Below are 144,179 nucleotides of genomic sequence, written 5' to 3' on the forward strand. Positions count from 1 at the left end.
AGCCAGCTAGTTAGTTCCAGCTAGTTCCAGACAGCCAGCTAGTTCCAGCCAGCCAGCTAGTTCCAGCCAGCCAGCTAGTTACAGCCAGCTAGCTAGTTCCAGACAGCTAGCTAGTTCCAGACAGCTAGCTAGTTCCAGACAGCTAGCTAGTTCCAGACAGCTAGCTAGTTCCAGACAGCTAGCTAGTTCCAGACAGCTAGCTAGTTCCAGACAGCTAGCTAGTTCCAGACAGCTAGCTAGTTCCAGCCAGCTAGCTAGTTCCAGACAGCCAGCCAGCTAGCTAGTTCCAGACAGCCAGCCAGCTAGCTAGTTCCAGCCAGCCAGCCAGCTAGCTAGTTCCAGCCAGCCAGCCAGCTAGCTAGTTCCAGCCAGCCAGCCAGCTAGCTAGTTCCAGCCAGCCAGCCAGCTTGCTACAGCCAGCCAGCCAGCTTGCTACAGCCAGCCAGCCAGCTTGCTACAGCCAGCCAGCCAGCTTGCTACAGCCAGCCAGCCAGCTTGCTACAGCCAGCCAGCCAGCTTGCTACAGCCAGCCAGCCAGCTTGCTACAGCCAGCCAGCCAGCTTGCTACAGCCAGCCAGCTAGCTTGCTACAGCCAGCCAGCTAGCTTGCTACAGCCAGCCAGCTAGCTTGCTACAGCCAGCCAGCTAGCTTGCTACAGCCAGCCAGCTAGCTTGCTACAGCCAGCTAGCTTGCTACAGCCAGCTAGCTTGCTACAGCCAGCTAGCTTGCTACAGCCAGCTAGCTACAGCGTCTGTCGGTCTACGAGTTCTGTAGCACTGATCAGTCAGTCACATGGACGGATGGTTGCTGGTTGCTAGGTGAGAAGGCCTCCCAACCCAACACAAAACACACCGACCTAGCAGCAGGTAAGTGCTCTATTCAATCCGTTTCAGATTTCGTGCTATAAATTTAACGGTCATTTCAGATCACGCCGACATATGCAGCGTTTAGCGTGAATGCCGTCTCTGACCAACGCGGGAACATTTCCTTTCAAAATGGGCTTTAGCGCCGAATATACACTGCACACAGACAGACAGTTCCAAATAGCACCCTATTCCCAATTTAGTGCACTACTTTTGACCAGGGCCTGGTTAGGGGGAAGGAAATGACCAAAACAAATGTGTGTTGTCATTACTACGCCCTAACCACATGACTCCTATTGATTTTGCTGCTGCTGCTGCTGCTGCTGCTGCTGCTGCTTCTGCTGCTGTTGTTGCTGTTGCTGTTGCTGCTGCTGCTGCTGCTGCTGCTGTTGCTGCTGCTGCTGTTGCTGTTGCTGTTGTTGCTGTTGCTGTTGTTGCTGTTGCTGTTGTTGCTGTTGCTGTTGTTGCTGTTGCTGTTGCTGTTGTTGTTGCTGCTGCTGTTGCTGCTGCTGTTGTTGCTGTTGCTGTTGCTGTTGTTGTTGCTGTTGCTGTTGTTGTTGTTGAATATGATGTTCTCGTTAGCCGCGATGAGGCCCTCCCTGCTCTTTCCCGGCACTCCCTTTTTGGCCGAGCTTTTTCAGAGCAATGACAAACTTGATATCACCGTCTTTGTGTATGTTTGTAGCTCATATCTTTTCATCCTCCGGAGGATGACTGTGACAATACTTTGTATCAAAGCTCTTGGCTATGACCGAGGAGCAAGAATGTCGGCCCGGTACCCAGTCTGTGACTGCGTCTCTACATAGTGAACTACTTTTAAAATGGAAAAACACACAAACCAAATCAACAGCCCATGTTCGTTTTCCAGCGGGCAAATCAAACTGCATTCACAGGAAATCAGCTTGAATTGATCCTTTGGAGTGATTGTTGAAATCAATTCATAGGAGAAAAATTGGAAAAAGCCATGATGGGTTCTTTAAGAAAGACTTTGTGGTGAATGTTGACAGTTATTCAGATAAACTACAACACCATCCCATAACCTAAATCTCTGTGGGAAATGTTTCCAGGAAGGGAGTCAGGAGGTGGATGGGGCTGTGTGTGTCAGGCTGATCACTATTGTATTTGACGGGAATACCGCTGAGAATCTCAACGAGGACGGATTTGAAGTCAACAGAACAGGGGGCTGTTGGGATCGTGACACACAATCTGACGACGACAAAATGGGATATTACGCACGTCGGCAAAGTGTTGAGTTTCACTCCCTGCCCGCCGAGAAAGGTCTGACTGTGACCACGCATCCTGTCCAAGACTAGGGAAGAAGAGTCCAGGGAAACCCTGTCACCTCTTCTCTTGACTACTTCCTTGTCAGATTTTAGCAAAGCTTAACCCTTGATCTCATTCTCCTAACCCACTGGCCAAGATAAAGCAAAGAAGTGCGACACAAACAACAAAAAGTTACACATGGAATAAACAAACATACAGTCAATAATACAATAGAAAAAGTCTATATACAGTGAGTGCAAATTAGGTAAAATAAGGGAGGTAAGGCAATAAATAGGCCGTAGTTGTGAGATAATTACAATATAGCAATTAAACACTGGAGTGATAGATGTGCAGAAGATGAGTGTGCAAGTAGAGATACTGGGGTGCAAAGGAACAAAATAAATAAAATAAATAACAGTATGGGGATGAGGCAGTTGGATGGGCAATTTACAGATGAGCCATGTACAGGTGCAGTTACAATACAGGTAGACTAGTCACAGGTCTTAAGAGCTTACTATCAGGTACCATACAGGTTGACTGGTCACAGGTCTTACTATCAGGTACCATACAGGTAGACTGGTCGCAGGTCTTACTATCAGGTACCATACAGGTTGACTGGTCACAGGTCTTACTATCAGGTACCATACAGGTTGACTGGTCGCAGGTCTTACTATCAGGTACCATACAGGTTGACTGGTCGCAGGTCTTACTATCAGGTACCATACAGGTTGACTGGTCGCAGGTCTTACTATCAGGTACCATACAGGTTGACTAATCACAGGTCTTACTATCAGGTACCATACAGGTAGACTAGTCACAGGTCTTACTATCAGGTACCATACAGGTTGACTGGTCGCAGGTCTTACTATCAGGTACCATACAGGTAGACTAGTCACAGGTCTTACTATCAGGTACCATACAGGTTGACTAGTCACAGGTCTTACTATCAGGTACCATACAGGTTGACTGGTCGCAGGTCTTACTATCAGGTACCATACAGGTAGACTAGTCACAGGTCTTACTATCAGGTACCATACAGGTTGACTAGTCACAGGTCTTACTATCAGGTACCATTCAGATTCGCACCATCCATTACGCTTTCTTTTTTGTATTGAATCCCCTTTTTTGGCTGTCAAACACTGAATCTATGGCATTATTTAGGACGCTTGAGACAGAACCTTACACTTTACTAAATCAAATGAGTTGTTAGAACAGCAATGTGCAGACAGTGTGGTTTCACAATGATTTTCAAAATAAAACGTGCCTTTGCCGGGATTCGACCCCATTCCCTGTTGTCTGAGTGTTCTGGTCCCGGACTCTACCGGCTGAACTACCAGTCAGGTGATGCTACTTGAAAACACTCCTACCCTACATTGTCAGTAAGGTGTCCAGTAGACGTCAATGTTTGAAAACAAATTGGAAACTACTAAAAGCAGAACACCAACCATTACCGTGGAAATACTTCAACCCGGTTAACTGACAGGTTATCTAACTTACTTTAGGTAGCCAGCTAGCGTTAATTATCCAATTGACATAACTAAGTAAGCTAGTTAACGTTAGTCAATAATCCTTTGGGATTAACGTTAACGTTACAATATCTCTGCGTAGCTAAGTTTGAGGCCATATTATGTTATACATTTCACTTTAAAACTACCACTAACGTTAGCTAACGTTGTGTATTCACATCATTTAACTAGCTCGCTACTCGGGACAGTAGCCAGATAGCTAACACTGTCGGCCCAGTAACTAGCGACGTCGTTAAAGGCGATAACGTTGGTTAGCTCCGACCTTACCGCTAGTTAACTAACGTCAACGTTACCTGGCTGGCTAGTTAACGCGTATCGCTAGTTAGCTAGATAGCTTCTAGAGTCGTCATAACACGTCCACAGACGTTAAATTGGCCATATGAGCTGCTAAACCAACATTAATATATAGTTCGCTGACTGCTAGTCGATAGTATAACTTACTAGTTTGCGCTAACGTTAGCGTGTAGCTCATTCGGTTCATTAAATGCCGCAGCTAGCTAGTTAGCATTTGCTGGTTAGCTAGCTAGCGTTCCGCGCAATGAACCCCAGCCAAAACATATATATTTTTAAGTAAGCGCACCGACAAACGTTAAGTAGCTTTCATTTCAAAATACCCAACTTGTCTCCTTACCTGTGATCAGGGCCCCGATCCAAAAGTCAGTCAAATTCAATCACCAATCTCTCGAACCTGGACGATTTAAATTCCAGAGAAGTGTTGGAAATGAACTCTTATCCTGCTGCTATTCACTAGCTAGCAGTCCAGTTTCACCTGCCAGTCCACTCGCCGATTGAACCAAACCTCGCCCATAGCAACGGACTTCCCCTTGTCCTAATCCATTGGAGAATGTCTGCGAGTATAAGGTGAAATTCAAGGTGTTCGATTGGGGAAAAAATAAGTGATAGACAGATGAACGGGGCGGGACTTACAACCGGTTACTTTTGTGGTGTATGGTGTGCATTTTGAAAATACACCGTCTATAAAAATGTGATTCCAATAAGATTTTTTGATAGAATAGAGCACATCTGAATAGACTAAATCATGATGGTCAGATGGGTCCTTAACCTGCATAGACCGACTCATGATGGCCAGGCGGGTCCTTAACCTGCATAGACCGACTCATGATGGCCAGATGGGTCCTTAACCTGCATAGACTGACTCATGATGGCCAGGCGGGTCCTTAACCTGCATAGACCGACTCATGATGGCCAGATGGGTCCTTAACCTGCATAGACCGACTCATGATGGCCAGGCGGGTCCTTAACCTGCATAGACCGACTCATGATGGCCAGATGGGTCCTTAACCTGCATAGACCGACTCATGATGGCCAGATGGGTCCTTAACCTGCATAGACCGACTCATGATGGCCAGGCGGGTCCTTAACCTGCATAGACCGACTCATGGTGGCCAGGCGGGTCCTTAACCTGCATAGACCGACTCATGATGGCCAGGCGGGTCCTAAACCTGCATAGACCGACTCATGATGGCCAGGCGGGTCCTTAACCTGCATAGACTGACTCATGATGGCCAGGTGGGTCCTTAACCTGCATAGACCGACTCATGATGGCCAGGCGGGTCCTTAACCTGCATAGACCGACTCATGATGGCCAGGTGGGTCCTTAACCTGCATAGACTGACTCATGATGGCCAGGCGGGTCCTTAACCTGCATAGACCGACTCATGATGGCCAGGTGGGTCCTTAACCTGCATAGACCGACTCATGATGGCCAGGCGGGTCCTTAACCTGTGTAAACAGGTGACTTTTTCCTTCACGATTCATTAGAATGAACACTTCATTCTGTAGTGGTGACACAGGGATGAATTGCAGAGCCATAAAGCCATATATTCCTCTCAGTAACTCTGCACCAATCAAAAGGCCAGCAATGAGTCACTACTTTTTACCTGAGCCCTGTGACCCAAGCTTCTTTTGACCAGGGCCCATAGGAATCAGGTTAAAAGTAGTGCACTACATAGGGAATAGGGTGCCATTCCTGGTTAAAAGTAGTGCACTACATAGGGAATAGGGTGCCATTCCTGGTTAAAATTAGTGTACTACATAGGGAATAGGGTGCCATTCCTGGTTGAAAGTAGTACACTACATAAGGAATAGGGTGCCATTCCTGGTTAAAAGTAGTGCACTTACATAGGGAATAGGGTGCCAGTCCTGGTTGAAAGTAGTGCACTACATAAGGAATAGGGTGCAATTCCTGGTTGAAAGTAGTGCACTTACATAGGGAATAGGGTGCCAGTCCTGGTTGGTTCCGTTGACTGTCCCATTCAGACACAGTCCTATTGAATATAGTTTGACATTTTAACAGCATTTGATTCTGAACACCACTGTAATTTGCATGGTTTTTACCATGTTCGTCATTCTACTAGCAGAGAGGGCCAACACCAGCTCTTCCCCGTGAGCAAAACTGGTTGAAAATATGTCATTTCAATCTGTTTGTCTCACTGGGTTGGGTCTGGCTAAAATGATACAGTTGACTCCATTCAATCTGTAAAGCTGAAGAGTTGCATATTCCACAGTAGAAATATGAAGGTCGTTTGTGAGACGACATATTCGCCGTAAAGCTGAACTTCTACAATGTGGATTGAATAGAGCTAACTAAATTCAGAAGAAGAAGAGAGAGTACAACTGGGCCCTTTGTTCTGGTTCCTTCCATGATGTATCCATTCTGTTCTCTGCCCCCCCCCCCCAGCTTTGTTCTGGTTCCTTCCATGATGTATCCATTCTGTTCTCTGCCCCCCCCCCCCCCCACACAGCTTTGTTCTGGTTCCTTCCATGATGTATCCATTCTGTTCTTTCCCCCCCCCCCCCCCCCACAGCTTTGTTCTGGTTCCTTCCATGATGTATCCATTCTGTTCTCTGCCCCCCCCCTCCCCCCCAGCTTTGTTCTGGTTCCTTCCATGATGTATCCATTCTGTTCTCTGCCCCCCCCCCCCCCCAGCTTTGTTCTGGTTCCTTCCATGATGTATCCATTCTGTTCTCTGCCACCCCCCCCCCCCCCCCCAGCTTTGTTCTGGTTCCTTCCATGATGTATCCATTCTGTTCTCTGCCCCCCCCCAGCTTTGTTCTGGTTCCTTCCATGATGTATCCATTCTGTTCTCTGCCACCCCCCCCCCCCCCCCCCAGCTTTGTTCTGGTTCCTTCCATGATGTATCCATTCTGTTCTCTGCCCCCCCCCCCCCAGCTTTGTTCTGGTTCCTTCCATGATGCATCCATTCTGTTCTCTGCCCCCCCCCCCCCCCCCCCCCCCCCAGCTTTGTTCTGGTTCCTTCCATGATGTATCCATTCTGTTCTCTGCCCCCATCCCCCCCCCCCCAGCTTTGTTCTGGTTCCTACCATGATGTATCCATTCTGTTCTCTGCCCCCCCCCCCCCCCCCCCAGCTTTGTTGTGGTTCCTTCCATGATGTATCCATTCTGTTCTCTGCCCCCCCCCCCCCCCCCTACCCAGCTTTGTTGTGGTTCCTTCCATGATGTATCCATTCTGTTCTCTGCCCCCCCCCCCCCCCACCCAGCTTTGTTCTGGTTCCTTCCATGATGTATCCATTCTGTTCTCTGCCCCCCCCCCCCCCCCCCAGCTTTGTTGTGGTTCCTTCCATGATGTATCCATTCTGTTCTGTGGCTCCCCCCCCCCCCCACAGCTTTGTTGTGGTTCCTTCCATGATGTATCCATTCTGTTCTCTGCCCCCCCCCAGCTTTGTTCTGGTTCCTTCCATGATGTATCCATTCTGTTCTCTGCCACCCCCCCCCCCCCCCCAGCTTTGTTCTGGTTCCTTCCATGATGTATCCATTCTGTTCTCTGCCCCCCCCCCCCCCCCCCCAGCTTTGTTCTGGTTCCTTCCATGATGCATCCATTCTGTTCTCTGCCCCCCCCCCCCAGCTTTGTTCTGGTTCCTTCCATGATGTATCCATTCTGTTCTCTGCCCCCATCCCCCCCCCCCCAGCTTTGTTCTGGTTCCTACCATGATGTATCCATTCTGTTCTCTGCCCCCCCCCCAGCTTTGTTCTGGTTCCTTCCATGATGTATCCATTCTGTTCTCTGCCCCCCCCCCCCCCCCCTACCCAGCTTTGTTGTGGTTCCTTCCATGATGTATCCATTCTGTTCTCTGCCACCCCCCCCCCCCCCCCAGCTTTGTTCTGGTTCCTTCCATGATGTATCCATTCTGTTCTCTGCCCCCCCCCCCAGCTTTGTTCTGGTTCCTTCCATGATGTATCCATTCTGTTCTCTGCCCCCCCCCCCCCCCCCCTACCCAGCTTTGTTGTGGTTCCTTCCATGATGTATCCATTCTGTTCTCTGCCACCCCCCCCCCCCCCCCAGCTTTGTTCTGGTTCCTTCCATGATGTATCCATTCTGTTCTCTGCCCCCCCCCCCAGCTTTGTTCTGGTTCCTTCCATGATGTATCCATTCTGTTCTCTGCCCCCCCCCCCCCCCCCCAGCTTTGTTCTGGTTCCTTCCATGATGTATCCATTCTGTTCTCTGCCCCCCCCCCCAGCTTTGTTCTGGTTCCTTCCATGATGTATCCATTCTGTTCTCTGCCCCCCCCCCCCCCCCCCTACCCAGCTTTGTTGTGGTTCCTTCCATGATGTATCCATTCTGTTCTCTGCCACCCCCCCCCCCCCCCCCAGCTTTGTTCTGGTTCCTTCCATGATGTATCCATTCTGTTCTCTGCCCCCCCCCCCCCCCCCCCAGCTTTGTTCTGGTTCCTTCCATGATGCATCCATTCTGTTCTCTGCCCCCCCCCCCCCCCCCCCCAGCTTTGTTCTGGTTCCTTCCATGATGTATCCATTCTGTTCTCTGCCCCCATCCCCCCCCCCCCCCAGCTTTGTTCTGGTTCCTACCATGATGTATCCATTCTGTTCTCTGCCCCCCCCCCCCCCCCCCTACCCAGCTTTGTTGTGGTTCCTTCCATGATGTATCCATTCTGTTCTCTGCCCTGCCCCCCCCCCCCTCCCCACCCAGCTTTGTTCTGGTTCCTTCCATGATGTATCCATTCTGTTCTCTGCCCCCCCCCCCCCCCACCCAGCTTTGTTCTGGTTCCTTCCATGATGTATCCATTCTGTTCTCTGCCCCCCCCCCCCCCCCCAGCTTTGTTGTGGTTCCTTCCATGATGTATCCATTCTGTTCTGTGGCTCCCCCCCCCCCCCACAGCTTTGTTGTGGTTCCTTCCATGATGTATCCATTCTGTTCTCTGCCCCCCCCCAGCTTTGTTCTGGTTCCTTCCATGATGTATCCATTCTGTTCTCTGCCACCCCCCCCCCCCCCCCCAGCTTTGTTCTGGTTCCTTCCATGATGTATCCATTCTGTTCTCTGCCCCCCCCCCCCCCCCCCCCAGCTTTGTTCTGGTTCCTTCCATGATGCATCCATTCTGTTCTCTGCCCCCCCCCCCCAGCTTTGTTCTGGTTCCTTCCATGATGTATCCATTCTGTTCTCTGCCCCCATCCCCCCCCCCCCAGCTTTGTTCTGGTTCCTACCATGATGTATCCATTCTGTTCTCTGCCCCCCCCCCAGCTTTGTTCTGGTTCCTTCCATGATGTATCCATTCTGTTCTCTGCCCCCCCCCCCCCCCCCTACCCAGCTTTGTTGTGGTTCCTTCCATGATGTATCAATTCTGTTCTCTGCCACCCCCCCCCCCCCCCCAGCTTTGTTCTGGTTCCTTCCATGATGTATCCATTCTGTTCTCTGCCCCCCCCCCCAGCTTTGTTCTGGTTCCTTCCATGATGTATCCATTCTGTTCTCTGCCCCCCCCCCCCCCCCCCCTACCCCGCTTTGTTGTGGTTCCTTCCATGATGTATCCATTCTGTTCTCTGCCACCCCCCCCCCCCCCCCAGCTTTGTTCTGGTTCCTTCCATGATGTATCCATTCTGTTCTCTGCCCCCCCCCCCAGCTTTGTTCTGGTTCCTTCCATGATGTATCCATTCTGTTCTCTGCCCCCCCCCCCCCCCCCCAGCTTTGTTCTGGTTCCTTCCATGATGTATCCATTCTGTTCTCTGCCCCCCCCCCCAGCTTTGTTCTGGTTCCTTCCATGATGTATCCATTCTGTTCTCTGCCCCCCCCCCCCCCCCCCTACCCAGCTTTGTTGTGGTTCCTTCCATGATGTATCCATTCTGTTCTCTGCCACCCCCCCCCCCCCCCCCAGCTTTGTTCTGGTTCCTTCCATGATGTATCCATTCTGTTCTCTGCCCCCCCCCCCCCCCCCCCCCCCCCCCCAGCTTTGTTCTGGTTCCTTCCATGATGCATCCATTCTGTTCTCTGCCCCCCCCCCCCCCCCCCCCCCAGCTTTGTTCTGGTTCCTTCCATGATGTATCCATTCTGTTCTCTGCCCCCATCCCCCCCCCCCCCAGCTTTGTTCTGGTTCCTACCATGATGTATCCATTCTGTTCTCTGCCCCCCCCCCCCCCCCCTACCCAGCTTTGTTGTGGTTCCTTCCATGATGTATCCATTCTGTTCTCTGCCCTGCCCCCCCCCCCCTCCCCACCCAGCTTTGTTCTGGTTCCTTCCATGATGTATCCATTCTGTTCTCTGCCCTGCCCCCCCCCCCCTCCCCACCCAGCTTTGTTCTGGTTCCTTCCATGATGTATCCATTCTGTTCTCTGCCCCCCCCCCCCCACCCAGCTTTGTTCTGGTTCCTTCCATGATGTATCCATTCTGTTCTCTGCCCCCCCCCCCCCCCCCAGCTTTGTTGTGGTTCCTTCCATGATGTATCCATTCTGTTCTGTGGCTCCCCCCCCCCCCCACAGCTTTGTTGTGGTTCCTTCCATGATGTATCCATTCTGTTCTCTGCCCCCCCCCCCCCCCCCCCACCCAGCTTTGTTCTGGTTCCTTCCATGATGTATCCATTCTGTTCTCTGCCCCCCCCCCCCCCCCCCCACCCAGCTTTGTTCTGGTTCCTTCCATGATGTATCCATTCTGTTCTGTGGCTCCCCCCCCCCCCACAGCTTTGTTGTGGTTCCTTCCATGATGTATCCATTCTGTTCTCTGCCCCCCCCCCCCCAGCTTTGTTCTGGTTCCTTCCATGATGTATCCATTCTGTTCTGTGGCTCCCCCCCCCCCCCCACAGCTTTGTTGTGGTTCCTTCCATGATGTATCCATTCTGTTCTCTGCCCCCCCCCCCCCACAGCTTTGTTGTGGTTCCTTCCATGATGTATCCATTCTGTTCTCTGCCCCCCCCCCCCCCACAGCTTTGTTGTGGTTCCTTCCATGATGTATCCATTCTGTTCTCTGCCCCCCCCCCCCCCAGCTTTGTTCTGGTTCCTTCCATGATGTATCCATTCTGTTCTCTGCCCCCCCCACCCCCCCCAGCTTTGTTCTGGTTCCTTCCATGATGTATCCATTCTGTTCTCTGCCCCCCCCCCCCCCAGCTTTGTTGTGGTTCCTTCCATGATGTATCCATTCTGTTCTCTATGCAGTCCTTATGGATGGACAGTCCTTGTGGATGGACAGTCCTTATGGATGGACAGTCCTTGTGGATGGACAGTCCTTGTGGATGGTCAGTCCTTATGGATGGTCAGTCCTTGTGGATGGACAGTCCTTGTGGATGGACAGCCCTTATGGATGGACAGTCCTTGTGGATGGACAGTCCTTGTGGATGGACAGTCCTTGTGGATGGACAGCCCTTGTGGATGGACAGTCCTTATGGATGGTCAGTCCTTGTGGATGGACAGTCCTTGTGGATGGACAGCCCTTATGGATGGTCAGTCCTTATGGATGGACAGTCCTTGTGGATGGACAGCCCTTATGGATGGTCAGTCCTTATGGATGGTCAGTCCTTGTGGATGGACAGTCCTTGTGGATGGACAGCCCTTATGGATGGTCAGTCCTTATGGATGGACAGTCCTTGTGGATGGTCAGTCCTTGTATTCATAGCTCTGTCCATTAATTTGAGAGTGGTCACATGTCTGTGATTATTATCGTTAGAACAACAGATTGCCACTTTAAAGGCCAGTGGTTTATCAGCTGCATTCCACATATATCTGAGTCCTGAGGTTAAAACGGGTTTGGGCTGCAGACAGGCAGAGGTATGCTGGACTACAGAGGTAATGCTGGACTACAGAGGTAATGCTGGACTACAGAGGTAATGCTGGACTACAGAGGTATGCAGGACTACAGTGGTATGCTGGACTACAGAGGTAATGCTGGACTACAGAGGTAATGCTGGACAGACAGAGGTATGCTGGACTACAGAGGTATGCTGGACTACAGAGGTAATGCTGGACTACAGAGGTAATGCTGGACTACAGAGGTAATGCTGGACTACAGAGGTAATGCTGGACTACAGAGGTATGCAGGACTACAGTGGTATGCTGGACTACAGAGGTAATGCTGGACTACAGAGATAATGCTGGACAGACAGAGGTATGCTGGACTACAGAGGTAATGCTGGACTACAGAGGTAATGCTGGACTACAGAGGTATGCTGGACTACAGAGGTAATGCTGGACTACAGAGGTAATGCTGGACTACAGAGGTAATGCTGGACTACAGAGGTATGCAGGACTACAGTGGTATGCTGGACTACAGAGGTAATGCTGGACTACATAAGTAATGCTGGACTACAGAGGTAATGCTGGACTACAGAGGTATGCTGGACTACAGAGGTATGCTGGACTACAGAGGTAATGCTGGACTACAGAGGTAATGCTGGACTACAGAGGTAATGCAGGACTACAGTGGTATGCTGGACTACAGAGGTAATGCTGGACTACAGAGATAATGCTGGACAGACAGAGGTATGCTGGACTACAGAGGTAATGCTGGACTACAGAGGTATGCTGGACTACAGAGGTAATGCTGGACTACAGAGGTAATGCTGGACTACAGAGGTAATGCTGGACTACAGAGGTATGCAGGACTACAGTGGTATGCTGGACTACAGAGGTAATGCTGGACTACAGAGATAATGCTGGACTACATAAGTAATGCTGGACTACAGAGGTAATGCTGGACTACAGAGGTATGCTGGACTACAGAGGTAATGCTGGACTACAGAGGTATGCTGGACTACAGAGGTAATGCTGGACTACAGAGGTAATGCTGGACTACAGAGGTATGCAGGACTACAGTGGTATGCTGGACTACAGAGGTAATGCTGGACTACAGAGATAATGCTGGACTACATAAGTAATGCTGGACTACAGAGGTAATGCTGGACTACAGAGGTATGCTGGACTACAGAGGTAATGCTGGACTACAGAGGTATGCTGGACTACAGAGGTAATGCTGGACTACAGAGGTAATGCTGGACTACAGAGGTAATGCTGGACTACAGAGGTAATGCTGGACTACAGAGGTATGCTGGACTACAGAGGTAATGCTGGACTACAGAGGTAATGCTGGACTACAGAGGTATGCTGGACTACAGAGGTATGCTGGACTACAGAGGTAATGCTGGACTACAGAGGTATGCTGGACTACAGAGGTATGCAGGACTACAGTGGTATGCTGGACTACAGTGGTATGCTGGACTACTAGGAATAACTAGGCTGTACTTCGTGACAATGTGGTCAAGCCTGTTGGTGCTTTCTCCTTCACGCTCTTCCTACCTGTCGCCCTACCTGTCTCCCTATCTGTCTTCATACCTGTCTCCCTACCTGTCTCCCTATCTGTCTCCCTACCTGTCTCCCTACCTGTCTCCCTACCTGTCTCCCTATCTGTCTCCCTATCTGTCTCCCTATCTGTCTCCCTACATGTCTCCCTATCTGTCTCCCTACATGTCTCCCTACCTGTCTCCCTACCTGTCTCCCTACCTGTCTCCCTACCTGTCTCCCTATCTGTCTCCCTATCTGTCTCCCTATCTGTCTCCCTACCTGTCTCCCTACCTGTCTCCCTACCTGTCTCCCTATCTGTCTTCATACCTGTCTCCCTACCTGTCTCTGTCTTCCTATATGTCACCCTACCTGTCTTCCTACCTGTCTCCCTATCTGTCTCCCTACATGTCTTCCTATATGTCTCCCTACCTGTCTTCCTACCTGTCTCCTTACCTGTCTTCCTACCTGTCTCCTTACCTGTCTCCCTACCTGTCACCCTACCTGTCTCCCTGCATGTCTCCCTACCTGTCTTCCTACCTGTCTTCATACCTGTCTCCTTCACCCTCTCCCTACCTGTCTCCCTACCTGTCTTCCTACCTGTCTTCCTACCTGTCTCAGTCTTTGCACACAGAAACAAACATGCACACCTACTCGTATGATCAAACACAAACCAGAAATATCCCCCTGTCTGGCCTGTGATGGAAGACTTCTGATTCTCACCAACAGTTATCAGAGAGTGAATTGTGCAAACTGTAAAGTGTATCCTGTCTGTGTGTAATGCTCTCTAACCCAGAGAGAGTCTCCTGTCTGTGTGTAATGCTCTCTAACCCAGAGAGAGTCTCCTGTCTGTGTGTAATGCTCTCTAACCCAGAGAGTCTCCTGTCTGTGTGTAATGCTCTCTAACCCAGAGAGAGTCTCCTGTCTGTGTGTAATGCTCTCTAACCCAGAGAGAGTCTCCTGTCTGTGTGTAATGCTCTTTAACCCAGAGAGAGTCTCCTGTCTGTGTGTAATGCTCTCTAACCCAGAGAGAGTCTCCTGTCTGTGTGTAATGCTCTCTAACCCAGAGAGAGTCTCCTGTCTGTGTGTAATGCTCCCTAACCCAGAGAGAGTCTCCTGTCTGTGTGTAATGCTCCCTAACCCAGATTTTCCTGTCTGTGTGTAATGCTCCCTAACCCAGAGAGTCTCCTGTCTGTGTGTAATGCTCTCTAACCCAGAGAGAGTCTCCTGTCTGTGTGTAATGCTCTCTAACCCAGAGAGAGTCTCCTGTCTGTGTGTGATGCTCCCTAACCCAGAGACTACGGTCTGAACAGGCTCAGGCTGTCATTGTTTCTCAGCTCATTCAGTGGGTGTTAGAACTTATGGGGTGCGCCCCAATAATATTTCCTTCTTCCTGAAGTGTGCACTCGTTCACCACTCCACCACAAATGTAAAAGCATTAGATTGGTGTAGGTAGTTTCCACGCACCAGTCATTTTCTTTTCTAATCCATGAAGGCAAGTGCAAACAGCTGCCCACTTGAGGAGAAAGGCGAGAGGATAGGGACACCCATGGTGAGTGAGAACAGAGAATAGAGAATGTCCTCATCCACGACACCCAGGATGGACTGGAGAGTGGCCGTTCTATTCTTCAAAGATCTGGGGTGTATTCACTAGGAACCAAACGGAAGCAAACGGGCTGAAATGGGACCTGAGCTTGACCCAAAATAAACACACATTTTTTCCGTTTCAATCCCCCTCCCCCCCCTATGGTTTGCAGTAATGAACACACCCCACATTAGTTACAAAAACATTCCTTCTCAGACACAGATGCTGCGTTTGTAACCACGTGGGAGGTGGGAATTTGTAAATACCAGTTGGATGCATTCAAGTGCTTTGAACTCGTTGAGAAACGCTGATTAGCTATTGGCCAACAAGCTGTGTAAACCATAAACAAACAATGCTATCCTGCTTTTAACAAAATTGAAGATCGTTTTGTTACAATTAACTGCCAAAAAATTATGTATCAAGGTCATTTTCTTAGTAGGTGACAGAGGTCAGCATGTGGGAGGAGTGAGCTCCGGATGAAAGAGGAGTTTCCCACTATGAAAGAGTTTCCACTATGATAGATGAGTTTCCACTATGATAGATGAGTTTCCACTATGATAGATGAGTTTCCCACTATGAAAGAGGAGTTTCCCACTATGAAAGAGGAGTTTCCCACTATGATAGATGAGCTCCGGATGAAAGAGGAGTTTCCCACTATGAAAGAGGAGTTTCCCACTATGAAAGAGGAGTTTCCCACTATGAAAGAGGAGTTTCCCACTATGAAAGAGGAGTTTCCCACTATGATAGATGAGCTCCGGATGAAAGAGGAGTTTTCCACTATGAAAGATGAGTTTCCCACTATGAAAGATGAGTTTCCCACTATGAAAGATGAGTTTCCACTATGAAATATGAGTTTCCACTATGATAGATGAGTTTCCACTATGATAGAGGAGTTTTCCACTATGAAAGAGGAGTTTCCCACTATGATAGATGAGTTTCCACTATGAAAGAGGAGTTTCCCACTATGAAAGATGAGTTTCCCACTATGAAATATGAGTTTCCACTATGATAGATGAGTTTCCACTATGATAGAGGAGTTTTCCACTATGAAAGAGGAGTTTCCCACTATGATAGATGAGTTTCCCACTATGATAGATGAGTTCCCACTATGAAAGAGGAGTTTCCCACTATGAAAGAGGAGTTTCCCACTATGAAAGAGGAGTTTCCCACTATGATAGAGGAGTTTCCACTATGATAGATGAGTTTCCCACTATGATAGATGAGTTTCCACTATGAAAGAGGAGTTTCCCACTATGAAAGAGGAGTTTTCCACTATGAAAGAGGAGTTTCCCACTATGAAAGAGGAGTTTCCCACTATGAAAGAGGAGTTTCCCACTATGAAAGAGGAGTTTCCCACTATGAAAGAGGAGTTTTCCACTATGAAAGATGAGTTTCCACTATGATAGATGAGTTTCCACTATGAAAGAGGAGTTTCCCACTATGAAAGAGGAGTTTCCCACTATGAAAGAGGAGTTTCCCACTATGAAAGATGAGTTTCCCGCTATGAAAGATGAGTTTCCCGCTATGAAAGATGAGTTTCCCGCTATGAAAGATGAGTTTCCCACTATGAAAGATGAGTTTCCCACTATGAAAGATGAGTTTCCCACTAGTAATTACCAGTTGGAGGGCCGTTCAAGTAGATTTTTCCAAGTCGTAAATTCCCACTTGGTTACGAACACAGCAAGACCACAGGCTGCATGAAGCCAGATACTTTTTGTGTACCAACATTCTGTATTTATGAGGGGTTAGCCTGCCCTCTAGTGGTGTTCGGTTGTACTGCAGCCTACAGGTTCTCACGTTCCGAGAAAACTGTACATTGGAATGAATTCTCTCCCTCTTGGACATAGAAGGTACTGTTTCTCTGTCAACAACAACAAAGGTTATGATTGCGCGAGCCTGGGTACTAGTCTATGACAAGAAATGGCAAGATGGCACAAAATGACTGGTACCCAGGCTAACTATTATGTATTAAAGAACTGGAAACGGATCATTATACAAAACATTAATTTATTTCTCAAACAACATATAGGGTACTTTAACTTTACGCAAAATCCAAGCATATTTTAGTTTTATAATATTTACATAAAATCACAAAGAAAAAAACGAAACATTATTTTGGGCTTGACCATGCAAAACAACAGATAATGTTCCTGAAAATGCTTTGCATGACACTTTTTAAAAAACAGCTATTCAGTGAAATAAACACATGTTGTAATCTGTTGATTTATTGACAGACAATAAAATGTGAGATGTGCAAGAAACAGTTGAAGTTGTGAAAAGCTACGGAAGGAGAACCCACACCATCCGAGAGGAGGATGACCTCTGACAGGTGAGACCTGGGCCCGTATTCATAAAGCGTCTCACAGTAGGAGTGGTGATCTAGGATCAGGTCATGAAGAGTCTCAGTAGGAGTGGTGATCTAGGATCAGATCATAAAGAGGTCTCAGTAGGAGTGTTGATCTAGGATCAGGTCATAAAGCGTCTCACAGTAGGAGTGGTGATCTAGGATCAGGTCATAAAGCGTCTCACAGTAGGAGTGGTGATCTAGGATCAGGTCATAAAGAGTCTCAGTAGGAGTGGAGATCTAGGATCAGGTCATAAAGAGTCACAGTAGGAGTGGTGATCTAGGATCAGGTCCCCCAGGTCATTAGGATCTAGGATCAGGTCCATGTAATGTTATTCATTATGATCTAGGATCAGGTCCCCCAGGTCATTAGGATCTAGGATCAGGTCATTATGATCCAGGATCAGGTCCCCCAGGTCATTAGGATCTAGGATCAGGTCCATGTAATGCTATTCATTATGATCAGGTCCCCCAGGTCATTATAATCTAGGATCAGGTTCCCAAGATCCATGTAATGTTATTCATTGTGATCTAAAAGGAAAAACTGATCCTAGATCAACACTCCTCCTCAACACTCTTTGACCTGATCCTAGATCACCATTCCTACTGAGACTCTGTATGACCTGATCATAGATCAACACTCCTGCTGAGACTCTGTATGACCTGATCCTAGATCAACACTCCTACTGAGAGACTCTGTATGACCTGATCCTAGATCAACACTCCTACTGAGACTCTGTATGACCTGATCCTAGATCAACACTCCTACTGAGACTCTTTATGACCTGATCCTAGATCAACACTCCTACTGAGACTCTGTATGACTTGATCATAGATCAACACTCCTACTGAGACTCTTTATGACCTGATCCTAGATCAACACTCCTACTGAGAGACTCTTTATGACCTGATCCTAGATCAACACTCCTACTGAGACTCTGTATGACCTGATCCTAGATCACCACTCCTACTGAGACTCTTTATGACCTGATCCTAGATCAACACTCCTAATGAGACTCTTTGTGACCTGATCCTAGATCAACACTCCTACTGAGACTCTGTATGACCTGATCCTAGATCAACACTCCTACTGGGACTCTTTATGACCTGATCCTAGATCAACACTCCTAATGAGACTCTTTGTGACCTGATCCTAGATCAACACTCCTAATGAGACTCTTTATGACCTGATCCTAGATCACCACTCCTTGTCTGAGACTCTTTGTGACCTGATCCTAGATCACCACTCCTTGTCTGAGACTCTTTGTGACCTGATCCTAGATCACCACTCCTACTGAGACTCTTTGTGACCTGATCCTAGATCACCACTCCTACTGAGACTCTTTGTGACCTGATCCTAGATCACCACTCCTACTGAGACTCTTTGTGAATATGGGCCCAGACTTCTGACACTGTACAGTTCAGATGTCTAACAGGTGTGTGTTTGTTCCAGGTCGCTGGGTGAAGGCCTCCAGGTCTTTCATCTCAGACTCCTTGGTTCTTGTCAGTCTGACATCTCGGGACAGAAACATCCGGTAAACATCAACATAGTAGAGTTGTTTACCACATTCTTGTCCCCCCCCCCTCTCTCCTCGTCTCCCACGGAGAGGAGGAGGACAGTGTGGAGACAGATGTGATTATTTGTGTCCCTCTGCATGTCCATGTCCAGTATCGCCTCTCCCTCTTTCTCTCCTTTCCTCCATTCCACCAAACTCTTCCTCCTCTTCTCCCCAGCCACCAGAGTTCCTCTTCCTCCTCTTCTCCCCAGCCACCAGAGTTCCTCTTCCTCCTCTTCTCCCCAGCCACCAGAGTTCCTCTTCCTCCTCTTCTCTCCGGCCACCAGAGTTCCTCTTCCTCCTCTTCTCCCCAGCCACCAGAGTTCCTCTTCCTCCTCTTCTCCCCAGCCACCAGAGTTCCTCTTCCTCCTCTTCTCCCCAGCCACCAGAGTTCCTCTTCCTCCTCTTCTCCCCAGCCACCAGAGTTCCTCTTCCTCCTCTTCTCCCCAGCCACCAGAGTTCCTCTTCCTCCTCTTCTCCCCAGCCACCAGAGTTCCTCTTCCTCCTCTTCTCCCCAGCCACCAGAGTTCCTCTTCCTCCTCTTCTCCCCAGCCACCAGAGTTCCTCTTCCTCCTCTTCTCCCCAGCCACCAGAGTTCCTCTTCCTCCTCTTCTCCCCAGCCACCAGAGTTCCTCTTCCTCCTCTTCTCCCCAGCCACCAGAGTTCCTCTTCCTCCTCTTCTCCCCAGCCACCAGAGTTCCTCTTCCTCCTCTTCTCCCCAGCCACCAGAGTTCCTCTTCCTCCTCTTCTCCCCAGCCACCAGAGTTCCTCTTCCTCCTCTTCTCCCCAGCCACCAGAGTTCCTCTTCCTCCTCTTCTCCCCAGCCACCAGAGTTCCTCTTCCTCCTCTTCTCCCCAGCCACCAGAGTTCCTCTTCCTCCTCTTCTCCCCAGCCACCAGAGTTCCTCTTCCTCCTCTTCTCCCCAGCCACCAGAGTTCCTCTTCCTCTTCTTCTCCCCGGCCACCAGAGTTCCTCTTCCTCCTCTTCTCTCCGGCCACCAGAGTTCCTCTTCCTCCTCTTCTCCCCAGCCACCAGAGTTCCTCTTCCTCCTCTTCTCCCCAGCCACCAGAGTTCCTCTTCCTCCTCTTCTCCCCAGCCACCAGAGTTCCTCTTCCTCCTCTTCTCCCCAGCCACCAGAGTTCCTCTTCCTCCTCTTCTCCCCAGCCACCAGAGTTCCTCTTCCTCCTCTTCTCCCCAGCCACCAGAGTTCCTCTTCCTCCTCTTCTCCCCAGCCACCAGAGTTCCTCTTCCTCCTCTTCTCCCCAGCCACCAGAGTTCCTCTTCCTCCTCTTCTCCCCAGCCACCAGAGTTCCTCTTCCTCCTCTTCTCCCCAGCCACCAGAGTTCCTCTTCCTCCTCTTCTCCCCAGCCACCAGAGTTCCTCTTCCTCCTCTTCTCCCCAGCCACCAGAGTTCCTCTTCCTCCTCTTCTCCCCAGCCACCAGAGTTCCTCTTCCTCCTCTTCTCCCCAGCCACCAGAGTTCCTCTTCCTCCTCTTCTCCCCAGCCACCAGAGTTCCTCTTCCTCCTCTTCTCCCCAGCCACCAGAGTTCCTCTTCCTCCTCTTCTCCCCAGCCACCAGAGTTCCTCTTCCTCCTCTTCTCCCCAGCCACCAGAGTTCCTCTTCCTCCTCTTCTCCCCAGCCACCAGAGTTCCTCTTCCTCCTCTTCTCCCCAGCCACCAGAGTTCCTCTTCCTCCTCTTCTCCCCAGCCACCAGAGTTCCTCTTCCTCCTCTTCTCCCCAGCCACCAGAGTTCCTCTTCCTCCTCTTCTCCCCAGCCACCAGAGTTCCTCTTCCTCCTCTTCTCTCCAGCCACCAGAGTTCCTCTTCCTCTTCTTCTCCCCAGCCACCAGAGTTCCTCTTCCTCTTCTTCTCCCCAGCCACCAGAGTTCCTCTTCCTCTTCTTCTCCCCAGCCACCAGAGTTCCTCTTCCTCCTCTTCTCCCCAGCCACCAGAGTTCCTCTTCCTCCTCTTCTCCCCAGCCACCAGAGTTCCTCTTCCTCCTCTTCTCCCCAGCCACCAGAGTTCCTCTTCCTCTTCTTCTCCCCAGCCACCAGAGTTCCTCTTCCTCCTCTTCTCCCCAGCCACCAGAGTTCCTCTTCCTCCTCTTCTCCCCAGCCACCAGAGTTCCTCTTCCTCCTCTTCTCCCCAGCCACCAGAGTTCCTCTTCCTCCTCTTCTCCCCAGCCACCAGAGTTCCTCTTCCTCCTCTTCTCCCCAGCCACCAGAGTTCCTCTTCCTCCTCTTCTCCCCAGCCACCAGAGTTCCTCTTCCTCCTCTTCTCCCCAGCCACCAGAGTTCCTCTTCCTCCTCTTCTCCCCAGCCACCAGAGTTTCTCTTCCTCTTCTTCTCCCCAGCCACCAGAGTTCCTCTTCCTCCTCTTCTCCCCAGCCACCAGAGTTCCTCTTCCTCCTCTTCTCCCCAGCCACCAGAGTTCCTCTTCCTCCTCTTCTCCCCAGCCACCAGAGTTCCTCTTCCTCCTCTTCTCCCCAGCCACCAGAGTTCCTCTTCCTCCTCTTCTCCCCAGCCACCAGAGTTCCTCTTCCTCCTCTTCTCCCCAGCCACCAGAGTTCCTCTTCCTCTTCTTCTCTCCGGCCACCAGGTTTCAGGTAATCAGGTGATGAGTTGTGGCTCCCAGACCTGACTGGCCAGCTGGGGCCGACACTGAGTGATGGCAGGAGGGCCAACAGAAAGCTGACTGTCAAGACACAGACCACTAACAACGTGCTGCAGGGTCGGCCCTATCGGCTTCCACTTCTACAGGAGGGGTAGAAAGATGGAGGGAGAGGTAGGGGAAGGAGAGAGAGAGGGGGAGGGAGGAGAGAGGGGGGAGAGAGAGGGGGAGGAGAGAGACATATGGCTTTAGATTGGATCTCAAAGGGAATCACATTTCTATCCAAACTAGGATTAGTGTTTTATTATGGAATAATACTGTAGCTGAGAGACTAACCTCAGACCATCAGGTCATATATAGGCCCTATTCCCTATATAGTACACTACTGTTGACCAGGGCCCTATTCCCTATATAGAACACTACTGTTGACCAGGACCATATTCCCTATATAGTACACTACTGTTGACCAGGACCCTATTCCCTATATAGTACACTACTGTTGACCAGAGCCCTATTCCCTATATAGAACACTACTGTTGACCAGGACCCTATTCCCTATATAGTACACTACTGTTGACCAGAGCCCTATTCCCTATATAGAACACTACTGTTGACCAGGACCCTATTCCCTATATAGAGCACTACTGTTGACCAGAGCCCTATTCCCTATATAGTACACTACTGTTGACCAGAGCCCTATTCCCTATATAGAACACTACTATAGACCAGAGCCCTATTCCCTATATAGTACACTACTGTTGACCAGGGCCCTATTCCCTATATAGAACACTACTGTTGACCAGAGCCCTATTCCCTATATAGAACACTACTATAGACCAGAGCCCTATTCCCTATATAGTGGACCAGGACCCTATATAGAACACTACTGTTGACCAGGGCCCTATATAGTGCACTACTGTTGACCAGGGCCCTATTCCCTATATAGTACACTACTGTTGACCAGAGCCCTATTCCCTATATAGTACACTACTGTTGACCAGAGCCCTATTCCCTATATAGTACACTACTGTTGACCAGGGCCCTATTCCCTATATAGTACACTACTGTTGACCAGAGCCCTATTCCCTATATAGTGGACCAGGGCCCTATTCCCTATATAGAACACTACTGTTGACCAGGGCCCTATATAGAACACTACTGTTGACCAGAGCCCTATTCCCTATATAGAACACTACTGTTGACCAGGGCCCTATATAGTACACTACTGTTGACCAGGGCCCTATTCCCTATATAGTACACTACTATTGACCAGGGCCCTATTCCCTATATAGTACACTACTGTTGACCAGAGCCCTATTCCCTATATAGTGGACCAGGGCCCTATTCCCTATATAGTGGACCAGGACCCTATTCCCTATATAGAACACTACTTTAGACCAGGGCCCTATTCCCTATATAGTGCACTACTGTAGACCAGGGCCCTATTCCCTATATAGTACACTACTGTTGACCAGGGCCCTATTCCCTATATAGTACACTACTGTTGACCAGGGCCCTATTCCCTATATAGTGCACTACTGTTGACCAGGACCCTATATAGAACACTACTTTAGACCAGGGCCCTATTCCCTATATAGTACACTACTGTTGACCAGGGCCCTATTCCCTATATAGTGCACTACTGTTGACCAGAGCCCTATTCCCTATATAGTACACTACTGTTGACCAGGGCCCTATTCCCTATATAGTACACTACTGTTGACCAGGGCCCTATTCCCTATATAGTGCACTACTGTTGACCACAGCCCTATTCCCTATATAGAACACTACTGTTGACTAGGGCCCTATTCCCTATATAGTACACTACTGTTGACCAGGACCCTATATAGAACACTACTGTTGACCAGGGCCCTATTCCCTATATAGTACACTACTGTTGACTAGGGCCCTATTCCCTATATAGTACACTACTTTAGGCCAGAGCCCTATTCCCTATATAGTACACTACTTTAGGCCAGAGCCCTATTCCCTATATAGTACACTACTTTAGGCCAGAGCCCAGTATTTAACCTTTTATTTAACGAGGCAAGTCAGGTAAGAACAAATTGTCATTTACAATGACGGCCAAACCCAGATGATGCTGGGACAATTGTGCACCGCCCTATGGGACTCCCAATCACGGCTGGATGTGATACAGCCAGGATTCGAACCAGGGTGTATGTAGTGACGCCTCTAGCACTGAGATGCAGGGCCTTAGACCGCTGCGCCGCTCGGGAGCCAGTATTATGGGAAGACTGACGGGACCGTAGGGAGAGGAGAGGCTGGTCCACGTCCCATTCACACCTGTCTGTCTGTCTCCGTCTGTCTCACCTGTCTGTCTGTCTCACCTGTCTGTCTCCGTCTGTCTCACCTGTCTGTCTGTCTGTCTGACCTGTCTGTCTGTCTGTCTGACCTGTCTGTCTGTCTGTCTGACCTGTCTGTCTGTCTGTCTGACCTGTCTGTCTGTCTGTCTGACCTGTCTGTCTGTCTGTCTGACCTGTCTGTCTGTCTGTCTGACCTGTCTGTCTGTCTGTCTGACCTGTCTGTCTGTCTGTCTGACCTGTCTGTCTGTCTGTCTGACCTGTCTGTCTGTCTGTCTGACCTGTCTGTCTGTCTGTCTGACCTGTCTGTCTGTCTGTCTGACCTGTCTGTCTGTCTGTCTGACCTGTCTGTCTGTCTGTCTGACCTGTCTGTCTGTCTGTCTGTCTATCTCGTCTGTCTGTCTATCTCGTCTGTCTGTCTATCTCGTCTGTCTGTCTATCTCGTCTGTCTGTCTATCTCGTCTGTCTGTCTATCTCGTCTGTCTGTCTATCTCGTCTGTCTGTCTATCTCGTCTGTCTGTCTATCTCGTCTGTCTGTCTATCTCGTCTGTCTGTCTATCTCGTCTGTCTGTCTATCTCGTCTGTCTGTCTATCTCGTCTGTCTGTCTATCTCGTCTGTCTGTCTATCTCGTCTGTCTGTCTATCTCGTCTGTCTGTCTATCTCGTCTGTCTGTCTATCTCGTCTGTCTGTCTATCTCGTCTGTCTGTCTGTCTCGTCTGTCTGTCTGTCTCGTCTGTCTGTCTGTCTGTCTGTCTGTCTCACCTGTCTGTCTGTCTGTCTGTCTGTCTCACCTGTCTGACCTGTCTGTCTATCTCACCTGCCTGTCTGTCTGTCTGTCTGTCTATCTCACCTGCCTGTCTGTCTGTCTGACCTGTCTGTCGCTCTCACCTGTCTGTCTATCTCACCTGCCTGTCTGACCTGTCTGTCTATCTCACCTGTCGGGGCTCTTTCATGTTGCAGGGTTCCGTCTTGACCTTTGACCCGGCAGTGAAAGCTGTGATTGCCAGACAGATGTCCTGCTGGCGTAGAAGAGGCTCCACCAGCTGCCACCTCTGTATAAGAGAGACACAGACAGAGACAGACAGAGAGACAGAGAGACACACAGACAGAGAGACAGAGAGACACACAGACAGAGAGACAGATAGACAGAGACACAGACAGAGAGACAGAGACAGAGATGGGGTTAGTAGTGACTTTGACAGATAGCAACAATCAGAGTGCATCCCATAGCAACAGTCATAGTGCATCCCATAGCAACAGTCATAGTGCATCCCATAGCAACAGGGCAGTGGGCTAAATCATTCATGCTCTTCCTTGCACCCATGGATACACACAGCTCTCACAAACATACAGGAAAAATAACAAACACACACACAATTATAAGCACCCCCAAATTATTGTTATTATTATTATTATTATTATTATTATTACTACTACTACACACACTAACACTCTCATAACCACTATCTCCCCCTAGTGGTGGGTGATGGTACTGACCTGTGACTGTGGCCTCATAGCTCCAGAGCTTCTACTACACTCTGCCAGACCCAGGCTGTCTGAACCAAGGCTCTCCAGACACAGTCCTCCCTGTCTCAACACACTGGACACTGCATCCTGCTCCGGGATCCTGGGAGACACAAGAGGTGAGAGAGAAAGGGAGAGAGAGAGACGTGAGAGATGAGAGGTGAGAGAGAAAGGGAGAGGGAGGTGAGAGAGAGAGGAACAGGAGGTAGGAAGAGAGAGAGAGGAACGGGAGGTAAGGGAGAGAGAGAGGAACGGGAGGTAATGGAGAGAGAGAGGAACAGGAGGTAATGGAGAGAGAGAGGAACAGGAGGTAAGGAAGAGAGAGAGGAACAGGAGGTAGGAAGAGAGAGAGGAACGGGAGGTAGGAAGAGAGAGAGGAACAGGAGGTAGGAAGAGAGAGAGGAACGGGAGGTAAGGGAGAGAGAGAGGAACAGGAGGTAGGAAGAGAGAGAGGACCAGGAGGTAGGAAGAGAGAGAGGAACAGGAGGTAAGGGAGAGAGAGAGGAACAGGAGGTAGGAAGAGAGAGAGGAACAGGAGGTAGGAAGAGAGAGAGGAACAGGAGGTAGGAAGAGAGAGAGAGGAACAGGAGGTAGGAAGAGAGAGAGGAACAGGAGGTAATGGAGAGAGAGAGGAACAGGAGGTAGGAAGAGAGAGGAACAGGAGGTAGGAAGAGAGAGAGGAACAGGAGGTAGGAAGAGAGAGAGGAACAGGAGGTAGAAGAGAGAGAGAGGAACAGGAGGTAGGGAGAGAGAGAGAGGAACAGGAGGTAATGGAGAGAGAGAGGAACGGGAGGTAATGGAGAGAGAGAGGAACAGGAGGTAATGGAGAGAGAGAGGAACGGGAGGTAATGGAGAGAGAGAGGAACAGGAGGTAATGGAGAGAGAGGAACAGGAGGTAGGAAGAGAGAGAGGAACAGGAGGTAGGAAGAGAGAGAGAGGAACAGGAGGTAATGGAGAGAGAGAGGAACAGGAGGTAATGGAGAGAGAGGAACAGGAGGTAGGAAGAGAGAGAGGACCAGGAGGTAGGAAGAGAGAGAGGAACAGGAGGTAGGAAGAGAGAGAGGTACAGGAGGTAGGAAGAGAGAGAGGAACAGGAGGTAGGAAGAGAGAGAGGAACAGGAGGTAGGAAGAGAGAGAGGAACAGGAGTTAGAAGAGATAGAGGAACAGGAGGTAAGGGAGAGAGAGAGAGGAACAGGAGGTAATGGAGAGAGAGAGGAACAGGAGTTAGAAGAGATAGAGGACCAGGAGGTAGGAAGAGAGAGAGGACCAGGAGGTAATGGAGAGAGAGAGGAACGGGAGGTAAGGGAGAGAGAGAGGAACAGGAGGTAAGGGAGAGAGAGGAACAGGAGGTAAGGGAGAGAGAGGAACAGGAGGTAGGAAGAGAGAGAGGAACAGGAGGTAGGAAGAGAGAGAGGAACAGGAGGTAGGAAGAGAGAGAGGTACAGGAGGTAGGAAGAGAGAGAGGAACAGGAGGTAGGAAGAGAGAGAGGAACAGGAGGTAGGAAGAGAGAGAGGAACAGGAGTTAGAAGAGATAGAGGAACAGGAGGTAGGAAGAGAGAGAGAGGAACAGGAGGTAATGGAGAGAGAGAGGAACAGGAGGTAGGAAGAGAGAGAGGAACAGGAGGTAGGAAGAGAGAGAGGAACAGGAGTTAGAAGAAATAGAGGAACAGGAGGTAGGAAGAGAGAGAGGAACAGGAGTTAGAAGAGATAGAGGAACAGGAGGTAAGGGAGAGAGAGAGAGGAACAGGAGGTAATGGAGAGAGAGAGGAACAGGAGTTAGAAGAGATAGAGGACCAGGAGGTAGGAAGAGAGAGAGGACCAGGAGGTAATGGAGAGAGAGAGGAACGGGAGGTAAGGGAGAGAGAGAGGAACAGGAGGTAAGGGAGAGAGAGGAACAGGAGGTAAGGGAGAGAGAGGAACAGGAGGTAAGGGAGAGAGAGGAACAGGAGGTAGGAAGAGAGAGAGGAACAGGAGGTAGGAAGAGAGAGAGGAACAGGAGGTAAGGGAGAGAGAGGAACAGGAGGTAAGGGAGAGAGAGGAACAGGAGGTAGGAAGAGAGAGAGGAACAGGAGGTAAGGGAGAGAGAGGAACAGGAGGTAAGGGAGAGAGAGGAACAGGAGGTAAGGGAGAGAGAGAGGAACAGGAGGTAAGGGAGAGAGAGGAACAGGAGGTAAGGGAGAGAGAGGAACAGGATGTAGGAAGAGAGAGAGGAACAGGAGGTAAGACATCATACTGTGAAACAGTAGAATGCAGGTGAACCCAGTTGATATATAACATATTGATAATCGTCTACCCTCTACTAGTGTGCTGGCTATACTGTTATACAGAACAACTGGGTGGTTAGTGTGTAGTATATGTGTCCCAAATCTCTCCTTTCTCCCAAAGTGTGCACTTGTTCACTTCTCTTCACAAAAGGAAATGACAGTTAAATGGAAACTCCCTCTAGCCTATGCCTACCCACCCATCCCAATGCTTTAACATTTGTGGGGAGTAGTGAACGAGTGCACACTTCAGGAGTAAGGAGAGGTTATTGGGACGCAACCAGAGACTCCTCTCACCTTAGCTCAGGGTAAACGTTTTCCATATACCAATGGAAGGACTTGCAGTTCAGCTTGTGTCGTAGAGTCAGCCGGTCTGCAATGCTACAGGAAGGAATGGGAAGGGGAGAGGGGAAGGGGAGAAGGAGAGGGGAAGGGGAGAGGGGAAGGGGAGAAGGGGAGAGGGGAAGGGGAGAAGGGGAGAGGGAAGGGGAGAAGGGGAGAGGGAAGGGGAGAAGGGGAGAGGGAAGGGGAGAGGGAAGGGGGAAGGGGAGAGGGAAGGGGAGAAGGAAGGGGGAAGGAATGGGAAGGGGAGAGGGGAAGGGGAGAAGGAGAGGGGAAGGGGAGAAGGAAGGGGAGAAGGAAGGGGGAAGGGGAGAGGGAAGGGGAGAAGGAAGGGGGAAGGGGAGAAGGAGAGGGGAAGGGGAGAGGGGAAAGGGGAGAGGGGAAAGGGGAGAGGGAAGGGGAGAAGGGGAGAGGGAAGGGGAGAGGGGAAGGGGAGAAGGGGAGAGGGAAGGGGAGAGGGGAAAGGGGAGAGGGGAAAGGGGAGAGGGAAGGGGAGAAGGAAGGGGAGAAGGAAGGGGGAAGGGGAGAGGGGAAGGGGAGAAGGGGAGAGGGAAGGGGAGAAGGAAGGGGGAAGGGGAGAGGGAAGGGGAGAAGGGGAGAGGGAAGGGGGAAGGGGAGAGGGGAAGGGGAGAAGGAGAGGGGAAGGGGAGAAGGAGAGGGGAAGGGGAGAGGGGAAGGGGAGAGGGGAAGGGGAGAAGGGGAGAGGGGAAGGGGAGAAGGAGAGGGGAAGGGGAGAAGGAGAGGGGAAGGGGAGAAGGAGAGGGGAAGGAGGGAGGGAAGGGGAGAGGGGAAGGGGAGAAGGGGAGAGGGGAAGGGGAGAAGGAGAGGGGAAGGGGAGAGGGAAGGGGAGAAGGGGAGAGGGAAGGGGGAAGGGGAGAGGGAAGGGGAGAAGGAGAGGGGAAGGGGAGAGGGAAGGGGGAAGGGGAGAGGGAAGGGGGAAGGAGAGAGGGAAGGGGGAAGGGGAGAAGGAAGGGGGAAGGGGAGAGGGAAGGGGGAAGGGGAGAGGGAAGGGGGAAGGGGAGAGGGAAGGGGGAAGGGGAGAGGGAAGGGGGAAGGGGAGAAGGAAGGGGGAAGGGGAGAAGGAAGGGGGAAGGGGAGAGGGAAGGGGGAAGGGGAGAAGGAAGGGGGAAGGGGAGAAGGAAGGGGAGAAGGGGAGAGGGGAAGGGGAGAAGGGGAGAGGGGAAGGGGAGAAGGAAGGGGGAAGGGGAGAGGGGAAGGGGAGAAGGGGAGAGGGGAAGGGGAGAAGGAAGGGGGAAGGGGAGAGGGAAGGGGGAAGGGGAGAGGGGGAGAAGGAGAGGGGAAGGGGAGAGGGAAGGGGGAAGGGGAGAGGGGAAGGGGAGAAGGAGAGGGGAAGGGGAGAGGGAAGGGGGAAGGGGAGAGGGAAGGGGGAAGGGGAGAGGGAAGGGGGAAGGGGAGAAGGGGAGAAGGAGAGGGGAAGGGGAGAGGGAAGGGGGAAGGGGAGAAGGGGAGAAGGAGAGGGGAAGGGGAGAGGGAAGGGGGAAGGGGAGAGGGGAAGGGGAGAGGGAAGGGGGAAGGGGAGAAGGGGAGAGGGGAAGGGGAGAGGGGAAAGGGGAGAGGGGAAAGGGGAGAGGGAAGGGGAGAAGGGGAGAGGGAAGGGGAGAGGGGAAGGGGAGAAGGGGAGAGGGAAGGGGAGAGGGGAAAGGGGAGAGGGGAAAGGGGAGAGGGGAAAGGGGAGAGGGAAGGGGAGAAGGAAGGGGGAAGGGGAGAGGGGAAGGGGAGAAGGGGAGAGGGAAGGGGAGAAGGAAGGGGGAAGGGGAGAGGGAAGGGGAGAAGGGAAGGGGAGAAGGAGAGGGGAAGGGGAGAAGGAGAGGGGAAGGGGAGAGGGGAAGGGGAGAGGGGAAGGGGAGAGGGGAAGGGGAGAGGGGAAGGGGAGAAGGGGAGAGGGGAAGGGGAGAAGGAGAGGGGAAGGGGAGAAGGAGAGGGGAAGGGGAGAGGGAAGGGGAGAGGGGAAGGGGAGAAGGGGAGAGGGGAAGGGGAGAAGGAGAGGGGAAGGGGAGAAGGAGAGGGGAAGGGGAGAAGGAGAGGGGAAGGGGAGAGGGAAGGGGGAAGGGGAGAGGGAAGGGGGAAGGAGAGGGGAAGGGGAGAGGGAGAGGGGAAGGGGAGAGGGAAGGGGGAAGGGGAGAGGGGAAGGGGAGAAGGGGAGAGGGGAAGGGGAGAAGGAGAGGGGAAGGGGAGAAGGAGAGGGGAAGGGGAGAGGGAAGGGGGAAGGGGAGAGGGGAAGGGGAGAAGGGGAGAGGGGAAGGGGAGAAGGAGAGGGGAAGGGGAGAAGGAGAGGGGAAGGGGAGAGGGAAGGGGGAAGGGGAGAGGGAAGGGGGAAGGAGAGGGGAAGGGGAGAAGGAAGGGGGAAGGAATGGGAAGGGGAGAAGGGAAGGGGAGAGGGAAGGGGGAGAGGGGGAAGGAATGGGAAGGGGAGAGGGAAGGGGGAGAGGGGGAAGGAATGGGAAGGGGAGAGGGGAGGGGACAGGGAAGGGGGAGAGGGGGAAGGGGACAGGGAAGGGGGAGAGGGGGAAGGGGAGAGAGGGGGAAGGGGAGAGGGAAGGGGAGAGGGAGAGGGAAGGGAAGGGGACAGGGAAGGGGGAGGGGAGAGGGGGAAGGGGAGAGAGGGGGAAAGGGAGAGAGGTGGAAAGGGAGAGGGAAGGGGAGAGGGAGAGGGAAGGGGAGAGGGAAGGGGAGAGGGAAGGGGAGAGGGAAGAGGGAGAGGGAAGAGGGAGAGGGAAGAGGGAGAGGGAAGAGGGAGAGGGAGAGGGAAGGGAAGGGGACAGGGAAGGGGGAGGGGAGAGGGGGAAGGGGAGAGAGGGGGAAAGGGAGAGAGGTGGAAAGGGAGAGGGAAGGGGAGAGGGAGAGGGAAGGGGAGAGGGAAGGGGAGAGGGAAGGGGAGAGGGAAGAGGGAGAGGGAAGAGGGAGAGGGAAGAGGGAGAGGGAAGAGGGAGAGGGAAGAGGGAGAGGGAGAGGGAAGGGAAGGGGACAGGGAAGGGGGAGGGGAGAGGGGGAAGGGGAGAGAGGGGGAAAGGGAGAGAGGTGGAAAGGGAGAGGGAAGGGAGAGAAAAATATGGCAGTTTTTTCCATTTCCTGAAAAGGTTCTGTTTTGGAGATGAGGTTTTTCATCCAACAGCAAAGATATGAATAGTGTTGGTTAGAAGGTACCAGAGAGGACTACTAACCTGCCAAAGGCCCTTCCCTGGGCTGAGGGCCTTGCTGAGTAGTAGTACTGTTTATATTCATCCATCCAGACCTCCGCTGCCCGACGCGTGTTCCTGACCCCCCACACACACACACACACACACACACACACACACACACACACACACACACACACACACACACACACACACACACACCTAGTTAGGTAGGATAATAACACAGTTCAATCGTTCCTTCCTCTCTGTAATGACAGGAGCCCAGACATTTCAGTTTTCAGCTCTGAACTATCTCACCTGATCCACCAAGGGTTTGAGGATTAGTTGACTAGTTGAATCAGGTATGCTAGTTCTGGAATAGTTAAAATACATGTCCCCGAGAGGAGGGTCCCCGAGAGGAGGGTCCCCGAGAGGCTGGGAGTCCCCGAGAGGAGGGTCCCCGAGAGGAGGGTCCCCGAGAGGAGGGTCCCGAGAGGCTGGGAGTCCCTGAGAGGAGGCTCCCCGAGAGGCTGGGAGTCCCTGAGAGGAGGCTCCCCGAGAGGCTGGGAGTCCCTGAGAGGAGGCTCCCCGAGAGGCTGGGAGTCCCTGAGAGGAGGCTCCCCGAGAGGCTGGGAGTCCCTGAGAGGAGGCTCCCCGAGAGGCTGGGAGTCCCTGAGAAGACGGTCCCCGAGAGGAGGTTTGAAACGGATGGGAGTCCCCAAGAAGAAGTTTGGAAGGCTGGGAGTCCCAGAGAAGAGGTTTGAAAAAGGCAGGACTAGAGTGTGTGTCTATGGTTGTGTGTGTGTGTGTCAGTATGTGTGCATCTGTAGAGTGGATATCAGAGCGACCCAGCCAAGCTCACTTACTTGATGTATGTGAGAGCGTTGCCTTCTGGGAAGTCGTAGGGATGTCGCTTCCTGAAGACGTGTCCAACCCTGCTGCAGGGCAGAATCTCCAGACTCCCACCACACATCCACACCCTGAACGACAGCTCTGGGAAGGAGAGATGTATGAGTTAAGGTAATATGTTAATATAGACATGTTTATATAGGGGAGATAATACCCCCACACACACACACACACACACACACACACACACACACACACACACACACACACAGAGTCTGGTCTTCAACCAGAGTTAGCAGTATAGTTTTCATTATCCGAGTTAACCTGCTACAGAGCAAAATGCAGCAGACACCAGCTGGTCCAATCACATCATCAGTCACCAGCTGGTCGTCCAATCACATCATCAGTCACCAGCTGGTCCAATCACATCATCAGTCACCAGCTGGTCCAATCACATCATCAGTCACCAGCTGGTCCAATCACATCATCAGTCACCAGCTGGTCCAATCACATCATCAGTCACCAGCTGGTCCAATCACATCATCAGTCACCAGCTGGTCCAATCACATCATCAGTCAACAGCTGGTCCAGTCACATCGTCAGTCACCAGCTGGTCCAATCACATCATCAGTCAACAGCTGGTCCAATCACATCATCAGTCAACAGCTGGTCCAGTCACATCGTCAGTCAACAGCTGGTCCAATCACATCATCAGTCACCATCTGGTCCAATCACATCATCAGTCAACAGCTGGTCCAATCACATCATCAATCACCAGCTGGTCCAATCACATCATCAGTCACCAGCTGGTCCAATCACATCATCAGTCACCAGCTGGTCCAATCACATCATCAATCAACAGCTGGTCCAATCACATCATCAGTCACCATCTGGTCCAATCACATCATCAGTCAACAGCTGGTCCAATCACATCATCAATCACCAGCTGGTCCAATCACATCATCAGTCACCAGCTGGTCCAATCACATCATCAGTCAACAGCTGGTCCAGTCACATCGTCAGTCACCAGCTGGTCCAATCACATCATCAGTCAACAGCTGGTCCAATCACATCATCAGTCAACAGCTGGTCCAGTCACATCGTCAGTCACCAGCTGGTCCAATCACATCATCAGTCAACAGCTGGTCCAATCACATCATCAGTCACCATCTGGTCCAATCACATCATCAGTCAACAGCTGGTCCAATCACATCATCAATCACCAGCTGGTCCAATCACATCATCAGTCACCAGCTGGTCCAATCACATCATCAGTCACCAGCTGGTCCAATCACATCATCAATCAACAGCTGGTCCAATCACATCATCAGTCACCATCTGGTCCAATCACATCATCAGTCAACAGCTGGTCCAATCACATCATCAGTCACCAGCTGGTCCAATCACATCATCAATCAGTTAGATTCAGTAGGTGGCGATAATGTTTGAATGGTCTGCTGTCCTACCTAAAGCCATATGCCAGTCATGTTAATGGGCCAGATGGTGTTATGAAATAGGGATTGGATTGGAGTGAGTGAGTGAGTGAGTGAGTGAGTGATTGAGTGAGTGAGTGAGTGGAGTGTGTGAACTCACCAAAGTTCTCTCCTCCCCAGATGTCCATGTGAGTGTCGTATTGCCCCAGGTGGTTGAACCAGCTCTTGTCCATCACAAAGATCCCTCCTGCAATCACTGGAGTTCTACAGCAGAGAACACAGAGGACAGACTGGTACACAGTGGAGACTGGAGGTAGGCTCAGCAGGACAGACTGGTACACAGTGGAGACTGGAGGTAGGCTCAGCAGGACAGACTGGTACACAGTGGAGACTGGAGGTAGGCTCAGCAGGACAGACTGGTACACAGTGGAGACTGGAGGTAGGCTCAGCAGGACAGACTGTCACACAGTGGAGACTGGAGGTAGGCTCAGCAGGACAGACTGTCACACAGTGGAGACTGGAGGTAGGCTCAGCAGGACAGACTGTCACACAGTGGAGACTGGAGGTAGGCTCAGCAGGACAGACTGTCTGATACACACAGTGGAGACTGGAGGTAGGCTCAGCAGGACAGACTGTCACACAGTGGAGACTGGAGGTAGGCTCAGCAGGACAGACTGTCACACAGTGGAGACTGGAGGTAGGCTCAGCAGGACAGACTGTCACACAGTGGAGACTGGAGGTAGGCTCAGCAGGACAGACTGTCTGATACACACAGTGGAGACTGGAGGTAGGCTCAGCAGGACAGACTGTCACACAGTGGAGACTGGAGGTAGGCTCAGCAGGACAGACTGTCACACAGTGGAGACTGGAGGTAGGCTCAGCAGGACAGACTGTCACACAGTGGAGACTGGAGGTAGGCTCAGCAGGACAGACTGTCACACAGTGGAGACTGGAGGTAGGCTCAGCAGGACAGACTGTCACACAGTGGAGACTGGAGGTAGGCTCAGCAGGACAGACTGTCACACAGTGGAGACTGGAGGTAGGCTCAGCAGGACAGACTGGTACACACAGTGGAGACTGGAGGTAGGCTCAGCAGGACAGACTGTCACACAGTGGAGACAGGAGGTAGGCTCAGCAGGACCACATCAACATAACTAGCTACCTGATAGGCAGTGTGGGGACCACATAAACATAACTACTGTAGCTACCTGATAGACAGTGTGGAGACCACATCAACATAACTAGCTACCTGATAGGCAGTGTGGAGACCACATCAACATAACTAGCTACCTGGTAGGCAGTGTGGAGACCACATCAACATAACTAGCTACCTGATAGGCAGTGTGGGGACCACATCAACATACCTACTGTAGCTACCTGATAGGCAGTGTGGGGACCACATCAACATAACTAGCTACCTGATAGACAGTGTGGGGACCACATCAATATAACTAGCTACCTGATAGACAGTGTGGGGACCACATCAATATAACTAGCTACCTGATAGGCAGTGTGGAGACCACATCAACATAACTAGCTACCTGATAGGCAGTGTGGGGACCACATCAACATAACTACTGTAGCTACCTGATAGACAGTGTGGGGACCACATCAACACAACTACTGTAGCTACCTGATAGGCAGTGTGGGGACCACATCAACATAACTACTGTAGCTACCCGATAGGCAGTGAGGGGACCACATCAACATAACTAGCTACCTGATAGGCAGTGTGGGGACCACATCAACATAACTAGCTACCTGATAGGCAGTGTGGGGACCACATCAACATAACTACTGTAGCTACCTGATAGGCAGTGTGGGGACCACATCAATATAACTAGCTACCTGATAGGCAGTGTGGAGACCACATCAACATAACTAGCTACCTGATAGGCAGTGTGGAGACCACATCAACATAACTAGCTACCTGATAGGCAGTGTGGGGACCACATCAACATAACTACTGTAGCTACCTGATAGGCAGTGTGGGGACCACATCAACATAACTACTGTAGCTACCTGATAGGCAGTGTGGGGACCACATCAACATAACTACTGTAGCTACCTGATAGGCAGTGTGGGGACCACATCAACATAACTACTGTAGCTACATGATAGGCAGTGTGGAGACCACATCAACATAACTACTGTAGCTACCTGATAGGCAGTGTGGGGACCACATCAACATAACTAGCTACCTGATAGACAGTGTGGGGACCACATCAACATAACTAGCTACCTGATAGGCAGTGTGGAGACCACATCAACATAACTACTGTAGCTACCTGATAGGCAGTGTGGGGACCACATCAACATAACTAGCTACCTGATAGGCAGTGTGGGGACCACATCAACATAACTACTGTAGCTACCTGATATGCAGTGTGGGGACCACATCAACATAACTAGCTAACTGATAGGCAGTGTGGGGACCACATCAACATAACTACTGTAGCTACCTGATAGGCAGTGTGGGGACCACATCAACATAACTAGCTACCTGATAGACAGTGTGGGGACCACATCAACATAACTAGCTACCTGATAGGCAGTGTGGGGACCACATCAACATAACTAGCTACCTGATAGACAGTGTGGGGACCAGATTAACATAACTAGCTACCTGATAGGCAGTGTGGAGACCACATCAACATAACTACTGTAGCTACCTGATAGGCAGTGTGGGGACCACATCAACATAACTACTGTAGCTACCTGATAGGCAGTGTGGGGACCACATCAACATAACTAGCTACCTGATAGGCAGTGTGGGGACCACATCAACATAACTACTGTAGCTACCTGATAGGCAGTGTGGGGACCACATCAACATAACTACTGTAGCTACCTGATATGCAGTGTGGGGACCACATCAACATAACTAGCTACCTGATAGGCAGTGTGGGGACCACATCAACATAACTACTGTAGCTACCTGATAGGCCGTGTGGGGACCACATCAACATAACTAGCTACCTGATAGGCAGTGTGGGGACCACATCAACATAACTACTGTAGCTACCTGATAGGCACTGTGGGGACCACATCAACATAACTACTGTAGCTACCTGATAGGCAGTGTGGGGACCACATCAACATAACTAGCTACCTGATAGACAGTGTGGGGACCACATCAACATAACTAGCTACCTGATAGACAGTGTGGGGACCACATCAACAGAACTAGCTACCTGATAGGCAGTGTGGAGACCACATCAACATAACTACTGTAGCTACCTGATAGGCAGTGTGGGGACCACATCAACATAACTAGCTACCTGATAGGCAGTGTGGGGACCACATCAACATAACTACTGTAGCTACCTGATAGGCAGTGTGGGGACCACATCAACATAACTAGCTACCTGATAGGCAGTGTGGGGACCACATCAACATAACTACTGTAGCTACCTGATAGGCAGTGTGGGGACCACATCAACATAACTACTGTAGCTACCTGATAGGCAGTGTGGGGACCACATCAACATAACTAGCTACCTGATAGACAGTGTGGGGACCACATCAACATAACTAGCTACCTGATAAGCAGTGTGGGGATCACATCAACATAACTAGCTACCTGATAGACAGTGTGGGGACCACATCAACATAACTAGCTACCTGATAGGCAGTGTGGAGACCACATCAACATAACTACTGTAGCTACCTGATAGGCAGTGTGGGGACCACATCAACATAACTAGCTACCTGATAGGCAGTGTGGGGACCACATCAACATAACTACTGTAGCTACCTGATAGGCAGTGTGGGGACCACATCAACATAACTAGCTACCTGATAGGCAGTGTGGGGACCACATCAACATAACTACTGTAGCTACCTGATATGCAGTGTGGGGACCACATCAACATAACTAGCTACCTGATAGGCAGTGTGGGGACCACATCAACATAACTACTGTAGCTACCTGATAGGCAGTGTGGGGACCACATCAACATAACTACTGTAGCTACCTGATAGGCAGTGTGGGGACCACATCAACATAACTAGCTACCTGATAGACAGTGTGGGGACCACATCAACATAACTAGCTACCTGATAGGCAGTGTGGGGACCACATCAACATAACTACTGTAGCTACCTGATAGGCAGTGTGGAGACCACATCAACATAACTACTGTAGCTACCTGATAGGCAGTGAGGGGACCACATCAACATAACTAGCTACCTGATAGGCAGTGTGGAGACCACATCAACATAACTACTGTAGATACCTGATAGGCAGTGTGGGGACCACATCAACATAACTAGCTACCTGATAGACCGTGTGGGGACCACATCAACATAACTACTGTAGCTACCTGATAGGCAGTGTGGGGACCACATCAACATAACTAGCTAACTGATAGGCAGTGTGGGGACCACATCAACATAACTACTGTAGATACCTGATAGGCAGTGTGGGGACCACATCAACATAACTACTGTAGCTACCTGATAGGCAGTGTGGAGACCACATCAACATAACTAGCTACCTGATAGGCAGTGTGGGGACCACATCAACATAACTAGCTACCTGATAGGCAGTGTGGGGACCACATCAACATAACTAGCTACCTGATAGGCAGTGTGGGGACCACATCAACATAACTACTGTAGCTACCTGATAGGCAGGGTGGGGACCACATCAACATAACTAGCTACCTGATAGGCAGTGTGGGGACCACATCAACATAACTAGCTACCTGATAGGCAGTGTGGGGACCACATCAACATAACTAGCTACCTGATAGGCAGTGTGGGGACCACATCAACATAACTAGCTACCTGATAGGCAGTGTGGGGACCACATCAACATAACTACTGTAGCTACCTGATAGGCAGTGTGGGGACCACATCAATATAACTAGCTACCTGATAGACAGTGTGGGGACCACATCAACATAACTAGCTACCTGATAGGCAGTGTGGGGACCACATCAACATAACTACTGTAGCTACCTGATAGGCAGTGTGGGGACCACATCAACATGACTACTGTAGCTACCTGATAGGCAGTGTGGAGACCACATCAACATAACTACTGTAGCTACATGATAGGCAGTGTGGAGACCACATCAACATAACTACTGTAGCTACCTGATAGGCAGTGTGGGGACCACATCAACATAACTAGCTACCTGATAGACAGTGTGGGGACCACATCAACATAACTAGCCACCTGATAGACAGTGTGGGGACCACATCAACATAACTAGCTACCTGATAGGCAGTGTGGAGACCACATCAACATAACTACTGTAGCTACCTGATAGGCAGTGTGGGGACCACATCAACATAACTAGCTACCTGATAGGCAGTGTGGGGACCACATCAACATAACTACTGTAGCTACCTGATAGGCAGTGTGGGGACCACATCAACATAACTAGCTACCTGATAGGCAGTGTGGGGACCACATCAACATAACTACTGTAGCTACCTGATATGCAGTGTGGGGACCACATCAACATAACTAGCTAACTGATAGGCAGTGTGGGGACCACATCAACATAACTACTGTAGCTACCTGATAGGCAGTGTGGGGACCACATCAACATAACTACTGTAGCTACCTGATAGGCAGTGTGGGGACCACATCAACATAACTAGCTACCTGATAGACAGTGTGGGGACCACATCAACATAACTAGCTACCTGATAGGCAGTGTGGGGACCACATCAACATAACTAGCTACCTGATAGACAGTGTGGGGACCACATCAACATAACTAGCTACCTGATAGGCAGTGTGGAGACCACATCAACATAACTACTGTAGCTACCTGATAGGCAGTGTGGGGACCACATCAACATAACTAGCTACCTGATAGGCAGTGTGGGGACCACATCAACATAACTACTGTAGCTACCTGATAGGCAGTGTGGGGACCACATCAACATAACTAGCTACCTGATAGGCAGTGTGGGGACCACATCAACATAACTACTGTAGCTACCTGATATGCAGTGTGGGGACCACATCAACATAACTAGCTACCTGATAGGCAGTGTGGGGACCACATCAACATAACTACTGTAGCTACCTGATAGGCAGTGTGGGGACCACATCAACATAACTAGCTACCTGATAGGCAGTGTGGGGACCACATCAACATAACTACTGTAGCTACCTGATAGGCAGTGTGGGGACCACATCAACATAACTACTGTAGCTACCTGATAGGCAGTGTGGGGACCACATCAACATAACTAGCTACCTGACAGACAGTGTGGGGACCACATCAACATAACTAGCTACCTGATAGACAGCGTGGGGACCACATCAACATAACTAGCTACCTGATAGGCAGTGTGGAGACCACATCAATATAACTACTGTAGCTACCTGATAGGCAGTGTGGGGACCACATCAACATAACTAGCTACCTGATAGGCAGTGTGGGGACCACATCAACATAACTACTGTAGATACCTGATAGGCAGTGTGGGGACCACATCAACATAACTAGCTACCTGATAGGCAGTGTGGGGACCACATCAACATAACTACTGTAGCTACCTGATATGCAGTGTGGGGACCACATCAACATAACTAGCTACCTGATAGGCAGTGTGGGGACCACATCAACATAACTACTGTAGCTACCTGATAGGCAGTGTGGGGACCACATCAACATAACTACTGTAGCTACCTGATAGGCAGTGTGGGGACCACATCAACATAACTAGCTACCTGAAAAAGCAGTGTGGGGACCACATCAACATAACTAGCTACCTGATAGACAGTGTGGGGACCACATCAACATAACTAGCTACCTGATAGGCAGTGTGGAGACCACATCAACATAACTACTGTAGCTACCTGATAGGCAGTGTGGGGACCACATCAACATAACTAGCTACCTGATAGGCAGTGTGGGGACCACATCAACATAACTACTGTAGCTACCTGATAGGCAGTGTGGGGACCACATCAACATAACTAGCTACCTGATAGGCAGTGTGGGGACCACATCAACATAACTACTGTAGCTACCTGATATGCAGAGTGGGGACCACATCAACATAACTAGCTACCTGATAGGCAGTGTGGGGACCACATCAACATAACTACTGTAGCTACCTGATAGGCAGTGTGGGGACCACATCAACATAACTAGCTACCTGATAGACAGTGTGGGGACCACATCAACATAACTAGCTACCTGATAGGCAGTGTGGGGACCACATCAACATAACTACTGTAGCTACCTGATAGGCAGTGTGGAGACCACATCAACATAACTACTGTAGCTACCTGATAGGCAGTGTGGAGACCACATCAACATAACTAGCTACCTGATAGGCAGTGTGGGGACCACATCAACATAACTACTGTAGCTACCTGATAGGCAGTGTGGGGACCACATCAACATAACTAGCTACCTGATAGACCGTGTGGGGACCACATCAACATAACTACTGTAGTTACCTGATAGGCAGTGTGGGGACCACATCAACATAACTAGCTACCTGATAGGCAGTGTGGGGACCACATCAACATAACTACTGTAGATACCTGATAGGCAGTGTGGGGACCACATCAACATAACTACTGTAGCTACCTGATAGGCAGTGTGGAGACCACATCAACATAACTAGCTACCTGATAGGCAGTGTGGGGACCACATCAACATAACTAGCTACCTGATAGGCAGTGTGGGGACCACATCAACATAACTAGCTACCTGATAGGCAGTGTGGGGACCACATCAACATAACTACTGTAGCTACCTGATAGGCAGGGTGGGGACCACATCAACATAACTAGCTACCTGATAGGCAGTGTGGAGACCACATCAAAATAACTAGCTACCTGATAGACAGTGTGGGGACCACATCAACATAACTAGCTACCTGATAGGCAGTGTGGAGACCACATCAACATAACTAGCTACCTGATAGGCAGTGTGGGGACCACATCAACATAACTAGCTACCTGATAGACAGTGTGGAGACCAGATCAACATAACTACTGTAGCTACCTGATCGGCAGTGTGGAGACCACATCAACATAACTAGCTACCTGATAGGCAGTGTGGGGACCACATCAACATAACTAGCTACCTGATAGGCAGTGTGGGGACCACATCAACATAACTACTGTAGCTACCTGATAGGCAGTGTGGGGACCACATCAACATAACAAGCTACCTGATAGGCAGTGTGGGGACCACATCAACATAACTAGCTACCTGATAGACAGTGTGGGGACCACATCAACATAACTAGCTACCTGATAGGCAGTGTGGGGACCACATCAACATAACTAGCTACCTGATAGGCAGTGTGGGGACCACATCAACATAACTAGCTACCTGATAGACAGTGTGGGGACCACATCAACATACCTAGCTACCTGATAGGCAGTGTGGAGACCACATCAACATAACTAGCTACCTGATAGACAGTGTGGAGACCACATCAACATAACTACTGTAGCTACCTGATAGGCAGTGTGGGGACCACATCAACATAACTACTGTAGCTACCTGATAGGCAGTGTGGGGACCACATCAACATAACTACTGTAGCTACCTGATAGGCAGTGTGGGGACCACATCAACATAACTAGCTACCTGATAGGCAGTGTGGGGACCACATCAACATAACTAGCTACCTGACAGGCTGTGTGGAGACCACATCAACATAACTAGCTACCTGATAGACAGTGTGGAGACCACATCAACATAACTACTGTAGCTACCTGATAGGCAGTGTGGGGACCACATCAACATAACTACTGTAGCTACCTGATAGGCAGTGTGGGGACCACATCAGCATAACTACTGTAGCTACCTGATAGGCAGTGTGGAGACCACATCAACATAACTACTGTAGCTACCTGATAGGCAGTGTGGGGACCACATCAACATAACTACTGTAGCTACCTGATAGGCAGTGTGGGGACCACATCAACATAACTACTGTAGCTACCTGATAGGCAGTGTGGAGACCACATCAACATAACTACTGTAGCTACCTGATAGACAGTGTGGAGACCACATCAATATAACTACTGTAGCTACCTGATAGACAGTGTGGGGACCACATCAACATAACTACTGTAGCTACATGATAGGCAGTGTGGAGACCACATCAACATAACTAGCTACCTGATAGGCAGTGTGGGGACCACATCAACATAACTACTGTAGCTACCTGATAGGCAGTGTGGAGACCACATCAACATAACTAGCTACCTGATAGGCAGTGTGGGGACCACATCAACATAACTACTGTAGCTACCTGATAGGCAGTGTGGAGACCACATCAACATAACTACTGTAGCTACCTGATAGGCAGTGTGGGGACCACATCAACATAACTAGCTACCTGATAGGCAGTGTGGGGACCACATCAACATAACTACTGTAGCTACCTGATAGGCAGGGTGGGGACCACATCAACATAACTAGCTACCTGATAGACAGTGTGGGGACCACATCAACATAACTAGCTACCTGATAGGCAGTGTGGAGACCACATCAACATAACTAGCTACCTGATAGGCAGTGTGGAGACCACATCAACATAACTACTGTAGCTACCTGATAGACAGTTTGGAGACCACATCAACATAACTACAGTAGCTACCTGATAGGCAGTGTGGGGACTACATCAACATAACTAGCTACCTGATAGGCAGTGTGGGGACCACATCAACATAACTACTGTAGCTACCTGATAGACAGCGTGGGGACCACATCAACATAACTAGCTACCTGATAGGCAGTGTGGGGACCACATCAACATAACTACTGTAGCTACCTGATAGGCAGTGTGGAGACCACATCAACATAACTAGCTACCTGATAGGCAGTGTGGAGACCACATCAACATAACTAGCTACCTGATAGACAGTGTGGGGACCACATCAACATAACTACTGTAGCTACCTGATAGGCAGTGTGGGGACCACATCAACATAACTACTGTAGCTACCTGATAGGCAGTGTGGAGATCACATCAACATAACTAGCTACCTGATAGGCAGTGTGGAGACCACATCAACATAACTAGCTACCTGATAGGCAGTGTGGGGACCACATCAACATAACTACTGTAGCTACCTGATAGGCAGTGTGGGGACCACATCAACATAACTACTGTAGCTACCTGATAGGCAGTGTGGGGACCACATCAACATAACTAGCTACCTGATAGGCAGTATGGGGACCACATCAACATAACTAGCTACCTGATAGACAGTGTGGGGACCACATAAACATAACTACTGTAGCTACCTGATGGGCAGTGTGGAGACCACATCAACATAACTAGCTACCTGATAGGCAGTGTGGAGACCACATCAACATAACTAGCTACCTGATAGACAGTGTGGGGACCACATCAACATAACTAGCTACCTGATAGGCAGTGTGGAGACCACATCAACATAACTAGCTACCTGATAGACAGTGTGGGGACCACATCAACCTAACTACTGTAGCTACCTGATAGGCAGTGTGGGGACCACATCAACATAACTAGCTACCTGATAGGCAGTGTGGGGACCACATCAACATAACTACTGTAGCTACCTGATAGGCAGTGTGGGGACCACATCAACATAACTACTTTATCTACCTGATAGGCAGTGTGGAGACCACATCAACATAACTACTGTAGCTACCTGATAGGCAGTGTGGGGACCACATCAACATAACTACTGTAGCTACCTGATAGGCAGTGTGGAGACCACATCAACATAACTACTGTAGCTACCTGATAGGCAGTGTGGGGACCACATCAACATAACTAGCTACCTGATAGACAGTGTGGGGACCACATCAACATAACTACTGTAGCTACCTGATAGGCAGTGTGGAGACCACATCAAAATAACTAGCTACATGATAGGCAGTGTGGGGACCACATCAACATAACTACTGTAGCTACCTGATAGGCAGTGTGGGGACCACATCAACATAACTACTGTAGCTACCTGATAGGCAGTGTGGAGACCACATCAACATAACTACTGTAGCTACCTGATAGGCAGTGTGGAGACCACATCAACATAACTACTGTAGCTACCTGATAGGCAGTGTGGGGACCACATCAACATAACTACTGTAGCTACCTGATAGGCAGTGTGGGGACCACATCAACATAACTAGCTACCTGATAGACAGTGTGGGGACCACATCAACATAACTACTGTAGCTACCTGATAGGCAGTGTGGGGACCACATCAACATAACTACTGTAGCTACCTGATAGGCAGTGTGGAGACCACATCAACATAACTACTGTAGCTACCTGATAGGCAGTGTGGAGACCAAATCAACATAACTAGCTACCTGATAGGCAGTGTGGGGACCACATCAACATAACTACTGTAGCTACTTGATAGGCAGTGTGGGGACCACATCAACATAACTAGCTACCTGATAGGCAGTGTGGGGACCACATCAACACAACTAGCTACCCGATAGGCAGTGTGGAGACCACATCAACATAACTACTGTAGCTACCTGATAGGCAGTGTGGGGACCACATCAACATAACTAGCTACCTGATAGGCAGTGTGGGGACCACATCAACATAACTAGCTACCTGATAGGCAGTGTGGAGACCACATCAACATAACTACTGTAGCTACCTGATAGGCAGTGTGGGGACCACATCAACATAACTACTGTAGCTACCTGATAGGCAGTGTGGGGACCACATCAACATAACTACTGTAGCTACCTGATAGGCAGTGTGGGGACCACATCAACATAACTACTGTAGCTACCTGATAGGCAGTGTGGAGACCACATCAACATAACTAGCTACCTGATAGGCAGTGTGGAGACCACATCAACATAACTAGCTACCTGATAGGCAGTGTGGGGACCACATCAACATAACTAGCTACCTGATAGGCAGTGTGGAGACCACATCAACATAACTAGCTACCTGATAGGCAGTGTGGAGACCACATCAACATAACTACTGTAGCTACCTGATAGGCAGTGTGGAGACCACATCAACATAACTACTGTAGCTACCTGATAGGCAGTGTGGGGACCACATCAACATAACTACTGTAGCTACCTGATAGGCAGTGTGGGGACCACATCAACATATCTAGCTACCTGATAGGCAGTGTGGGGACCACATCAACATAACTAGCTACCTGATAGGCAGTGTGGAGACCACATCAACATAACTACTGTAGCTACCTGATAGGCAGTGTGGAGACCACATCAACATAACTACTGTAGCTACCTGATAGACAGTGTGGGGACCACATCAACATAACTACTGTAGCTACCTGATAGGCAGTGTGGGGACCACATCAACATAACTACTGTAGCTACCTGATAGGCAGTGTGGGGACCACATCAACATAACTAGCTACCTGATAGGCAGTGTGGGGACCACATCAACATAACTAGCTACCTGATAGGCAGTGTGGAGACCACATCAACATAACTACTGTAGCTACCTGATAGACAGTGTGGGGACCACATCAACATAACTAGCTACCTGATAGGCAGTGTGGAGACCACATCAACATAACTACTGTAGCTACCTGATAGACAGTGTGGGGACCACGTCAACATAACTACTGTAGCTACATGATAGGCAGTGTGGGGACTACATCAACATAACTAGCTACCTGATAGACAGTGTGGGGACCACATCAACATAACTACTGTAGCTACCTGATAGGCAGTGTGGGGACCACATCAACATAACTAGCTACCTGATAGACAGTGTGGGGACCACATCAACATAACTAGCTACCTGATAGGCAGTGTGGAGACCACATCAACATAACTACTGTAGCTACCTGATAGACAGTGTGGAGACCACATCAACATAACTACTGTAGCTACCTGATAGGCAGTGTGGGGACCACATCAACATAACTACTGTAGCTACCTGATAGGCAGTGTGGAGACCACATCAACATAACTAGCTACCTGATAGGCAGTGTGGGGACCACATCAACATAACTACTGTAGCTACCTGATAGGCAGTGTGGAGACCACATCAACATAACTAGCTACCTGATAGGCAGTGTGGGGACCACATCAACATAACTACTGTAGCTACCTGATAGGCAGTGTGGAGACCACATCAACATAACTAGCCACCTGATAGGCAGTGTGGAGACCACATCAACATAACTACTGTAGCTACCTGATAGACAGTGTGGAGACCACATCAACATAACTACTGTAGCTACCTGATAGGCAGTGTGGGGACCACATCAACATAACTACTGTAGCTACCTGATAGGCAGTGTGGAGACCACATCAACATAACTAGCTACCTGATAGGCAGTGTGGGGACCACATCAACATAACTACTGTAGCTACCTGATAGGCAGTGTGGAGACCACATCAACATAACTAGCTACCTGATAGGCAGTGTGGGGACCACATCAACATAACTACTGTAGCTACCTGATAGACAGTGTGGAGACCACATCAACATAACTACTGTAGCTACCTGATAGACAGCGTGGAGACCACATCAACATAACTACTGTAGCTACCTGATAGACAGCGTGGGGACCACATCAACATAACTACTGTAGCTACCTGATAGACAGTGTGGGGACCACATCAACATAACTACTGTAGCTACCTGATAGGCAGTGTGGGGACCACATCAACATAACTACTGTAGCTACCTGACAGGCAGTGTGGAGACCACATCAACATAACTAGCTACCTGATAGACAGTGTGGAGACCACATCAACATAACTAGCTACCTGATAGGCAGTGTGGAGACCACATCAACATAACTAGCTACCTGATAGGCAGTGTGGAGACCACATCAACATAACTAGCTACCTGATAGGCAGTGTGGGGACCACATCAACATAACTAGCTACCTGATAGGCAGTGTGGGGACCACATCAACATAACTACTGTAGCTACCTGATAGGCAGTGTGGAGACCACATCAACATAACTACTGTAGCTACCTGATAGGCAGTGTGGAGACCACATCAACATAACTACTGTAGCTACCTGATAGGCAGTGTGGGGACCACATCAACATAACTACTGTAGCTACCTGATAGGCAGTGTGGGGACCACATCAACATAACTAGCTACCTGATAGACAGTGTGGGGACCACATCAACATAACTACTGTAGCTACCTGATAGGCAGTGTGGGGACCACATCAACATAACTACTGTAGCTACCTGATAGGCAGTGTGGAGACCACATCAACATAACTACTGTAGCTACCTGATAGGCAGTGTGGAGACCAAATCAACATAACTAGCTACCTGATAGGCAGTGTGGGGACCACATCAACATAACTACTGTAGCTACTTGATAGGCAGTGTGGGGACCACATCAACATAACTAGCTACCTGATAGGCAGTGTGGGGACCACATCAACACAACTAGCTACCCGATAGGCAGTGTGGAGACCACATCAACATAACTACTGTAGCTACCTGATAGGCAGTGTGGGGACCATATCAACATAACTAGCTACCTGATAGGCAGTGTGGAGACCACATCAACATAACTAGCTACCTGATAGGCAGTGTGGGGACCACATCAACATAACTACTGTAGCTACCTGATAGGCAGTGTGGAGACCACATCAACATAACTACTGTAGCTACCTGATAGGCAGTGTGGGGACCACATCAACATAACTACTGTAGCTACCTGATAGGCAGTGTGGGGACCACATCAACATAACTAGCTACCTGATAGACAGTGTGGGGACCACATCAACATAACTACTGTAGCTACCTGATAGGCAGTGTGGGGACCACATCAACATAACTACTGTAGCTACCTGATAGGCAGTGTGGAGACCACATCAACATAACTACTGTAGCTACCTGATAGGCAGTGTGGAGACCAAATCAACATAACTAGCTACCTGATAGGCAGTGTGGGGACCACATCAACATAACTACTGTAGCTACTTGATAGGCAGTGTGGGGACCACATCAACATAACTAGCTACCTGATAGGCAGTGTGGGGACCACATCAACACAACTAGCTACCCGATAGGCAGTGTGGAGACCACATCAACATAACTACTGTAGCTACCTGATAGGCAGTGTGGGGACCACATCAACATAACTAGCTACCTGATAGGCAGTGTGGGGACCACATCAACATAACTAGCTACCTGATAGGCAGTGTGGGGACCACATCAACATAACTACTGTAGCTACCTGATAGAAAGTGTGGGGACCACATCAACATAACTACTGTAGCTACCTGATAGGCAGTGTGGAGACCACATCAACATAACTAGCTACCTGATAGGCAGTGTGGAGACCACATCAACATAACTACTGTAGCTACCTGATAGGCAGTGTGGGGACCACATCAACATAACTACTGTAGCTACCTGATAGGCAGTGTGGGGACCACATCAACATAACTACTGTAGCTACCTGATAGGCAGTGTGGGGACCACATCAACATAACTACTGTAGCTACCTGATAGGCAGTGTGGAGACCACATCAACATAACTACCTACCTGATAGGCAGTGTGGAGACCACATCAACATAACTAGCTACCTGATAGGCAGTGTGGGGACCACATCAACATAACTAGCTACCTGATAGGCAGTGTGGAGACCACATCAACATAACTAGCTACCTGATAGGCAGTGTGGAGACCACATCAACATAACTAGCTACCTGATAGGCAGTGTGGAGACCACATCAACATAACTACTGTAGCTACCTGATAGGCAGTGTGGAGACCACATCAACATAACTACTGTAGCTACCTGATAGGCAGTGTGGGGACCACATCAACATAACTACTGTAGCTACCTGATAGGCAGTGTGGGGACCACATCAACATATCTAGCTACCTGATAGGCAGTGTGGGGACCACATCAACATAACTAGCTACCTGATAGGCAGTGTGGAGACCACATCAACATAACTACTGTAGCTACCTGATAGGCAGTGTGGAGACCACATCAACATAACTACTGTAGCTACCTGATAGACAGTGTGGGGACCACATCAACATAACTACTGTAGCTACCTGATAGGCAGTGTGGGGACCACATCAACATAACTACTGTAGCTACCTGATAGGCAGTGTGGGGACCACATCAACATAACTAGCTACCTGATAGGCAGTGTGGGGACCACATCAACATAACTAGCTACCTGATAGACAGTGTGGGGACCACATAAACATAACTACTGTAGCTACCTGATAGGCAGTGTGGAGACCACATCAACATAACTACTGTAGCTACCTGATAGGCAGTGTGGAGACCACATCAACATAACTAGCTACCTGATAGACAGTGTGGGGACCACATCAACATAACTAGCTACCTGATAGGCAGTGTGGAGACCACATCAACATAACTACTGTAGCTACCTGATAGACAGTGTGGGGACCACATCAACATAACTAGCTACCTGATAGGCAGTGTGGAGACCACATCAACATAACTACTGTAGCTACCTGATAGACAGTGTGGAGACCCACATCAACATAACTACTGTAGCTACCTGATAGACATTGTGGAGACCACATCAACATAACTACTGTAGCTACCTGATAGACAGCGTGGGGACCACATCAACATAACTACTGTAGCTACCTGATAGACAGTGTGGGGACCACATCAACATAACTACTGTAGCTACCTGATAGGCAGTGTGGGGACCACATCAACATAACTACTGTAGCTACCTGACAGGCAGTGTGGAGACCACATCAACATAACTAGCTACCTGATAGACAGTGTGGAGACCACATCAACATAACTAGCTACCTGATAGGCAGTGTGGAGACCACATCAACATAACTAGCTACCTGATAGGCAGTGTGGAGACCACATCAACATAACTAGCTACCTGATAGACAGTGTGAGGACCACATCAACATAACTAGCTACCTGATAGGCAGTGTGGGGACCACATCAACATAACTACTGTAGCTACCTGATAGGCAGTGTGGGGACCACATCAACATAACTACTGTAGCTACCTGATAGGCAGTGTGGAGACCACATCAACATAACTACTGTAGCTACCTGATAGGCAGTGTGGAGACCACATCAACATAACTAGCTACCTGATAGGCAGTGTGGAGACCACATCAACATAACTAGCTACCTGATAGGCAGTGTGGAGACCACATCAACATAACTACCTGATAGGCAGTGTGGGGACCACATCAACATAACTAGCTACCTGATAGGCAGTGTGGAGACCACATCAACATAACTACTGTAGCTACCTGATAGGCAGTGTGGAGACCACATCAACATAACTACTGTAGCTACCTGATAGGCAGTGTGGAGACCACATCAACATAACTAGCTACCTGATAGGCAGTGTGGGGACCACATCAACATAACTAGCTACCTGATAGGCAGTGTGGAGACCACATCAACATAACTAGCTACCTGATAGGCAGTGTGGAGACCACATCAACATAACTACTGTAGCTACCTGATAGGCAGTGTGGAGACCACATCAACATAACTACTGTAGCTACATGATAGGCAGTGTGGAGACCACATCAACATAACTAGCTACCTGATAGGCAGTGTGGGGACCACATCAACATAACTACTGTAGCTACCTGATAGGCAGTGTGGGGACCACATCAACATAACTAGCTACCTGATAGGCAGTGTGGAGACCACATCAACATAACTACTGTAGCTACCTGATAGGCAGTGTGGGGACCACATCAACATAACTAGCTACCTGATAGGCAGTGTGGGGACCACATCAACATAACTACTGTAGCTACCTGATAGGCAGTGTGGGGACCACATCAACATAACTAGCTACCTGATAGGCAGTGTGGGGACCACATCAACATAACTAGCTACCTGATAGGCAGTGTGGGGACCACATCAACATAACTAGCTACCTGATAGGCAGTGTGGGGTCACTCCTGGACATCTTCTGTTCGATGGGAATCTGCTCCCATTTAAAGTGTAGACTCCAGTCAAACCCTGAGAGACAGAGAGAGGGGGGGGGGGGCATTCCCACAAGGAAAATTGATAGTTTATGCTTAAGTTGAGGGTTACAATTAGGGTTCAGGGTTAGGTTTAGGGGTATGGGGTTATGGAAAATAGGATGTTGAATGGGAATCAATTGTTTGGTCCCCACAAGGATAGTAAAACAAACATGTGCGTGTGTGTGTGTGTATGGGCCTGCGTGCGTTCGTGTGCGCGTGCGTGTTCTCATACAGTAATCCTACTGACCTCCCCTCAAGTCAGCTGAAGCTGCCAAGTAGGCAAAGTTATCCAGGCTGATGACATCGATGATGGGGCTGACCACCCGGGTACGGTCCTGGGGAGAGGACACACACACACACACACACACACACACACACACACACACACACACACACACACACACATCTCCAGCATCAACAATAATTACGTGAAAACACGGTGTTTCTACCACAGGAGGTTGGTGATACCTTAATTAGGGGAGGACGGGCTCGTGTTAATGTCTGGAGCGGGAATAGGTGGAACGGTATCAAATACATCAAAACACGTGTGTTTCCATGGTTTCCGTGACTCCGTTCCAGCCATCACTATGAGCCGTCCTCCCCTCACCAGCCTCCTCTCTGTTTTTGTCGTCACGAAGAAGATAAATGTGTCCAATTACATTCAGTGACACGGATGACATCATCGAGCGAGCGTCATGTCATTTTTCACCAACTGTGATATTAGTGACCGTTGCCCCGCTCATTCCCCGGTTAAAATCGCATGATGACAATGGAACCCCCTAGCCTCAGCAGTAACAGCACGTTAGAGTGGTGCTGATGGTGTGTGTGTGTGTGTGTGTGTGTGTGTGTGTGTGTGTGTGTGTGTGTGTGTGTGTGTGTTAGCTTTACAAAAAGGGACAGTCATAGCGACTGTTTCTAATTACAGTCCTGGTTCTTTGAATGTTGACGTTAATGTTGAGCGATTAACCAACATTTTGTTATTTTGGTTTTTGAACAACTAATTGACCGAAGTTCGTTAAATTATTTCAACTCCATTTTGTTTTTTTCTTTCTTCTGTGAGCTCACTGTAGTTTCTCTAGAGATAAATCAGACCCAGCCTGAACTGTGTGATGTAGTAGGGAGTTGTAGTTTCTCTGGAGATAAATCAGACCCAGCCTGAACTGTGTGATGTAGTAGGGAGTTGTAGTTTCTCTAGAGATAAATCAGAGCCAGCCTGAACTGTGTGATGTAGTAGGGAGTTGTAGTTTCTCTAGAGATAAATCAGATCCAGTCTGAACTGTGTGATGTAGTAGGGAGTTGTAGTTTCTCTGGAGATAAATCAGATCCAGTCTGAACTGTGTGATGTAGTAGGGAGTTGTAGTTTCTCTAGAGATAAATCAGACCCAGACTGAACTGTGTGATGTAGTAGGGAGTTGTAGTTTCTCTAGAGATAAATCAGAGCCAGTCTGAACTGTGTGATGTAGTAGGGAGTTGTAGTTTCTCTAGAGATAAATCAGATCCAGTCTGAACTGTGTGATGTAGTAGGGAGTTGTAGTTTCTCTAGAGATAAATCAGATCCAGTCTGAACTGTGCGATGTAGTAGGGAGTTGTAGTTTCTCTAGAGATAAATCAGACCCACACTGAACTGTGTGATGTAGTAGGGAGTTGTAGTTTCTCTGGAGATAAATCAGATCCAGTCTGAACTGTGTGATGTAGTAGGGAGTTGTAGTTTCTCTAGAGATAAATCAGATCCAGACTGAACTGTGTGATGTAGTAGGGAGTTGTAGTTTCTCTAGAGATAAATCAGATCCAGTCTGAACTGTGTGATGTAGTAGGGAGTTGTAGTTTCTCTGGAGATAAATCAGATCCAGTCTGAACTGTGTGATGTAGTAGGGAGTTGTAGTTTCTCTAGAGATAAATCAGACCCAGCCTGAACTGTGTGATGTAGTAGGGAGTTGTAGTTTCTCTAGAGATAAATCAGATCCAGTGTGAACTGTGTGATGTAGTAGGGAGTTGTAGTTTCTCTAGAGATAAATCAGATCCAGACTGAACTGTGTGATGTAGTAGGGAGTTGTAGTTTGGTCATCTATGAACATTTGAACATCTTGGCCATGTTCTGTTATAATCTCCATCTGGCAGAGCCAGAAGAGGACTGGCCACCCCTCATAGCCTGGTTCCTCTCTAGGTTTCTTCCTAGGTTCTGGCCTTTCTAGGGAGTTTTTCCTAGCCACCATGCTTCTACACCTGCATTGCTTGCTGTTTGGGGTTTTAGGCTGGGTTTCGGTACAGCACTTCGAGATATCAGCTGATGTACGAAGGGCTATATGAATACATTTGATTGATTGATTGAACCAGCCGCACACAAGCCTAAGATCACCATGCGCAATGCCAAGCGTCAGCTGGAGGGGTGTATAGCTCGCCGCCATTAGACTATGGAGCAGTGGAAACGCGTTCTCTGTAGTGATGAATCACGCTTCACTATCTGGCAGTCTGACGGACAAATCTGGGTTTGGCGGATGCCAGGAGAACGCTACCTGCCCCAATGCATAGTGCCAACTGTAAAGTTTGGTGGAGGAGGAATAATGGTCTGGGGCTGTTTTTCATGGTTCGGGCCCCTTAGTTCCAGTGACGGGATATCTTAACGCTACAGCATACAATGACATTCTAGACGATTATGTGCTTCCAACTTTGTGGCAACAGTTTTTATTTATTTTTATTTAACCTTTATTTAACTAGGCAAGTCGGGTAAGAACAAATTCTTATTTACAATGACGGCCTACACCGGCCAAACCCAGATGATGCTGGGACAATTGCGCACCGCCCTATGGGACTCCCAATCACGGCCGGTTGTGATACAGCCTGGATACGAACCAGGGTGTCTGTAGTGGCGCCTTAGACCGCTGAACCAGGGTGTCTGTAGTGACGCCTCTAGCACTGAGGTGCAGTGCCTTCGACCGCTGCGCCACTCGGGAGCGATTAAGACTAAAGTCTGTAGTGAATGACAGATGAGTGTGAGTCATCAAGCAACATCTGTATCACGGGCTGGAGCCAGGCAGAGTGTGTGTGTGTTTGGCTGTGCATGCGAGTGAGTGAGTGAGTGAGTGCGTGAGTGCGTGAGTGCGTGAGTGCGTGAGTGCGTGAGTGCGTGAGTGCGTGAGTGCGTGAGTGAGTGAGTGAGTGAGTGTGTGCGTACCTCTTTGACCCTCTGGATCATGGGCTGTAGCCAGTCAGTGTTGACCTCACAGTGGCTGTCCAGGAAGGTCAGGATTGTGCCGGACGCCGAGTCTGCCCCTCGTACCCGGGACCGGATCAGTCCTAGGACACGGAAAAGAGTACAGTATGAGCCTGAGAAAACAGCCAGATCTCTGCAGTGGCTACTGATAGAGAACATCGAAGGTGTCTAGTTGCTGCTTCCTAAAGGCTTGGGGATAACTGTACCTAGAGAGTCGGGACGTTGAGGTTTCTGCATTACGATGCATTAACACGACACTACAACCACAGATAGAATAATGATACCAGATATTTCACCGGACGTATAAATGTGAAGCATCCGCATGGTGTTTCCACCCACTACCAAATATGGTAGTGAGTAGGAAGCCCAGTAGCAGGCAGTGGGAGTAGATGGATTTAGGGCCGACATTCTGCACATTATCTCAGCGATGAAAACATTTGATCTCAATTCAGTTTTCTGTTCCCAAAACTAGAATCTGTGTCCTCCCGAGTGGCGCAGCGGTCTAAGGCACTGCAGTGCATGGGAACTAGATCCGGGTGTGTCGCAGCCGGCCCTGACCGGGAGACCCATGAGGCGACTCACAATTGGCCCGGCGTCGTTTGGGTTAGAGGAAGGTTTGACTGGCCCGGGATGTCCTTGTTCCATCATGCTCTAGCGACTCCTGTGACGGGTCGGGTGCAAGTACGCTGACACGGTCGCCAGGTGTACGGTGTTTCTTCCGACACGTTGGTGCGGCTGGCTTCCGGGGCAGTGTGTGAAGAAGCAGTGCGGCTTGGTTGGGTTTCGGAGGACGCATGGCTCTCGACCTTCGCCTCTCCCGAGTCCGTACGGGAGTTGCAGCGATGAGACAAGACTGTAACTACCAATTGGATACCACAAAATTGGGGAGAAAAAGGGGTCAAAAAATATATATTATAAAAAATATAAAACTAGAATCTGTACCTAACAGAGCGGACAAAGTTTTGTAGACTTTACCCTTTGCCAAATGTTTTAAAAATGGTGTTGTTTAGGAGTGCAAAGGCTAATTGAGTTATTGCACACGCCCACTTCACAGAGTAGGCGTTCCCTAACGGAAATATGCAAATGTAACGCTAGTACACGCCAATAGGATCTCGCTAGGTCCCTCATTGCTTGTTCTTCCCACTATGACTCATTTGTTCCCGTTGGAAACGACAGGCTGTGGTCTATCTTGGTTAAACAAATCTTTGTTACAACATTCCATGGTTAGCCATGTTAGCTCCCAATAACATTACATGGGGAATATTTAAACAAATGGCACGTAACGGAATGTTTAGCACAACATAAAAAAAATCTAAAAGTTGTCCGAACTCGCTAAATGAATGGCTCTGTAGCTAGCTAGATAGACCTACACAATGGCAGAGCAGACAGACACAGATCCTAGACAAAACCGGTAGCTTCCAGCTTTAATTGTAGGCTAACTTTCCTTGCTAGTTTCCGCCTGAATTCATTAACCTAGTACTCTGTTTGTTATGCAAATCAGCATGCTAAATATGGTGATTTCAAAGCTGACTGTCACCAAAAACTTTTATTAATTCACTTAGTCTCCCTCGCCACCGAAAACATATTCCCTTCTTCGTCTCTCTCGCCACTAAACACATATTCACTTCTTGGTCTCCCTCGTCTCCCTCGCCACTAAAACATATTCACTTCTTCGTCTCCCTCGCCACTAAAAAACAAATTCACTTCTTCGTCTCCCTCGTCTCCCTCGCCACTAAAACATATTCACTTCTTTGTCTCCCTCGCCACTAAAAAACAAATTCACTTCTTCGTCTCCCTCGTCTCCCTCGCCACCAAAACATATTCACTTCTTCGTCTCCCTCGCCACTAAAAACATATTCACTTCTTCGTCTCCCTCGCCACTAAAAACATATTCACTTCTTCGTCTTCCTTTTAGTCGGGTTTCATAGTCAGATTCCACAAACACAAATGATGTTATTAATTTCTTAAAGATACAGCGTAAACTTTAATCATTACAATTAAATAATATGTTCTCTTAGCAGTTAATAAGTCCTAAATGGAAGGGATTGTTTGTCTGGTTCAACTGTTCTGGGGAACTACGGTAAAGTTCATGTTAAATAATGTGACTGGTTCAACTGTTCTGGGGAACTACAGTAAACTTCATGTTAAATAATGTGACTGGTTCAACTGTTCTGGGGGACTACGGTAAAGTTCATGTTAAATAATGTGACTGGTTCAACTGTTCTGGGGAACTACAGTAAACTTATTGCACAAGTTGACTGCAGGTACTTAAAAAGTAGCTACAAATATTCAAATTTATTGGAAAAACTTCAAAGAAATAGTGTTGACATATTGATTTTTTATTTGTTATTATATTTTTGACGAAAAACTAAATACTCCGGGATACTGTATACCACCCAAGCCTATGTGCAGCACACACACACACACACACACACACACACACACACACACTACTCACCCTCTCGACGTCCGTTCCTCAGGCAGCGTACTTTGGGAATCTGAGAGAGCAGTTGACAGTCCTCAGCTGGAAAAGAGGAAGGGATGTCACGTCACAAATAGAACACACACACAGACTCACACACACGCACGTACACACACATAGACTCACAGACTCACACACACACAGACTCACACACACGCACGTACACACACATAGACTCACAGACTCACACACACGCACGTACACACACAGACTCACAGACTCATACACACACAGACTCACACACACGCACGTACACACACATAGACTCACAGACTCATACACACACAGACTCACACACACACACACACAGACTCATACACACGCACGCACACACACACAGACTCATACACACGCACGTACACACACACGGACTCACACACATACACCACACACCACACAACACACACAGACTCACACACACACACACAGACTCATACACACGCACGTACACACACACAGACTCACACACACACACACACAGACTCACACACACACACACACACACAATTGTACAACTGTGATTGTGCATTTATTGTTTACACTTAAAATGACCAAAACCCAGGGATTATTATTTAGGTTTAGGAACACAATGCAATGCCAGATGATGGTGTCTGTCACGTCATACACCACACTGACTGACCGACCGACCGACCGCAACAGTCCTCTAGATTAAGACAACAGTCCTCTAGCTGCCGCTCCTTGAAAGCGGCAGCTCTAGCCTTTAGCTCAGTGCGGATGCTGCCTGTAATCCATGGCTTCTGGTTGGGGTATGTACGTACGGTCACTGTGGGGACGATGTCATCGATGCAGTTATTGATGAAGCCGATGACTGATGTGGTGTACTCCTCAATGCCATTGGAGGAATCCCCAGAACATATTCCAGTCTGTGCTAGCAAAACAGTCCTGTAGCTTAGCATCTGCTTCCTCTGACCACTTTTGTATTGATCTAGTCACTGGTGCTTTCTGCTGTAATTTTTGCTTGTAAGCAGGAATCAGGAGGATAGAATTATTGTCAGATTTGCCAAATGGAGGGCGAGGGAGAGCTTTGTATGTGTCTTTGTGTGTGGAGTATAGGTGATCCAGAATTCTTTTTCCTCTGGTTGCACATTTAACATGCTGAGAGAAATTTGGTAAAACGGATTTAAGTTTCCCTGCATTAAAGTCCCCGGCTACTAGGAGCGCCGCCTCTTAAGTTTCCCTGCTTATGGCGGAATACAGCTCATTCAATGCTGCCTTAGTGCCAGCCTCTGACTGTGGTGGTATGTAAACAGCTACAAAGAATACAGATGAAAACTCTCTAGGTAGGTAGTGTGGTCTACAGCTTATCATGAGATACTCTACCTCAGGCGAGCAAAACCTTGAGACTTCCTTAGATATTGTGCACCAGCTGTTATTTACAAAAATACATAGTCCTCCGCCCCTTCTCTTACCAGATGCCGCTGTTCTATCCTGCCGGTACAGCATATAACCAGCCAGCTGTATGTTGATGTTGTCGTCGTTCAGCCACGACTCCGTGAAGAATAAGATGTTAAAGTTTTCAATGTCCCGTTGGTAGTTTAATCTTCCGCGTATCTCTGCGATTTTATTGTCCAAAGATTGCACGTGTTCTCTGGAGTGATGAATCACGCTTCATCATCTCACAATCCGACGGACTAATCGGGGTTTGGCGGATGCCAGGAGAACTCTACCTACCCAAATGCATAGTGCCAACTGTAAAGTTTGGTGGAGGAGGAATGGTCTGGGTCTGTTTTTCATTGTTCGGGGTAGGCCCTTTAGTTCCAGTAAAGGGAACTATGTATGTATATACTGTATGTATATATATATGTTTGTGTACTTTTTATCCCTTTTTCTCCCCAATTTCGTGATAGCCAATTGGTAGTTACAGTCTTGTCCAATTGCTGCAACTCCCCTACGGACTCGGGAGAGGCGAAGGTTGAGAGCCATGCATCCTGCAAAACACGGACCCTGCCAAGCCGCACTGCTTCTTGACACAATGCCCACTTAAACCGGAAGCCAGCCATACCAATGTGTCGGAGGGTACAGCGTCCAGCTGGCGACCGGCGTCAGCTTGCAGGCACCCGGCACTCCACAAGGAGTCGCTAGAGCGCGATGGGACAAGGACATCCCGGCCAGCCGCGGGCTGCTGCACTACTCAGGAGGCGAAGGGAAATCTTAACGCCACAGCATACAATGACATTCTAGACGATTCTGTGCTTCCAACTTTGTGGTAACAGTTAGGGGAAGGCCCTTTTCCTGTTTCAGCATGGCACCGCCCCCGTGCACCGCCCCCCGCGAGGTCCATACAGAAGTGGTTTGGTCGAGATCGGTGTGGAAGAACTTGACTGGCCTGCACAGAGCCCTGACCTCAACCCCATCAAACACCTTTGGGATGAATTGGAACGCCGACTGTGAGCCAGGCCTAATCGCCCAACATCAGTGCCCAACCTTACTAATGCTCTTGTGGCTGAACGGAAGCAAGTCCCCACAGCAATGATCCAATATCTAGTGAAAAGCCTATCCATGAAGAGTGGAGGCTGTTATAGCAGCAAAGGGGGACCAACTCCATATTAATGCCCATGATTTTGGAATGAGATGTTGGACGAGCAGGTGTCCACATACTTTTGGTGATGTAGTGTACATCCCTGGACAAAGCCTCTCTCCTGCTATCTAAATCCTTCAACATGTTTTTGTGATCTACCCTCTCACGGTCTCCCTGTATGCCTGTCCCCATCTCCCAATCTGGCTTCATGCATCTCTGTGTTCTGACAGACCAAAATACAGCAGGTGGAGACAGAGAGAACCAGCTCAGCACTTCTTGTGTCAATGTAAAGAACCTCATAAAGAGTAGAGACTGAAAGGGAACCGACAGGGACCTCACAGAGAGCAGAGTTATTGTCAGAGACTCATTCTGGGAGCCGTGTAAGGACCAGAGACTATTTAAACAGGAGAACTGAGAAAAAGCAGGGAGGCCTCACGATCAGTACTGAAGTCATCTATCAGGATGATCTCCTGGATCAGAGAGGGAGGGCTCCTCATCAGGACACTGAGAGGGGGAGAGAAGACAGCATTAAACACTAAAAAGATGGTAAATTATTCATTCTTTATTGTGTGAGGCATACAATAGTACTTTACTTTTTGATGGTGCGTAGCAGGCTGGAGTGTGTTCTTAGTGTTCTATAGCAGTGTTCTAGTGTTTTACAGCAGTGTTCTAGTGTTCTACAGCAGTGTTCTAGTGTTTTACAGCAGTGTTCTACAGCAGTGTTCTAGTGTTCTACAGCAGTGTTCTAGTGTTTTACAGCCGTGTTCTAGTGTTCTATAGCAGTGTTCTAGTGTTTTACAGCAGTGTTCTAGTGTTTTACAGCAGTGTTCTAGTGTTCTACAGCAGTGTTCTAGTGTTCTACAGCAGTGTTCTAGTGTTCTACAGCAGAGTTCTAGTGTTCTACAGCAGTGTTCTAGTGTTCTGTAGCAGTGGTTCCTTACCTTTTGATGGTGCGTAGCAGGGTGGAGCGAGCCTCATTGTTGAAGGTGATGATGATGCTCGTAGGAGGAAGGTTAGCGTCATAATTCAAGGAGGCACACCTACAAACAATAAGAAGCAACATTGTTTTAGTAAAGTATTCACACCTACTGTGCATTGTGTACTGTACACCCCACACACTATAAAACCCAATGAGTGTTCGCTATCATAACAGCAAATGACATGTGATATCATGCCAGCCCATGGATGACGGTTGAACATGTGATATCATGCCAGCCCATGGATGACGGTTGAACATGTGATATCATGCCAGCCCATGGATGACGGTTGAACATGTGATATCATGCCAGCCCATGGATGACGGTTGAACATGTGATATCATGCCAGCCCATGGATGACGGTTGAACATGTGATATTATGCCAGCCCATGGATGACGGTTGAACATGTGATATTATGCCAGCCCATGGATGACGGTTGAACATGTGATATCATGCCAGCCCATGGATGACGGTTGAACATGTGATATCATGCCAGCCCATGGATGATGGATGAAGGTGCAGACATTGCATGATGTACTCTCTTTATGAGTGTGTCTTTTCGAGTCGGTCTGTGTGTAGTCACCTGTAGTGCCGTGTGTGACCCGCTCTGAGCCCAGGCGGTCTCTGTGTAGTCACCTGTAGTGTCGTGTGTCTCTGATAGCCCGCTCTGAGCCGAGTCGGTCTGTATGTAGTCACCTGTAGTGCTGTGTGTCTCTGATGACCCGCTCTGAGCCCAGTCAGTCTGTATGTAGTCACCTGTAGTGCTGTGTGTCTCTGATGACCCGCTCTGAGCCCAGTCAGTCTGTATGTAGTCACCTGTAGTGCTGTGTGTCTCTGATGACCCGCTCGGAGCCCAGTCAGTCTGTATGTAGTCACCTGTAGTGTCGTGTGTCTCTGATGACCCGCTCGGAGCCCAGTCAGTCTGTATGTAGTCACCTGTAGTGTCGTGTGTCTCTGATGACCCGCTCTGAGCCCAGTCAGTCTGTATGTAGTCACCTGTAGTGTCGTGTGTCTCTGATGACCCGCTCTGAGCCCAGGCGGTCTGTATGTAGTCACCTGTAGTGTCGTGTGTCTCTGATGACCCGCTCTGAGCCCAGGCGGTCTGTATGTAGTCACCTGTAGTGTCGTGTGTCTCTGATGACCCGCTCTGAGCCCAGGCGGTCTGTATGTAGTCACCTGTAGTGTCGTGTGTCTCTGATGACCCGCTCTGAGCCCAGGCGGTCGCTCTCGGCCAGGTTGAAGGCGTGGTCTCTGTAGGGGTCGTCTCCCGCCTTCAGCTGTTTCTCCAACAGGTACGCCTTCTCATCGAAACTACCTATGAGCTGACCCTGCTGCTGCTCCGCCCACGGAGACTGGGTCATCTGCAACGTGGGCAGAACAAAACACAGAGGTCAGGAGTCAGAGTGTCACGTTCCTGACCTATTTCTGTCAGTTTGTTATATGTGTTAGTTGGTCAGGACGTGAGTTTGGGTGGGCATTCTATGTTTTCTGTTTCTGTGTTGGTTTATTGGGTTGCCTGGTATGGCTCTTAATTAGAGGCAGGTGTTTGGCGTTCCTCTAATTAAGAGTCATATTTAGGTAGGCGTTTTCACAGTGTTCGTTGTGGGTGGTTGTCTCCTGTGTCTGTGTATATGTTTACACCATACGGGACTGTTTGCGGTTTGTTCGTTTTATGTAGTCTGTTCCTGTTCATTGCGTTCTTCACGTTATATGTAAGTTCGTCGTTCAGGTCTGTCTGCATCGTTTATTTGTTATGTTTGTTTATACAAGTTTAGTTTGTTTTTTCCGTCGTGTTCAATAAATATGTCATTTCACTACGCTGCGCCTTGGTTCCCTCAATACTCCTCCTTTTCGGTTGAAGAGGAGGAGGACCACCGTTACACAGAGGTCAAAATTCAGGAAGTAGAGGTAAAGAGAAAAGATGGGTTACCAGTTAGAAGATGGATGTCAACATTCTGACGTCATCTTTGTCTCTCACACAGTTGATGGTGACCCTATCAACCTCATTTGAAAAGCTTAGATACTGTACCACCTGATCCATAATCTGAGACACCCAGTTAGTGATCTCTTGAATGACTGTAATGTTATCTGGAACCTTTTAACCATAGGAGTGAGAGCGGAGACCGAGGAGGCGTAGGAGCTAGAGGGCAGACAGAGGAGGTGTGAGAGGGCAGACAGAGGAGGTGTAGGAGCGAGAGGGGAGACAGAGGAGGTGTAGGAGCGAGAGGGGAGACAGAGGAGGTGTAGGAGCGAGAGGGGAGACAGAGGAGGTGTAGGAGCGAGAGGGGAGACAGAGGAGGTGTAGGAGCGAGAGGGGAGACAGAGGAGGTGTAGGAGCGAGAGGGGAGACAGAGGAGGTGTAGGAGCGAGAGGGGAGACAGAGGAGGTGTGGGAGCGAGAGGGCAGACAGAGGAGGTGTGGGAGCGAGAGGGCAGACAGAGGAGGTGTAGGAGCGAGAGGGCAGACAGAGGAGGTGTAGGAGCGAGAGGGCAGACAGAGGAGGTGTAGGAGCGAGAGGGGAGACAGAGGAGGTGTAGGAGCGAGAGGGGAGACAGAGGAGGTGTAGGAGCGAGAGGGGAGACAGAGGAGGTGTAGGAGCGAGAGGGGAGACAGATGAGGTGTAGGAGCGAGAGGGGAGACAGGAGGTGTAGGAGCGAGAGGGGAGACAGGAGGTGTATGAGCGAGAGGGGAGACAGGAGGTGTATGAGCGAGAGGGGAGACAGAGGAGGTGTAGGAGCGAGAGGGGAGACAGAGGAGGTGTAGGAGCGAGAGGGGAGACAGAGGAGGTGTAGGAGCGAGAGGGGAGACAGAGGAGGTGTAGGAGCGAGAGGGGAGACAGAGGAGGTGTAGGAGCGAGAGGGGAGACAGAGGAGGTGTAGGAGCGAGAGGGGAGACAGAGGAGGTGTAGGAGCGAGAGGGGAGACAGAGGAGGTGTAGGAGCGAGAGGGGAGACAGAGGAGGTGTAGGAGCGAGAGGGGAGACAGAGGAGGTGTAGGAGCGAGAGGGCAGACAGAGGAGGTGTGGGAGCGAGAGGGGAGACAGAGGAGGTGTGGGAGCGAGAGGGCAGACAGAGGAGGTGTGGGAGCGAGAGGGCAGACAGAGGAGGTGTAGGAGCGAGAGGGCAGACAGAGGAGGTGTAGGAGCGAGAGGGCAGACAGAGGAGGTGTAGGAGCGAGAGGGGAGACAGAGGAGGTGTAGGAGCGAGAGGGGAGACAGAGGAGGTGTAGGAGCGAGAGGGGAGACAGAGGAGGTGTAGGAGCGAGAGGGGAGACAGAGGAGGTGTAGGAGCGAGAGGGGAGACAGAGGAGGTGTAGGAGCGAGAGGGGAGACAGGAGGTGTAGGAGCGAGAGGGGAGACAGGAGGTGTATGAGCGAGAGGGGAGACAGGAGGTGTATGAGCGAGAGGGGAGACAGAGGAGGTGTAGGAGCGAGAGGGGAGACAGAGGAGGTGTAGGAGCGAGAGGGGAGACAGAGGAGGTGTAGGAGCGAGAGGGGAGACAGAGGAGGTGTAGGAGCGAGAGGGGAGACAGAGGAGGTGTGGGAGTGAGAGGGCAGACAGAGGAGGTGTGGGAGCGAGAGGGGAGACAGAGGAGGTGTAGGAGCGAGAGGGGAGACAGAGGAGGTGTGAGAGGGGAGATAGAAGAGGGGTAGGAGTGAGAGGGGAGAGGAAAATACATTGAAGAGGAGAGGAATGTGATGAACGGTCCTCTGTGTTATTAACGGTCCTCTGTGTCATTAGCGGTCCTCTGTGTCATTAGCGGTCCTCTGTGTCATTAACGGTCCTCTGTGTCATGAACGGTCCTCTGTGTCATGAACGGTCCTCTGTGTCATGAACGGTCCTCTGTGTCATGAACGGTCCTCTGTGTCATGAACGGTCCTCTGTGTCATGAACGGTCCTCTGTGTCATGAACGGTCCTCTGTGTCATGAACGGTCCTCTGTGTCATGAACGGTCCTCTGTGTCATGAACGGTCCTCTGTGTCATGAACGGTCCTCTGTGTCATGAACGGTCCTCTGTGTCATGAACGGTCCTCTGTGTCATGAACGGTCCTCTGTGTCATTAACGGTCCTCTGTGTCATTAACGGTCCTCTGTGTCATTAACGGTCCTCTGTGTCATTAACGGTCCTCTGTGTCATTAACGGTCCTCTGTGTCATTAACGGTCCTCTGTGTTATTAACGGTCCTCTGTGTTATTAACGGTCCTCTGTGTTATTAACGGTCCTCTGTGTTGTTAACGGTCCTCTGTGTTGTTAACGGTCCTCTGTGTTGTTAACGGTCCTCTGTGTTGTTAACGGTCCTCTGTGTTGTTAACGGTCCTCTGTGTTGTTAACTTCACTAGGGTAGGGGGCAGCATTGGGAATTTTGGATGAAAAGTGTGCCCAAATTAAACTGCCTGCTACTCAGTCATAAAAGCTAGAATATGCATATAATTAGTAGATTTGGATAGAAAACACTCTGAGTTTCTAAAACTGTTTGAATGATGTCTGTGAGTAAAACAGAACTTATATGGCAGGCAAAAACGTGAGAAAAAATCCAACCAGGAAGTGGGAAATCTGAGGTTTGTAGGTTTGCCTATCCAATATACAGTGTCTATGGGGTCATATTGCACTTCCTAAGGCTTCCACTAGATGTCAACAGTCTTTAGAACCTTCCTGGGGTCCAAACACATTGAGACAATTACATGACACATAAAACACAGGTAAAACAGTACATCATATAACATTATTACATCACTACATATCTACAATACAAAAGTGAGTATGTGTGAGTCTTTACCTGTGTGTGTGTCTCTTCACAGTCATAGTCATGGCTCTATGTAGTACTGTGCGCCTCTCATAGTCTGTTCTGGACTTGGGGACTGTGAAGAGACCTCTGGTGGCATGTCTTATGCATGGGTAGTTTAAAACAGACACCTCAGAGAATTCAGCTTGTCAACACCTCTTACAAAAACAAGTAGTGATGAAGTCAATATCTCCTCCACTTTGAGCCAGGAGAGATTGACATGCATGTTATTAATATTAGCTCTCTGTGTACATCCAAGGGCCAGCTGTGCTGCCCTGTTCTGAGCCAATTTTAATTTTCCTAAGTCCCTTTTTGTGGCACCTGACCACACGACTGAACAGTTGTCAGGCTGGTATGAATTATTCGTGAGACAGGTGCAGGAATGTGTAGTAGTTGTTTTTTATTGTACCCAAATGACGGCGTGCCGTGTAAAGCCACGGGGGACAAAGACCAAACAAACAAAAACACAGGGTTGAAACCCAAACCAAAAAAATTGAGGAGTACCTGGAATAAATAACACGCGCACAATGTTTAACCCACACGGGACGAGACGCGTAATCATCTGCACAATCCACACAGCACAGGTACTCACACGCACCAACGGACATTGTAACAATAATCGACAGCCCAGTGGCGAAGCAAAGGGCACATTTATACAAGTACTAATCAATGGGAATAGGGGACAGGTATGCGTAATGAAAGTACCAATCCGTGGGAATAGGGGACAGGTGTACGTAATGATAGTACCAATCCGTGGGAATAGGGGACAGGTGTGCGTAATGAAAGATCCGGAGGGATCCGTGACAACAGAAGTCCAGGTGAGACAAAACGGTGTGTGTGTGTCAGTGTAGTATGTGTGAGTGTGTGGTTAGAGTCCAGTGAGTGTACATCGAACCTGTGGAAGAGAGTCAGTGCAGAAAATAAGAATACATTTGAATAAAATAAGGCGGTCAATGTAAACAGTCCAGGTAGCCATTTGATTAACTGTTCAGCAGTCTTACGGCTTGGGGGTGGGTAGAAGCTGTTCAGCAGTCTTACGGCTTGGGGGGGTAGAAACTGTTCAGCAGTCTTATGGCTTGGGGGGGTAGAAACTGTTCAGCAGTCTTACGGCTTGGGAGAGTAGAAACTGTTCAGCAGTCTTACGGCTTGGGGGGGTAGAAACTGTTCAGCAGTCTTACGGCTTGGGGGTGGGTAGAAGCTGTTCAGCAGTCTTACGGCTTGGGGGGGTAGAAACTGTTCAGCAGTCTTACGGCTTGGGAGAGTAGAAACTGTTCAGCAGTCTTATGGCTTGGGGGGGTATAAACTGTTCAGCAGTCTTATGGCTTGGGGGGGGGGGTGGGTAGAAACTGTTCAGCAGTCTTACAGCTTGGGGGGGTAGAAACTGTTCAGCAGTCTTACAGCTTGGGGGGGTAGAAACTGTTCAGCAGTCTTACGGCTTGGGGGGTTAGAAACTGTTCAGCAGTCTGTTGACTTGGAGGGAGAAGCTGTTCAGCAGTCTAATGGCTTGGGGGGTAGAAACTGTTCAGCAGTCTAACGGCTTGGGGGGGGGGGTAGAAACTGTTCAGCAGTCTTACAGCTTGGGGGGTAGAAGCTGTTCAGCAGTCTAATGGCTTGGGGGTAGAAACTGTTCAGCAGTCTTACGGCTTGGGGGGTAGAAGCTGTTCAGCAGTCTTACGGCTTGGGGGGGTAGAAACTGTTCAGCAGTCTTACGGCTTGAGGGGGTAGAAACTGCTTCTTCGGGATCGGTGTCCCTTCCACGGGACGGTTGAGCTAACGTAGGCTAATGCGATTAGCATGAGGTTGTAAGTAACAAGAACATTTCCCAGGATATAGACATATCTGATATGGGCAGAAAGCTGAAATTCTTGTTAATCTAACTGCACTGTCCAATTTACAGTAGCTATTACAGTGAAATAATACCATGCTATTGTTTGAGGAGAGTGAACGTGAAAAGTTATTAATAAACAAATTAGGCACATTTGATACTTGATACAAACATTTTAACAGAAATGCAATGGTTCATTGGATCTGTCTAAAACTTTACACATACACTGCTGCCATCTAGTGGCCAACATCTAAATTGCACCTGGGCTGAAATAATACATTGTGGCCTTTCTCTTGCATTTCAAAGATGATGGTACAAGATGAGGGAAAAAGGAAACCGCACACTGCTCTTGAAAGTATCACTGATCTTTAATAAGCTTTACTATCGGCCTCACGGCCTTCGTCAGAGCTTTTGTGAGTTAAAAAAAAATGTGCACCCTTATGTAGACCTAGCCCCACCCACATCCGTTCCACACATCGAAAGTGGTTGGAGGCGAAGGAAAAACAAATAAGTGCTACAAAATATAACAATATGCATTTCATAATTATTTGAATAAAGTGTGTAAATAAGACGTATTAAACACGTCTGTAAAACCACAATGAGGACATCGACCTACCGAGCAAGTTTTCATAAATCATTGGGTACGTCGTAAGAAAAACGTCAGAGTAAGCTGAAATAGGGGCGTAATTCATGTTCACATTTACAACATAACATCATCAGACAGAGACATGCCCCCCGACCCCCTGATATCTTAACATCATCGGCATTTCATCATTAAGACCTTTAGGAAACAATGTCTGGAGGGTGGAGATCCCCAAAACATTCTCTTTTCCTCAGAGTATTATTAATATCACCTCCCCTGTCTGATATCTTAACTTTCTCTATGCCACAAAATCTAAAAAAGGTAAAAATGTCATGTTTCAGGTCATTAAAATGTACTGCGACTGAATAATCCCTGTCGTTTCTCCTGATTGAACTTTTATGTTCTCCGATTCTCTGTTTGAGAGAACGAGAGGTTTTACCTACATAGCACAACCCACATGGACATTTAATAATGTAGATAACATGGGTGGTGGAGCACCTAATAATGTAATTTATTAGGAACCGTTTTCCTGTATGTTGGTGGCAGAAATATTCACACATCATATTGTTGCACTGTGTGCATCCTCTGCATCTATAGCAACCATTTGGTAGAGGGCGTAAAAGAGCCTGGCTGATTTTCTTTTGTGGTTGGCAGTTGGCATGAACCAATTTATCACGTAAATTGCGACCTCTCCTATATACAATAAGTGTTGGATTTTTAAATTCAGCCGGCAAAAGCTGGGTCCGATAATAAAAGATGCCAGTGTTTCTTGACAGCGTCTCACACTTTTCGCGAGTTCAAAGTATATGTAGTTGTGAACATTACGGAGTGTCCTGTAGCTTTAGCGGGTCTTTTTTGTAACAGTTCATCTCGTGTTTTTTCCCAGTGCCAAATTATGAGCTTCATCCACACATTGTGACGAATAGCCTCTTCTTAGAAACCTCATGCGTATCTCTGCTGCTTTTTCTAGATAGTCCTCTGTGGAGTGACATATACGACACAGTCTGAAAAAACTGGCTTCTTGGAAGTCCTCTTTTTAATGGCCCAGGGTGGAAGCTGTCCCCCTGTAATACAGTACTTCTGTCCGTTTCTTTTCTATACAGAGTTGTAAACAGGGTTCCATTTGATTTCTCAATCCACATATCGAGGCAACGAACACGTTGAGTGTCACGTTCAATAGTGAATTTGAGATTGGGGTCAATGTCGTTGAGTAGTGGCGTAAAATCTGACAGCTCTTTTTCCAATGTTAAACCCGTTATTGGGGAGATCTTGTTGATGAAGTCTATAGAGTCTTTTACATAGGATGGCAATGCTTTGCACATGAGATTTAATAAAAGAGTCTACAAAGATAGACAACAGCTCTAGTATTGAGCCTATTCCTGCAACCACTGGTCTGCCTGGATAGTTGCCTTGTTGTGTTTGAGGTTTGTGTAGTTTCGGTAAAATGTACATGTGTAACAGTTTAACTTTAGTCCGTCCCCTCGCCCCGACCAGGGCGCGAACCAGGGACCCTCTGCACACATCAACAACAGTCACCCACGAAGCATCGTTACCCATCGCAGAGCAAGGGGAATCACTACTTCAAGGTATCAAAGCGAGTCACGTCACCGATTGAAAGGCTATTAGCGCGCACCACCTAGCCATTTCACATCCGTTACACAGGCATGGACGTATCTCACATTTGCAGCAAATATATTCATATTCAGGTTTTGAGAGGTGGTTAAATAGGGCTCCAGATTAGAGGATATTTCCCTTTGGAACACCTGTGTGGGATCAACACTCAGTTTTCTATAGAAATGTTCATTACTGAGTTGTCTCTGAATCTCTTCTTCGTATTTTTCATAGTTTAAAACAACCACAGCACCTGACTTATCTGCAGGTTTAATAACCAAAGATGAATCTTTCATTAGTTCTTCTGAATGTGGTTTGTTTGTCTCGTATATACTGACATGACTTCTTGTTGCTCCTGTCCTTGGGCCTTCCCATGCTCCTGTCCTTGGGCCTTCCCATGCTCCTGTCCTTGGGCCTTCCCATGCTCCTGTCCTTGGGCCTTCCCATGCTCCTGTCCTTGGGCCTTCCCATGCTCCTGTCCTTGGGCCTTCCCATGCTCCTGTCCTTGGGCCTTCCCATGCTCCTGTCCTTGGGCCTTCCCATGCGTACACCTGGTTGAGCTGGTAGTCCTAGGTGTTGAGCTGATATTTCTTGATCTTTGTTGCTTGTAGAAAGTCTCTACATTTCCCAATGGAGTGTTGATCGTGTCGTCTATGGCTGTGAAGTTTGGGCCTAGAATCTCCTTCATTATAACCTCTTTATAACCTCATTATAACCTCATATATAACCTCATGTTCGCTGATCTTAACTTCAACTTATTTTACTTCCTTCGACACATGTTCCACGATTAATAGGATTAAATCTAAATAACATTTGTTGAGGATTTTACCCCATTTCTGAACGAAAGTGGTTGTTTTTCCCTATTGTAGGCTCCTGTATTCTCAGTCCTCTTGGAATGCGCTTGTTGGTACGGCAACTGCTCTGCCCACAACCGTAAGGCTCTCCAGAGGGTAGTGAGGTCTGCACAACGCATCACCGGGGGCAAACTACCTGCCCTCCAGGACACCTACACCACCCGATGTCACAGGAAAGCCATAAAGATCATCAAGGACAACAACCACCCAAGCCACTGCCTGTTCACCCCGCTATCATCCAGAAGGAGAGGTCAGTACAGGTGCATCAAAGCTGGGACCGAGAGACTGAAAACAGCTTCTATCTCAAGGCCATCAGACTGTTAAACAGCCACCACTAACATTTAGTGGCTGCTGCCAACATACTGACTCAACTCCAGCCAAATTTATGTAAAAATGTATCACTAGCCACTTTAAACAATGCCACTTAATATAATGTTTACATACCCTACATTACTCATCTCATATGTATATGTATATACTGTACTCTATATCATCTACTGCATCTAGCCAGCTTTATGTAATACATGTATCACTAGACACTTTAAACTATGCAACTTTGTTTATATACCCTACATTACTCATGTCATATGTATATACTGTACTCTATACCATCTACTGCATCTTGCCATGCCGTTCTGTACCATCACTCATTCATATATCTTTATGTACATATTCTTTATCCCTTTACACTTGTGTGTATAAGGTAGTAGTTGTGGAATTGTTAGGTTAGATTACTCGTTGGTTATTACTGCATTGTCGTAACTAGAAGCACAAGCATTTCGCTACACTCGCATTAACATCTGCTAACCATGTGTATGACAAATAAAATTTGATTTGATTTGATGCGCCAATACTCGCTACGAGTGGATGATGGTACAAAAAAAATACAAAAGAACGGTTGTTTTTTTTCTTTGTATTATCTTTTACCAGATCTATTGCATTATATTTGCCTACATTCCTTTCACATTTCCACAAACTTCAAAGTGTTTCCTTTCAAACGATACCAAGAATACACATATCCTTGCTTCAGGTCCTGAGCTACAGGCAGTTAGATTAGGGTATGTCATTTTAGGCGAAAATTTAAAAAAAGGGGCGGATCCTTAAGAGGTTTAAAGGATCCTTTTGGTCTTAGACTTGGCACTCCGGTACAGCTTGCCGTGCAGTAGCAGAGAGAACAGTCTATGACTTGGGTGCCTGGAGTCTTTGACAATTTTTCCCTTTGTAATCCGTGATAGTTTGCAGGCCCTGCCACATCCGACGAGCGCCAGAGCCGGTAGAGTACCTTATGATATGCTGTAAACCACACTATTTTACCAAGAGAGTTTTCATCTTCGTAGCTGTCTATTTACCACCACAAACCGAAGCTGGCACTAAGACCCCACTTAACGAGCTGTATAAGGCCATAAGTAAACAAGAAAATGCTTATCCACAAGTGGCGCTTCTAGTGGCCGGGGACTTTAATGCAGGGGAACTTAAATCAGTTTTACCTTATCTGTTTGACCTCATTTCTATGAGCATGTTAAATGTGCAACCAGAGGGAAAAAAATTCTAAATCACTTTTACTCCACACACAGACATGTACAAAGCTCTCCCTCGGCCTCCATTTGGCAAATCTGACCATAATTCTATCCTCCAGATTCCTGCTTACAAGCAAATACTCACACATACTCACACAGTACGATGAAGCGGATGCTAAACTACAGGACTGTTTTGCTAGCACAGACTGGAATATGTTCCGCGATTCACCCAATAACATTGAGGAGTTTACCACATCAGTCACCAGCTTCATTGATAAGTGAATTGACGACGTCATCCCTACTGTGACCGTACGTACAATACCCAACCAGAAGTCAATGATTACAGGCAACATCCCCACTGAGCTAAAGGCTAGAGCTGCCGCTTTCAAGGAGCGAGACACTAATCCGGACACTTTTTAAGAAATCCCGCTATGCCTTCCGACGAACCATCAAACAGGCAAAGCGTCAAACAGGACTAAGATAGAATCCTACCACAACCCCTCGTCTTACAGGAGACACACACCTCCCTCTCTGATCTTACCGGAGGATGCTGTTCCGTCTTGCCGATGCACGGAAAACCCAACTGTATATTATCCATGTCGTCGTTCAGCCACGACTCACTGAAACATATATTACAGTTTTTAATGTCCCGTTCATAGGATAGTCTCGAACAGAGCTCATCCAGTTTATTCTCCAGTAAATACACATTTGCCAGTAAAATGGAGGGTAAAGGCAGGATAAACGGTTTCTCTAGCAGGATAAAAGGTTTCTCTAGCAGGATTCAAGTCTCTGTAGTAACTAGTAATCATTCCCAGAGGACATACAGAGACTCATTGAGTCACATACAAGAGACAGACACACACCATTCTGATTCAATAAGCATCTACACATTCAGCCACATACAGCGTGGAGCAGGACCAGAGATGGGAGATTGAGCTCATGGAAAAATGTATATAATGTAGCGTTGCAACGGAGATAGTTCCGCAGAGCAAAACTCTAAATTACATTACAGCACTGTTATGATAACATCACTGAATGTAATGTATTACCATGGTTACAGAACATAGACAAAGAAGAAAGAAAGAGAGAGAGAGAGAGAGCAAGAGAGAGAGACAGAGAGAGAGACAGAGAGAGAGACAGAGAGAGAGACAGAGAGAGAGACAGAGAGAGAGAGACAGAGAGAGAGAGACAGAGACAGAGACAGAGAGAGAGAGAGACAGAGAGAGAGAGAGACAGAGAGAGAGAGACAGAAACAGAGACAGAGACAGAGAGAGAGAAAGAGAGAAAGAGAGAAAGAGAGAAAGAGAGAGAGGAGAGAGAGGTGGAGAGAGAAGAAAGAGACAGAGAGAGAGAGAGAGAGAGAGACAGAGAGACAGAGAGAAGAAAGAGAGAGAGAGAAAGAGAGAGAGGAGAGAGAGAGAGGTGGAGAGAGAAGAAAGAGACAGAGAGAGAGAGAGAGAGAGAGAAAGACAGACAGAGAGAAGAAAGAGAAAGAGAGAAAGAGAGAGAGAAGAGAGAGAGAGAGAGAGGTGGAGAGAGAAGAAAGAGAGAGAGAGAGACAGAGAGAGAGAAAGAGGAGAGTGGGTTAAGTGTTATATGTCCAACCCTTGTTTGTTTCTTGTGTCTAATTGGACTAAGGTCTAGCCTGGTTGCCATGGTATTGTGATTAGTCTCACATTACCTGGGAGAGGGCCAGGGTGTAAACCCATCTGAACACACACACACACACACACACACACACACACACACACACACACAGCGTGACTACCACAGCTCTGAGGAACTCAGGGGGTGAACCTTTCTGCTCTGAGCTCTAACTCTGAACACCACAGAACAATGCTCTCATCAACTCAAACTTCATTCGTTTTTTTTCTCCAGCAATTTGGAAGCCACAAGAAAATGTCATCCTCAAAAAATTTAAAAAATTATGAAGTTATACACTATAGTTCAAAAGTTTGGGGTCACTTAGAAATGTCCTTGTTTTTTTTTAAAGGAAAGCACATTTTTTTATCCATTAGAATAACGTAAAATTGATCAGAAATACAGTGTAGACATTGTTAATGTTGTAAATGACTATTGTAGCTAGAAACGGCAGATTTTTTTAATGGAATATCTACATAGGTGTACAGAGGCCCATTATCAGCAACCATCACTCCTGTGTTCCAATGGCACGTTGTGTTAGCTAATCCACGTTTATCATTTTAAAAGGCTAATTGATCATTAGAAAACACTTTTGAAATGATGTTAGCTCAGCTGAAAACTGTTCTGATTAAAGAAGCAATAAAACGGGCCTTCTTTAGACTAGTTGAGTATCTGGAGCGTCAGCATTTTGTGGGTTCGATTACAGGCTCAAGATGGCCAGAAACAAAGAACTTTCTTCTGAAACTCGTCACCTTAACCTTGCTGGAGTATTGAAACAGATCATCCTGAGATATCCTGGAACATGACCATGGTATGTTGTAACGTAATCTAGGTGTTAACATTTAAGTCATTTAGCAGACGCTCTTATCCAGAGCGACTTACAAATTGGTGCATTCACCTTATGATATCCAGTGGAACAACCACTTTACAATAGTGCATCTAAATCTTTTAGGGGGGGGGGGGGTAGAAGGATTACTTTATCCTATCCTAGGTATTCCTTAAAGAGGTGGGGTCTCAGGTGTCTCCGGAAGGTGGTGATTGACTCCGCTGTCCTGGCGTCGTGAGGGAGTTTGTTCCACCATTGGGGTGCCAGAGCAGCGAACAGTTTTGACTGGGCTGAGCGGGAACTGTACTTCCTCAGTGGTAGGGAGGCGAGCAGGCCAGAGGTGGATGAACGCAGTGCCCTTGTTTGGGTGTAGGGCCTGATCAGAGCCTGAAGGTACGGAGGTGCCGTTCCCCTCACAGCTCCGTAGGCAAGCACCATGGTCTTGTAGCGGATGCGAGCTTCAACTGGAAGCCAGTGGAGAGAGCGGAGGAGCGGGGTGACGTGAGAGAACTTGGGAAGGTAGTGTTGTGCAACACCTTGCCGAGGGACTGGAAGCACTACGAGAACAGGTTGAAAACACTACTGTCCAGTTAAGTGCAGAATTAGATCCCTTTGTCTGGTGTCTTAGTGTTTCACACTGTTCTATGTATTTGATCACTTGCCGTTGTAGACCGTTTTGGCAGGCATTGTCACACACACACACACACACACACACACACACACAGTGTTCAAACCACCAGCTAACTGAAGGTTAAACTGAAAGAACTGAGGACTCTGCATTTGCCTCTTCCATTGGCTATTACGAATGTGGGGAATGGGTGATGAGCAACATATTAAGCTGGATTGACATTAATTTGGTTAAATTAAATGAACAAATCATTGAAACGACTTGCCTTTAAAAAATATATATTTTGGAGGTATCTTTGACACTCTTTTGACACAGTTATGAAATGACAAATGGAATTAGAGAGAGGTGGGAGAAACAGATTGAAGGGTAGGAGCGGGGAATTGAACCCAGGTTTTCGGTGGGGCGAGGGGTGGCCTGTCCATGCTGGGGGCGTTACTGCTTGACCACGGGCTCTGCACAACTTGCATTCACTTTAATTAAGTGTATGTTGGTTTGTTTTTTTGTTGTAGTCAATTTCAATTCACCATCGAATCTTTTTTTAATTTATTTTTTACAGTGTGGCTTTGTGGGTAAAAATGTAAACGAAATGTACCATCTTACTGCCCCTCCTGTTTTTAATCTGTCAAAATAAAAACAAAGGTGGATTTCCACCAAAAATATTCTCCATAGGCCCTTATCCTTATTGATTATCATCAATCAATACTTAGGATATAAATAATTTGCTTTTCTAAACCATTGATTGTATGAGAAACACAGTTATTGTGTTTTGATGCTGTGTTTTACATGCACTAAACTCCCCCTGCAAAAAATATGTCACAACGTTCTCTTAATAACACATATAATCAGGTTAAAGGCATGTCACAACGTTCTCTTATTAACACATATAATCAGGTTAAAGGCATGTCACAACGTTCTCTTATTAACACATATAATCAGGTTAAAGGCATGTCACAACGTTCTCTTATTAACACCTATAATCAGGTTAAAGGCATGTCACAACGTTCTCTTGATAACACATATAATCAGGCTAAAGGAGGCCTAGCCAGGTGCACAACTGAATGCATTCAACTAAAATGTGTCTTCCGCATTTAACCCCCACCCCCCAGAAAGCAGATGTCATATAACCCCCCCCCCCCCCCTCCCAGAGAGCAGATGTCATTTAACACCCTGCTCTTAACCGCTAGGCTCCCTGCTCTTAACCGCTAGGCTGCCCGCTCTTAACCGCTAGGCTGCCCGCTCTTAACCGCTAGTCTTCCTGCTCTTAACCGCTAGGCTGCCCGCTCTTAACCGCTAGGCTGCCCGCTCTTAACCGCTAGGCTGCCCGCTCTTAACCGCTAGGCTGCCCGCTCTTAACCGCTAGGCTGCCCGCTAGAATCCCTGCTCTTAACCGCTAGGCTCCCTGCTCTTAACCGCTAGGCTGCCCGCTCTTAACCGCTAGGCTACCTGCTCTTAACCGCTAGGCTGCCCGCTCTTAACCGCTAGGCTCCCTGCTCTTAACCGCTAGGCTGCCCGCTCTTAACCGCTAGGCTTCCAGATCTTAACCGCTAGGCTGCCCGCTCTTAACCGCTAGGCTACCCGCTCTTAACCGCTAGGCTGCCCGCTCTTAACCGCTAGGCTGCCCGCTCTTAACCGCTAGTCTTCCTGCTCTTAACCGCTAGTCTTCCTGCTCTTAACCGCTAGGCTGCCCGCTCTTAACCGCTAGGCTGCCCGCTCTTAACCGCTAGGCTGCCCGCTCTTAACCGCTAGTCTTCCTGCTCTTAACCGCTAGGCTGCCGCTCTTAACCGCTAGTCTTCCTGCTCTTAACCGCTAGTCTTCCCGCTCTTAACCGCTAGGCTCCCTGCTCTTAACCGCTAGGCTGCCCGCTCTTAACCGCTAGAATCCCTGCTCTTAACCGCTACGCTACCCGCTCTTAACCGCTAGGCTCCCTGCTCTTAACCGCTAGGCTACCTGTTCTTAACCGCTAGAATCCCTGCTCTTAACCGCTAGCCTGCCCGCTCTTAACCGCTAGGCTGCCCGCTCTTAACCGCTAGGCTGCCCGCTCTTAACCGCTAGGCTGCCCGCTCTTAACCGCTAGGCTGCCCGCTCTTAACCGCTAGGCTGCCCGCTCTTAACCGCTAGGCTGCCCGCTCTTAACCGCTAGGCTGCCCGCTCTTAACCGCTAGGCTGCCCGCTCTTAACCGCTAGGCTGCCCGCTCTTAACCGCTAGGCTGCCCGCTCTTAACCGCTAGGCTGCCCGCTCTTAACCGCTAGGCTGCCCGCTCTTAACCGCTAGGCTGCCCGCTCTTAACCGCTAGGCTGCCCGCTCTTAACCGCTAGGCTGCCCGCTCTTAACCGCTAGGCTGCCCGCTCTTAACCGCTAGGCTGCCCGCTCTTAACCGCTAGGCTGCCCGCTCTTAACCGCTAGGCTGCCCGCTCTTAACCGCTAGGCTGCCCGCTCTTAACCGCTAGGCTGCCCGCTCTTAACCGCTAGGCTGCCCGCTCTTAACCGCTAGGCTGCCCGCTCTTAACCGCTAGGCTGCCCGCTCTTAACCGCTAGGCTGCCCGCTCTTAACCGCTAGGCTCCCCGCTCTTAACCGCTAGGCTCCCCGCTCTTAACCGCTAGGCTCCCCGCTCTTAACCGCTAGGCTGCCCGCTCTTAACCGCTAGGCTGCCCGCTCTTAACCGCTAGTCTGCCCGCTCTTAACCGCTAGGCTACCCGCTCTTAACCGCTAGGCTGCCTGCTCTTAACCGCTAGGCTGCCTGCTCTTAACCGCTAGGCTACCAGCTCTTAACCGCTAGGCTACCAGCTCTTAACCGCTAGGCTGCCCGCTCTTAACCGCTAGGCTGCCCGCTCTTAACCGCTAGGCTGCCCGCTCTTAACCGCTAGGCTACCAGCTAGCGGTTAAGGGGTTAAGGGGTGCATGCCGTCCCCAAGAACCACTGTGGGTGTTTCAGAGTACTACATTTCTGTTTTAAAACACAAACATCAGATCTCAGTTTAGGTACAATACTTTACTTGGTTTCATTACACAATCATGGTGTTTTGAGACTTTCTAATTTTAACAGCGCAGGCAAGGAGCCATGATGTGGCCAAGACATTACTCATCGTGAGTGATGTCATGAATCCTGGTTGTGGAGGGCACCTGTTGCCATGGAAGTTACGGAACCACACAGAGAAAGAGAGGGAGAGAGCGAGAGAGAGCGAGAGGGAGAGAGCGAGAGGGAGAGAGCGAGAGAGAGAGAGACAGAGAGAGAGAGAGAGACAGAGAGAGACAGAGAGACAGAGAGAGAGACAGAGAGAGAGACAGACAGAGAGACAGACAGAGACAGAGAGAGACAGACAGAGACAGACAGAGACAGACAGAGACAGACAGAGACAGACAGAGACAGACAGAGAGACAGACAGAGAGAGAGAGACAGAGAGACAGACAGAGAGAGAGAGAGAGAGACAGACAGAGAGAGACAGAGAGACAGAGACAGAGAGACACAGAGAGAGAGACAGAGAGACAGAGAGAGAGAGAGAGAGAGAGAGAGAGAGAGAGAGAGAGAGAGAGAGACAGAGAGAGAGAGAGAGAGAGAGAGAGAGAGAGAGAGAGAGAGAGAGAGAGAGAGAGAGAGAGAGAGAGAGAGAGGGAAAACCAGGCTCCTGTACCATGCTTTACTGACATGCTCTCATGGAAAGTTTAGGGTTGGGTTAGGTGTTAGGGTTAAGGTTATTTGTCATAGACATCCATAGACAGAGGGCTATTTGCATGTGAGCATATCCTGGAATGCACCTTGGAAAATGTTTATATATATATAATTTTTTTTTTTTTACATTTTACCCCCTTTTCTCCCCAATTTTCGTGGTATCCAATCGCTAGTAATTACTATCTTGTCTCATCGCTACAACTCCCGTACGGGCTCGGGAGAGACGAAGGTCGAAAGCCATGCGTCCTCCGAAGCACAACCCAACCAAGCCGCACTGCTTCTTAACACAGCTCGCCTCCAACCCGGAAGCCAGCCGCACCAGTGTGTCGGAGGAAACACCGTGTACCTGGCCCCCTTGGTTAGCGCGCACTGCGCCCGGCCCGCCACAGGAGTCGCTGGAGCGCGATGAGACAAGGATATCCCTACCGGCCAAACCCTCCCTAACCCAGACGACTCTATGCCAATTGTGCGTCGCCCCACGGACCTCCCGGTCGCGGCCGGCTGCGACAGAGCCTGGGCACGAACCAAGAGTATATATATATATATTTTAATAAAATGTTTATTCTACTGAGCCATTTAATGTATGTTGGTATTCTTATCTTTTATTATTTCCACATTTTGACAGGTACATTATCCATTTCAAATTAGGCTGCTACTCAAAAGAAGAAAAAAAACCTAAGAAATAAAATATACAGATTTTAATAATAAATAAAACATTCAGTATAAACAGGAAAATAAAAAAATCAGTGGGCCTCCACCCCCAGCCTCCACCCCCAGCCTCCACCCCCAGCCTCCACCCCCAGCCTCCACCCCCAGCCTCCACCCCCAGCCTCCACCCCCAGCCTCCCATCTCTCATCCATCCAACATGTTTCCACCCCCAACCTCCCATCTCTCATCCATCCAACATGTTTCCACCCCCAACCTCCCATCCTATTCCCCCAACCTCCCATCCTATTCCCCCAACCCCACCCAGGCAACATGTCTCCACCCCCAACCTCCCATCCCCCCAACCCCACCCAAGCAACATGACTCTACCCCCAACCTCCTATTCCCCCAACCCCATCCAGCCAACATGTCTCCACCCCCAACCTCAGCCCCCCAACCCCATCCAGCCAACATGTCTCCACCATAACCCCATCCAGCCAACATGTCTCCACCCCCAACCCCATCCAGCCAACATGTCTCCACCATAACCCCACCCAGCCAACATGTCTCCACCCCCAACCTCAAACCCCCAACCCCACCCAGCCAACATGTCTCCACCCCCAACCTCCCATCCCCCAACCCCACCCAAACTGTTACAGACCTATATCCATCCTGCCCTGCCTTTCTAAAGTCTTCGAAAGCCAAGTTAACAAACAGATCACCGACCATTTCGAATCCCACCGTACCTTTTCCGCTATGCAATCTGGTTTCCGAGCTGGTCATGGGTGCACCTCAGCCACGCTCAAGGTCCTAAACGATATCATAACCGCCATCGATAAGAGACAGTACTGTGCAGCCGTCTTCATCGACCTGGCCAAGGCTTTCGACTCTGTCAATCACCATATTCTTATCGGCAGACTCAACAGCCTTGGTTTCTCCAATGACTGCCTCGCCTGGTTCACCAACTACTTCTCAGATTCAGTGTGCCTGCCTAGAAGGCCAGCATCCCGGAGTCACCTCTTCACTGTTGACGTTGAGACTGGTGTTTTGCGGGTACTATTTAATGAAGCTGCCAGCTGATGACTTGTGTGGCGTCTATTTCTAAAACTAGACACTCTAATGTACTTGTCCTCTTGCTCAGTTGTGCACCGGGGCCTCCCACTCCTCTTTCTATTCTGGTTAGAGCCAGTTTGCGCTGTTCTGTGAAGGGGGTAGTACACAGCGTTTTACAAGATCTTCAGTTTCTTGGCAATGTTTCGCATGGAATAGCCTTCATTTCTCAGAACAAGAAGAACGTTTGAGAAGAAAGTGCTTTGTTTCTGGTCATTTTGAGCCTGTAATCGAACCCACAAATGCTGATACTCCAGATACTCAACTAGTCTGAAGGCCAGTTTTATTGCTGCTTTAATCAGTACAACAATTTGATGGACAAAAAATGTGCTTTTCTTTCAAAAACAATGACATTTCTAAGTGACCCCAAACTTTGAACGTTAGTGTATATACGCTCTAACACAGATCAGTTATATACGCTCTCACACAGTCAGATCAGTTATATACGCTCTGACAGATCAGTTATATACGCTCTCACACAGATCAGTTATATACGCTCTGACACAGATCAGTTATATACGCTCTGACACAGATCAGTTATATACCCTCTGACACAGATCAGTTATATACGCTCTAACACAGTCAGATCAGTTATATACACTCTGACACAGATCAGTTATATACGCTCTAACACAGATCAGTTATATACGCTCTAACACAGATCAGTTATATACGCTCTGACACAGATCAGTTATATACGCTCTGACACAGATCAGTTATATACGCTCTAACACAGATCAGTTATATACGCTCTAACACAGTCAGATCAGTTATATACACTCTGACACAGATCAGTTATATACGCTCTAACACAGATCAGTTATATACGCTCTCACACAGATCAGTTATATACGCTCTAACACAGTCAGATCAGTTATATACGCTCTAACACAGATCAGTTATATACGCTCTAACACAGATCAGTTATATACGCTCTAACACAGATCAGTTATATACGCTCTAACACAGTCAGATCAGTTATATACACTCTGACACAGATCAGTTATATACGCTCTAACACAGATCAGTTATATACGCTCTAACACAGATCAGTTATATACGCTCTAACAGATCAGTTATATACGCTCTAACACAGATCAGTTATATACGCTCTAACACAGATCAGTTATATACGCTCTCACACAGATCAGTTATATACGCTCTAACACAGATCAGTTATATACGCTCTAACACAGATCAGTTATATACGCTCTGACACAGATCAGTTATATACGCTCTGACACAGATCAGTTATATACGCTCTAACACAGATCAGTTATATACGCTCTAACACAGATCAGTTATATACGCTCTGACACAGATCAGTTATATACGCTCTCACACAGATCAGTTATATACGCTCTAACACAGTCAGATCAGTTATATACACTCTGACACAGATCAGTTATATATGCTCTAACACAGATCAGTTATATACGCTCTAACACAGACAGATCAGATATATACGCTCTAACACAGACAGATCAGATATACGCTCTAACACAGATCAGTTATATACGCTCTAACACAGATCAGTTATATACGCTCTGACACAGATCAGTTATATACGCTCTGACACAGATCAGTTATATACGCTCTGACACAGATCAGTTATATACGCTCTAACACAGATCAGTTATATACGCTCTAACACAGATCAGTTATATACGCTCTGACAGTCAATTCCCCGTTTACATCGTGACGTATTACGCGGGACGTCATCTTCACAGAGTCTTGCCCCGCCAGGACAAATGTAGTGTTTGTAACACAGGCTGGAGGAGATTGTCTCTCGTCAGAAATCACATTTATTTTGGAAGATCGCAAAATATGACTTTTTCCATTCAAGTCAGGATAAATATATTGTTTCAGCTGAAAAACTCCCCACATATTTTCATCTTCTTGTGGTTTGGTAACTTCCTGTTCTTCAATGGACTCTGGCTGGACGACGCAGAGTTAGATTTGTTTTTAACTATCTGGTGTCAGTCTCGCAACCGAGCCTTCAACTGCAAGGGGGCATTGCATTGTGGATGTCCCGGGCATTGCATTGTGGATGTCCCGGGCAATGCATTGTGGATGTCCCGGGCAATGCATTGTGGATGTCCCGGGCAATGCATTGTGGATGTCCCGGGCAATGCATTGTGGATGTCCCGGGCAATGCATTGTGGATGTCCCCCCCATTGAAATGACATCCGGCGCAACGTAACGGATGAAAATAGTCAGTGGCGTAAATTACTTAAGTAAAAATACTTTAAAATACTACTTACGTCGTTTTTTGGGGGGTATTTGTACTTTACAATTTATATTTGTGACTACTTTTACTTTTACTTCACTACATTCCTAAAGAAAGTAATGTACTTTTTACTCCATACATTTCCCCTGAAACCCAAAAGTACTTGTTACATTTTGACAGGAAAATTTTCCAATTCACACTCTTATCAAGAGAACATCCCTGGTCATCCCTACTGCCTCTGATCTGGAGGACTCACTAAACAGAGAACATCCCTGGTCATCCCTACTGCCTCTGATCTGGAGGACTCACTAAACAGAGAACATCCCTGGTCATCTCTACTGCCTCTGATCTGGTGGACTCGCTAAACAGAGAACATCCCTGGTCATCTCTACTGCCTCTGATCTGGAGGACTCACTAAACAGAGAACATCCCTGGTCATCTCTACTGCCTCTGATCTGGTGGACTCATTAAACAGAGAACATCCCTGGTCATCTCTACTGCCTCTGATCTGGAGGACTCACTAAACATCCCTGGTCATCCCTACTGCCTCTGATCTGGACGACTCACTAACCATAAATGCTTTGTTTGTAAATGATGTCTGAGTGTTGGAGTGTGCCCCTGGCTATCTGTAAATATACACTGCTCAAAAAAATAAAGGGAACACTTAAACAACACAATGTAACTCCAAGTCAATCACACTTCTGTGAAATCAAACTGTTCACTTAGGAAGCAACACTGATTGACAATAAATTTCACATGCTGTTGTGCAAATGGAATAGACAAAAGGTGGAAATTATAGGCAATTAGCAAGACACCCCCAAAAAAGGAGTGATTCTGCAGGTGGTGACCACAGACCACTTCTCAGTTCCTATACTTCCTGGCTCAGCTCATCCAGGATGGCACATCAATGCGAGCAGTGGCAAGAAGGTTTGCTGTGTCTGTCAGCGTAGTGTCCAGAGCATGGAGGCGCTACCAGGAGACAGGCCAGTATATCAGGAGACGTGGAGGAGGCCGTAGGAGGGCAACAACCCAGCAGCAGGACCGCTACCTCCGCCTTTGTGCAAGGAGGAGCACTACCAGAGCCCTGCAAAATGACCTCCAGCAGGCCACAAATGTGCATGTGTCTGCTCAAACGGTCAGAAACAGACTCCATGAGGGTGGTATGAGGGCCCGACGTCCACAGGTGGGGGTTGTGCTTACAGCCCAACACCGTGCAGGACGTTTGGCATTTGCCAGAGAACACCAAGATTGGCAAATTCGCCTTTGGCGCCCTGTGCTCTTCACAGATGAGAGCAGGTTCACACTGAGCACATGAGCACATGTGACAGACGTGACAGAGTCTGGAGACGCCGTGGAGAACGTTCTGCTGCCTGCAACATCCTCCAGCATGACCGGTTTGGCGGTGGGTCAGTCATGGTGTGGGGTGGCATTTCTTTGTGGGGCCGCACAGCCCTCCATGTGCTCGCCAGAGGTAGCCTGACTGCCATTAGGTACCGAGATGAGATCCTCAGAGCCCTTGTGAGACCATATGCTGACACATGCACATTTGTGGCCTGCTGGAGGTCATTTTGCAGGGCTCTGGTAGTGCTCCTCCTTGCACAAAGGCGGAGGTAGCGGTCCTGCTGCTGGGTTGTTGCCCTCCTACGGCCTCCTCCACGTCTCCTGATGTACTGGCCTGTCTCCTGGTAGCGCCTCCATGCTCTGGACACTACGCTGACAGACACAGCAAACCTTCTTGCCACAGCTCGCATTGATGTGCCATCCTGGATGAGCTGCACTACCTGAGCCACTTGTGTGGGTTGTAGACTCCGTCTCATGCTACCACTAGAGTGAAAGCACCGCCAGCATTCAAAAGAGACCAAAACATCAGCCAGGAAGCATAGGAACTGAGAAGTGGTCTGTGGTCACCACCTGCAGAATCACTCCTTTATTGGGGGTGTCTTGCTAATTGCCTATAATTTCCACCTTTTGTCTATTCCATTTGCACAACAGCATGTGACATTTATTGTCAATCAGTGTTGCTTCCTAAGTGGACAGTTTGATTTCACAGAAGTGTGATTGACTTGGAGTTACATTGTGTTGTTTAAGTGTTCCCTTTATTTTTTTGAGCAGTATATATATATATATATATATATATATATATATATATATATATATATATATATATATATATATATATATATATATATATATAATATATATATACCCTTTTCTTTTATATATATATATATATAAAAGAAAAGGGTGTTGTCTGGTTCTCTTAATATACGTTTTTTTTTAAATTATTTATACTTTTACTTTTGATACTTAAGTATATTTAAAATAAAATACTTTTAGACTTTTACTCAAGTAGTATTTTACTGGGGGCCATTCAACTTTTATTTGAGTCATTTTCTATTAAGGTATCTTTACTTTTACTCAATATGACGACAGGGCACGTTTTCCACCACTGAAAATAATGCAATAATAACGCGGTGGCAGAAATATCATATTTAGAGCTCCGATTCATTATAAGAAAATGGACCACAGCGTCGACGCACAGGTTCTCTGCGCCCAACACAAACAGGCCTACTGGACTCAGTGAGGTGGTGGGTGAGCAGCAACAGAGATAGCCCGCTGGGCATCAACATGCGACACCACACTCCCCTGCAGCAGCACAGCCACAGCTAGCCGCTCCCCTACCCCTTCAACCTCTCTCTCTCTCTCAGTGTGTTCTCCGTCTCTCCCATCACGCTTCTCTGCTCTCCTCTCAATCTGTCACTTACAATCAACGGAATGGTCCTGTCGTCTCCATGGATCTCCAGCCTCCCGCCTGCGGCATGTCTCCTGATGTCCGCGACGCGGGGCTGCGAGGCTGAGGATGATGAGTGCGGTTTATTGTCCTGCCACAGGTAATAAAATGTTCCCAGGATCCACGCTACGGTCAAGATAGCGATGGCGTTGGCCCGTATCCTGCGCATTGTGAGCCCATAAGGAGAGCGCTGTCCTGAAACCCTCAGATGGTTAATCTCCGGTACAGGTTCGCTTAGTGGTTCTTTTGGAACCGGAGACGGAGCGGGAGGAGAGGTGCGCAAAAAGTGCTTCTCCGGTTATGGCTCGCTCCGCAGCAAACAGCCTCACCGGTAACGAGCTATTCCGATCGAGAGAGAGAGAGAGAGCAGTCTCTCTGCTTGACTGGGATTTGCGCATTCACAGAGCCGTGCGCGGTCCTAGCGCCGTTTGATATTCCTTCCGAGGTATCATTCCTGGTTTATGCACTCAGCAGCTCTTCTCGCGGTCTTTAGCTGGATTACGCACATGCGTTGTCAGTTTGGTTTCTGTTAGAATAGAACACTCGACTGATTATGTAAATATAATGGAGAGACCGATAACGGTGCATGGGTAAACATCACTGGGGAAGCCAAGACCCCACAAGCCACATTACAACGTGTGTGTTGTTTGTGCTATAACCTGTTAGTTCATATGCCTTGACACATTGATATAGAGGCCTAAGGCCCGAGACAATAAGAAGACACAGTGGCAGAATAAATTCAACCACACCTTTGTTTTTTATCACAATACCGGAGAGGAACATCTGTCTAGTGAAGCCCACAAAGCATATTGCATGAACAGTTACAGACACTTAGTTACATGATCTACAGCATGAACCACTATTGATTTAGAAACATGGAGAGTTACAGGAAGTCACAAAGAAAACAGGAGCTTCCTTCGCTATTCCAGCACCATTTCAACATCATCAAATCACCACTGTTTAGTCTAATACAGTGACAACTAAAAGATAACCCCAAAAAAACGATTTAGTCCAATCAACGTAAGCTAAATATGAAATGGCTGTCCATGGTTCTGATTTCTGTGTGCGCGTTCGTGCAAGTAGAAAAACATGTTGACTCCTCAACTTGTAGAGAAATGCCATCTTCCTGTCTTTCATGTTGATGAAACTATGTCATACAGTATGTGTTTATTTGTTGTTGTTGTCCTAGGCTACCTGGCTAAAATGCTTGCTCGCTAGCCTATCTTCCACTAATGGGCAACGTTAGCTAGTTAACTTTAGCGTTCTACATCTAGCTACATATTGACCTTCCATCCGCTCAGTCCAAGGGCACAATGTATGAATTAATGGTTGGATCAGAATCGCCGTTATAACCATTGGCCAGTACTGATAATTAAGTAAAACCACAAGTTCAAATCCCAATCTCCATCCATGGCTAATTTAGGAAAGGAACAATTTCAGCTAGCTGGCTAGCTAGCCACCCACCGGAGGACAACAACACAACGAGATGCAACAATTGAAGTTTTTCTGTCGATGACGTACTGCTCTCAATGGGTTTTGATAGGAGTGAAGCCAAGTCCAAGCTGTCTTCCCTTGACACTTTTTTTTTTTGGTGCGCCAGGACCAATCACAGTTGAGTTCGCTCAGTTTAGCTCAAAGCTGATTGGCAAATTAGTTTTTTTTTTATGAAGGGAGAGCAAATGCTCGCTGGTCTCCTTTACATTCCATTCAATGCTACGGGCGGCAACAATGTCATACTCGCTTGGACCAGAAAGCATCAGATGGTCGACACATAGCGCCCTCTCTGTTTCCCTCGCTCAGATGCTTTCTCCTGTGAGATACATTAAGCCTCGTGCAAATTGAAGGAAAAGTATGAAACACAGAGACAAAAGAAACATTATTTTATGTTTTCGCATTGGTACAATATTTTGGGAATCCTGGCTTCCCTTGGCATACATGAATACACGCCACTGGTAGAGACAACACTGAATAAACAAAGATGACTGGATTCATTGTCTAATATAGTTTAACAGCCTATTTGAGAGTCTCCACCAGTCAACTCAAGACAACTAAAATTAGGAGGTAGGCAAAACTGAATTCATGTTTTTTGGGGGGAAATTATTTAAGATATTTTCTTCCTTATATTTTTCTAAAGAGAAAAATACTCTGTTCCTTTGAACAAAAATATGATTTGCAAGGTTGGCTGACCAATGGATATAAAGCATTATCTATAGATGGATCATTATTGTCATCTGTTGCTCTTCAGTGAATTACTCACCCACAGATTCAGTCACAGACAGACAGACAAGACGAGACAGACAGACAGACAGTAGGCTACAGACGGTCAACACTGACCACCCTGAACTGGGCGAGCCTCATGGAACAGACATTCCTTAGGCACTGTGGAGCCGCAGAGCCTGTAACTTACTTCTGGGAATTTACAATGTATTCCTCCATAGAAAAATGTATTCCTTACAATGTATTCCTCTATAGAAAACTAAACCTGAATCTGAAATACCTAGTGCACTCCCTGTTGGGCCCTGGTCTAAAGTAGTACACTCCCTGTTGGGCCCTGGTCTAAAGTAGTGCACTCCCTGTTGGGGTCCTGGTCTAAAGTAGTACACTCCCTGTTGGGGCCCTGGTCTAAAGTAGTGCACTCCCTGTTGGGGCCCTGGTCTAAAGTAGTGCACTCCCTGTTGGGCCCTGGTCTAAAGTAGTGCACTCCCTGTTGGGGCCCTGGTCTAAAGTAGTGCACTCCCTGTTGGGGCCCTGGTCTAAAGTAGTGCACTCCCTGTTGGGGCCCTGGTCTAAAGTAGTGCACTCCCTGTGGTGCCTTGGTCTAAAGTAGTGCACTCCCTGTTGTGCCTTGGTCTAAAGTAGTACACTCCCTGTTGGGGCCCTGGTCTAAAGTAGTGCACTCCCTGTTGGGGCCCTGGTCTAAAGTAGTGCACTCCCTGTTGGGGCCCTGGTCTAAAGTAGTGCACTCCCTGTTGGGGCCCTGGTCTAAAGTAGTACACTCCCTGTTGGGGTCCTGGTCTAAAGTAGTGCACTCCCTGTTGGGGCCTGGTCTAAAGTAGTGCACTCCCTGTTGGGGTCCTGGTCTAAAGTAGTGCACTCCCTGTTGGGGTCCTGGTCTAAAGTAGTACACTCCCTGTTGGGGCCTGGTCTAAAGTAGTACACTCCCTGTTGGGGTCCTGGTCTAAAGTAGTACACTCCCTGTTGGGGCCCTGGTCTAAAGTAGTGCACTTCCTGTTGGGGCCCTGGTCTAAAGTAGTGCACTCCCTGTTGGGGCCCTGGTCTAAAGTAGTGCACTCCCTGTTGGGCCCTGGTCTAAAGTAGTACACTCCCTGTTGGGGCCTGGTCTAAAGTAGTACACTCCCTGTTGGGGTCCTGGTCTAAAGTAGTACACTCCCTGTTGGGGCCCTGGTCTAAAGTAGTACACTTCCTGTTGGGGCCCTGGTCTAAAGTAGTGCACTCCCTGTTGGGGTCCTGGTCTAAAGTAGTGCACCATAAAGAGAAGAGTGCGCCATTTGGAACGCAGATATATCGAGGAGAGAAGTGGATGATGTCATTCTGCACTCCACCTAACAACGACAGTATAGAGTCTGTGTGTAATTCTCCACAGCTGCTCCACTGGGATAGACTACCACACCATGACCAAACTATGCCAAGATTACGAAGTGAAACATAAACACCCAGCAATATAATCTGGAGGTTTTCCAGGGGGTGGGAGGGCGGGGGGGGGGGGGGGGGGGGGGCACAACCTAACCTCGTTCCAAATGGCACCTGGTCAACAGTAGTGCACTATATAGGGATCAGTGTGCCATATAGAGTACAGTCAAACCGTAATGTAGCATTTTAAAAACACACATCTGGTTTCCACACAACTCAATTTAAAGCAAGTCAAATTACATTCTGGTTTAAATTAGATTGATACAGCTATCCCTTTAACACACACACACAGTGCTTTTCACAGCAACCAGGCATTGACCCCAAAGAGCAACAGCCCTAAAACTAATAACATTTTGATTCAGATGGTGATTGGTATTAAGCTCCCCTAGAGTGACAAGATGGCGCCGACAGAGATGGGCGCCTCGCTTCGAGTCCTTAGGAAACTAGGAAGTATGTTTTTTCATTTTCATGTATTATTTCTTACATCGTTAGCCCAGAAAAATCTTAAGTGTTATTACATACAGCTGGGAAGAACAATTGGATGTAAGAGTGACGTCAACTTACCAACATTACGACCAGGAATACGACTTTCCTGAAGCGGATCCTTTGTTCGCACCACCACCCAGGACATTGGATCTAATTCCAGAGGACCTCCTGACCTCCGACCCAAAACAACGTCGCCGCAGAAGAAGTAGACGGAGCGGCCTCCTGGTCAGACTTCGCAGGCGTGCACACCACCCACCCCTTCCGAGTATATTACTCGACAATGCCCAGTCTCTTGACAACAAGGTAGACGAAATTAGGGCAAGGGTTGCCTTCCAGAGAGACATCAGATATTGTAACATTCTCTGTTTCACGGAAACGTGGCTCTCTCGGGATATGTTGTCGGAATCGGTTCAGCCACCGGGCTTCTCCATGCATCGCTCCGACAGAGATAAACACCTTTCTGGGAAGAGGAAGGGCGGGAATGTATGCTTCATGATTAACGACTCATGGTGTAATCATAACAACATACAGGAACTCAAGTCCTTCTGCTCACAAGACCTAGAATTCCTTACAATCAAATGCCGGCCATTTTACTTACCAAGAGAATTCTCGTCAGTTAGTCACAGCGGTGTACATTCCCCCTCAAGCAGATACCACGACGGCCCTCAAGGAACTTCACTGGACTCTATTGTAAACTGGAAACTGCATTTATTGTAGACAGGGATTTTAACGAAGCAAAATTTGAGAACAAGGCTACCTAAATTCCATCAGCATATTGATTGTAGCACTCCTACTGGCAATACACTGGATCACTGCTCCTCTAACTTCCGCGATGCATACAAGGCCCTCCCCCGCCCTCCCTTCGGCCAATCTGACCAACACGACTCCATTATGCTAATACCATCCTATAGGAAGAAACTCAAACAGGATGTATCCGTGACAAGAACCATTCAATGCTGGTTTTGACCAATCGAAATCCACGCTTCAAGATTGTTTTGATCACGTGGACTGGGAAATGTTCTGGGTAGCCTCAGAGAATGACATTAATCTATACGCTGACTTGGTGAGTGAATTTATAAGGAAGTGCATTGGAGATGTTGTACCCACTATGACTATTAATAAAACCTACCCTAACCAGAAACCGTGGATGAATGGCGGCATTCGCACAAAACTGAAAGCGCGAAACACCGCATTTAACCATGGAAAGAGGACTGGGAATATGGCTGAATGTGAACAGTGTAGTTATTCCCTCTGCAAGGCAATCAAACAAGTGAAATGTCGGTATAGGGACAAGGTGGAGTCGCAATTCAACAGCTCAGACATGAGACGTATATGGCAGGTGTCATGACTGGCCTGTTCGGGTCAGGTTACCGTGGACCACAGTCCTACAGAGATATCTCTCACACCCACCAAAGGGGGGGGGGGGGGGGGGCGGGAGATAGAGGTGGTCCACGGTAACCTGACACCTCGTGCCCATTGTAAATCTTAAGGCAGCAGACAAAATCCTTTGTCCTCTCAAACCCCACCCCCACCCAGAGGGAAGAGGGTATAACAGTAGAAAAGGGAGACGGTAGACCCAGGGGGTAATTGAGCTCCTGGTTTTGGACCAACAGTCCTCTCGGCTCATAGTTTTGGACCAACAGTCCTCTCGGCTCCTAGTTTTGGACCAACAGTCCTCTCGGCTCCTAGTTTTGGACCAACAGTCCTCTCAGCTCCTGGTTTTGGACCAACAGTCCTCTCGGCTCCTGGTTTTGGACCAACAGTCCTCTCGGCTCCTGGTTTTGGACCAACAGTCCTCTCGGCTCCTAGTTTTGGACCAACAGTCCTCTCGGCTCCTAGTTTTGGACCAACAGTCCTCTCGGCTCATAGTTTTGGACCAACAAGTCCTCTCAGCTCATAGTTTTGGACCAACAGTCTTCTCAGCTCATAGTTTTGGACCAATAGTCCTCTCAGCTCATTGTAATGTAACTACATTGCTGCTCGGCCCAGACCCTCTTCAGTAGAAGCTAGTTGACTTCAACATGAACCACAGAAATGACTCATGCAATCATATGACTGCATCCCAAATGGCAGCTACTATTCCTTATATAGCGCCCCCTGTGGGCCATGGTCAAAAGTAGTGCACTGTTTAGAGAATAGGGTGTAATTTGGGATACAGAGGGAGAGAATGAATGATGGAATCCAGGCATCTCATCAGCTCATAAATGTGTTGTATAATTTACCGCTCTCTGACGGTGCCTTCGCTATGGTTACGCTGAGCGTGTGTGTGTTTATGCGCTGGTCTGTATGTGTGTGTGTGTGTCAGTGTGAGCTGGTCAATGTGTGTGTGAGTCAGTGTGTGTGTGTGTGTGTGTGTGTGTGTGTGTGTGTGTGTGCGTGCGCGTGCTAGCTGGTCTGTATGCGTGTGTGTCCGTGTGTGAGTAATACATCCTGGGGAAAAGCTGCTATTAGCCAATAGAAACAAATTGAATAACAGACAGTCCTTACTGCTATTAGCCAATAGAAACAAATTGAATAACAGACAGTCCTTACTGCTATTAGCCAATAGAAACACATTGAATAACAGAGAGTCCTTACTGCTATTAGCCAATAGAAACACATTGAATAACAGACAGTCCTTACTGCTATTAGCCAATAGAAACACATTGAACAACAGATAGTCCTTACTGCTATTAGCCAATAGAAACACATTGAATAACAGATAGTCCTTACTGCTATTAGCCAATAGAAACACATTGAACAACAGATAGTCCTTACTGCTATTAGCCAATAGAAACACATTGAATAACAGATAGTCCTTACTGCTATTAGCCAATAGAAACACATTGAATAACAGATAGTCCTTACTGCTATGAGCCAATAGAAACACATTGAATAACAGACAGTCCTTACTGCTATTAGCCAATAGAAACACATTGAATAACAGACAGTCAGTCCCAAAAAATGTAAAGGAAGTTTGTTCTGAAGTGTCTGTCCTATATCTGAGAGATAGAAGATCAGGAAAAAAAATTTTTTTTACATGTTGTGATGGATTGAGAGGGTGTGTGTGTGTGTGTGTGAAGGCCGATATATTCCTGCTCGTTGGCGACATCTACTGGCCAGGAGGGAGGGTGGGCCCCGGAAGGGTAAGACACTTGTGCTGTGGCACATTCTGTTGTTTCTTTCACCTGAATTAAAAAAGTCCTGGGTCGTTTCCCTGGAGGAAAGTCCATATTTGGTCTACGCTTGTTGTTACTTCACACTCTCGTCACTTGTTGCCCACCAACACCAACGTCACCTGACCGATACACTGAGACTGCAGTAATATCAGATCACGGAGAAGCTCATCAAGCAGCTGCTAGCTCATGACATCCAGGTCCATCTCGATCTGCACAGGGAGGTCATTACAGAGCAAAGGAATCAAAATGTTGGGTTTGTGGCCCACCTATTTATTTATTTATTTTTATTTCACCTTTATTTAACCAGGTAGGCTAGTTGAGAACAAGTTCTTATTTACAACTGCGACCTGGCCAAGATAAAGCATAGCAGTGTGAACAGACAACAACACAGAGTTACACATGGAGTAAACAATAAACAAGTCAATAACATGGTTGAAAAAAAAAGAGAATCTATATACAATGTGTGCAAAAGGCATGAGGTAGGCAATAAATCGAATAATTACAATTTAGCAGATTAACACTGGAGTGATAAATCATCAGATGATCATGTGCAAGAAGAGATACTGGTGTGCAAAAGAGCAGAAAAGTAAATAAATAAAAGCAGTATGGGGGGTGAGGTATGGGGGGGTGAGGTAGGTAAACCTACAGGCCCTCCCCGCTGGTGCTCCGTAGACTAACCCAGCCAATGGACCCAACCGGGCAGGTTCCTGTTGAAAATGGCGGATGACGTGATGGCCTACCTCTTAATCTTTGAGAGGACCGCAACACGGGAGGGTTGGCCCGAGAGCACCTGGGCTGCTTGGACCCTTCCTGGCTGGCGAAGCACACTGGGCCTACTGTGACCTATCAGATGACCAGGCTAAAAACTACAAGGTGGTTCTGACCCGGTATAGCGACACATTGATGACCCGGGCCTTGAAGTTCCACGGATTGGACCCGCCCAGTCAGTTAGGGCCCAGATGCACGACTTCATTCGTCTGGCGATGGCATGGTTGCAGTGACCACGCAGGGGCCCCAGCGTGGTGGAGAGATCGGTAATGGACCACTTCATACGGGCCCTTCCCTATGACGCCAAGAAGGTGGCCAACCAGGGCAATCCATAGAAAAGTATTGTACAAATTCAGCAGGTGTGAAAAAGGCTTTTTGAAAGTGCCGTCTTTATTGTCTTACTCTTTTTAACGCCGTCTTCGGTGTTCTTATCAATACACAAGCACCCCCCCCCCCCCCCCCTCCCCTCCCCTTTTAGTCCTATCCGTGGAACAGCCTGCTGCCCATAGACATGCATTATAACCCATAGAAGGGTCTTGGAACCTCTAACCGTGGCAATTTGACTGTAAACGCATGGGTACGCTAGCATTGGCTGTCGGTCTTGACTTGAATGGGAACTGCTCTCTACGGATTATACTGTGCGTCAATGAAATACAATCTCATCGAAAAATGTAGTTCAGAAAGCAAAATGCTGTAATTATTAAATGTGGAATGTGACAGATAATTTACCCCCCCCCCCCGCAAAACAAACATTTGATGAATAAAATGAAGGGGATGATGACACAATCTTTGCGAGAGGGATGATATCTGATTTCATTGGTCCTCAACTCGCTGCTCAGACACTTCTTTCTGGATTATTGGAGTTAGCGTCCCCATCCCGAGTTAGCCGCCCCCCCCCTCAAGTTAGCCGCCCCCCCCCCCCCCCCCCTCAAGTTAGCCGCCCCCCCCCTCAAGTTAGCCGCCCCCCCCCCCCCCCCTCAAGTTAGCCGCCCCCCCCCCTCAAGTTAGCCGCCCCCCCCCCTCAAGTTAGCCGCCCCCGCCCCCCCCCCCCTCAAGTTAGCCGCCCCCGCCCCCCCCCCCCTCAAGTTAGCCGCACCCCCCCCCCCCCCCCTCAAGTTAGCCGCACCCCCCCCCTCAAGTTAGATGGACAGTTGGTTGAGTGTAGCTAGCTACAGCTGTTCAATAACAAACAGATGGGCGGTTGGTTGAGTATAGCTAGCTAGACCTTCAATAACAAACAGATGGGTGGTTGGTTGAGTATAGCTAGCTACAGCTGTTCAATAACAAACAGATGGGTGGTTGGTTGAGTATAGCTAGCTACAGCTGTTCAATAACAAACAGATGGGTGGTTGGTTGAGTATAGCTAGCTACAGCTGTTCAATAACAAACAGATGGACAGTTGGTTGATGCTGCACGTATTTAATTACAATGTTGCGAGGATACAACTGTGACATATATAAAAGTATGCATCCCAAAATGGCACCCTATTCTCTATATAGTGCACTACTTTTCACCAGAACCCTATAGGGCTATATAGTAGTGCACTATAAAGGGAATAGGGCTCTGGTCTAAAGTAGTGCACTATATAGGGAATAGGGCTCTGGTCTAAAGTAGTGCACTAGAAAGGGAATAGGGCTCTGGTCTAAAGTAGTGCACTATATAGGGAATAGGGCTCTGGTCTAAAGTAGTGCACTAGAAAGGGAATAGGGCTCTGGTCTAAAGTAGTGCACTATGTAGGGAATAGGGCTCTGGTCTAAAGTAGTGCACTACAAAGGGAATAGGGTGTCATTTGGGATTCACACCACATCTTAACTTTCATTCCAATCTGACGTACAAAACATCTTAAGGAGACTAAACACATGATAAAGACAGAACCATTTCCCCCATTACTTCTGGAATAAGGAAACATGGGCTGAGCATAAAGACAGAACCATTTCACTGATTACTTTCGGAATAAGGAAACATGGGCTGAGCAGCTGACATTTTATTTCGGGTTTTTTCCAAAATGAATATTGTATCAATCAATAAAGGACACACATTTTGAAAGTGTGGATCTACTTCCAAATACAGGTCAGTCTCAAGAGCTTTCAGAAGGAGGTTATATTGGTGCAGCGGATCTAAAAAAAAAAAAAAATGTGTTTGTGCACATGGATCATGCTAGAAATGGAGTCGTTACGTTTGAATCTGAAGTCTGTTTTTTTAACCATTCCCTCAGAAACACACGCTAACTGAAAACCATTCCCTCAGAAACACACGCTAACTGAAAACCATTCCCTCAGAAACACACGCTAACTGAAAACAATTCCCTCAGAAACACACGCTAACTGAAAACCATTCCCTCAGAAACACACGCTAACTGAAAACCATTCCCTCAGAAACACACGCTAACTGAAAACCATTCCCTCAGAAACACACGCTAACTGAAAACCATTCCCTCAGAAACACACGCTAACTGAAAACCATTCCCTCAGAAACACACGCTAACTGAAAACATGAAAACCATTCCCTCAGAAACACACGCTAACTGAAAACAATTCCCTCAGAAACACACGCTAACTGAAAACCATTCCCTCAGAAACACACTCTAACTGAAAAGAAAATGGCTGCTTTTAAGTACATTCTTAAAAGTCACACAAGGCATCAGAGAAGAAGAGTTAGTCTATGTAGTCTCTGTAGCGTACTGAGTAGAGTCTGAGGATGAGAGAGAGAGAGTGGTACTGTAGTTTAGCAGGTAGCTGGGTTTGTGGGGCAGAATAGGTAGCCGGTAGCTGGGATTGTGGGGCAGAATAGGTAGCCGGTAGCAGGGGTTGTGGGGCAGAATAGGTAGCCGGTAGCTGGGTTTGTGGGGCAGAATAGGTAGCCGGTAGCAGGGGTTGTGGGGCAGAATAGGTAACTGGTAGCAGTTCCAGAGTTCCAGAGAGAAGCCGCTAGAGTTCCAGAGAGAAGCCGCTAGAGTTCCAGAGAGAAGCCGCTAGAGTTCCAGAGAGAAGCCGCTAGAGTTCCAGAGAGAAGCCGCTAGAGTTCCAGAGAGAAGCCGCTAGAGTTCCAGAGAGAAGCCGCTAGAGTTCCAGAGAGAAGCCGCTAGAGTTCCAGAGAGAAGCCGCTAGAGTTCCAGAGAGAAGCCGCTAGAGTTCCAGAGAGAAGCCGCTAGAGTTCCAGAGAGAAGCCGCTAGAGTTCCAGAGAGAAGCCGCTAGAGTTCCAGAGAGAAGCCGCTAGAGTTCCAGAGAGAAGCCGCTAGAGTTCCAGAGAGAAGCCGCTAGAGTTCCAGAGAGAAGCCGCTAGAGTTCCAGAGAGAAGCCGCTAGAGTTCCAGAGAGAAGCCGCTAGAGTTCCAGAGATGGAGTCCTCTCCTCCTGAACATCCCAGCTGCTGTGATGTCGTTTCAAACCAGCCTTCCCGGGGTGCTGCTAGGAACATGTAGTCCACAAGAGGGAACAATTCTGTAATTTTAGTACACGGCGGTCTGCTCTGTTAGTATCCCAGAGTGCTTTGCGTCCAGACGGGGGCGATAGCTGCGTCACTGCTCCGTAGGACACACTCCTCGGTCCTTACAGCAGAAGTAATGAACTACAACACCGTTGGAATACCTGGCGAAGGCGCTGCGCAGGACAGACAAGTGTTTTAGTATATAGACCGCCGTTACTACATATTTACAACAGGTTTTTATCACATAATAAGGGATGTATTACATAGTTATACGGTGTTTGTAAAGCATTGATATTAGTATGGCCAGCAGAATGCCACCGTGCATTCTGGGTTGGTCCTGGTCGGTCCCTGGATGGGAGACCAGATGCTGCTGGAAGTGGTGTTGGAGGGCCAGGAGGAGGCACTCTTTCCTCTGGTCTAAAAAATATCCCAATGCCCCAGGGCAGTGATTAGGGACATTACCCTGTGTAGGGTGCCGTCTTTCAGATGGGACGTTAAACGAGTGTCCTGACTCTCTGTGGTCACTAAAGATCCCATGGTACTTATCTTAAGAGTAGGGTGTTAACCCCGGTGTCCTGGCTAAATTCCCAATCTGGCCTTCATACCATCACGGTCACCTAATCCTCCCCCAGTTTACAATTGGTTCATTCATCCCCCCCCCTCCTCTCCCCTGTAACTATTCCCCAGGTCGTGGCAGTAAATTAGAATGTGTTCTCAGTCAATTTAGCAGGGAAAATAAGGGTTAAATACAAGTTTACCTGTTTCCTATCTTCTTCTTACAGACCCTGCAGGTCTTTTCCTCTGTGATGATACACTTCACCTGTTGGTGGAAGATACGTTCCTCCTGGACCTGAACACGTCAGACACAAAGACAAAACAACTGGGTTGAATCTCAAAAAGGTAGTTCCTTGTTGCTCTCGTCCTCTTTCCTTTAATTAACCTGCCTCTTTTTCAAAACGTCAGAGAGAAGCAACTCTTCAAAACATCAGAAGGGAGGAAGCTCTTTCCTTTAATCTTCAAAACATCAGAAGAGGAAGCTCTTTCCTTTAATCTTCAAAACATCAGAAGAGAGGAAGCTCTTTCCTTTAATCTTCAGAACATCAGAAGAGAGGAAGCTCTTTCCTTAATCCTCTTGGCTTCTCTTTGAAGTTTTGAAAAAGAGTCCGGTAGAGGACAGTTAAAGAGGAAACCAACACACAGAGCGTCTCTCTCTCTCACCCGTAGGAACTCGGCCTGCAGCAGACTCTTGAGGACCTGGTCAAAGCGTTTCCTCTGAGCCTTCTCCTCCAGAACACTCTCTAGGAACACACGGATCTCTCTGATCTGAGTGTTGGCTGGCAGCAGGTCGATGGCCTGGCAAAGAGATATAATATAGATAGTAAACCTATAGACCTGGACCATAATGATCTGAGTGTTGGCTGGCAGCAGGTCGATGGCCTGGTGAAGAGATATAATATAGATAGTAAACCTATAGACCTGGACCATAATGATCTGAGTGTTGGCTGGCAGCAGGTCGATGGCCTGGTGAAGAGATATAATATAGATAGTAAACCTATAGACCTGGACCATAATGATCTGAGTGTTGGCTGGCAGCAGGTCGATGGCCTGGTGAAGAGATATAATATAGATAGTAAACCTATAGACCTGGACCATAATGATCTGAGTGTTGGCTGGCAGCAGGTCGATGGCCTGGTGAAGAGATATAATATAGATAGTAAACCTATAGACCTGGACCATAATGATCAGTGTTGGCTGGCAGCAGGTCGATGGCCTGGTGGAGAGATATAATATAGATAGTTTACCTATAGACCTGGACCATACTGATCAGTGTTGGCTGGCAGCAGGTCGATGGCCTGGTGGAGAGATATAATATAGATAGTAAACCTATAGACCTGGACCATAATGATCTGAGTGTTGGCTGGCAGCAGGTCGATGGCCTGGTGGATATATATAATATACACTGCTCAAAAAAATAAAGGGAACACTTAAACAACACAATGTAACTCCAAGTCAATCACACTTCTGTGAAATCAAACTGTCCACTTAGGAAGCAACACTGATTGACAATAAATTTCACATGCTGTTGTGCAAATGGAATAGACAAAAGGTAGAAATTCTAGGCAATTAGCAAGACACCCCCAATAAAGGAATGGTTCTGCAGGTGGTGACCACAGACCACTTCTCAGTTCCTATGCTTCCTGGCTGATGTTTTGGTCACTTTTGAATGCTGGCGGTGCTTTCACTCTAGTGGTAGCATGAGTGGCTCAGGTAGTGCAGTTCATCCAGGATGGCACATCAATGCGAGCTGTGGCAAAAAGGTTTGCTGTGTCTGTCAGCGTAGTGTCCAGAGCATGGAGGCGCTACCAGGAGACAGGCCAGTACATCAGGAGACGTGGAGGAGGCCGTAGGAGGGCAACAACCCAGCAGCAGGACCGCTACCTCCGCCTTTGTGCAAGGAGGAGCACTGCCAGAGCCCTGCAAAATGACCTCCAGCAGGCCACAAATGTGCATGTGTCTGCTCAAACGGTCAGAAACAGACTCCATGAGGGTGGTATGAGGGCCCGACGTCCACAGGTGGGGGTTGTGCTTACAGCCCAACACCGTGCAAGACGTTTGGCATTTGCCAGAGAACACCAAGATTGGCAAATTCGCCACTGGCGCCCTGTGCTCTTCACAGATGAAAGCAGGTTCACACTGAGCACATGTGACAGACGTGACAGAGTCTGGAGACGCCGTGGAGAACGTTCTGCTGCCTGCAACATCCTCCAGCATGACCGGTTTGGCGGTGGGTCAGTCATGGTGTGGGGTGGCATTTCTTTGGGGGGGGGGGGGGGGGGGGGGGTCGCACAGCCCTCCATGTGCTCGCCAGGGGTAGCCTGACTATCATTAGGTACCGAGATGAGATCCTCAGAACCCTTGTGAGACCATATGCTGGTGCGGTTGGCCCTGGGTTCCTCCTAATGCAAGACCTCATGTGGCTGGAGTATGTCAGCAGTTCCTGCAAGAGGAAGGCATTGATGCTATGGACTGGCCCGCCCGTTCCCCAGACCTGAATCCAATTGAGCACATCTGGGACATCATGTCTCGCTCCATCCTCCATCCATTGCACCACAGACTGTTCATGAGTTGGCTGATGCTTTAGTCCAGGTCTGGGAGGAGATCCCTCAGGAGACCATCCGCCACCTCATCAGGAGCATGCCCAGGCGTTGTAGGGAGGTCATACAGGCACGTGGAGGCCACACAAACACTACTGAGCCTCATTTTGACTTGTTTTAAGGACATTACATCAAAGTTGGATCAGCCTGTAGTGTAGTTTTCCACTTTAATTTTGAGTGTGACTTCAAATCCAGACCTCCATGGGTTGATACATTTGATTTACATTGATCATTTTTGTGTGACTTTAAATGTCAGCACATTCAACTATGTAAAGAAAAAAGTATTTAATAAGAATATTTCATTCAATTCAGATCTAGGATGTGTTATTTTAGTGTTCCCTTTATTTTTTTGAGCAGTGTGTATATATATATATATATCCATCTCTCCCTCTCCGTGTGTGATATATACTGAACAACATGCAACAATATCTAAGATTTTACCGAGTTAAAGTTCATAATGAAATTCAGTCGGTTTAAATATATCTGTTGGTCACAAATGGGCAGATGCTGGATATTGGCGGGAACTGGAACACGGATGGTTGGCACGACAACGGGCCTCAGGATCTCGTCACGGTATCGCTGTGCATTCAAATTGCCATCGTTGTCTGTAGCTTATGCCTGCCCCCATACCATAACCCCACCATGGGGGCACTCTGTTCACAACGCTGACAGTAACAAACCGCTTTCCGCCATACAAGTGGTCTGCGGTTGTGAGGCCGTTTGCACGTAATGCAACGTTCTAAAACGATGTTGGGGAAATGAGAAATTAACATTAAATTCTCTGATGGACATTCCTGCAGTCCTCTCAATACTTGAGACATCTGTGGCATTGTGTTGTGTGACAAAAGTGCCCATTTTAGAGTTACTTTTTAATGTCCACAGCACAAGGTGCACCTGTGTAATGATCATGCTGTTTAATCAGCTTTTTGATATGCCACACCTGTCAGGTGGATGGATTATCTTGACCAAAGGAGAAATGCTCACTAACAGGGATGTAAACAAATTTGTGCACAAAACATTTGAGAGAAATAAGCTTTTTGTGCGTATGGAACATTTCTGGGATCTATTATTTCATGAAACATGAGACCAACACTATTTTTGTTCAGTGTATTCTGAAAGTATTCAGACCCTTTGACTTTTCCCACATTTTGTTACGTTACAGACTTATTCTAAAATAGATTAAAAATGAAACAAAACGGTCTGAAACCTGGAGGAGCTTCTCAACTTAGTGGTATTCAGCTGTGGTGCAGTCTACCTTAGTGGTATTCAGCTGTGGTGCAGTCTACCTTAGTGGTATTCAGCTGTGGTGCAGCCTACCTTAGTGGTATTCAGCTGTGGTGCAGCCTACCTTAGTGGTATTCAGCTGTGGTGCAGCCTACCTTAGTGGTATTCAGCTGTGGTGCAGTCTACCTTAGTGGTATTCAGCTGTGCTGTGGTGCAGCCTACCTTAGCGGCATTCAGCTGTGGTGCAGCCTACCTTAGTGGTATTCAGCTGTGGTGCAGCCTACCTTAGTGGTATTCAGCTGTGGTGCAGCCTACCTTAGTGGTATTCAGCTGTGGTGCAGCCTACCTTAGTGGTATTCAGCTGTGGTGCAGCCTACCTTAGTGGTATTCAGCTGTGGTGCAGCCTACCTTAGTGGTATTCAGCTGTGGTGCAGCCTACCTTAGTGGTATTCAGCTGTGGTGCAGCCTACCTTAGTGGTCTTCAGCTGTGGTGCAGCCTACCTTAGTGGTATTCAGCTGTGGTGCAGCCTACCTTAGTGGTATTCAGCTTGCTGTGATGCAGCTCCAGGACATGTAGAGCTGCCATTAGATTGGCCTGTGGCTCCAACAGCTCCATTTTGATTGGCCCAAGGCAGTGGACGTCAGGAGGGGACAGGTACATGCGCAGTAGAGACAGGTACACCTGTATCACAACACCACTGGGTTAACAGACAGGTACACCTGTATCATAACACCACTGGGTTAACAGACAGGTACACCTGTATCACAACACCACTGGGTTAACAGACAGGTACACCTGTATCACAACACCACTGGGTTAACAGACAGGTACACCACTGGGTTAACAGACAGGTACACCTGTATCACAACACCACTGGGTTAACAGACAGGTACACCTGTATCACAACACCACTGGGTTAACAGACAGGTACACCTGTATCACAACACCACTGGGTTAACAGACAGGTACACCTGTATCACAACACCACTGGGTTAACAGACAGGTACACCTGTATCACAACACCACTGGGTTAACAGACAGGTACACCTGTATCACAACACCACTGGGTTAACAGACAGGTACACCTGTATCACAACACCACTGGGTTAACAGACAGGTACACCTGTATCACAACACCACTGGGTTAACAGACAGGTACACCTGTATCACAACACCACTGGGTTAACAGACAGGTACACCTGTATCACAACACCACTGGGTTAACAGACAGGTACACCTGTATCACAACACCACTGGGTTAACAGACAGGTACACCTGTATCACAACACCACTGGGTTAACAGACAGGTACACCTGTATCACAACACCACTGGGTTAACAGACAGGTACACCTGTATCATAACACCACTGGGTTAACAGACAGGTACACCACTGGGTTAACAGACAGGTACACCTGTATCACAACACCACTGGGTTAACAGACAGGTACACCACTGGGTTAACAGACAGGTACACCTGTATCACAACACCACTGGGTTAACAGACAGGTACACCTGTATCACAACACCACTGGGTTAACAGACAGGTACACCTGTATCACAACACCACTGGGTTAACAGACAGGTACACCTGTATCACAACACCACTGGGTTAACAGACAGGTACACCTGTATCACAACACCACTGGGTTAACAGACAGGTACACCTGTATCACAACACCACTGGGTTAACAGACAGGTACACCTGTATCACAACACCACTGGGTTAACAGACAGGTACACCTGTATCACAACACCACTGGGTTAACAGACAGGTACACCTGTATCATAACACCACTGGGTTAACAGACAGGTACACCTGTATCATAACACCACTGGGTTAACAGACAGGTACACCTGTATCACAACACCACTGGGTTAACAGACAGGTACACCTGTATCACAACACCACTGGGTTAACAGACAGGTACACCTGTATCACAACACCACTGGGTTAACAGACAGGTACACCACTGGGTTAACAGACAGGTACACCTGTATCACAACACCACTGGGTTAACAGACAGGTACACCACTGGGTTAACAGACAGGTACACCACTGGGTTAACAGACAGGTACACCTGTATCACAACACCACTGGGTTAACAGACAGGTACACCACTGGGTTAACAGACAGGTACACCACTGGGTTAACAGACAGGTACACCTGTATCACAACACCACTGGGTTAACAGACAGGTACACCTGTATCACAACACCACTGGGTTAACAGACAGGTACACCTGTATCACAACACCACTGGGTTAACAGACAGGTACACCTGTATCACAACACCACTGGGTTAACAGACATGTACACCTGTATCACAATACCACTGGGTTAACAGACAGGTACACCTGTATCACAACACCACTGGGTTAACAGACAGGTACACCACTGGGTTAACAGACAGGTACACCACTGGGTTAACAGACAGGTACACCTGTATCACAACACCACTGGGTTAACAGACAGGTACACCACTGGGTTAACAGACAGGTACACCTGTATCACAACACCACTGGGTTAACAGACAGGTACACCTGTATCACAACACCACTGGGTTAACAGACAGGTACACCTGTATCACAACACCACTGGGTTAACAGACAGGTACACCACTGGGTTAACAGACAGGTACACCTGTATCACAACACCACTGGGTTAACAGACAGGTACACCTGTATCACAACAGACAGGTACACCTGTATCATAATACCACTGGGTTAACAGACAGGTACACCTGTATCACAACACCACTGGGTTAACAGACAGGTACACCTGTATCACAACACCACTGGGTTAACAGACAGGTACACCTGTATCACAACACCACTGGGTTAACAGACAGGTACACCTGTATCATAATACCACTGGGTTAACAGACAGGTACACCTGTATCACAACACCACTGGGTTAACAGACAGGTACACCTGTATCACAACACCACTGGGTTAACAGACAGGTACACCACTGGGTTAACAGACAGGTACACCTGTATCACAACACCACTGGGTTAACAGACAGGTACACCTGTATCACAACACCACTGGGTTAACAGACAGGTACACCTGTATCACAACACCACTGGGTTAACAGACAGGTATACCTGTATCACAACACCACTGGGTTAACAGACAGGTACACCTGTATCACAACACCACTGGGTTAACAGACAGGTACACCTGTATCACAACACCACTGGGTTAACAGACAGGTACACCTGTATCACAACACCACTGGGTTAACAGACAGGTACACCTGTATCACAACACCACTGGGTTAACAGACAGGTACACCTGTATCACAACACCACTGGGTTAACAGACAGGTACACCTGTATCACAACACCACTGGGTTAACAGACAGGTACACCTGTATCATAACACCACTGGGTTAACAAGGCAGGTAATGTAGGTATGCGTCAGTCATAAGGGGTTACTCACATCTTGGTTTCTGTCCGTCCCTTTGTCATAATGCCTATGACAGTACCTGAGGGGCGAGGGACACAAAATCAGCTTGGAGTGAGATAATAACACGTGACAATTCACAACGAGTGTTTTGAATCGGCATGTTGTTGTTAAAGGCTGGTTGGATGTTTTAGTGGGAGACTCTCTGCAGTCCTACTCACTCTTCAGTAAAGGTTGCAAAATTCCTGTAACTTTCCCAAAATTGACAGATTTTTCCAGAAATCCTGATTGGAAGATTCCCAGAAAGAGGGAATCTGGAATTCCTTTAAAACAGGATTTCTGAAAAAGGGATATTGGGGAAAGTTGCAGACTGAAGTGAGGAGAGACCGAGGCAAAGGCAGACACGACCATCAGGAATGTAACAGGTTCTGGTGAGCCGTCACATTATGTAGAAACGACCATCAGGTTCTGGTGAGCCGTCACATTATGTAGAAACGACCATCAGGTTCTGGTGAGCCGTCACATTACGTAGAAACGACCATCAGGTTCTGGTGAGCTGTCACATTATGTAGAAACGACCATCAGGAATGTAACATCAGGTTCTGGTGAGCTGTCACATTATGTAGAAACGACCATCAGGTTCTGGTGAGCCGTCACATTATGTAGAAACGACCATCAGGTTCTGGTGAGCCGTCACATTATGTAGAAACGACCATCAAGAATGTAACGTCAGGTTCTGGTGAGCTGTCACATTATGTAGAAACGACCATCAGGTTCTGGTGAGCCGTCACATTATGTAGAAACGACCATCAGGTTCTGGTGAGCCGTCACATTATGTAGAAACGACCATCAGGAATGTAACATCAGGTTCTGGTGAGCCGTCACATTATGTAGAAACGACCATCAGGTTCTGGTGAGCCGTCACATTATGTAGAAACGACCATCAGGAATGTAACATCAGGTTCTGGTGAGCTGTCACATTATGTAGAAACGACCATCAGGAATGTAAAGGTTCTGGTGAGCTGTCACATTACGTAGAAACGACCATCAGGTTCTGGTGAGCCGTCACATTATGTAGAAACGACCATCAGGAATGTAACAGGTTCTGGTGAGCTGTCACATTATGTAGAAACGACCATCAGGTTCTGGTGAGCTGTCACATTATGTAGAAACGACCATCAGGAGTGTAACATCAGGTTCTGGTGAGCCGTCACATTATGTAGAAACGACCATCAGGAATGTAACATCAGGTTCTGGTGAGCTGTCACATTATGTAGAAACGACCATCAGGAATGTAACAGGTTCTGGTGAGCTGTCACATTATGTAGAAACGACCATCAGGTTCTGGTGAGCTGTCACATTATGTAGAAACGACCATCAGGTTCTGGTGAGCTGTCACATTATGTAGAAACGACCATCAGGAATGTAACAGGTTCTGGTGAGCCGTCACATTATGTAGAAACGACCATCAGGTTCTGGTGAGCCGTCACATTATGTAGAAACGACCATCAGGTTCTGGTGAGCCGTCACATTATGTAGAAACGACCATCAGGTTCTGGTGAGCCGTCACATTATGTAGAAACGACCATCAGGTTCTGGTGAGCCGTCACATTATGTAGAAACGACCATCAGGTTCTGGTGAGCCGTCACATTATGTAGAAACGACCATCAGGTTCTGGTGAGCCGTCACATTATGTAGAAACGACCATCAGGTTCTGGTGAGCTGTCACATTATGTAGAAACGACCATCAGGTTCTGGTGAGCTGTCACATTATGTAGAAACGACCATCAGGTTCTGGTGAGCTGTCACATTATGTAGAAACGACCATCAGGAATGTAACAGGTTCTGGTGAGCCGTCACATTATGTAGAAACGACCATCAGGAATGTAACAGGTTCTGGTGAGCCGTCACATTATGTAGAAACGACCATCAGGTTCTGGTGAGCTGTCACATTATGTAGAAACGACCATCAGGAATGTAACATCAGGTTCTGGTGAGCCGTCACATTATGTAGAAACGACCATCAGGTTCTGGTGAGCCGTCACATTACGTAGAAACGACCATCAGGAATGTAACAGGTTCTGGTGAGCCGTCACATTACGTAGAAACGACCATCAGGAATGTAACAGGTTCTGGTGAGCCGTCACATTATGTAGAAACGACCATCAGGTTCTGGTGAGCTGTCACATTATGTAGAAACGACCATCAGGAATGTAACAGGTTCTGGTGAGCCGTCACATTATGTAGAAACGACCATCAGGTTCTGGTGAGCTGTCACATTATGTAGAAACGACCATCAGGTTCTGGTGAGCTGTCACATTATGTAGAAACGACCATCAGGAATGTAACAGGTTCTGGTGAGCCGTCACATTATGTAGAAACGACCATCAGGTTCTGGTGAGCTGTCACATTATGTAGAAACGACCATCAGGTTCTGGTGAGCCATCACATTATGTAGAAACGACCATCAGGTTCTGGTGAGCCGTCACATTATGTAGAAACGACCATCAGGTTCTGGTGAGCCGTCACATTATGTAGAAACGACCATCAGGTTCTGGTGAGCCGTCACATTATGTAGAAACGACCATCAGGTTCTGGTGAGCCGTCACATTACGTAGAAACGACCATCAGGTTCTGGTGAGCTGTCACATTATGTAGAAACGACCATCAGGAATGTAACATCAGGTTCTGGTGAGCCGTCACATTACGTTGAAACGACCATCAGGTTCTGGTGAGCCGTAACATTATGTAGAAACGACCATCAGGAATGTAACATCAGGTTCTGGTGAGCCGTCACATTATGTAGAAACGACCATCAGGTTCTGGTGAGCCGTCACATTATGTAGAAACGACCATCAGGTTCTGGTGAGCCGTCACATTATGTAGAAACGACCATCAGGTTCTGGTGAGCCGTCACATTATGTAGAAACGACCATCAGGTTCTGGTGAGCCGTCACATTATGTAGAAACGACCATCAGGTTCTGGTGAGCCGTCACATTATGTAGAAACGACCATCAGGTTCTGGTGAGCCGTCACATTATGTAGAAACGACCATCAGGTTCTGGTGAGCCGTCACATTATGTAGAAACGACCATCAGGTTCTGGTGAGCCGTCACATTATGTAGAAACGACCATCAGGAATGTAACAGGTTCTGGTGAGCTGTCACATTATGTAGAAACGACCATCAGGAATGTAACAGGTTCTGGTGAGCTGTCACATTATGTAGAAACGACCATCAGGAATGTAACAGGTTCTGGTGAGCTGTCACATTATGTAGAAACGACCATCAGGTTCTGGTGAGCCGTCACATTATGTAGAAACGACCATCAGGAATGTAACAGGTTCTGGTGAGCCGTCACATTATGTAGAAACGACCATCAGGTTCTGGTGAGCCGTCACATTATGTAGAAACGACCATCAGGAATGTAACATCAGGTTCTGGTGAGCTGTCACATTATGTAGAAACGACCATCAGGAATGTAACAGGTTCTGGTGAGCCGTCACATTATGTAGAAACGACCATCAGGAATGTAACAGGTTCTGGTGAGCCGTCACATTATGTAGAAACGACCATCAGGTTCTGGTGAGCTGTCACATTATGTAGAAACGACCATCAGGTTCTGGTGAGCCGTCACATTATATAGAAACGACCATCAGGAATGTAACAGGTTCTGGTGAGCTGTCACATTATGTAGAAACGACCATCAGGAATGTAACAGGTTCTGGTGAGCTGTCACATTATGTAGAAACGACCATCAGGTTCTGGTGAGCCGTCACATTATGTAGAAACGACCATCAGGAATGTAACAGGTTCTGGTGAGCTGTCACATTATGTAGAAACGACCATCAGGAATGTAACAGGTTCTGGTGAGCTGTCACATTATGTAGAAACGACCATCAGGTTCTGGTGAGCCGTCACATTATGTAGAAACGACCATCAGGAATGTAACAGGTTCTGGTGAGCTGTCACATTATGTAGAAACGACCATCAGGAATGTAACATCAGGTTCTGGTGAGCCGTCACATTATGTAGAAACGACCATCAGGAATGTAACAGGTTCTGGTGAGCTGTCACATTATGTAGAAACGACCATCAGGAATGTAACATCAGGTTCTGGTGAGCTGTCACATTATGTAGAAACGACCATCAGGTTCTGGTGAGCTGTCACATTATGTAGAAACGACCATCAGGAATGTAACATCAGGTTCTGGTGAGCTGTCACATTATGTAGAAACGACCATCAGGTTCTGGTGAGCCGTCACATTATGTAGAAACGACCATCAGGTTCTGGTGAGCCGTCACATTATGTAGAAACGACCATCAGGTTCTGGTGAGCTGTCACATTATGTAGAAACGACCATCAGGAATGTAACATCAGGTTCTGGTGAGCCGTCACATTATGTAGAAACGACCATCAGGTTCTGGTGAGCCGTCACATTATGTAGAAACGACCATCAGGTTCTGGTGAGCCGTCACATTATGTAGAAACGACCATCAGGTTCTGGTGAGCTGTCACATTATGTAGAAACGACCATCAGGTTCTGGTGAGCCGTCACATTATGTAGAAACGACCATCAGGTTCTGGTGAGCCGTCACATTATGTAGAAACGACCATCAGGTTCTGGTGAGCCGTCACATTATGTAGAAACGACCATCAGGTTCTGGTGAGCCGTCACATTACGTAGAAACGACCATCAGGTTCTGGTGAGCCGTCACATTATGTAGAAACGACCATCAGGTTCTGGTGAGCCGTCACATTATGTAGAAACGACCATCAGGAATGTAACAGGTTCTGGTGAGCTGTCACATTATGTAGAAACGACCATCAGGTTCTGGTGAGCCGTCACATTACGTAGAAACGACCATCAGGTTCTGGTGAGCCGTCACATTATGTAGAAACGACCATCAGGTTCTGGTCAGCTGTCACATTATGTAGAAACGACCATCAGGTTCTGGTGAGCCGTCACATTACGTAGAAACGACCATCAGGAATGTATCAGGTTCTGGTGAGCCGTCACATTATGTAGAAACGACCATCAGGTTCTGGTGAGCCGTAACATTACGTAGAAACGACCATCAGGAATGTAACATCAGGTTCTGGTGAGCCGTCACATTATGTAGAAACGACCATCAGGTTCTGGTCAGCTGTCACATTATGTAGAAACGACCATCAGGAATGTAACAGGTTCTGGTGAGCCGTCACATTATGTAGAAACGACCATCAGGAATGTAACAGGTTCTGGTGAGCTGTCACATTATGTAGAAACGACCATCAGGTTCTGGTGAGCCGTCACATTATGTAGAAACGACCATCAGGAATGTAACAGGTTCTGGTGAGCCGTCACATTATGTAGAAACGACCATCAGGTTCTGGTGAGCCGTCACATTATGTAGAAACGACCATCAGGAATGTAACAGGTTCTGGTGAGCCGTCACATTATGTAGAAACGACCATCAGGTTCTGGTGAGCCGTCACATTATGTAGAAACGACCATCAGGAATGTAACAGGTTCTGGTGAGCCGTCACATTATGTAGAAACGACCATCAGGAATGTAACTGTCACATTATGTAGAAACGACCATCAGGAATGTAACTGTCACATTGTGCGTCATACTGTTGGCTGTGATGGGATGAACATTGAGGAAACCCAAAAATGTTATTAAATTCATTCTTATAGGCTGTTTTAAAGCGAAACACTCATCTCTGTTTACACCCACATGAGGAACTCTAATAGCAAAACAAAACAGTCCCTGGTTCTCTCTCCCGACGAGTCCTTCCTTTATTCCTCCCTTCTCCTCGCCTCCTCAATCCAACTGGATGAGAAGATCTAAGGTCTCCAAAACGTTTTTTTTTTAGAAGGATGCGAGGAGAGATGATGAAAGATGAACAGAGATGAAAGAGTCTCTGTGTATTTAGCCTCTGCCATGGAAGGTGAGGTACGGTGGCTGGCAGGGGCATTATGCCGGACTTTCTTCTGTTGACAGTCCTAAGAACTGTTGTAAGACTCCAATCAAGTTGTAGAAACATCTCAAGGATTACACTTTTTTATTTTTTATAAATTTGCAAAAATGTAAGCCTCTGTACTGCCCAATCAGGAGATAGATATTCCTCATCAACCTGGATGAAGCCTCTGTACTGCCCAATCAGGAGATGGATATGCGTCTACCACAGGCAGGTAAAGTACCCACTCGAAGAAGGCCGACCCACTCCAGGAAAAAAAACGTAGCCAGGCGATATTGTCTGAATGAAAAAAGGACTAACCAGATTTGTTGTTAGCTTGGACAGTCTGCTCTCTAACATTGTAATTACAACCAGCCAATACATTGGTAGAGACATAGACCTAAGTCTACCGTGATGACAAAATTATAAACGAGATGCAGGGAGATTACCGTAGCACGCTTGAAGACTATTGAATGATATTAGAGACTTGTAGTCGTTACCCTTGACTTATTCTACATTTTGTTGTGATAAAAAAAAAAAAAAAGCAAAATAGATTAAATATATTTTTTCTACATACAGTAACTCATAACGACAAAAGTGTAAATGCAAATGTATTATGCAAATGTATTACTTGGGGGCTTTTACTTGGCTTATCGCGCTCTAGCGACTCCTTGTGGTGGGCCGGGAGCCTGCAGGCTGACCCCGGTCGTCAGTTTAACAGTGTTTCCTCTGACACGTTGGTGCAGCTGGCTACCGGGTTTAGCGAGCGGGTGTTAAGAAGCGCGGTCATGTTTCAAGTTCATCTGCATGAACTTGCAATAATATACACTGGTCCCAGGATTATTTGGGGGTCACATGATGCAAGAGCAAGTGTTAAATCTCCTCCCCTTTCCTCAGCCCCCACCAAGTCGGGTGAAAAATGGCTCCTTTCCCTGTCGGCACAAGCCTCTCAGTAGACTTCAGAGGGGAATAACGGCTAACCAACAGTGTGTGTATGTATATAGTACTACTCACTCCTCTGCCGTGTGTGTGTGTGTGTCTAGGCAGTACTACTCACTCCTCTGCCATGTGCGTGTGTGTGTGTGTGTGTCTAGGCAGTACTACTCACTCCTCTGCCGTGTGTGTGTGTGTGTGTGTCTAGGCAGTACTACTCACTCCTCTGCCGTGTGTGTGTGTGTGTGTGTCTAGGCAGTACTACTCACTCCTCTGCCGTGTGTGTGTGTGTGTGTGTGTCTAGGCAGTACTACTCACTCCTCTGCCGTGTGTGTGTGTGTGTGTGTGTGTCTAGGCAGTACTACTCACTCCTCTGCCATGTGTGTGTGTGTGTGTGTGTGTGTGTGTGTCTAGGCAGTACTACTCACTCCTCTGCCATGTGTGTGTGTGTGTGTGTGTGTGTGTGTGTGTGTGTGTGTGTGTGTGTGTGTGTGTGTGTGTGTGTGTGTCTAGGCAGTACTACTCACTCCTCTGCCATGTGTGTGTGTGTGTGTGTCTAGGCAGTACTACTCACTCCTCTGCTGTGTGTGTGTGTGTGTGTGTGTGTGTGTGTAGTACTACTCACTCCTCTGCCGTGTGTGTGTGTGTGTGTGTGTGTGTGTGTGTGTGTGTGTGTGTGTGTGTAGTACTACTCACTCCTCTGCCATGTGTGTGTGTGTGTGTGTGTGTGTGTGTGTGTGTGTGTGTGTGTGTGTGTGTGTGTGTGTGTGTGTGTGTGTGTGTAGTACTACTCACTCCTCTGCCATGTGTGTGTCCTTCAGGACGTGTACGTAGATGAAGAGGGCCTGTTCATGTTTCCCCATCCGACCCAGCAGCAGGGCCCGCTCCTCCAGAAGACCTGACACAGACAAATGGCAGGTTGAAGACACCCAGGGTGCGGAAGAGTCATGGGACCAGCGTCGTTGCCAACTAGCATAGCTGGTCCCAATGCTTAAATGAGGAAGAATTATAAGCAAAGGGTTATGGGATATTAGAACTAGAGGTCGACCGATAATGATTTTTCAACGCCGATACCGATTATTGGGGGACCAAAAAAAGCAGATACCGATGAATCGGGCGATTAATGATTAAATATATTTGTAATGACAATTACAACAATACTAAATTACAACAATACTAAATGAACAATGAACCCTTTTATTTTAACTTAATACATAAATAAAATCTATTTATTCTCAAATAAATAATGAAACATGCTCAATTTGGTTTAAATAATGCAAAAACAGTGTTGGAAAAGAAAGTAAAAGTGCAATATGTGCCATGTAAAATAGCTAACATTTAAGTTCCTTGCTCAGAACATGAGAACATATGAAAGCTGGTGGTTCCTTTTAACATGAGTCTTCAATATTCCCAGGTAAGAAGTTTTAGGTTGTAGTTATTATAGGAATTATAGGACTATTTGTCTCTATACCATTTGTATTTCATGTACCTTTGACTATTGGATGTTCTTATAGGCACTTTTGTATTGCCAGCCTAATCTGGGGAGTTGATAGGCTTGAAGTCATACACAGCGCTGTGCTTCAAGCATTGCGAAGAGCTGCTGGCAAACACAAGAAAGTTTGAATGAACGTTTACGAGCCTGCTGCTGCCTACCACCGCTCAGTCAGACTGCTCTATCAAATCATAGACTATTAATAAAGGCACAGAAATATGAGCCTATGGTCATTAATATGGTCAAATCCGGAAACTATAATTTATTCTGTCAGTGAAATACTGAACCGTTACGTATTTTGTCAAACGGGTGGCATCCATAAGTCTAAATATTGCTGTTACATTGCACAACCTTCAATGTTATGTCATAATTACATAATTTCTGGTAAATTAGTTTGCAACGAGCCAGGCGGCCCAAACTGTTGCATATACCCTGACTCTGCGTGCAATGGACGCAAGAGAAGTGACAGGATTTCCCTAGTTTAATATTGCCTGCTAACCTGGATTTCTTTTAGCTAAATATGCAGGTTAAAAAAATATATACTTCTGTGTATTGATTTTAAGAAAGGCATTGATGTTTATGGCTAGGTACATTCGTGCAACGAATGTGCTTTTTTTCGCGAATGCGCTTTTGTTAAATCATCACCCGCTTGGCGAAGTAGGCTGTGATTCAATGATAACTTAACAGCCACCGCATTGATTATATGCAACGCAGGACAAGCTAGATAAACTAGTAATATCAACCATGTGTAGTTAACTAGTGATTATGTTAAGATTCAGGTTTTTTTATAAGATAAGTTTAATGCTAGCTAGCAACTTACCTTGGCTCCTTTGCTGCACTCACGTAACAGGTGGGCGGCCTGCCACGCAATTTCCTCGTTGAGTGCAATGTAATCGGCCATAATCATCGTCCAAAAATGCCGATTACCGATTGTTATGAAAACTTGAAATCGTCCCTAATTAAAATCGGTCGACCTCTAGTTGGAACCCTCGTCATCTTCAACCTACGGGAACTCATGATTCTATATGTATTGCGATCCTCATGACTCTATACGTACTGCGATCCTCATGACTCTATACGTATTGCGATCCTCATGACTCTATACGTATTGCGATCCTCATGACTCTATACGTATTGCGATCCTCATGACTCTATACGTATTGCGATCCTCATGACTCTATACGTATTGCGATCCTCATGACTCTATACGTATTGCGATCCTCATGACTCTATACGTATTGCGATCCTCATGACTCTATACGTATTGCGATCCTCATGACTCTATACGTATTGCGATCCTCATGACTCTATACGTATTGCGATCCTCATGACTCTATACGTATTGCGATCCTCATGACTCTATACGTATTGCGATCCTCATGACTCTATACGTATTGCGATCCTCATGACTCTATACGTATTGCGATCCTCATGATTCTATACGTATTGCGATCCTCATGATTCTATACGTATTGCGATCCTCATGATTCTATACGTATTGCGATCCTCATGATTCTATACGTATTGCGATCCTCATGATTCTATACGTATTGCGATCCTCATGATTCTATACGTATTGCGATCCTCATGATTCTATACGTATTGCGATCCTCATGATTCTATACGTATTGCGATCCTCATGATTCTATACGTATTGCGATCCTCATGATTCTATACGTATTGCGATCCTCATGATTCTATACGTATTGCGATCCTCATGATTCTATACGTATTGCGATCCTCATGATTCTATACGTATTGCGATCCTCATGATTCTATACGTATTGCGATCCTCATGATTCTATACGTATTGCGATCCTCATGATTCTATACGTATTGCGATCCTCATGATTCTATACGTATTGCGATCCTCATGATTCTATACGTATTGCGATCCTCATGATTCTATACGTATTGCGATCCTCATGATTCTATACGTATTGCGATCCTCATGATTCTATACGTATTGCGATCCTCATGATTCTATACGTATTGCGATCCTCATGATTCTATACGTATTGCGATCCTCATGATTCTATACGTATTGCGATCCTCATGATTCTATACGTATTGCGATCCTCATGATTCTATACGTATTGCGATCCTCATGATTCTATACGTATTGCGATCCTCATGATTCTATACGTATTGCGGTCCTCATGATTCTATACGTATTGCGGTCCTCATGATTCTATACGTATTGCGATCCTCATGATTCTATACGTATTGCGATCCTCATGATTCTATACGTATTGCGATCCTCATGATTCTATATGTATTGCGATCCTCATGATTCTATATGTATTGCGGTCCTCATGATTCTATACGTATTGCGATCCTCATGATTCTATACGTATTGCGGTTCGATACTGCGATTTTATTGTGATTAGATGTTTCAAACATATTGTTCACTTTAACACAGTGTACAAAACATTAGGAACAGCTGCTCTTTCCATGACAGACTGACCAGGTGAATCCAGGTGAAAGCTATGATCCCTTACTGATGTCACTTGTTAAATCCCCTTCAAATCAGTGTAGATGAAGGGGAGGAGACTGGTGGTTAAAGAAGGAGTTTTAAGCCTTGAGACAATTGAGACATGGATTGTGTACGTGTTTCATTCAGTGGGTGAATGGACAAGAAAAGATTGAAGTGCCTTTGAACGGGGTATGGTAGTAGGTGCCAGGTGCACCGGTTTGTGTCAAGAACTGCAACGCTGCTGGGTTTTTCACACTCAACAGTTTCCTGTGTGTATCAAGAATGGTCCACCACCCAAAGAACATCCAGCCAACTTGACACAACTGTGGGAAGCATTGGAGTCAACATGGGCCAGCATCCCTGTGGAACGCTTTCAACACCTTGTAGAGTCCACGACCTGACGAATTGAGGCTGTTCTGAGGACAAAAGGGGGGGGGGGGTGCAACTCAATATGAGGAAGACGTTCCTAATGTTTTGTACACCCAGTGTTTGTCTGCTGCAGAGAGACAAGAGTCATGGAAATAAGAGCTGAAAACACGAAGGCTCACTTTATCAGAAGAAGATGAAGAACAAGCTATAGGATGAACACTACTGGCGTTTCGGTGCAGGTACAGACAACTAGCGCTAGCTAATGCTACCTAGCAAGTACAAATCGATACTTTGAGAGTCAACATATCAATATATCGTCCAAAATAATATTGCAATATGTAACCGTATCGAATATTTTCCCACCTAACCATCCCATTCTTACCATCAAAGGGGAAGTCGCTGATAAGTCGTCCAGGCTCGTAGCTGGTAGAGACCTGCAGGAAACACAGAAGCTTGTTCCTAAACTCTCCCAGGTCCCCCTCTTCCTTCCCAGCAGCCACTGCAGGAACCCCTACAGGACAGGAAGACAGAACAGACAGATCCCAGCTGTGGAGTACCTCAGGGCAGTGTGCTAGGGCTACTTCTTTTTCTGTTATAGATCAATGATACTAGATATTCCTTAGGCCCACCCAAAACAATGTTGTCAGCTTTCTCTGTCCAATGAAATAAGCTGGCTGATAACTGCTGGCTGATAACAAGCCTCCAGTAGTGTGCATAGACATCCCCAGGCAGGGCGTGTAGTTGTAAGTGGTGAGTGGTGAGTCGTAGTCGTCGTCGTCGTAGTACTAGTAGTACTGGGTCTTACCCTCGGGCAGGGCGTTGAGGTACTGCTTCATGAGCCCCTGGACCCTCTCCAGGTACAGCTGTATCAGTACTGTAGTAGTACTAGTACTAGTAGTAGTGGTATTAGTACTAGTAGTAGTGGTATTAGTACTAGTAGTAGTGGTATTAGTACTAGTAGTAGTGGTAGTGGTATTAGTACTAGTAGTAGTGGTAGTGGTATTAGTACTAGTAGTAGTGGTAGTGGTATTAGTACTAGTAGTAGTGGTAGTGGTATTAGTACTAGTAGTAGTGGTAGTGGTACTAGTAGTAGTGGTATTAGTACTAGTAGTAGTGGTAGTGGTATTAGTACTAGTAGTAGTGGTAGTACTGGGTCTTACCCTCGGGCAGGGAGTTGAGGTACTGCTTCATGAGCCCCTGGACCCTCTCCAGGTACAGCTGAATGAGGATGTTATGGAACTCAGGTCCCGTGTCCTCCCAGACGTGTATGATGTGTTCCAGGTAGGGGACAGCCAGCTCCTTAAACCCCTCCCTCAGGAAGTTCAGGACCTTGTCTCTGGGAAGGGTCTCGACCTCCGTCAGGTCTTCAGTAAAGATCTGGGACAGAGACACACAATATGTATGACGTATATTGATAGTGAATGTATTTTAGTAAGTACACTACATGTCCAAAAGTATGTGGACACCCCCTGACAAATTAGTGGATTTGGCTATTTCAGCCACAAAATCGAGCACACATCCATGCAATCTCCATAGACAAACATTAGCAGTAGAATAGCCTTACTGAAGAGCTCAGTGACTTTCAAAGTGGCACTGTCATAGGACACCACCTTTCACAACAAATCAGTTCGTAAAATGTCTGCCCTGCTAGAGCTTCCCCGGTCAACTGTAAGTGCTGTTATTGTGAAGTGGAAACTTCTAGAAGCAACAACGGCTCAGTCGCTTAGTGGTAGGGCCACAAGCTCACAAAACGGGACCGCCGAGTGCTGAAGCGCGTAAAAATCATCTGTCCTCGGTTGCAGCACTCACTACCGAGTTCCATACTGCCTCTGGAAGCAACTTTAGCACAATAACTGTTTGTCAGAAGTTTCATGAAATGGGTTTCCATGGCCGAGAAGCCGCACACAAGCCTAAGATCACCATGTGCAATGCCAAGCGTCGGCTGGAGTGGTGTAAAGCTCTCTGCCATTGGACTCTGGAGCGGAGGAAACGCGTTCTCTGGAGGGATAAATCACGCTTCACCATCTGGTAGTCCGACAGACTAATCTGGGTTTGGCGGATTCCAGGAGAACGATACCTGTCCCAATGCATAGTGCCAACTGTAAAGTTTGGTGGAGGAGGAATAATGGTCTGGGGCTGTTTTTCATGGTTTGGGCCCCTTAGTTTCAGTGAAGGGACATCTTAATGCTACAGCATACAATGACATTCTAGATGATTCTGTGCTTCCAACAGTTTGTGGAAGGCCCTTTTCTGTTTCAGCATGACAATGCCCCAGTGCACAAAGCGAGGTCTATACAGAAATGATTTGTCGATATCGGTGTGGAAGAACTTGACTGGCATGCAAAGAGCCCTGACCTCAACCCCATCGAACACATTTGGGATGAATTGGACCGCCGGACTGTGATCCAGGCCTAATCGCCCAACATCAGTACTCGACCTCACTAATGCTCGTGGCTGAATGGAAGCAATTCCCCGCAGCATTCGTTCCAACAAACCGTGCAGTCATTATAGGGTAGGCATAGACAGTTCCAACTCCTGACAATCCTGTCTCACCTTGAGTCCGTCCTCAGGACAGATCTTCAGAACCCAGGGAGAGAACTCAAAGATAATGACCAGATTCTCCATCCCTGACAAGATATAATAGAGATGATTAATGGTACGCTCAGAGAGGACAGGGTTTGGCGTGTGAGAATGGTAGAAAGGTTACAGGATACTCAATATGGTGTTGTGGTGCTATATCAACTGTGGTGTTCTCTTCCTTAGTGCCGTCATACATCATGCTGTGTTCAAAGCCTATTATTGTAAGTCTCAATCCCAGTGTTTATTTGGATGTTTAAGTTGATGTTGGAAGGTTAACTCACCCAGTCTCTGGAGGTACTGCACCGTCCTCTCATGTCCCTTTAGAGGAGAGTTAGCTTTGGTGGACTGATCCAACAACACCTGAAGGGCTGGGGGAGGAAGAGAGGGACGTTAGCCTTGGTGGACTGATCCAACAACACCTGCAGGGGAGGAAGAGAGGGACGTTAGCCTTGGTGGACTGATCCAACAACACCTGCAGGGGAGGAAGAGAGGGACGTTAGCCTTGGTGGACTGATCCAACAACACCTGCAGCGGAGAAAGAGAGGAACGTTAGCCTTGGTGGACTGATCCAACAACACCTGCAGCGGAGAAAGAGAGGAACGTTAACCTCAGTGGACTGATCCAACAAAACCTACATGGTAGGAAGAGAGGAACGCACACAGGGTCAGGAAAAGGTGAAGGAGAGGTGTGGAGGGAGAGGAACACACAGGAAGTGGTGAAGAAGAGGTGTGGAGGAAGAGAAACGAGGGAGAGAATGCAGAACAAAAGAGCATGTGTCGCTTGTCTGTAGGTAAATAATACAATTCAGACAATAATAATATACATTTAGGTCGTCCGAATGGACAATCACCAAATGTAGAGGTTTGCGGGGATGACAACTGCTCATCAATTGGATTGCACAACGTCTTTGATTAACGACTTCTCTGCTTAACAAGGGTCCAAGGCTTCACTGCTACAGTCTACGTGTTGATTTAGGCTACCTACCTATAGACCGCTACGTGTTGATTTAGGCTACCTACCTATAGACTGCTACGTGTTGATTTAGGCTACCTACCTATAGACTGCTACGTGTTGATTTAGGCTACCTACCTATAGACTGCTACGTGTTGATTTAGGCTACCTACCTATAGACTGCTACGTGTTGATTTAGGCTACCTACCTATAGACTGCTACGTGTTGATTTAGGCTACCTACCTATAGACTGCTACGTGTTGATTTAGGCTACCTACCTATAGACTGCTACGTGTTGATTTAGGCTACCTACCTATAGACTGCTACGTGTTGATTTAGGCTACCTACCTATAGACTGCTACGTGTTGATTTAGGCTACCTACCTATAGACTGCTACGTGTTGATTTAGGCTACCTACCTATAGACTGCTACGTGTTGATTTAGGCTACCTACCTATAGACTGCTACGTGTTGATTTAGGCTACCTACCTATAGACTGCTACGTGTTGATTTAGGCTACCTACCTATAGACTGCTACGTGTTGATTTAGGCTACCTACCTATAGACTGCTACGTGTTGATTTAGGCTACCTACCTATAGACTGCTACGTGTTGATTTAGGCTACCTACCTATAGACTGCTACGTGTTGATTTAGGCTACCTACCTATAGACTGCTACGTGTTGATTTAGGCTACCTACCTATAGACTGCTACGTGTTGATTTAGGCTACCTACCTATAGACTGCTACGTGTTGATTTAGGCTACCTACCTATAGACTGCTACGTGTTGATTTAGGCTACCTACCTATAGACTGCTACGTGTTGATTTAGGCTACCTACCTATAGACTGCTACGTGTTGATTTAGGCTACCTACCTATAGACTGCTACGTGTTGATTTAGGCTACCTACCTATAGACTGCTACGTGTTGATTTAGGCTACCTACCTATAGACTGCTACGTGTTGATTTAGGCTACCTACCTATAGACTGCTACGTGTTGATTTAGGCTACCTACCTATAGACTGCTACGTGTTGATTTAGGCTACCTACCTATAGACTGCTACGTGTTGATTTAGGCTACCTACCTATAGACTGCTACGTGTTGATTTAGGCTACCTACCTATAGACTGCTACGTGTTGATTTAGGCTACCTACCTATAGACTGCTACGTGTTGATTTAGGCTACCTACCTATAGACTGCTACGTGTTGATTTAGGCTACCTACCTATAGACTGCTACGTGTTGATTTAGGCTACCTACCTATAGACTGCTACATGTTGATTTAGGCTACCTACCTATAGACTGCTACATGTTGATTTAGGCTACCTACCTATAGACTGCTACGTGTTGATTTAGGCTACCTACCTATAGACCGCTACATGTTGATTTAGGCTACCTACCTATAGACTGCTACGTGTTGATTTAGGCTACCTACCTATAGACCGCTACGTGTTGATTTAGGCTACCTACCTATAGACTGCTACATGTTGATTTAGGCTACCTACCTATAGACTGCTACAGTCTACATGTTGATGTTCAGTCTGGAACAGGCCATTAAACAACATACTAAGTCTAAATCAGTCTGTAACAAGCCAGGTAGCCTCAGAAGGAACAAAAATGAATTATTTAGGCCAGATTATTATTATTTCAAGGACATTTAAGAAAATAAATGATGAAGCATGTGACATTACAGGCTGGCAGGAGAGCTCACCATTTCAACAACAACAAACCTCTACATTTAGGCTGTATAAAATGTACATTAAATTAAAAAAAATAACGACTTAGAATTAAATAATAACGAAACGAATAATGCCTTCAGTGCCTTTTGATTTCCCTTTTAGAAACACGAGCGGTGTCAGTCGTTGGTTTGAGGATCATACGGTGAGCGATGCATGGTCTAGTTCATACATTTATCCTAGCAGATGTACTTATATTCCCATGTCCTAACCACAGTCAACACAAATCTATTTTATAACAACAATATCATGGAATAAAATAGAAAGTAACAGTTTCACCCCCAAATGTAAAAAAATAATAATAATCTCTCCTCTACAAGTGCATATAGATCGACCTGATGATATGGCCGCTGTGTTAAAAGACAAAATGGCTTTTTCTCCAATTCATTGATGATCAGTAAACTGGTTTTGTTAAGCTACATTATTTACAACTTTAGCATTGTTCCATCTCTTACGACTATCCTCTTCTTTAACAATAGCCTGTATAGAAGTGTCTGTTGCTGCAAAGAAACCACTACTAACGGACACCAATAAGAAGAAGAAGAGACTTGCTTTGGCCAAGAAACACGAGCAATGGACATTAGACCGGTGGAAATAAATTGTTTGGTCTGATGAGTCCAAATTGGAGATTTTTGGTTCCAACCGCCGTGTCTTTGTGAAACGCAAAGTAGGTGAACGGATGATCTCTGCATGTGTGGTTCCCACCGTGAAGTATGGAGGAGGAGGTGTGATGGTGCTTTGCTGGTGACACTGTCTGTGATTTATTTAGAATTCAAGGCACACTTAACCAGCAAGGCTACCACAGCCTTCTGCAGCGATACGCCATCCCATCTGGTTTGGGCTTAGTGGGACTATCATTTGTTTTTCAACAGGACAATGACCCAACACATCTCCAGAATTTGTAAGGGGTATTTGACCAAGGAGTGCTGCATCAGATGACCTGGCCTCCACAATCACCCAACCTCGACCCAATTGAGATGGTTTGGGATGAGTTGGACCGCAGAGTGAAGGAAAAGCAGCCAACAAGTGCTCAGCATATGTGGGAACTCATTCAAGACTGTTGGAAAAGCATTCCAGGTGAAGCTGGTTGAGAGAATGCCAAGATTGCGCAAAGCTGCCATCAAGGCAAAGGGTGGCTACTTTGAAGAATCTCAAATATAAAATATATTTTGAGTTGTTTAACACTTTTTTGGTTACTACATGATTCCATATGTGTTATTTCATAGTTTTGATGTCTTCACTATTATTCTACAATGTAGAAAATAGTAAAAAAAAAAAAAAAAACTTTGAATGAGTAGGTTTGTCCAAACTTTGACTGGTAGTGTAGTTGTCGTGTTAGTATTCTTCAGACACAACCACAATGAGACCGTGAAGCATGGAGGAGGAGGTGTGATGGTGCTCATTACCTTTCTGATGCAGGCCCTTCTTCTCATAGAGGATGATGAGCTCGCTGTACTTGTGGGCCTTCTTCAGGATGTACTCACTCTCCTCAATGTGACAGTGATTATTATCCAGACGCAACAGAGGGGACACCAGGGCCACGTTGGTCTGGAGAGAGGAGAGAGACACTAGATTAACAGAGGGGACACCAGGGGCCACGTTGGTCTGGAGAGAGGAGAGAGACACTAGATTAACAGAGGGGACACGTTGGTCTGGAGAGAGACACTAGATTAACAGAGGGGACACCAGGGGCCACGTTGGTCTGGAGAGAGGAGAGAGACACTAGATTAACACAGGGGACACGTTGGTCTGGAGAGAGACACTAGATTAACACGGGGGACACCAGGGGCCACGTTGGTCTGGAGAGAGACACTAGATTAACACAGGGGACACCAGGGGCCACGTTGGTCTGGAGAGAGGAGAGAGACACTAGCTAGATTAACACAGGGGACACCAGGGGCCACGTTGGTCTGGAGAGAGGAGAGATTAACACGGGGGACACCAGGGGCCACGTTGGTCTGGAGAGAGACACTAGATTAACACAGGGGACACCAGGGGCCACGTTGGTCTGGAGAGAGGAGAGAGACACTAGATTAACACGGGGGACACCAGGGGCCACGTTGGTCTGGAGAGAGGAGAGAGACACTAGATTAACACAGGGGACACCAGGGGACACGTTGGACTAGATTAACACAGGGGACACCAGGGGCCACGTTGGTCTGGAGAGAGGAGAGAGACACTAGATTAACAGAGGGGCCACGTTGGTCTGGAGAGAGGAGAGAGACACTAGATTAACAGAGGGGACACCAGGGGCCACGTTGGTCTGGAGAGAGGAGAGAGACACTAGATTAACACAGGGGATACCAGGGGCCACGTTGGTCTGGAGAGAGACACTAGATTAACAGAGGGGACACCAGGGGCCACGTTGGTCTGGAGAGAGGAGAGAGACACTAGATTAACACAGGGGATACCAGGGGCCACGTTGGTCTGGAGAGAGACACTAGATTAACACAGGGGACACCAGGGGCCACGTTGGTCTGGAGAGAGACACTAGATTAACACAGGGGACACCAGGGGCCACGTTGGTCTGGAGAGAGGAGAGAGACACTAGATTAACAGAGGGGACACCAGGGGCCACGTTGGTCTGGAGAGACACGAGATTAAACATAAGCAATATAAAACTCATCTTATTTCTGAAGAAGGACTAAGGAATGAGTTTGTTGAGCTGGTTTTAGGGACACAGATGAAGACTAGTCCTGGACTAAAAAGCACACTCAATTTGGGCAGTACGTCTGAGGGATCCATACGTACATTAAGGTACCATTACAATGGAATGGGGAGTACGTCTGAGGGATCCATTCGTACATTAAGGTAGCATTACAATGGAATGGGGAGTACGTCTGAGGGATCCATACGTACATTAAGGTAGCATTACAATGGAATGGGCAGTACGTCTGAGGGATCCATACGTACATGCAGGTAGCATTACAATGGAATGGGGAGTACGTCTGAGGGATCCATACGTACATTAAGGTAGCATTACAATGGAATGGGGAGTACGTCTGAGGGATCCATACGTACATTAAGGTAGCATTACAATGGAATGGGGAGTACGTCTGAGGGATCCATACGTACATTAAGGTAGCATTACAATGGAATGGGGAGTACGTCTGAGGGATCCATACGTACATTAAGGTAGCATTACAATGGAATGGGGAGTACGTCTGAGGGATCCATACGTACATTAAGGTAGCATTACAATGGAATGGGGAGTACGTCTGAGGGATCCATACGTACCATGCAGGTAGCATTACAATGGAATGGGGAGTACGTCTGAGGGATCCATACGTACCATGCAGGTAGCATTACAATGGAATGGGCAGTACGTCTGAGGGATCCATACGTACCATGCAGGTAGCATTACAATGGAATGGGGAGTACGTCTGAGGGATCCATACGTACCATGCAGGTAGCATTACAATGGAATGGGCAGTACGTCTGAGGGATCCATACGTACCATGCAGGTAGCATTACCATGGAATGGGGAGTACGTCTGAGGGATCCATACGTACATGCAGGTAGCATTACAATGGAATGGGGAGTACGTCTGAGGGATCCATACGTACATGCAGGTAGCATTACAATGGAATGGGCAGTACGTCTGAGGGATCCATACGTACCATGTAGGTAGCATTACAACGGAATGGGCAGTACGTCTGAGGGATCCATACGTACATGCAGGTAGCATTACAATGGCATGGGGGGTACGTCTGAGGGATCCATACGTACATTAAGGTAGCATTACAACGGAATGGGGAGTACGTCTGAGGGATCCATACGTACCATGCAGGTAGCATTACAATGGAATGGGGAGTACGTCTGAGGGATCCATACGTACATGCAGGTAGCATTACAATGGAATGGGGAGTACGTCTGAGGGATCCATACGTACATGCAGGTAGCATTACAATGGAATGGGCAGTACGTCTGAGGGATCCATACGTACCATGCAGGTAGCATTACAATGGAATGGGGAGTACGTCTGAGGGATCCATACGTACCATGCAGGTAGCATTACAATGGAATGGGGAGTACGTCTGAGGGATCCATACGTACATGCAGGTAGCATTACAATGGAATGGGGAGTACGTCTGAGGGATCCATACGTACATGCAGGTAGCATTACAATGGAATGGGCAGTACGTCTGAGGGATCCATACGTACCATGCAGGTAGCATTACAATGGAATGGGGAGTACGTCTGAGGGATCCATACGTACCATGCAGGTAGCATTACAATGGAATGGGGAGTACGTCTGAGGGATCCATACGTACATGCAGGTAGCATTACAATGGAATGGGGAGTACGTCTGAGGGATCCATACGTACATTAAGGTAGCATTACAACGGAATGGGGAGTACGTCTGAGGGATCCATACGTACCATGCAGGTAGCATTACAATGGAATGGGGAGTACGTCTGAGGGATCCATACGTACCATGCAGGTAGCATTACAATGGAATGGGGAGTACGTCTGAGGGATCCATACGTACCATGCAGGTAGCATTACAATGGAATGGGTAGTACGTCTGAGGGATCCATACGTACCATGCAGGTAGCATTACAATGGAATGGGGAGTACGTCTGAGGGATCCATACGTACCATGCAGGTAGCATTACAATGGAATGGGGAGTACGTCTGAGGGATCCATACGTACCATGCAGGTAGCATTACAATGGAATGGGGAGTACGTCTGAGGGATCCATACGTACATGCAGGTAGCATTACAATGGAATGGGGAGTACGTCTGAGGGATCCATACGTACCATGCAGGTAGCATTACAATGGAATGGGGAGTACGTCTGAGGGATCCATACGTACCATGCAGGTAGCATTACAATGGAATGGGGAGTACGTCTGAGGGATCCATACGTACCATGCAGGTAGCATTACAATGGAATGGGGAGTACGTCTGAGGGATCCATACGTACATGCAGGTAGCATTACAATGGAATGGGGAGTACGTCTGAGGGATCCATACGTACATGCAGGTAGCATTACAATGGAATGGGGAGTACGTCTGAGGGATCCATACGTACCATGCAGGTAGCATTACAATGGAATGGGGAGTACGTCTGAGGGATCCATACGTACCATGCAGGTAGCATTACAATGGAATGGGGAGTACGTCTGAGGGATCCATACGTACCATGCAGGTAGCATTACAATGGAATGGGGAGTACGTCTGAGGGATCCATACGTACCATGCAGGTAGCATTACAATGGAATGGGCAGTACGTCTGAGGGATCCATACGTACATGCAGGTAGCATTACAATGGAATGGGGAGTACGTCTGAGGGATCCATACGTACATGCAGGTAGCATTACAATGGAATGGGGAGTACGTCTGAGGGATCCATACGTACCATGCAGGTAGCATTACAATGGAATGGGCAGTACGTCTGAGGGATCCATACGTACCATGCAGGTAGCATTACAATGGAATGGGGAGTACGTCTGAGGGATCCATACGTACCATGCAGGTAGCATTACAATGGAATGGGGAGTACGTCTGAGGGATCCATACGTACCATGCAGGTAGCATTACAATGGAATGGGGAGTACGTCTGAGGGATCCATACGTACATGCAGGTAGCATTTGAGCAGCGATGTGTCGATGATCTGCAGGAGTTTCTTCCTGCTCTTGATGGTGGGAATTCCTTCCATGAGGGGAGACGGCGTGGACGGGTTCGAGTCATTCAGCTGCTTCACCAGGTGACTGCGTTTCTGGAACACACACATCACATCATCAGGGTTTCTCCTGGACCGTAAAGGGGCTGAGGTGGGTGGGGGGGGCAATTGGCACAGGAATATTTAAGGAGACAATTTTAGAGGTCCCTAATCTTGGCGGTGAAGATAAATTTGAGCATTTTTAAAGCTAATTTCCTGAAATTCTATGCATTTTGCCATGGATAATTCTGTGTTATCTTGCTCAGACATAACATCAATACTGCTAAATTCATAACTATAATCAACACGGCTAAATTCATAACTATAATCAACACGGCTAAATTCATAACTATAATCAACACGGCTAAATTCATAACTATAATCAACACGGCTAAATTCATTATTTTGTGAATTTTCAATTCTCCCTGACCGTATAGTTTTTATTTTGGTGATTAAGAAACAAGAAATGATGATTTAAAAATAACTATTAGGTCCATTATCTTTCTAGATAATTTATCTGCTTCTAGTCGTCCAGGTTTACACTGAAACCGTTATTCCATCACAAATTATGATGTTTGTTTTTACACTGTTTGGATTTAGGCGGCCCACCCAAGGATTACAAACGGCAGACAAATCCCTGTCCAGCAGCATAACGTCCTGCAGGTTAATTACAATATTATGTGGATATGAATCAAGCCAGCAGTGGGCTGCATGGTGCTATGCTGCTGGTACATTCACCCTGAGACAACACAGAGACAAGCCAGGACTGCATGGTGCTATGCTGCTGGTACATTCACCCTGAGACAACACAGAGACAAGCCAGGACTGCAGGGTGCTATGCTGCTGGTACATTAACATTCACCCTGAGACAACACAGAGACAAGCCAGGACTGCAGGGTGCTATGCTGCTGGTACATTAACATTCACCCTGAGACAACACAGAGACAAGCCAGGACTGCATGGTGCTATGCTGCTGGTACATTCACCCTGAGACAACACAGAGACAAGCCAGCAGTGGACTGCAGGGTGCTATGCTGCTGGTACATTAACATTCACCCTGAGACAACACAGAGACAAGCCAGGGCTGCATGGTGCTATGCTGCTGGTACATTCACCCTGAGACAACACAGAGACAAGCCAGCAGTGGACTGCAGGGTGCTATGCTGCTGGTACATTAACATTCACCCACCTGTGTCAGGTAGTCTATGAGCGCGAGGTGAGCCTTCTCCAGCTCTGCTCCAGACAGACTGGGCAGAGGGTTGGGGTAGTGCAGCTGTTTACGGTAGTCAGCGGGGAGCAGGTCGGGATACAGACCAATCACATGGGTGGGATCTGTTGGAGGGAGGTACAGCGTTACTATGGTTACGTTATTGTCCTATTCCCTATATAGTGCACTACTGTTGACCAGGGCCCTATATAGTACTCTACTGTTGACCAGGACCCTATATAGTACTCTACTGTTGACCAGGGCCCTATATAGTACTCTACTGTTGACCAGGGCCCTATATAGTACTCTACTGTTGACCAGGACCCTATATAGTACTCTACTGTTGACCAGGGCCCTATATAGTACTCTACTGTTGACCAGGGCTCTATATAGTACTCTACTGTTGACCAGGACCCTATATAGTACTCTACTGTTGACCAGGGCTCTATATAGTACTCTACTGTTGACCAGGGCCCTATATAGTAGTCTACTGTTGACCAGGGCTCTATATAGTACTCTACTGTTGACCAGGACCCTATATAGTACTCTACTGTTGACCAGGGCTCTATATAGTACTCTACTGTTGACCAGGGCCCTATATAGTAGTCTACTGTTGACCAGGACCCTATATAGTACTCTACTGTTGACCAGGACCCTATATAGTACTCTACTGTTGACCAGGACCCTATATAGTACTCTACTGTTGACCAGGACCCTATATAGTACTCTACTGTTGACCAGGGCTCTATATAGTACTCTACTGTTGACCAGGACCCTATATAGTACTCTACTGTTGACCAGGACCCTATATAGTACTCTACTGTTGACCAGGGCCCTATATAGTACTCTCCTGTTGACCAGGGCCCTATATAGTATACCGTTGACCAGGACCCTATATAGTACTCTCCTGTTGACCAGGACCCTATATAGTACTCTCCTGTTGACCAGGACCCTATATAGTAGTCTACTGTTGACCAGGACCCTATATACTACTCTACTGTTGACCAGGGCCCTATATACTACTCTACTGTTGACCAGGGCCCTATATACTACTCTACTGTTGACCAGGACCCTATATAGTACTCTACTGTTGACCAGGACCCTATATAGTACTCTACTGTTGACCAGGACCCTATATAGTACTCTACTGTTGACCAGGACCCTATATAGTACTCTACTGTTGACCAGGACCCTATTCCCTATATAGTACTCTACTGTTGACCAGGACCCTATATAGTACACTACTGTTGACCAGGGCCCTATTCCCTATATAGTACACTACTGTTGACCAGGGCCCTATATAGAACATTAATGTTGACCAGAGCCCTATTCCCTATATAGTACACTACTGTTGACCAGGGCCCTATATAGAACACTACTGTTGACCAGGGCCCTGTTCCCTATATAGTACACTACTGTTGACCAGGGCCCTATTCCCTATATAGTACACTACTGTAGACCAGGGCCCTATTCCCTATTTAGTACACTACTGTTGACCAGGGCCCTATTCCCTATATAGTACACTACTGTTGACCAGGGCCCTATTCCCTATATAGTACACTACTGTTGACCAGGGCCCTATTCCCTATATAGAACACTACTGTTGACCAGAGCCCTATTCCCTATATAGTACACTACTGTTGACCAGGGCCCTATATAGAACACTACTGTTGACCAGAGCCCTATTCTCTATATAGTACACTACTGTTGACCAGGGCCCTATATAGTACACTACTGTTGACCAGGGCCCTATATAGTACACTACTGTTGACCAGGGCCCTATTCCCTATATAGTACACTACTGTTGACCAGGGCCCTATTCCCTATATAGTACACTACTGTTGACCAGGGCCCTATTCCCTATATAGTATACTACTGTTGACCAGGGCCCTATTCCCTATATAGTACACTACTGTTGACCAGGGCCCTATTCCCTATATAGTACACTACTGTTGACCAGGGCCCTATTCCCTATATAGTACACTACTGTTGACCAGGGCCCTATTCCCTATATAGTACACTACTGTTGACCAGGACCCTATTCCCTATATAGTACACTACTGTTTACCACGGCCCTATTCCCTATATAGTACACTACTTTAGACCATGACATTTAGACTCCCCTCCACTCCCAGACGACGGCGGTCAAAACCCCTCCCAGACGACGGCGGTCAAAACCCCTCCCAGACGACGGCGGTCAAAACCCCTCCCAGACGACGGCGGTCAAAACCCCTCCCAGACGACGGCGGTCAAAACCCCTCCCAGACGACGGCGGTCAAAACCCCTCCCAGACGACGGCGGTCAAAACCCCTCCCAGACGACGGCGGTCAAAACCCCTCCCAGACGACGGCGGTCAAAACCCCTCCCAGACGACGGCGGTCAAAACCCCTCCCAGACGACGGCGGTCAAAACCCCTCCCAGACGACGGCGGTCAAAACCCCTCCCAGACGACGGCGGTCAAAACCCCTCCCAGACGACGGCGGTCAAAACCCCTCCCCTCCCAGACGACGGCGGTCAAAACCCCTCCCCTCCCAGACGACGGCGGTTAAAACCCCTCCCCTCCCAGACGACGGCGGTTAAAACCCCTCCCCTCCCAGACGACGGCGGTCAAAACCCCTCCCCTCCCAGACGACGGCGATCAAAACCCCTCCCCTCCCAGACGACGGCGATCAAAACCCCTCCCCTCCCAGACGACGGCGGTCAAAACCCCTCCCAGACGACGGCGGTCAAAACCCCTCCCAGACGACGGCGGTCAAAACCCCTCCCAGACGACGGCGGTCAAAACCCCTCCCCTCCCAGACGACGGCGGTTAAAACCCCTCCCCTCCCAGACGACGGCGGTCAAAACCCCTCCCCTCCCAGACGACGGCGGTCAAAACCCCTCCCCTCCCAGACGACGGCGATCAAAACCCCTCCCCTCCCAGACGACGGCGGTCAAAACCCCTCCCCTCCCAGACGACGGCGGTCAAAACCCCTCCCCTCCCAGACGACGGCGGTTAAAACCTCACCTGTGCCGAGCTTAGCGAACACCTGCATGGAGTCATCGAACCTCTTCTGACAGAACAGATTGAAGGCATAGAGATTCTGGATGTGATGAATCTGCTGTCTCTTGTCTCCTTCCACATCGTCCTTCATATTCTGCAAACCAAAGCAGGACACAACTGTCAGAGAGTCCATGATTTGAGTCTTTGAATGATGGAAGGAAAACTGTCCAGTTTGAGAGTTTGTTGCAGGTCGCTCCAGTCGCTAGCTGCAGCGAAACTGAAAAGACGAGCGACCCAGCCATGTGTGTGCTTTGGGGACCTTTAACAGGATGTGACTGGCAGGTGCAGAAGTTATAAAACGCTGTGTTATCCTAGATGAATCCATGTGTTTGTGGCTAGAATTGTATTTTGTTTTTAAACGGTCTTTGTCAGCGGTAGTTCATCCAACTCACGGCCAGTTGCAGGGCCAGTTCAAACTGCTTGTCCTGTAGTAACTGTTTGATCTGGCTGGCGATGGACACAGGTACCAGGCGCCACACAAAATGGTTGCTGGCAACGTACACTATATTGGGCCTGAGACAGACGGGGGGGGGGGGGGGGGGGGGGGGGGAGAGAGAACAAGGGAGAGATAGTTATTCATTACAACAGTGTGTGATGGTTGACAGAGAAATGTTCTAAGGAATACATTATGGAATACATTAGAGTCTGTTTAATTGAAGCTATATTTAATGATATAGTTTTAGTTGAAATAAAGAACTATAACAGCGGGACATCTGATCGGAGTAACTCTGGTTTCCATTTCAGGCGGTTCACTGGGAAACCAGCTGGCTTTGTGTCCCTCGTTTCAAAACATCACCGGAGAGGATTCTGTTGACCCGGTAGGGTGATCGGGCCGGGCCGGTAGGGTGATCGGGCCGGTGGGGTGATCGGGCCGGTGGGGTGATCGGGCCGGTGGGGTGATCGGGCCGGTAGGGTAATCGGGCCGGTAGGGTAATCGGGCCGGTAGGGTAATCATAGGGGTAGTATTAGAGAACAATATCTGGGCTGAGATCCACAGAGTCTCAGAGTGTTGATCTAGGATCAGTTTTGCCCTTTAGATCATATTGAGTCAGACTATACGTATAGATCCCAGATCATATTGAGTCAGACTATACGTATAGATCCCAGATCATATTGAGTCAGACTATACGTATAGATCCCAGATCATATTGAGTCAGACTATACGTATAGATCCCAGATCATATTGAGTCAGACTATACGTATAGATCCCAGATCATATTGAATCAGACTATACGTATAGATCCCAGATCATATTGAGTCAGACTATACGTATAGATCCCAGATCATATTGAGTCAGACTATACGTATAGATCCCAGATCATATTGAGTCAGACTATACGTATAGATCCCAGATCATATTGAGTCAGACTATATGTATAGATCCCAGATCATATTGAGTCAGACTATATGTATAGATGATATTGAATCAGACTATACGTATAGATCCCAGATCATATTGAGTCAGACTATACGTATAGATCCCAGATCATATTGAGTCAGACTATACGTATAGATCCCAGATCATATTGAGTCAGACTATACGTATAGATCCCAGATCATATTGAGTCAGACTATACGTATAGATCCCAGATCATATTGAGTCAGACTATACGTATAGATCCCAGATCATATTGAGTCAGACTATACGTATAGATCCCAGATCATATTGAGTCAGACTATACGTATAGATCCCAGATCATATTGAATCAGACTATACGTATAGATCCCAGATCATATTGAATCAGACTATACGTATAGATCCCAGATCATATTGAGTCAGACTATACGTATAGATCCCAGATCATATTGAGTCAAACTATATGTATAGATCCCAGATCATATTGAGTCAAACTATATGTATAGATCCCAGATCATATTGAGTCAGACTATACGTATAGATCCCAGATCATATTGAATCAGACTATATGTATAGATCATATTGAATCAGACTATACGTATAGATCCCAGAGCATATTGAATCAGACTATATGTATAGATCCCAGATGATCTCTCCTACTCTGAGACGCTCTGATCTGTATAGTGCGATAGCATAATCACCCAGCTGATGTGATGAATCGTGGTCTCTGCAGCTCCACACTCTGGATCAGCAGTCTGGGTTCAAAGGTCCTGATCTCCACATAGCGGGGCAGGACAGCTATGATGTAGGGGGACTGATGTTCTGAGAGAGAGACAGAGAGCTATGATGTAGAGGGGCTGTTGCTCAGAGAGAGAGACATACATTTTCACTGAAAATGTACTGAGCAAATGTCAAATTGGCTTTTTAACAAATTTCCGTACGACAGACCACATATTCACCCTGCACATCCTAAATGACAAACAAACCAAAACAAAGGCAAAGTCTTCTCATGCTTTGTTGATTTCCAAAAAGCTTTAGACTCAATTTGGCATGAGGGTCTGCTGTACAAATTGATGGAAAGTGGTGATGGGGGAAAAACATACGACATTATAAAACACATGTACACAAACAACAAGTGTGCGGTTAAAAATAGGCAAAAAAACAAATTTCTTCCCACAGGGCTGTGGAATGAGACAGGGATGCAGCTTGAGCCCCACCCTCTTCAACATATATATCAACTAATTGGCGCGGGCACTAGAACAGTCTGCAGCACACAGCCTCACCTGCTAGAATCTGAAGTCAAATGTCTACTGTTTGCTGATGATCTGGTGCTTCTGTCACCAACTAAGGAGGGCCCTTTATGGTTGTGAGGTCTGGGGTCCACTCACCAAGCAACAATTCACAAATGGGACAAACACCAAATTGAGACCCTGCATGCAGAATTCTGTAAAAATATCCTTTGGATAAGAGAAGACAGGCTATGTGCACACGGCCCACAAACCTGGACTGGTCGCATCTCAGGCCAAAAAAAGACAGCTTTACATTGTGTTCCCCAGCTAGACTTGCCAAACTCAAACTGACAACATAGCACATCCAATCTTGGTTCAGCCAAAACCCTTGTATAATTTGGTCAGATGCTCATGTTTACAATGTCAAGTCAACAAGAGATTACAGCAGTGCTACTGTATGTGTTGTAACTGTAAAGTAATGGCATTTACACACAGTTCAAAATATAAGTACAAAAAATATTTACTTTAAGTGAGGGAGAATGATTAAGAGAGGAGGAGAGTTAACAGGGACGGGAGGAGAGTTAACCGGAGTCTCTGTGACAGAAAGAGAGGAGACAGAAAGAGAGGAGACAGAAAGAGAGGAGACAGGAAGAGAGGAGACAGGAAGAGAGGAGACAGGAAGAGAGGAGACAGGAAGAGAGGAGACAGGAAGAGAGGAGACAGGAAGAGAGGAGACAGGAAGAGAGGAGACAGGAAGAGAGGAGACAGGAAGAGAGGAGACAGGAAGAGAGGAGACAGGAAGAGAGGAGACAGGAAGAGAGGAGACAGGAAGAGAGGAGACAGGAAGAGAGGAGACAGGAAGAGAGGAGACAGGAAGAGAGGAGACAGGAAGAGAGGAGACAGGAAGAGAGGAGACAGGAAGAGAGGAGACAGGAAGAGAGGAGACAGGAAGAGAGGAGACAGGAGTCTCTGTGACAGGAAGAGAGGAGACAGGAGTCTCTGTGACAGGAAGAGAGGAGACAGGAGTCTCTGTGACAGGAAAAGAGGAGACAGGAGTCTCTGTGACAGGAAGAGAGGAGACAGGAGTCTCTGTGACAGGAAGAGAGGAGACAGGAGTCTCTGTGACAGGAAGAGAGGAGACAGGAGTCTCTGTGACAGGAAGAGAGGAGACAGGAAGAGAGGAGACAGGAGTCTCTGTGACAGGAAGAGAGTTAACAGGAGTCTCTGTGACAGGAAGAGAGTTAACAGGAGTCTCTGTGACAGGAAGAGAGTTAACAGGAGTCTCTGTGACAGGAATAGAGTTAACAGGAGTCTCTGTGACAGGAAGAGAGTTAACAGGAGTCTGTCTAAAATAAAAGTCCCGCAAAACCAATTCAAAGATGGCGCCATGCTGGACGGTATAATAGTTTATTGTAATAGCATTTGCCCAAGAACACGAAGGTAACCTTCCTAAATGACTACCGACCCGTAGCACTCACGTCTGTAGCCATGAAGTGCTTTGAAAGGCTGGTCTTGGCTCACATCAACACCATCATCCCAGAAACCTTAGACCCACTCCAATTTGCATACCGCCCCAACAGATCCACAGATGATGCAATCTCTAATGCACTCCACACTGCCCTTTCCCACCTGGACAAAAGGAACATCTATGTGAGAATGCTGTTCATTGACTACAGCTCATCGTTCAACACCATAGTGCCCTCAAAGCGCATCACTAAGCTAAGGACCCTGGGACTAAACACCTCCCTCTGCAACTGGATCCTGGACTTCCTGACGCGCCCCCCCCCCCCCCCCCCAGGTGGTAAGGGTAGGTAGCAACACATCTGCCACGCTGATCCTCAACACTGGAGCCCCTCAAGGGTGTGTACTTAGTCCCCTCCTGTACTCCCTGTTCACCCACGACTGCATGGCCAGGCACGACTCCAACACCATCATTAAGATTGCAGACGACACAACAGTGGTAGGCCTGATCACCGACAACGACGAGACAGCCTATAGGGAGGAGGTCAGAGACCTGGCCAGGTGGTGCCAGAATAACAACCTCTCCCTTAATGTGAACAAGACAAAGGAGATGATTGTGGACTACAGGAAAAGGAGGACGGAGCACGCCCCTATTCTCATCGTCGGGGCTGTAGTGGAGCAGGTTGAGACCTTTAAGTTCCTTGGTGTCCACATCAACAACAAACTATCATGGTCCCAACACACCAAGACAGTCGTGAAGAGGGCACGGCAAAACCTATTCACCCTCAGGAGACTGAAAAGATTTGGCATGGGTCTCCAGATACTCAAAAGGTTCTACAGCCACACCATCGAGAGCATCCTGAACGGTTGCATCACCGCCTGGTACGGCAATTGCTCGGCCTCCGACCTCAAGGCACGACAGAGGGTAAAGCGTACGGCCCAGTACATCACTGGGGCTAAGCTGCCTGCCATCCAAGACCTCTATACCAGACGGTGTCAGAGAAAGGTACTAAAAATTGTCAAAGACCCCAGCCACCCCAGTCATAGACTGTTCTCTCTACTATCGCACGGCAAGCGTTACCGGAGTGCCAAGTCTAGGACAAAAAGGCTTCTCAACATTTTTTACCCCCAACCCCAAGACTACTTTAGACCAGGCCACAGAGGCCCATATTTAGGGTGCCATTTGGGACACAGAGGGGTATTACACAAACGTAAAGGAGTCAGTGTTAGTACCCATTGCGATGGGGATGTCGGTCCAGTTGAGAGCACACTTCTGAGTGCAGACCCCCTCCTCGTTGAGCACCACCGTGAGGTCATCCTGGCCCACCGCCACCTTCCCATCAGCCAGAGGGACCACCAGGGGCTCCAGCTGCTTCCCCGTGGGGAAGAGCTCCTTGATGGAACCACGCCCATCCACCTGGAGGACACCGAAAGATAGAGACACACAGACAGACAGACAGACAGACAGACAGAGACACAGACAGACAGACAGACAGACAGAGACACAGACAGACAGACAGACAGACAGACAGAGACACAGACAGACAGACAGACAGACAGACAGAGACACAGACAGACAGACAGACAGACAGACAGACAGAGACACAGACAGACAGACAGACAGACAGAGACACAGACAGACAGACAGACAGACAGACAGACAGAGACACAGACAGACAGACAGACAGACAGAGACACAGACAGACAGACAGACAGACAGACAGACAGAGACACAGACAGACAGACAGACAGACAGACAGAGACACAGACAGACAGACAGACAGACAGAGACACAGACAGACAGAGACACAGACAGACAGACAGACAGAGACACAGACAGAGACACAGAGACAGACAGACAGAGACACAGAGACAGACAGACAGAGACACAGAGACAGACAGACACAGAGAGACAGACAGAGAGCGACAGACAGAGAGAGACAGAGAGCGACACAGAGAGAGACAGAGAGCGACACAGAGAGAGACAGAGAGCGACAGACAGAGACACAGACAGAGACACAGAGACACAGACAGACACACAGAGACACAGACAGACACACAGAGACACAGACAGACACACAGAGACACAGACAGACACACAGAGACACAGACAGACACACAGAGACACAGACAGACAGACAGAGACACAGACAGACAGACAGAGACACAGACAGACAGACAGACAGAGACACAGAGACAGACAGACACACAGAGACAGACAGACACAGAGACAGAGAGACACAGACAGAGAGACACAAACAGAGAGAGATGATAAGGCACCAAATGGAATAAAAACACACTCATTTTGGTTTTATGTTTCAAAACGTTTCTCTACAGTGTGCCCTACTGAACACAACCCAGGAGCGGCTGAAGGATAACAAGGACTCTGCAACATTGGTGGTTCATACGCGTCATCGAACTTCATTCTGTCACGTCTGCAGTAAAACATTAAATACACACAGTTGAGTGTGTTCTGTCATGTGCCAAACTGACCCGGATGAGGTAGTAGTCCCTCTTGAACCCGACACAGATGGAGTTTTGACACCAGGCCATAGACTTCGGGATGTCCGGAGCAGAAAAGTCCCCCTGACAGACAAACAAACACTAATAAGGTTAATTCCTTTAGGATTAACAATATCCCTCTAAAACAAGGTTTGTTTATCCTGCCATTATAGCAGTCCACTCACACCTCCCACCCCCCCATTTCACCTCCCTCATCGTCTCACCTGCGGCTCGTAGAGCTCCCCGTCTCACCTGCGGCTCGTAGAGCTCCCCGTCTCACCTGCGGCTCGTAGAGCTCCCCGTCTCACCTGCGGCTCGTAGAGCTCCCCGTCTCACCTGCGGCTCGTAGAGCTCCCCGTCTCACCTGCGGCTCGTAGAGCTCCCCGTCTCACCTGCGGCTCGTAGAGCTCCCCGTCTCACCTGCGGCTCGTAGAGCTCCCCGTCTCACCTGCGGCTCGTAGAGCTCCCCGTCTCACCTGCGGCTCGTAGAGCTCCCCGTCTCACCTGCGGCTCGTAGAGCTCCCCGTCTCACCTGCGGCTCGTAGAGCTCCCGTCTCACCTGCGGCTCGTAGAGCTCCCCGTCTCACCTGCGGCTCGTAGAGCTCCCGTCTCACCTGCGGCTCGTAGAGCTCCCGTCTCACCTGCGGCTCGTAGAGCTCCCCGTCTCACCTGCGGCTCATAGAGCTCCCGTCTCACCTGCAGCTCGTAGAACTCTCTGTCCTTCCAGTAGTACAGCTGAAGCTTCTTCTTCACAGCAACACACATCCTCAGCTGGGCTTCTCCCGAGGGGGACTGCTGCAAGGAAGAAGAAGAAGATCTATTCGTCCATTTTTCACAAAGGAAACCGATTTTACAGGAGCTACAGATAAATAGAAATCAGTGGTTCACGTCAAAAAAAAAACATTTACAAAACTATGTGGTCATCTCACCTGCAGGTCACAGGCGAAGAGCGTTGCCCCTTTGGCCTTGGAGACCACAGTAATCTGCTGGAAGGTCAAAAGGTCATGTACATGGATGTTGTTCTCTGTAGGGGGGAGAGAACGGTACACACACACACACACACACAAGCAATATTTGAAAAACATAGGACCTATGGATTACTGAGATGAACAACCACATGTTCCAGTTGACAACACACGCGCTTGTTTGCTGAAGAGGATATGCGTTTCACCTACCTAACAGACTGATGAGGACCTTGTACTGAGACACGACAAACAGCTGTGAGGAGGAGAGACAAGGAGGTGTGAACTTCAAATCTTATTGGTCACATACACACGTTTAGCGGGTGTTATTGCGGGTGTCGTGAAAAACGCTTGTGTTTTCCCAGCTCCCAACAGGGCAGTAGTATCTAACGATTCACAACAACACACACAAATCTAAAAATAGAAGAATGGAATTAAGAAATATATAAAATATTAGATCGAGCAACGTCAGTGACATTCACCAAAATACAGTAGAACAGAATACAGTAAAAAACATATGAGATGAGTAAAGCAAATATATGTAAACATTATTAAAGTGACTTGTGATCTATTTATTAAAGTGGCCAGTGATTTCTAGTCTATGTTGACAGCAGGACAACGGTAAAATAAGTGCCGGATATAAGGACGGGTCGTAAGCTCTTTCCAGAGCTTGATATCGAGATTCCTTGTTGTCGTCGTCAATCGAGTGGTCACGTGTTGTTGTCGTCAATCGAGCGGTCACGTGTTGTTGTCGTCAATCGAGCGGTCACGTGTTCAATCTGTGGTATGAACTGTATCCCCTGAGTTGTACTCATATAGAGAGGGAGGAGGCTAATGGGGGGCTAAGCTAGCTACTCATATAGAGAGGGAGGAGGCTAATGGGGGGCTAAGCTAGCTACTCATATAGAGAGGGAGGAGGCTAATGGGGGGCTAAGCTAGCTACTCATATAGAGAGGGAGGAGGCTAATGGGGGGGCTAAGCTAGCTACTCATATAGAGAGGGAGGAGGCTAATGGGGGGCTAAGCTAGCTACTCATATAGAGAGGGAGGAGGCTAATGGGGGCTAAGCTAGCTACTCATATAGAGAGGGAGGAGGCTAATGGGGGGCTAAGCTAGCTACTCATATAGAGAGGGAGGAGGCTAATGGGGGGCTAAGCTAGCTACTCATATAGAGAGGGAGGACACTAATGGGGGGCTAAGCTAGCACAAACGCAAACACACACACCTAATCCTTGTCAGTCATTGTCATACCATATTTGGCTTGACAATGACAGCAACTGAACCAGGTTAGGATAATGGAGTGTCTACTATATTTCTTTAAAATCTGACAGACCCTCATTTTAAATAAATAAAAATGACTGTCACATCAACAGAATGTGAAGTCTCATCCGGACTAAATTACCTGCTGGATCTTCTTGGAGAAGTTCTTGTTGGACTTCTCCAGAGTCACCTCAAACCGGTTGCTACCTATGAGGAAGAGAGAGAGATAGCAGGTGTTTCAAACGAGGAAACATCCTACAGAATGATAGGGGGGGGAGAACACAATGACACCGGAAACTATGCTTGTAGACGTCAAACACACACATACAAATAGACAGGGCCCTGGGACACACGTACAAATAGACAGGGCCCTGGGACACACAATACAACTAGACAGGGCCCTGGGACACACGTACAAATAGACAGGGCCCTGGGACACACATACAAATAGACAGGGCCCTGGGACACACATACAAATAGACAGGGCCCTGGGACACACATACAAATAGACAGGGCCCTGGGACACACGTACAAATAGACAGGGCCCTGGGACACACGTACAAATAGACAGGGCCCTGGGACACACAATACAACTAGACAGGGCCCTGGGACACACAATACAACTAGACAGGGCCCTGGGACACACAATACAACTAGACAGGGCCCTGGGACACACAATACAACTAGACAGGGCCCTGGGACACACAATACAACTAGACAGGGCCCTGGGACACACATACAAATAGACAGGGCCCTGGGACACACGTACAACTAGACAGGGCCCTGGGACACACGTACAACTAGACAGGGCCCTGGGACACACATACAAATAGACAGGGCCCTGGGACACACATACAAATAGACAGGGACACGGGACACACATACAAATAGACAGGGACACGGGACACACATACAAATAGACAGGGCCCTGGGACACGTACAACTAGACAGGGCCCTGGGACACTGACGTCTCATTCACCTGCATCCTTTTTAATCTTGTAGAGCAGGAGATGGCCTGGTTTAGTCCCTACCAGAAGCCATTCCTCTGTTATGTGATAGGGAGGAGAGAAGGTCATGATCAGTAAGTTTGACTACATCCCAAATGTAGTGCACTATGGCTCTCGTCAAAAGTAGTGCACTACGTATGGAAACACACATCACCGAGCGAAATTATATCCATGTGCAAGACAGGATTGCTTTGTTTACAAAATGTCGGTCACGTCAAAACTCATCCAAGCTAACTTTGTTACAACTAGCTGGCAAGAGTTATCAGTTGGTTATCTGGTAAACAAACCAGCCAGCTAGCTTAGTACCTACCTAGTTAACTAGTTAGGTAGTTATGGCAACAATAATTTGCTATGCTGAGCTAGCTACTGTTAGCTAACTTGCTGACATTATCAACTTACCCCAAGCCGCAAGACAGTCAATCTGAAGAGGCAGTTTCTCCAGGATAGGGACCGTTTCGTACGCGTCATGCATTGTGGAGTCTTGGTAGTTACCTAGTTGAGTTCCCGATAAATTATCAAACCAGTTGAAGATAACTGTTGTTTGGTTTTAACTAGCTATGCACTAACTCGTTAGGTCAGCCACAGTACTGTACCGTTAGTGACAATAACAAAACACTTTTGGGAAACGTTAGAAAAAGGTACGTCTGAAATGTCAAGTCCAACCCGCCGATCAAATAGTGTCTTTAATCCGTGGAGGTAACCTTAAGAGAATTCCTCTGTCATTCGTCGAAGCCATGACATCCAAACAAATAGCAAGCAAATTGATTAGCTAACTAACTTGCTATGTTAGCGAGAGGACACAAAAATGATAACGCGTTAGCAAAATTCCGTATCATCCCATGTTGGTCTTGACCGACCACTTAATACAACTTAATTGACACATAAATCTGAAAGAAGTAACTAAATATTTCTCCTACAAAATGTTCTGCTAGTCAATAAGCGAACACAAGAGATACAAAACATATATATCTGCTAACACTCAGTGGCTAGCTCCTTACTGACTCGCGTTTTGACAGGCACGTCACGTGGTCAGTACATCAGAGAGGAAGAGGCGAAGCGAGATGGAAAACTCGGCCCTAAATCTGTCTCGCCCACCAAGCTAGGGTTTTGTATGGGTGTCGAATTTGGTCAAACCCCCCAAAAAATGTAATGGTTTATTTGCTGCGTGAGGTTTATTTGATCTAATAAAAGTTTCGCAATGCTTAGGTTGTTACGAGTACACTGTTATAAATAGGACACGTGACACACCGCCAACTTTGATTTTAAAAAATTAAAAACTTTTATATCGAAGTTGTGCGTTGAGGACATGTGTTTTCATTGTCAGAGCGGCCACTCGAAAATCTAGTCAATATAATGGATAATATGTGAGTACAATCACGAGGGATGAATTATAACAAAGGTGACCCTTAACCAGCATTCTAGCACAGGGTCATAGTAGAGAATAATGAGTATCGTGACCCCCCCAAAAAATAAGGTACATTTCATTTCACATAATACTATACACATATTGTATTAAATTTGCATGATGACGAGGTTTTAATATAAACTTTAATCCCAGAATAAACAGCAAAAAAATGCATACATTAATGTAACAAAGAAATTACAACGCAGACCCACTTTACTGTACATTAGATGCTGTCCTTATTTCCTGCTAAACAAAAAAAACAATGCAGGACAATTTAACAATACAAAACCATATGTTGTCTGTCGAATAAATTACTGGGTCAGTGGACCTAGTCTGGCCACACAGGCGGTGTTTACACAGGCAGCCCGATACTGATCTTCTGCTGTGTGGCTCAGTAAATTGCACTTCGCCAGCGTTGGGGGGGGGGGGGGGGGGGGGGGTCAAATTAATTATCTTGGGAGGTGGTGGCAGAAACGGACGTAAAAAGACTCACAGTGACACATAATAATGCATTTAGCAAATAGACAAATGATAAGACTGCACTGTGTCAATACTATTATAGATAGGTGTCAATGGCAGACTGACTGAGCCACTGGGCCAAGTGACGGGGAACATCTCAAATGGAACCCTATGTGGGAGCGTCCCAAATGGAACCCTATGTGGGAGCGTCCCAAATGGAACCCTATGTGGGAGCGTCCCAAATGGAACCCTATGTGGGAGCGTCCCAAACGGAACCCTATGTGGGAGCGTCCCAAACGGAACCCTATGTGGGAGCGTCCCAAACGGAACCCTATGTGGGAGCGTCCCAAACGGAACCCTATGTGGGAGCGTCCCAAACGGAACCCTATGTGGGAGCGTCCCAAACGGAACCCTATGTGGGAGCGTCCCAAACGGAACCCTATGTGGGAGCGTCCCAAACGGAACCCTGTGTGGGAGCGTCCCAAACGGAACCCTGTGTGGGAGCGTCCCAAACGGAACCCTGTGTGGGAGCGTCCCAAACGGAACCCTGTGTGGGAGCGTCCCAAACGGAACCCTGTGTGGGAGCGTCCCAAACGGAACCCTGTGTGGGAGCGTCCCAAACGGAACCCTGTGTGGGAGCGTCCCAAACGGAACCCTGTGTGGGAGCGTCCCAAACGGAACCCTGTGTGGGAGCGTCCCAAACGGAACCCTATGTAGTGCACTACTTTTGACCAGGGCCCCATACCCTATGGGCCCTTGTCAAAAGTAGTGCACTACCCTATGGGCCCTGGTCAAAAGTAGTGCACTACAGAGGGAATAGGGAGCCATTTGGCAAAGCCGTAGAGTTTATTAGCGGCTGCATGGCGGTGCTCAAAATGAAGGAACATAAAAAAGTGTTGGACATAAATATAGGATCTAATGGGTCCCTTCATTTAACTCCATCAATGGCTGCCTCGGTGAAACCCCTCCACTCGGTCTTCATTTAACTCCATCAATGGCTGCCTCGGTGAAACCCCTCCACTCGGTCTTCATTTAACTCCATCAATGGCTGCCTCGGTGAAACCCCTCCACTCGGTCATTCCATTTTGGATCTCTCCATCTTGGTTTTCAGAATTTCCTGGGGACAAAAAGCGAGAGAAACATGTGTCCTATGAGTCTCTGTTGAATGATGGTAACACAAAATATAACTTTTGACTGAGATTTTTTTAATAGACAAAAATGTAACCGGCAGTCATTATGAGAGAAGTTCCTTATTTACCTCCTCTTCGTCAAGCATTACTGGGAGGGCTCTGCAGAGAGGGAGACAGAGATAATTGCTTATTTGTTCATGTATGATTTTTTTAAATGTACACTACCAGTCAAAAGTTTTTCAACACTTACTCATTCAAGGGTTTTTCTTTATTTTTTTACATTGCACAATAATAGTGAAGTCATAAAAACGATGATATAACACATTTGGAATCATGTAGCAACCAAAAGTTTTAAACCAAATCAAAACATTTTATATTTGAGATTCATCAAAGTAGCCACCCTTTGCCTTGATGACAGCTTTGCACACTTGGTATTCTCTAAACCAGCTTCACCTGGAATGCTTTTCCAACAGTCTTGAATGAGTTCCCACATATGCTGAGCACTTGTTGGCTGCTTTTCCTGCAGAATGCTGTGATAGCCATGCTGGTTAAGTGTGCCTTGAATTCTAAATAAATCACTGACCGTCACCAGCAAAGCCCCCCCCACACCATCACACCTCCTCCTCCAAAATGTTCCTTTCTTTCCTACTCACACATCAGCAACAGTTGTGGGAATGTTCTCCTCAACCCATTTCAGGTCTTCATCCT

General features: G+C 47.7%; 4 protein-coding genes across 10 annotated transcripts in view; all 4 read right to left on the reverse strand.

Moving 5' to 3' along the window:
• The window catches only part of numb (NUMB endocytic adaptor protein), a 73,580-nt gene extending 69,025 nt beyond the window's left edge, over positions 1-4,555 (reverse strand). For all 5 annotated transcript variants that reach the window (XM_055865618.1, XM_055865619.1, XM_055865617.1 and 2 more), the window contains exon 1: positions 4,284-4,555. The gene's annotated coding sequence lies outside the window, so the exon portion shown is untranslated. The remainder of the gene's footprint in view (positions 1-4,283) is intronic.
• A 16,620-nt stretch (positions 4,556-21,175) lies between these two features.
• Positions 21,176-85,477, reverse strand: LOC129813291 (polypeptide N-acetylgalactosaminyltransferase 16-like). The gene is made up of 15 exons (XM_055865624.1): positions 84,997-85,477; positions 61,488-61,672; positions 60,275-60,373; positions 59,770-59,837; positions 56,771-56,836; positions 54,274-54,395; positions 51,349-51,436; positions 51,012-51,096; positions 33,308-33,411; positions 31,732-31,858; positions 30,911-31,003; positions 27,684-27,767; positions 25,097-25,226; positions 24,535-24,651; positions 21,176-21,420 (listed from the first exon to the last, which is right to left on the reverse strand). Exons 1-15 carry the CDS (start codon positions 85,189-85,191, stop codon positions 21,277-21,279), a joined length of 1,707 nt encoding a protein of 568 aa, XP_055721599.1. The 5' UTR covers positions 85,192-85,477; the 3' UTR covers positions 21,176-21,276.
• A 9,011-nt stretch (positions 85,478-94,488) lies between these two features.
• Positions 94,489-141,553, reverse strand: LOC129813292 (vam6/Vps39-like protein). 3 transcript variants are annotated; one of them, XM_055865626.1, is made up of 24 exons: positions 140,877-141,544; positions 140,450-140,515; positions 139,613-139,677; positions 138,425-138,467; positions 138,179-138,273; positions 137,946-138,041; positions 137,241-137,333; positions 135,981-136,164; positions 132,759-132,879; positions 131,093-131,213; positions 130,665-130,794; positions 127,640-127,782; positions 126,367-126,507; positions 122,186-122,327; positions 118,376-118,462; positions 118,068-118,141; positions 116,675-116,891; positions 115,897-116,025; positions 111,973-112,075; positions 104,336-104,381; positions 101,423-101,572; positions 97,730-97,864; positions 97,270-97,361; positions 94,489-96,684 (listed from the first exon to the last, which is right to left on the reverse strand). In XM_055865626.1, the coding sequence occupies exons 1-24, from the start codon at positions 140,947-140,949 to the stop codon at positions 96,603-96,605; spliced, it is 2,628 nt and encodes an 875-aa protein (XP_055721601.1). In that variant the 5' UTR covers positions 140,950-141,544; the 3' UTR covers positions 94,489-96,602. The 3 variants fall into 3 exon arrangements, with proteins under 3 accessions (XP_055721601.1, XP_055721600.1, XP_055721602.1); XM_055865625.1 differs by having other exon boundaries at positions 137,946-138,044; positions 140,877-141,543; XM_055865627.1 differs by lacking the exons at positions 94,489-96,684; positions 97,270-97,361; positions 97,730-97,864 and adding an exon at positions 97,886-98,448 and having other exon boundaries at positions 137,946-138,044; positions 140,877-141,553.
• Positions 141,554-142,007: 454 nt separating this feature from the next.
• LOC129813293 (transmembrane protein 87A-like) overlaps positions 142,008-144,179 on the reverse strand; it is a 30,422-nt gene continuing 28,250 nt past the window's right edge. Inside the window, exons 17-19 of the mRNA XM_055865628.1 lie at positions 144,125-144,177; positions 143,600-143,630; positions 142,008-143,458 (exon numbers count right to left, since the gene is read on the reverse strand). Of these exons, the coding sequence (XP_055721603.1) occupies positions 143,417-143,458; positions 143,600-143,630; positions 144,125-144,177 (126 nt within the window). The 3' untranslated portion in view covers positions 142,008-143,416. The remainder of the gene's footprint in view (positions 143,459-143,599; positions 143,631-144,124; positions 144,178-144,179) is intronic.

Source organism: Salvelinus fontinalis, chromosome 16 (assembly GCF_029448725.1).
Source record: "Salvelinus fontinalis isolate EN_2023a chromosome 16, ASM2944872v1, whole genome shotgun sequence".
NCBI classification, from domain to species: Eukaryota; Metazoa; Chordata; class Actinopteri; order Salmoniformes; family Salmonidae; genus Salvelinus; species Salvelinus fontinalis.

Excerpts from the sequence above, each read along its gene's own strand:
- LOC129813291 (XM_055865624.1), bottom strand. The coding sequence starts at position 85,191 with ATGCGCAGGATACGGGCCAACGCCATCGCTATCTTGACCGTAGCGTGG. Across the intron at positions 51,437-54,273 it reads TGATCCAGAGGGTCAAAGAG|GACCGTACCCGGGTGGTCAG; the intron begins GTACGCACACAC and ends TCCTCTCCCCAG. Across the intron at positions 25,227-27,683 it reads AACGTTTACCCTGAGCTAAG|GATCCCGGAGCAGGATGCAG; the intron begins GTGAGAGGAGTC and ends TGTGTCTCCCAG.
- LOC129813292 (XM_055865625.1), bottom strand. The coding sequence starts at position 140,949 with ATGCATGACGCGTACGAAACGGTCCCTATCCTGGAGAAACTGCCTCTT. Across the intron at positions 139,678-140,449 it reads CAAGATTAAAAAGGATGCAG|GTAGCAACCGGTTTGAGGTG; the intron begins GTGAATGAGACG and ends TCTTCCTCATAG. Across the intron at positions 116,026-116,674 it reads CCTCAACTCCCTGCCCGAGG|GGGTTCCTGCAGTGGCTGCT; the intron begins GTAAGACCCAGT and ends CCTGTCCTGTAG.